This window comes from Cyanistes caeruleus, chromosome Z (assembly GCF_971803275.1).
Source record: "Cyanistes caeruleus chromosome Z, bCyaCae1.hap1.1, whole genome shotgun sequence".
NCBI classification, from domain to species: Eukaryota; Metazoa; Chordata; class Aves; order Passeriformes; family Paridae; genus Cyanistes; species Cyanistes caeruleus.
Window position 1 is genome coordinate 30,887,496 of NC_141732.1, and position 139,049 is coordinate 31,026,544.

Sequence of the window (139,049 nt, forward strand, 5' to 3'; positions counted from 1 at the left end):
CTAGTTTCAAGACCTCCCTGAGTGATGCAGGCATTTTAATCCCACTGAAGCCATAATAACTCTGTGTGAGATTTATTATTGCAGCAAGTTTTCAGTCTGTTACCAATTGTCAAATGTAAAGAAAAATTGTTTCCAGTAAAACACATGAACTAAGTGAGTAGTTTGCTGGATTGTGAATGGCTTTGGTCTATACTGGATTCAGCTCGCTCCTTTGTTACTGTTTACTTCATATTTTCATCATTGTGTGCAGAAATGCATTGCAGCCAGCAGGTTACATGTGGATTAAATAAATAAGGGAGAACACTATAGCGCTCTGAGAAGTTAACAGACCTGGACTTTAAGAAGGAGATAACATTTTTCACCTACTGTACCTAGGTGGAGGATGTTTTACTTGCACTCTCCCGCCTACTGGAGGATGCCATCATTGTTCCTATTCTGCTGACTGTGAACAACAGCAGTCCCCTGCTTCTCCAGCAGTTTCAGATAATTGTTTTGATGTATTGCTGGATGAACGAGATTTGCACTGCCCTGCAGTCCTGCTGATACAAAAATGCCTTTAAGATCCTGCCTTTCCCATCCTAATCTACAAAGGAAACAGGAAAAAGGAACTTAAACTCCCTGTACTCAGACAGCAATGAGACTGCCTGCGCCAGTGCTCTGATTTCTTGCCTGTGACTTGTAAACAGCGTACCATGCAGGACAAGAGTAACTGCTGAAGGTCTACCCCGCGGAAAGGATACTCCATGAGCGACTCTAAGAACTGGATGGATATACTTTGGGAAGCATGGACCCTCTAGCACACTTAGTTCTCTATGGATTCAGCCTGTTGATTTCAGGTAAACTTTGGCTTTAATAGCTGTAGTGGACCTGTCATTCCTTTATTTGTTTTTCACATGGTATGCACCTATGCTTTGACTATCTACCCTTCACTCCAGCGTTTACTGATTTAAGTACTCATGTTTGTTTCAGTGAGTCCACTTCTCTGTGCAGAGCTCTTACAGAGACTGAGGGCAGGGCTGGGGCCGAGCAACTGGGGGTGATTTGAATGCACGTAGGATCCACTGCTGCAGCTTTTAACTGTTGAAGTTATTTGCTGACACATGTTGCAGCAGGGGTTTTTTTTCTGTCTAATGGTACTAATTTTCACATACAGCTGATAACTTTGAAACTGTTGGTGTCTTTCCCTGAGAAATCTGTTCTAAATACAAATTAAATGTCAACTTCTTCTGTGACTGACTTTATGAACTAGCTGTGCACTTGATGTGTGAATTCCAGTATCTGATTTTAGACAAGATTCTGCAAGTGGAATTTAGATGAAAGTTAGTGAACAAAAAAAAGGGAAAAAATATAAGATCAATTAAAAACACTTCAAATACAGTTATATAGCTATCAGCAAATCTTATTAGTTCAGCAGGTCAGAAGTTATCATAAGAGATACCTGTAGAAAGGTATACAGAAATATTATACAAATTCAAATTTAGTTTATACTAATTTCAGCATTAATGTTAGAGATACATTGCTGAACCTATCACATGGAGAGCCCTGAGGAAGACTGTCCTCCTGCCATCAGATTCAAAGTTACTCCACATTTGAGTGTCACTTTTACAATCTCATTTTGATTTTCTAGTCAGTTTCTTCTGTAAAAATCTGTAAAAGAAAAATACAAGTCACATGATAACCTTAGACTCTTAACTCATCCTTGACCATTGTACTGAGATATATATATATATATATCTATATATATATATGTTCTAGTCCATCTCACAGTAGAAATGTAATTTGTGTTTTATGTCTAAAATGTGTTTTAAAACTGCAAATTGTCCTGCAAAGAAAACCAGAAAGTAGCAAGAAAAGACAGAAGTCCTCATTTCCATGCACAATTGCTTTGCACAGATCTTCTTGATTAGCAGCATGCTAACAGCTGTTAACAATAAAATTGCAATTTGAGGTGTTACTTTTGTCCTCTATAAAAGGCTAGAGATTAATGCAGACAAAGCACCAAAGTTTTAAATCTGTTGAAATCTTGTTTGGAAATATTCTTATCTAAGCAATTGCTATAATAGGCTGCATATTGTTATTACCAATTATTCTTCTGTGGCTTCAGTTTTTTTGATTGTTTAGCTACACATGGATTCAACTTATTTAGTCCTCAGATCACTTACAGCTTTACACTTTTTGAAAATACCTGGTGCTGTAAGCTTTATGAATGGAGAAGAAAAGAAAGTCCGGTTCCAACTTTTTTCCTTGTCCCTCCTGTTTCCCTGCATGGTGTGATATACTATTTGACACAGACAGCAACGACTGTTCTTGTTCATTAAATCACGAGTACTTCACGAAAAGAAACAAGTCATTTGCAGAGATTAGCTTTAAAAATGTGGAGAGTACAGACAGCCCAGCACCGATGAGCTGCCAGTCACTGCATTTTCCACACGGGGTGACCAGCGAGGTGTGTGCTACAGTCACACCCATCTCAATAGATCTGTCAGCTTTCCCGCTTTTGTTTGAGAATGATATCATATTTCCTGGGGCGAGCAGTAGAAGACAATGCGAGCCTGCTTTCCTCTAGATACTGCAGGCGGAGTTCAGGAAAGCAGGAATGACATTCTCTGAGCAGGGGAGGGTCTACACTTAGCACAGACACTGAACTGGCTTAACCTTGTCCCTGATGATTGTGGGCTTCTCTGGGTGTGTTGCTGGGTAGGCACAAAATCCACTCCACCCTTTTCCAAGGTATAAACTACTGACTTGGCTGCCATTAGGAGAAATGGCCTTCGAGTTAATGTCTTTATTTTTAATAGTAGTACTCCATTAGCAGCTAGAGCTAATAATCCAGTTCAGAAGGTGGCATTCAAATTATATCCAAATTCTCACTTTTGAACTTTCTACATTCCATAGCAAATGTTCAATTAAACTGATAAGGGGTTGAATTTAATCCTGCTGGGATTTTTCAAAGTAGACTATCACCACATGTTTTTTTGTTGTTGTTGTTGTTTATGTCCATGACATTTTGGACTAGCAAAATTATGCTGACATCTATCCTCAAGTATGGATTGTGGCTAGGTTCAGTCTTAAGTTCTGACCAAAGAAGGGCTGCAGATTTACTTATTCCTCTAAAGGCAAGGAATGAGTATCACCACTTGCATGTTGCCTCAGAAATGCCTCAGGCATCCTCAGGTATCCTCTGATGGTCTAGAAATCTGCTTGCAGTTTCTCATAGTGAGCTCTCAGAAATGTTCAAGTGTGAGTCTTATTTTAGCAAGATGATCACCATCAGTAAAGGTGAAAACTAGCAACAATTACAATTAGCTTCAAGAACATTTCTTTCACTGTTTCTATCAGGAAACAAATATATTGTCAAATGTCTCTATTCTCCAAGACAGAATTTTCTGTGCTACAGTTTTGCTCTGCCAATAATATTAGATCCAGTGTCTTTCTAAAAATACCGGATTTTTTTTTTAGCTGTTGGACCCATATATGGTAAAAGACTCAAAATATTATAATAGCCTAATTATATGCAGTGCAGCAGCATTCAATAGCTCTCTATCATCTATGGCTGCATTTTCTTTGGGATCAGGATGTGTTGGGAAAAAAATCTAAATTATCATTATTATGTGACTCATTTTCATATTTGGAAAGTTGAACAGCTTTTAACATACATTACCAGACACTCAAGCACCTTAATAATGCTGTAGGCTTTTCAAAATGAGAAGTCAATATTTTTAGTTGAATTGGAAAGTTCTAACAATTCTGTTTCAAGACTTTTATTTCTCTTTTGAAGCCTCACTTAACCAAAAGAAAACCTGTATTTACCAGTGCCTAATCCATGCCTGTGACAGTGAACAGGAATGTTGTTCTTACCATAATTAGAGGGACTAGGCCTCTGTCAGCATCTTCAAATAGACTGATGTCAGATCAAAGTGGCACCTGAGCTTCAGTGTGTCATATGCCTGAGTGCTGTAGTTTAGAACCTTCCACAAGGAAGTGGAGGAAAACCACTTCTGACCTTTTAATCTCTGGTATTTCATAACTCTAACTGTGAGGTGTTAATATTAGGTATTTGTTACATGAACAGACATTACACTTATGCACCTTTCTGATGCCTAAATCATCAAACTACTAATGTGAATTAGAGGAATTTTAATCAAATTCACTTTTTTTTCCTGAAGTGTATTTGATTTGTGAGACCCTGAAATTGCATCTGCCTGCCATACTGTGCCTGGTTCACACCTCCTGAGGTGCAGCGTAGCTCACAGGAAGTTTGTGTTCCCAAAGGTCATTTCAACAGCTGGGAATAGTCAGGAGTGAAAAGGCATTACATCAGGACCAAAGGAATCAGAGCTGAAAGGGTAAAATGAAACCACACTTTATTTGTAAATGTTAACATATGCTATTGTTTTAGATACAATTTTCATATGTAGATACATGAACACACTTGTATTATATGGTTTTCATACTTAGTCATAATTAAATGGGTAGATTACTTTTTTGCTGAATTTTCATTTAAGGGAAAACAAGCTGTAACATTTTGCACAGATTGTCTGATACCCACAAGATTTTTGGGTATCTTGGAAGGCTTTGCTGTACAAGAGACTAGAAGTCATAGATACTGAATGTCACTGAGCAGCTGTCTCTAGGGCATGGGAGATGCAGTTGGTCCTTCATGAGCTCACAATGAGAATTACCTGGGCTGGAAAGTGACTCTGTATCAGTCACAAGCATGAATATGCTTGGCCTAGACCCATCTCTTAAACAAACCAAAAAAACCAGTTCAGCTCTCTGGGAAGACAAAGAAGTCATGGTGGTATGAAGGGTGTTGGATAGGCACAGGAGCAATGAACCTAAGAAGGATGCACCTGCTACTTGTATGAAACAGATTTAATTCCCTGAGCAGTTCCCTTAGTAATGTAAGATTTGTCTAGGAGTGGAGGGATGAAGATCCTAGAGAATCTGCAGTGAAGAACTGCCCTACAAAGAAAGTCTCTATCCTGTGCTGGTAGATCATATTTAGGATGCTGTTCCACTGTGGCTTTGGTGGAGGTACAAAGCAAGTAACAACCCATGTATAAAAGAGAGAATTTCCTATAAGGATTTTAAAATGCTGCTTTTTTATATTACAGGTTTGGTAGCTGTTCTCCAACAAGGAGAACAGGGTCATATCTTAAAGAAGTAAAAAATCTATCAAAATACATTTTGTAATTCATCACTTGGAATTATTAACCCCTTTAGGGTGTAAAGATATTAGGCATTTACTAAGTTCTGACAGGATTTTTGAAAGAAACATTAACAAATGACATCTCTCTTTTCAAAAATACAAGCTTTTTACTTCAAGGCTGGTATTTTTTTTCTTGCCTCCTATTTATTTATTTACTTGCACTGTCAGCCTGACTAATGAAGTGGCTTCGTTAATTTCTCCTTTGGAGTCTAACAAGCCTTCCTTGACAATGCAGTTCCAACGGCACTTCTGATTGTGCTGATGATTTTCCCTTGTGTTATTTCCTGGTTGTTCATCACAGACACTGGTCAAGGGCCTTGGCCTCCTTAGTCACAAAGTGTGCTTAGTACCAGAAACACCTCCCAACTACTTTAGTCAGGAAAATCCGTAAGTGGCAAAATGAAGGTACCCTTCTGTACAGGCAAGAGCGTATCAGAATGTGCTCTCCCAGCAGTCAGTGCTCACAGACAGCCAACCTTATGTTTATTTTATGCACTGATAATTGTCTACTGTGTTATTTTACCTACATTGGCTTGGCACGTGCCCACATACAACAAACAGTAAACGTTTGCAGTACAAATCTGAGCTTCATAATGCAGCTGACAAGGGCCAGCCTTGTTAAGGACATATTTATTTTGATGTGCACATACACTCTTGTTGATGTGATATCCATATTTTACTGGCTGCAAATCCAACCAGATGCACCTGAACTGCAAGCCTGTCCTACTGGAGCTTTCCCACATTCTTCACCCTTTCTCAGCATTTTCAGCATTACCAGGCATACTGTGAGCTAGTTATTCAAATAGGCATTGCTGCTGATATGTTGTTTTCCTTTTTACTCAGTTGTGGTCAACCAGACCTAAGGAGAAATAATGACAAATCACACTTTGGTTTCTTGTGTTTTGGTTTCTTTCTTTTGTTCTGGTTACTCACACACACACAAAAAAAAAACCCCAAAAAGGAAAAAAGGAAAAAAAAAACCCAAAAAACTTCACATATTTAGGCACTGCTTTCCCCTGGAAATCTCAACCAAGCTGCAGCACTGCTTCTCTGGCTTTTTCATCTTAAAAGATTGTTTTGACAGGTTGTGGCATACAGAGAATACAAGAAGCCAGTGGCATTTCCTTCAGCTGCACCAGGGGTACCCAAAAGCAGATGAGCAGATACCAAGATAGGCAGCCCTCCTGGCTTTGAAAAGCTATTTTGTTTTTCACACATGTGCTCTGGTCTTACCACTACTCCTAAGTATGATTGTGATAGCTTGTCAGTAATTTTTTCATCTCTTATTAGTTTCACAATATCTTCCCCGCCACATAGAAACAGTGTCCTATTTCTAAGGGCAAGTGGTCTTGGCACTGGAATCGTGAAGCATCCCACAGCTGCACAGTAGCATCATGTAAAATACAGCAAGAAGATTCTTTACATAAACAACACAAAACATTTTATTGGGAAACCTGGTTGTTAGCTCATTTGTCAGATATTTTCCATGAACATTTCTGTCTTTTTTTCATCCCTGCTATTCCTATTGTATGGTAAATAATCTTAATATCTTTGGACAATAACAACTTCAGCCTTGTTTTCCTATGGAGGAATGAGCTATCAACAGAGAATCTGAGTCACTGGGAGAAATTACCTGAGCTGCTGCTATCTTTGCATTCCAAATAAAATTTCCAGAACACTTAAAGATCACTGAGCCCATAAAATGAATACATTTTAAGGGGTTTCAAAGCCCCTGAAATTAGTTGCTTTTTTAGAGAATGAACCAAAAATAATACAAGTGTTGAGAGCCTAGAAAAAAAACCCCATAAAAATAGCCAGATTCTGTTTAGTTGTATGTTCTATTCTCCCTATGAAAAATATGCCTAAGCAGTTCATGTTTGGGTTAGTTTCTGACTGACTTTAATATTACCTAAGGAGTGCTTAATTTGTTTCTTTTTGGAAGAAGAGACATGTGGATTTGGTCTCTATTTTATTTATTTCTTCATGTTTAATTTGCAGTATTTCCATCCTGATTATCTTCCACATTGGCTAATTAATTTTAAAAAATCATTGTTTATTCAGTACTTCCCTAAGAATTAATCAAATGCTATCCTTCTTCAGTAAAATTGCTTGTATGGTTGCCATTTGTATTCCTAAATAGATTAATTTAATTCTTTTGATCTGGTACATTGTTTCATACCAAAAAATAAAGCTGGAGAGGGAACAGCTGAATTTATAACGACAAAACAAGACACAATGAGAAATACTGAGGGTTAGGCTATTTAGCAAGCTGGGTTTGTTCTAAATCAAAACCTTACTATTTCAAGCAGAAGGAGTGCTCATTGTTATATTCTAAGAAACTTGCAGGAAGAAGGGTTGATGACTTCAAAGTTTGGGACATATGTTTTCACCAGTCTCTAAATGACTTTCAAATCCTGCAGTGAGTATCATATACAACTGACTGCCATTTTCAGCATAACACCAAAACTAGGCTCAGATTCTACTTTCCCCCTGCCACTATAGTATTTATATGATTTATATTCCTTTTCCCAGGCACTTATTAGCAGGAATGATTTGTATTATTTGTATTATTTATTGTAATAAAATTATTTATTAATTTGTCACAGCAATAACAGTAATAGAAAAGAAAGAACTACATAAGCATTACATATTACATCTATTCTCTGGTGAAAAATGGAGTGCAATTCACTGGAATTTTCCGCCCTTTCATTTTCTCTTAAATAATTAGTACTTTAATCTTTCTGCTTATCTCTTACAATAGAACTTCTCCTTCCTCTGTTACACTCCAAATGCCAGGAGGAGGACTTGCTGCTTACAGTCACTTCAAGCAATCAATAATAAAGCTCTGAAAGTGTAAGGAAATAAATACATCAGGTGTGAGATGTCTAAACAATTTCTTTTCTTCTGCTACCAATCAGTATTAACAACTAAAGCTTTTCCTCAGAACTTTGAATTCTCAAGAACCCTTGCAAATATGACCTGTGTCCATATTAGATGCATTTTGAAGGACAGTGAGGTATGGTTGTCCTGTGATGGAGCTGACAACTCTGGCTGCTTTCTCTGGAAGAGGAAGGTAAGCCATTGTGTTGAAATTTTTTTCCAATTTTTTGGCTTTGCAAAAGCCTCATACTAGGTAGAAAATGCCTAGAATTTTCCCATGTTTTCCTAGAGACAAGACAAGGGTTAACAGTGGAAATCTGGAAGTGTATGGGCAGAGATTGTCAGAAGAAAGGACAAATCAACACTTTTCTCCTAAAAGTTGCTGTATGTACTCATCTATGGCATCAAACTATCTCAGCTCAAGATGACCACATTTATACAGGAACCCTAGTGTCTAGCACCAATAATGATCTAGAGCAGTGATATTTTAATCTTTATCAGAGATTTACTTGCTCTTTGAGTAGAACTATGTGTGGGATGTGTTCCAGGGAATTTCTGAGAACTGTTTCTTTCAGCTGTTCCTAGCTGAGTTTTGCTGGTACAATGCAGCACAGAAAACATGATGACTGTGCCTGTAGGAAAGAAAGGCATTTTGGTAGGGAATAAGAACATACATGGACTACAGACACAGCATGACAAATTTGTTCTCAGTTTAGCACAATTTCCCCAGGTGAATATCATGGAATCATACAATAATTTGAGTTGGAAGGGACCTTTTTAAAGTCATCTAGTTCCAATCTCACTACTATGGACAGGGACACCTTTGTTTAGACCAGGCTGCTCCATCTAGCCTGGCTTTGACATCTCCAGGGATGAAGCATCCACAGCTTCTCTGAGTAATATATTCCAGTGGTTCTCCTACCTCACTGTAAAAAATTCCTTTCTTATATCTAATCTAAATTGACCCTCCTGTTGTTTCAGGCCTTATTCTATCACTACCTTTGACAAAAATCCATTTCCAGTTTTGTTATAGCCCCTTTAGGAACTGGAAAGTGCTATAATGTCTCCCTGGAGTCATCTCTTCTTCATGCTGAACAATCCCGACTTTCACAGGTTTTCCTCATAGGAGAGGTGCTCCAACACTCCATCATCTGCATAGCCTCTTCTGGACCCATTTCTACAGGTCCATGACCTTCCTGTGCTGGGACCCCAGAGCTGGATACAGTGTTCCAGGACAGAGCAGAGGGGCAAAATCCCTTCCCTTGCCCTGCTGGCCACACTGCTTTGGATGCAGCACAGGATACAATTAGCTCTCTGGGCTGCAGAAATCTGTACTAGAAAAGCTGTGAAAGATACAGCTGAGTATCACCCAGCAAGGGAGAGGACAGTCCTGTAATTTGGAGTGGGCCAACAGCAGCTGTAAGTGTTTCCCTCCATTCATTTTGCTGTCTGGGCTATAGTCAGTGTGCTGGTGTTTAAACTTGATAGAGGATGCCATTTTCACTGTGCTGAAAAGACTCAAAGTACAGCATCACTGTGGGCAATACGTCATAAACACTTGGCAATGGGTCTTCCTTGCATGGTATTTCCCATTTACAGCATTAGCCTTCTCGCAAGAGCTTTCTCTTCTCAAAATCTATTTGCACTCACAGCAAATTGCTTTCCTGATAAAGTCTATTCTTCAAGGACCAGGGCAGGAGTGAAAGGACTTTGTGATAGCAGCACAGAGGATTGTCCCTGCTGCCGAGATAGGCTGCTTCCTGTCTCTACTTTTTGTGCTTCTCTCAGAGCTAAATTCTGTTGTCCTTATTTGGTTCTTACATACTCAAAGCCTTCATTAACATCTAGAATATAATCTACCTAAATTTTGCCAGACTAGGTAAATTCCTTTCTAGCAAGAAGAGTTTGTTTATTTGAAATTGTGTTACCATTAAGAGATGCTGTAGGAATCCCCACCCAGTGGAGTCAAAAAAAGCATTGCTATCACCTCCAAGGCCTTAGGTTGCTAAGATGCCTTTTTTTTTTCTTTTTCTTTTTAAAATTATATCTAAAGCACAGCTTTTCTTAGTGCAAAACTTGCACTATTTTAATTTCTGCTTCCAGTATATTCCAGCTCTGAAACCTTAGCTGCAAAGTCATGCTTGACATATAATTCCATACTTACAGATATAAATTAGATATAATAGATATAATAGATATAAATTCCTTTTAGAGGCAGGAAAAAAAAAATCTATGTTTTTCTGGGAAGAAACTCCATCTCTGTTCCATCTGCCTCACTGAGGTATCTGGGCTACTCTGAAGTGTTTAATATGACAAAAAGCCACCTATCTTTAGACAATGAATCACAACGCTATCCATTCACTGGGGGCTAGTTTTTGATTCACCCAGAATATTCTCAAACTCAAATTAGCAATACATCAACATATTCTACACCTTTATTGCCTTAATTGTTTTATTGCGTAGGAGAAGCCATGCAGCAAATGCCCTGGATCTGGTAGAATGTTGCTTTGCATATGGATCAAAGGCAGTATGAAAGCTGGTCCTCAACATTCAAACTTCTCCTCCTGCTTTTTCTCAGAGTATTAGAAGGTTGAGCTACAGGGAGGAAAGAGGTGTTATTTTCATCTTTCAATCTTTGGTGGAAATCAGAGGAAGAGAGAAATGCTAGGGAAAATGGAATTGGAGCCCTGTATGAAGAGCTGTCCTCTGAAGGACACCAGCCCCTTGGGCCTACATCTTTGTATTGGAAAGGCGGTTGCAGATCTATGCCCTGTGGATTCCAGGCAGAAATATCAAAATATTTCACTTCTACTGTCTAACACTGGGCCTGACCTCAATGCAGAAAATCATGTCAAGTCACAGAATTTGAATCCAGATTTGATTCTGAGTACCACAAAAGTTTGCAGAAACCAGGATCTTGCAGTTTGTGATTTTACGAATTTCTCTACCTGTGATCCTTGCTGGTCTAAACTGAAGCTGATCTCAGTGCTGGTGACTGTTGAACTATATCTGCCTTTGGCTAATGCATCAGATCTATACTAAAAGCACAAATGTTCCTCATATAAAACTAAGAGCCTTGAGACAAATGCCCCGTAAAATGAATGTGTGAGCTGACCCCATTTCTACCACATACCTCTTTAACTTTGTTCAAATGCTGCACATTTGCATTGTGCAGCAGGATGAACTGACTTTCCTGACCTGCACGTTTATGCAATATTTGCTTTAATGTTCGTTGCAACCTTTCCAGAAGGTTTCATTTCTCCATTATGTAACTGCAAGTTATCTGAGCTGGCTCATGAAAGGGTGGTGGCTGTGGAAGACTGGTTGGGTGTGGTGAGTGTCAATGTGCTGTCAAGATACTTCAGTCCCCAGAGTGGTTGCTTGCACTAAAAGCAGAGGAGGACCTCCTCCCTTGGCCCAGACTACTGCAGAGACACACGCAAAGACTGCAGTTAGCACTAAGACCTTTTGACCTTCCTTATCTAAGACTATACCCCTTCCTTCCCATCAGAGAACATTTGGAAGCTGACTGCCACTAAATATTAGGCCTCTCTATGTAAATACAAAATATACTTGTATCCAAATCAGGAAAACAGACGTGATGAATAAAAGAAATCAAGTATTCTTCCTGTTTCAGCTGGAAAAAATGTTAGTGTTTCCCTTCTCCTTACCCTGAACTTAAAAAATAAAGGGAAACGCCTATTATTTGCCAATTGTTCATTATAGGAGAGCTGAGTTTCCCTCCAGCTATGCACATTTGAACAACTAAAATTGTGGCGCTCTGCTAGAAGATATTTTAATTAGGCTTGTGTCTCTCTTTTTCAAAGAAACTCTCCCCTCTTATGTGTTTCACTCAGTGCTATTGATCAAAAGAAGCAATTAGGAGTGATTTAAACCTTACCTCACTTAACTAGTGGTGCCAGCTTGCTCTTTGTTTTTTGCATAAGTTGCTTTGTGCCGTGGGTCTTGCTAGTGTCTGTTAAGGCTTCAAATATTTAATGTAATTGACTATGAAATCATTCCTCCAAATTCATAAAACAAATACCCCAAAAATGAAAAAAATACCCCAAGTGTTCAAAGTACTACTAGCTCCTATAAATTAAAGTCATAACTGCTATACATCAGTTCATACCTACTAAATCTGAGTAAAGGACATTGAGGAAGCACTATTAAATTGACAACCTTATCATCCACCAGTTCTGTTACCAGGAAAGCACCATACTTGAAGCATTTATGTGCATGTCTAACTATGCACAGATCTATCTGTTTTGGCAACCTAGGGTTTTCCTTGGGCTTCTACAACAGCTCTTGAAAAATATTCAACACGTTTGCAAGATTTGCTGCCTTTTCTGAGAATAGCAAATTACATCTGTTTGTGTCATAAAAAATAAATCCTCGAGTCATTGTAACAGAATACTTAAATCTGTGTTCATCCAGTTTTGCACAAAAGCTGTGCACAGCACCAGGCAGAGAAGCCCTGAGCACTGGGTGACACAGCTTACCTGGTGATTTGATTGGCCACATCAAATTCTGCATTAATTTTTCTTCATTCTACTTTTTTTTTTTTTCTTTTTTTTTTTTTTTTTTTATTAGGTAAAGTAGAAGCGGCACTAGACCTCATACTGATCAATTCCTTCCCTCTGGTGGGCAACTCTGAGACATCACTTATATGTGTCACTTCCAAATGGCGTGCCCATGAGTCTATCACAATAGGCCGGGACCAGGAGGATGTGGCAAACCAGCACCGAGAACCACTGGAGGTTAATGAAGATTCCAAGAGAGCAGCAGCCAAAACTGTGGTGTGGAAGAGGGAACAGGCCAGTGAAACTATTGGAGCATATTACTGCGAAGGGAAACTCAAGGATGAGGTGACAAGGATACACACCATGAAGATGCCACTGGGAGGTAGAGTATAGTGGTCACATCTGAATTTGCCATGGCACTGCTTGCAGACTGACCGCTATCCCTAGTTGATACAAGTGGGCACAAACATGGCCCCAGACCAGGAAAGGCAGTCCTGAGTCAATGAAACTAGTCTTGGTTCAAGGCCTTTTTTTTTTTTCAACAGTGCAGAGAAACTGGTTGGTACTAGGTGCTAGTCATTTCCTTGTGGAAGTTAGTCAGACATCTGTAAATTTTCTGTCTGCATCTGGCTACTGCCAGGAACACAGAGTTAGCTGGCAATTAAGGTGGCCTCACTGACCCCACAGAATAACATAAATGACAACTCTTGCACTGGGTTTCTCACATCCCAGACACTTGATTTCAAACAGGCTTTCATTTTAAAAGTTTGATAGGTCTGAGATGTAGACAGCTAAACATCATTATCTTATTTTTCTTAAGTAAATGGGCAATCTGAGCATAAAAAATAACTGCCTTGACTAAGGTTTAGTTAAACTACAGATCAGCAATTCTGGATCTGCATAGTATGTGTCAGTGCGGAAAAAGAAAAAAGGGGGGTGTCTCTCAGAACTGGAAAGAAAATCCAAAGGAGTTTTCCAAAATCTGAGAAAACTGTTTACAAAAATCGACTACAGGTTTCATTATTAATTTGATTTTGGTTTTAGGCTATACACAGTAGTAAAAGCAGATATGGCAGGAATATAATGGGACAAACAGGTGAGATTTCCAGGGGCCATTAAACTGCATTTCCATATGTTCAAAAATTTTCCTTGTTTCTGGTATTCATTTGATTTCTGGAACAAGTTCCAAAGCAGAAATCACCATCAGCCACGGACAGGCACAATAAATTTTGCTTAATTTTCTGCAGCAAATCACATTTTCAAAATTGAAGATGATTTGTAATATATTTTACTGTACTGTTAATATTTTGTGCCATGGTAACTGGTCTGTAAGGAGACTTGACAACTTTAATCTTTCTTAATAAGATATTAGAGGAATTTTTGTTGTTGGTATCTCCTGAAATTACATAACAAATTAATAAAAGGAGATATTTTCATTTGTAAGAACTGCAGATAGTGTCTATTATTTCTTTGAACATGCGTAGGTTGGAAGTAAGCTGAGTAGAATAAACACATTTTACTTTGGTTTATGTTTTCTGTGTCCAAACGTGGTCTTTGAAGGGTTGGATTGGTCACCAAGAAAGCTCTGCAGATGCATACTGACAACTCCATTGTTTCAAAGTAGGCTGCAGTGAGGAGGAGATAAGATAATAGTCCATGGAATGTCAATATGACCCTGCCTGTGGCAGTCTGCCAGCAAACTGAGCACTTTTCTAGCTGTTCTGTTGTAGAGCAACATCCATGGGTGGAAAAATGTCTTCTAAATCGATAGTTCTTTCCACTTGGCATCTGTGGGCCTAGGAGCAGAGAATTTTAAGTAATCAAACTTTGAAGGCTTCTTGTTGTGACAGATATTGTTCTAACAAGTAGTATTCACACCAGCAGTTGATAGGTTTCTTTGATTAATTTCTGTGTTTGAATCCCTTTCTCTGATTTTCTCTGCAAAAGTTTTCACTAACAAAATTCAAACTAGCAATTCCTCAGTGAAAGCACATTATCTAATCAGATTAAATGGTGAGAAAGAGGTGCATCAGAAATTCTCCTATTTGAGAAAGGAGAATTTCTGGGAGAAAGAGATTAAGGAAAGATTGTGAGGTTTGGCAAAGCATATGTATCTGGAAAGCAGACCTTTTTCTACTTTATGGTTGTTGTCGTCATAATTTTTAAAGTCAGAATATGTCTTGAACAGCAAAAATTGAGTTGAAATGTGCAGTGATCCATTAGGGACACCAAAGTCAAGGGAAGAAGCAGCACTTCTAGAAACCCAGCCAGTGTTTTGGATCCTCCTGGCAAGAAGCTGGTGAAACACCATCATTTTAATCATTTGGGTAGCCCCACTGACTTAGTGGGAGCTGCCATCTGCCTGATTATATTCCTATTATCAAATATGAACATACAGTGAAGAATTTTGCTGTGTAGTATGGAAAGATAACAGGTTCATTTTTCTGATATATTTTACCATCTGCTATTCTGAAAGTAACAAGCCCATTTTCCTGAATTCTTTATACTGATTTATTATAGTAACACATGTAATATTCATACATGCAGTGAGAGGGAACAGTTTATGCTTCATCTACTTATGGGGAGTGATCCTTATACCGTATAAATACACATCTCTAGAATAAAACACCACAGAGTGTTCTCCTTCTAGTCAAATACAATTAATTCACTTTCTTTACACAATAAATGTTTATTTTCATACATATGATTGAGTTTTCCCCACAGAAATGCAACCATAGAGCTGTCAAATGGACAATAATGGAAATACTAGAAGTAGAGCTTATGGCACTTGTCCTGCAGCTCAGTTCATTATGTCTCTATAAGGAATTGGCACACTCAAGATGTGAAATCATGTCATACAAGTCACAGTCTAAAAATATGTTGGAAGTGAGCCCAACAGGGAGTGTGCATTCCTTTCCATTGCAACAATACTCTGTAGAAAAATCTTGTGGTTTAGCCTAACGTGCAAAGAAAAGTAAATGGGAATACAAAAGTTTAATATCTTACTAAAACAATTAGTATTGTCTCACTAAATTTGGTCCAAAAAGCACTGCAACTAAACCCCTTAGGATCATTTGTAGCTAACCATTAATTTTTTGCAAAAGATGTTGAATGTTTTTTTTCTTAAATAGATAATGATTTTTCAGTACACATTTGTTACTAATAAATAACTTCTAACTTGGGAACTGCTTTCAGTTTTTGTTGCTTGTTTCTAATGAAATCTTATATCATTATTCTATATTAGAATTCTCCGTTTCTCTAAGATGCAAGTGTAGATACCAGTGTTTAGGTAAAATGACAATGCATGTACTTAATGTGAAGCAGGAAGACTCCTGCTGAAATCAATTGTATATAACTTACAAAGAAATGAAAACATGTGGCAGAGCCTCAGAGCGTAACCACTAGAACTGCACACGGGATGGAAATTCCATTCTGCAAAGAATTGTGAATTTTCAACAGTTATCTTGTTTCCAACCATAAATAAAACATTAAAATGCCAAAATTTTCAAGGAAAAAATATCCTAGGAGAGAAGTTGGCTTGGATTGATAAAAATATCTTCATTCTTGCTCAGATTTTCTTTCTTTAATTTTACATCATGTAATACAAACATTTTATTTTTGATTTAAATTCTATCTTGTAATGAAAATATCAAAATGTTCTTTCTTTTATTGCAAGAATATTATCCTTTTTTACTTCCTCAGATTTTGCAAAATAATGTTGTGGAGGTACTGACAGAATATCAGCCTCGTACAAAATTTGATATAACGTCTGTTTGCACATTTTTAACATTTCAGTTATATAAAAAATACGACAGAAAGTTACTTGATTTTTTTTCTCTGCTTTCTGATCCTATCTCTGTATTTCTTTCCCATTAACTTTTAGCCAGCCACAAGCTCCAAGTTTATTTTTTTCTCCAACAGTTGGTATGGACCAAAGGGTATTTTGTCTACAGTTTTGTAAAAAATGAACCAAGAAAGGAGGCATGATTCTGGATAAAAGGCAATTTTTTATGAATCACTTGTCTAACAGTTTATATTAACTTGTATATATGTTTCTTAAAAAAAATATTTGCTGTGAAATAAATGTTACTGTAATAGAAATGGAACCTCTGCAAATGCAGAGCTGTCTAGGAGCATGGATGGAATCTTCAAGTTTTCCTTTCAGCTGAAGCTCAGGTGGGTCTTGTGTCAGAAATGTCCACTTACTGGGGAGGCAGGTGGCAGCAGAGGGAAAAACAAAAATGGAGGGACTCACATGGAGGAACTTGCATAAGAGGAGCCCTTAAGGCTAAAAAACTACAAATCTAGAAAGAGCAAAGGGGTTGGTTTAAATCAATATGTTGCTCCCTTGAGTGGTCTAAAAGGGGGGAACCTACAGAGGTATCAAATTATCCTCCAGGTAAGGAGCTGAATAGTTAGGAAATCAAATTGAGCTAATTTTAGAAAAGGGTTTTTTTTTTCCCATATAACCTATAAACGACTGTATGGCATAAACCTTCTGAGCTAAAAGTGGAGAACCCGCATTTTTCCTCAAAACATTTCACACCCTTCCCTTTGAATTTACCAAGAAAATGAAATGAAGCATCCTTAACTTCTAACTTGTTTCAAAATAATGTGGTGATTAAAATTACCATTTCACTAGTTTCAGAAAGAGCTATTTCTTGGGTTTTTTTCTGTCCTTTCCCCAGTTATCTTCTTAAGATATTTTTCCATTAGTATGGATAAGGAATAAGCAGAAACGTTTCTGAAAAAATCTTTCTATCTACTCCTTTCCTAGTTGTTTAAATCAAGTTCTATGTTCAAATGTATAAAAGTACCTTTCTGTAAGCAGGAAAATGAATTTCAATTTCCCTGCTGGAAAACCACTCACACAGAATTTTTATTTTCACTAAGCCATATTTCCAGGTGAGAATATTTTGGTAAAAGTATCACAGCCTGTGAATATGATTATTGTCCTTTGGTTCTTAGTGCAGTCCAAGACTCTGTATTTCCAGAATTTGGTGAACTAACACAAGCAAAGACTTACTCCATCCTATGTCACCTTGTCCCAGCCCTGCATTGTAGAGAATATTCTAGCAGACCAAGGACACGATATTTTATTCAAGGCCTGTTTGCACAACCCAGCCCACAGCCCCAGAGGCAGTGTCCTTGAAGTCTCCTTGAATAACAAGAATGAGGGAGAACAGTGAAGTTGTAAACAAGAAAGAGGGTGATAAGCAAGATGCACTTACTGCAGAATGGGGAGTAGAGATTGACGTAGAGGCGCGTGTGGATTTGCATATAACCATTTATGTTGAAGTAGATGCCCGTGATCAAGTTAGTTTAGCAAATAGTAGTTTTGCTTAAGCTGCATGAACCCTGTAAAACCCTCTAAAAATGTACTGATTGAAGCAATAAACAGAGTTCACTCTTACCTCTATGAGGGCTCTGCGAATATTCTGAGCGGTTTTCCTTTACTGCATGATTATGATTTCCTGAACAATCCCAACAGTTCTGCATTATAAAGCTTAAGTAGAAGAGAACTGAAATCATCCTAAGTATTTGTTTGCCAGTGATGACTTGTTCCCTACAATATAATTTCCGGTATTTTTTCCAGTCTGCTTTAAAAATGTCTTAAGGGATAAAGACACTTGGGAAAGTGTTTTACAGCCATTTGAAGCTCCTGCTTAGAAACTGTTTCCAGTTACGAAGCCAGAAGCCAATTATTTTTTTCATGCCTCAGGTTCTAGTGGAAGTCTGTTGTTTCAGGGTATAGGCAAGTCCTCTGTCTTTGCCAACACCTAGGTTGAGGCTGCTGATGGTAAAGAATCACTTTATGCTCTAAAGAAATTGAGGTATCAAAATCCAAGCAACGCTCATGCTGTAAACCATTCTCAGGTACCAGGCCAGAGACCAGATAGAGGCAGTAACTGCTATTTATCACGTACTTCTGTTTTCAGCTTCGTTCCACCCAGTGGCATTAACTGTTACAGCAAATAAGGGAGAGCATGTGAACATTTCCTTCATCAGAATGGCATCAAAAGAGGAAGATGCAGTGATCTACAAGAATGGTAATGAATCTTGTCTTTTCTCCTCCTGCTATCATTGTTTCAGTAGAGAGCCAAGTAACTCTTTTACAGTTACTGCTGCTGATGCCCATGCTGTGCAGCTGTAGCAGACATCATTCATCATACACTTATGTATGTATGTATGTATGGTTCCTAAAGGGTTGAATTGCCATCTCCAATATGTTGATCTGACCTGTTTCTCTTCCACCAAAATGCACAATCCTCTGTTTATATCTTTGGTTTGTTTTTTGTTTTACTTTTTGATTTCCTTATACATATCTACATATATTTGCCTGTTGTTTTTAGGATTTTTGTTCGTCTGTTTCTTTGTTTTTCTTTCTGGGCCATGGTGAAGGACCAGTTAGTGTATCTTTCACTGCATTTCTACGGCTTTTCAAGTCATACTTTTCATTCTTCAGAAGTCTTTTTGAGGTTATTTATCTTCTATGATGCCTTTCAAGCTAAGAAATTAATCACTAGTACTCTACTATTAGAAAGAAAAAATCATTAACAAAATCTAATCCTTATTTTGCTCAACTACAAGAATTTTGTAACACCAACTGTTCTATCTAGCATGGCACCTAAATCACATGTACTCACCGTTCAGCTGTCTGCTGCTTCTGCTCAATGCTTGGAAATATGCACAGGTTGCTATCTATGTCCTGTAGAAATGAAAAGAAATAGAGGTCACTAAAGCTCACAGTGCCTTCATAACCAGAATGTTAAACCCAACAAATTATGAAGGTGGGAAGCACATGTAATGTACTCCTCCATCTTTGATAGTGTAGCTTACAGTGAGCCACCAGGAAACAGGGAGTAAATAGAGCAGGATGAGGTAAGGAAGTGTCAACACACTGCCGAAGAACTCATGTAGTGAGTCAGCCTCAACCCCAGTTACTTGGAGCACTTCAACAGGCTGGAAGAGTTACATAGATAAAAGGTGACTTTTAAAGAGACAATAGGCAAAGTAGTAGTAGTATTTCACAAATACCTGTTTCTTTGCACTTCAGAGATTCAGCTGTCAGGGCACAGCAGACAAGTTTGCTATCACTTGTCATTTCAGGGTCCCTAGGAAAATTTTGTGGTCTCCTGTCACCAGTTTCTCAGAAAAGAACCAGATGAGATGTTGGAGCAGGAGTGTTTATATCATGACAGTCCCTTAGCTGTGATTCCATGTGGATATTCAGCAAAAAATCTCTGACTCTGGAGAGCAGGTCAAGTTTTTCAGCTGAGGTTGATGTTGGAACAACACTTTTGAGAAATCCTGATACAGCAACTGGAAAACAAGAGAAAAGGCTTCTGCTACTGTATTTAGCTCTTGCAGTCTTTCACTTCAGTTCTTTCTTCCTCCTTATAGAATCTCACAATGGCTGTCTAGACTGTGAAATGGTTCTGCTAAACAGAGTTGCTTTAAGAAATTGGCATAACATCTTGGAAAACAAGCCATAAGAATTCAGCCTTTCTTAGCAGACTGTAAGCATAAGGCTTTCTTAATGCTTTGCTGTCAAGTTTGTTATGCAGCTTGTAACTCAACAAATATGTAGAAAATGCCCCACAGTTTCAAAATAAGTCCCTTTCATTATTTGTTCTTTTAATTTGACCCTCTTTTCATGGACAATGATTGTCATGTGCTGTCATGGACTAAAGTGATCCACAGTCTTTCTGCTGTTTTGGTTATGATCCTCAGCAAAATTTTACATTTCTAGACTGCCTTAAATTTGACAACACTCAAATGGATAGTATGTATGGTCACAGACAGCAGAGGTCCTGCCTGATGGCTGTTTACCTTCTAAACAATTTAAGAAAAGTGAAAAAAGGGGAAAAAAAAAATGTTGCACTTTCAGTGTGACTGTAATGGAATGTAGAAGATGAGGACAATTAGATTAATGAGAGTACAATTGGCAATGATCATTAGGCCATTCTAGCTGGCGAATCAGAGCAGGATCAGGCTGTCTGGGTTGTTAATGTGAGTAAGCTGGGATTTTGCAGCCAGGAGAAGTCCAGATGGAGACCTCTATGGCAGACCTGATGGGAGTTGAAGGAAACCTAGAGAGGGACTTTTGACAGTGACCAGTGACAAGACAATGGGGAAAGGCTTTATTCTGAAAAAGGGTAGGTTTAGATCAGGTGCAAGAAAGAAATTCTTGTATGTGAGTGTAGTAAATCACTGTAACAGGTTGCCCATATAAGTGTTGGTTACTCCATCCCTGGAAGTGTTTGAGGCCAGTTTGGATGGGGCCCTGAGCAACCTGATCCAGTGCAAGGTGTACCTGCCTGGCAGAGGGTTCGAAACTGAATGGTCATTAAGGTTCCTTCCAACCCAGGCTTTTTTTAGTGAGTCCCACAGAGACATGCAGTAGTCATAAAATCACAGTTTTGCTGTGTGAGTACATTGGTGGATGACTTTGTTTGTACAGTGTGGATGAGTATGTGCACAAATATTTTAGTGAGAGCTATCTGGACCTGTCATTAACCTACAGCAACAGCTTTGCTCTCATAGACTGGAGTGGAAAGACTCCTGGAGGTCCTGAAGCTCAATGGATGCAGCTTCTCTTTGAGAGCAACCAATGTTCAAATAATTTTACCTAGTGATCCAGAGGGATGGAAGAAGACCAAATACTACTGCTTTATTTAGCAAACATGTGTGAACAAGCACAGCAAACTCAGAATAAAACAAATAAGCTCTTTGGTGAAAAAAAACTAGAAGAGACAGAAATGTGTTAAATCTGGGAAGAAAGCTATGCTGAGTTCTTCCTGCTTTGGTCTCCTAAGTAAATCTTTGTGCTAGTCAGAATAAATTTGACCTGACTGGCATTTGCTCTTCAACTCCAGCCACCCTAGAATCCTTATAGATTATTATCCTTTATTTCAGAAAAGACCAAGGAACAAAATTAACACTTTGAATCACTAAGCTCTTGGCAAAGCTGAGTGTGAAGTTGTTTGTCCGGTTTATCTACTAAATCCCCTCAAGATGTATCTTCCTTTTTGTTTGCACCTCTCCAATTATGGAAAACAGTACAGCTACAGCTGTCAGAAAATTCATAATTAATACATTGATTCTGCTGCTTAGCTTGCCCCAACAGTCCTTCAGTAACCAGTGCAAGCTCATTTGTTTGTTTAGAGGGTGAATGACATCTGTGTGTGGTATCTGTGTACTCCTTCCTCAGGCTCCTTCATCCACTCTGTGCCCAGGCATGAAGTGCCAGGAGAACTGGAAGTCTCCTATCCTCAAGTTCAACCACAGGATGCAGGGGTTTACTCTGCCAGATATATAGGAGGAAACCTTTTTACTTCTGCTTACACGAGGCTTATTGTAAGACGTAAGTTCCACTAATGTGTGGTGATGATTAATTGTTAAAAGTCAAAATTAATCTGAAATTAAATATATTGTGCCCAAATAAGGGCCAAAATCTTTCTTGGTGTGTGCTGCCATCAGATTATGTCAGAAGGAAGTTTTACCCAAGGGTCTTTGGTACAAGCCAATATTGATGTCAACAGCTGAGAGAGAAAAAACCCAAAATCTGTCAGTTTTAAGTTCAGCATATCTGGGCATGTCTGGACCAGGACAGCTGGTTCTTTTGTCAGCATCTCAGCTTTTCAAACACCAAGAATGAATGAAAGAGATAATACTCCACTAGGTCTCACTGTTCTCCATGGTGAGTTATATCCAGACCTCCTTTATCCTAAGGTTCATCACCTTTAGTATACATTATTATAATTTCACAAACTACCTCAGCTTTAGTTAGCTCTTAAGGTTCATTTCTTATTGGATGAAAGAATGAGTTGGGATATTTTACATTAAGTATTTTACATACTTTGCTGCTCATGCTGCTGTGTCCATTAGATATAAAGAAAATTATATTCCGTCAACTTGGAGAGAAATATAAGACTGATGTGAAAAAATAGATATCTGTTGAAATATCTCACATTGTAGAGAAAATATTTATGATGTTAAGACACATTTCATTCATGAATATCCACACAATAGTTTGAGGAGTGGTGAATAAATAAATATAATGGCCCAAATTTGGATTTTGAAGCTACTGCTACGTTACTAACTACAGTGGTCCAGTTCTCTGGCATGCCAGGGTCCATATAGATTGTACTTTTATGTATTTCACTGTTTTCTCTAAAAAGAATATTACAACTTCATGGGTTACTGAATAAGAAGACAACAAATATGTCATTATATTTTTTTCATTAAAAGGATGTGAAGCTGAGAAATGGGGCCCTTCCTGTAGCTTCCACTGCCCCTCCTGCACAAACAATGGCATTTGTCATGAAGATACTGGGGAATGCATCTGTCCTCCAGGTTTTATGGGAAAAACATGTGAGAAAGGTAAGTAAATAATATTTTCAGCAATTGCTTATTAATTTGTTCTCAGTAACAGAAATCGCCATACTATTCAGGGAAGCATCATATGGAGTGCCTGATTTTGCAGCTGGTGCCTGAGACAGGACAGAGTTGTTTGACATGAACCCTGAATTCTGTTCTGGCTGTTCTTGCAGTTGGGATTTAATTTCTCTCTTTCTCTCTTTTCCTAGTAGAGATTATGTTGCTAGGGAAGAGGAATGTTTCCAACAATCCTTGATCAATATGCACTTGGACAATATGCTACCCATCTTCTAGGCTCCATCTTAAGGATACACTGGCACTACAAAATATACTAGAGATTCCCTGGCTGCTTCTGAAGGGAAGCTAATGTGCTCACAGGGTGCTTTGTCTCTGTAGGGACATCAACAGTGTATGTGTGTGCGAATCTGTGTCCGCAGCAAGTAGTTTGGAATTCTGGAAAACTTATCCAGTATCACATTGCTTTGAATTCTCCAAGCATCTTTCAGGTTGATTGCTAAATATGTATCCTTTTATCTGAGTGAATTGCAGCACTGCAAGTACTAGAGCTAAGCTGTTGGAATAGTTGACACCCGAACCACTCTAGCATAGCACTGCTCTTATAGAAGCAAAACCTTGACATCAGCAGTTTCACATGCATTCACTGCTAGGAAGAATATTTGGTTTTCACGGCGCTGCTTATTCATTTTACATTAAGAAGGCTTGTAAACAGAATTTGTTGCTTAATTGCTGTCTCCACAGATCTAAAGCAAGGGTGCTTGGCTGAAAGATCTTCACAGAGAGAAAACTGTTTCTGCTGCCTGTACTTAACTGTCAGAACAGCCATGGCTTAATTTGCTGTGGTTGTTAATTGATCTAGTATTTGAATGATCAAAGTGCTATTTTTAATATAAATTCATGTTTTCTCTTGTCTAAGGCAGGATCATCAGAAGCACTAGCTTTTTCATAGACAATACCACTGGATTATTCTTTCCCTCTCTCCTTTCAACAGCTTGTGGAGCCAACACATTTGGCAAAACATGTGAAGAGACCTGTAAAGAAAATTACGGCTGCAAAAACTATATGTTCTGTCTACCAGATCCATATGGTTGTTCTTGTGCAACAGGATGGATGGGATTGGAATGTGACAAAGGTATAGGAAAAAAAAAAAAAGAATGTGGGGGTTCTTAATGTTCTGCACGCAGGAAATACAGAAGGGAACAAACACAGGACAGTAATAGAGGATTTCTTTTTATAGTCACATAAAAAGGTTTTTTCTGTAATGAGATTGAAAAATAATGGAAGACATCTTCTAGTACCTTTTCACTAACTTCAAAATATGAACTTGCAGAGTGCAAACCTGGGTTTTATGGATCAGATTGCAAACTCAAATGCAATTGCCACAATCGAGGAACATGTGACAGATTTAAGGGCTGCATCTGCTCGTTCGGATGGCATGGTCTGCAATGTGAAAAAAAAGGTACAGTAAGGTGGTAAATGGTTGTTCCCAGTGTAACTAAAACAGATCTTAATGCTAGTACAGCATTACCAGTCCAGGTTGGTATTCTTGGTCCACTCACTACTTTCCAGGGGCGTTGAGATTTCTGTACAGCCTCATTGCAATACAGTATTTTTAAACCTCTGACCTATATGTTGCATTCATCAGGATGATATGCTAACATTTAATCTGATTTTGCTTTCATTAGAGGTAGATTTTCAAGCTTTACTCCATAGGATTTCACTGATCTTAAAATCAGTCTCTGACAGAAGCTGCACATCTAGATTTTTGTATAACCTCATGGTATTTTACCATTACCTACCTCTTATTTGGCTGCACACATTCCTATAACATGAGCTTCATGACCTGAAGACTGAGACTCTAAGACAACACCAGAGTTTAAAACTGCTGTGTCAATCTAGGAGAAAGTTAAGTTTACAAAGCTGAACATACCTTGTCTCACTGGATTCAAGCAAGGTATTCTATAAGATGCACTCAGCATTCATTATTTTACGTGGATAAATAAAATTACAAATCCACTGCTGATTTGTGAAACTTATCAAGAAAAACAGCAAATAGACAAATAGGACTGTGATCCAGCCAGCCAAATGATACTGTTGTGATACAAACACACAAACTAGAGAGCAAGTGTATACTGTAAATTCAGAACAAAATGTGTGCATGATTTTGCTGTGGCTACACTGTGCTTAAAACATCAACAAGAGAGGATAGGGATCAGAAAAATTAAGAAAACTGAACACACGGCTTGCTCCTTCTCACATTATATACAAAATGATGTAAAAATGTTGACTTTGCTAAGCATGATTCTTTCATATGCCCACATGAGGGGAGCCAGAACCAGCACCTACACTTCCTACACACCTAAACTTGTCTTTTAAAATGTCTACTGGAAGGGTGACATTGTACTATATATCTTCTGTAGGTTCAGCAGATCTTTCACCTCAGATAGTAAACTTACTAGATCCTGTGGAACTCAATTCTGGTGTCGAGTTCAAGCCATTTTGTATAGCAACTGGGATGCCACTTCCTAAATCTGAAGAATTCAAACTCTTGAAGCAAGATGGAACTGTCTTAAGGGTAGGCTCCTAATCAATTGTTTTCTGTTATTTCTAATGTTTATATTGACTTTATCTGTAGTTAATGCATACCATGGTTTTCAAGCATAAGATGAAATTTTGGTATTCTGGGATACCCCATGAACTTCTCAGCACTTATGAAAATATGGAGTTGACCATTATAGATGTTTTTTACAGATATCACTAAACTCAAAGCATCAAACCCAAAATGCCCAAATTTTTCAGGCTCTATACATCTTTTGTCATTTCAGCCTGATGAAATTTCTACAAGTAATCGTTCTGAAGCCATGTTTAGAATTAATCGAATCCTGCCCGGTGATACAGGAACTTGGGTTTGCAGTGTGCAGACAGTAGCAGGAATGGCAGAGAAACCATTTCAAGTTACAGTCAAAGGTAAAAGCATGAATTTCTTCAAGTGTCTTTGTCTCTCTAATTTTAAGCACAGCTTTATACTCCAGCATGGCTTAGCTTTCTGTTCTCTGCACTGCCAGAAAATGCCTGAATAAATATTTACAGCTGGAATATAAGCAAAAACCCCTTATAAGTAACATACTAATTATGCATATTGAAAGAATAAGTGTGATGGTAAGGTTTAGAAGAACACCCAAGGTTTTTTTTTTTTGAAATATCTTCACTGTCAGCTTTAGCATGTAAAGCCCCATCTATTTTGTGAGAGTTTTGAAGAGCATCTTCCATTTTCCTATAGATCCAGGAATAACCAGAGTCTTACTGATACAGGCAGCTATAAGAGAGTTTAATATTTGCATTCTTGTTCAGTTCCTCCTGTGCCACAGTATGCCCCAAGGCTGACAGACAGAGGACATAATTTTCTCATAATTGATATCAATGCTGAGTTGCACAATGGAGATGGACCTGTTGTGTCAACAAAACTTCTGTATAAGCCAGCAAAACGTTATCAATCCTGGATGTCTGTAGAAGGTAAGAGAACGTTCTTTAATTTCCTTAAAAACAAACCTCACTTACCAGCTGAAACATCATATGTTTCCCTTATTGATTAGCTTCAAAAGAACCTACGATGCATAGACGTTAAACCTTTTGTGACGGGATGTGTGATTGTTTATCACTACACATAATGTTCATGCGGATGTGTTACACCAACAGTTGTTGGAAGTGTGTATTCACTTCAGGAACAAAAGGTTTTCCCCTCCTACCTTAGGATTAAGTGTATTCAGCATTGGTCTCAGCTATTTTAAACTCCTGTGTAACCAGAAGATTTTCAAAAGCAGTGGGCAGTACGGAGATGCTGGGGCATCTACCACCTTGCATTGTGTTCATTGTGCCCCTAGTGAGACACGTAACTTACCAAAATATTTATCAATAATGCAATGGAATGTTAAAATAAAACCTGCTTATTAGTAGGATTACGTCCTCCAGCTATGCTTTCAAATTTTATGCATGGCCTAAAATACTACAGGAGACATTACAGGAATTTACCAACAGCTATTACTAAACCAGTATAGCCCAGGATCTGCGTACAGAAAGAACAATGACTAAGCAACCAATATTGTTTTGTCCTGAAAGAAGGGCAGATGAAGCAACCTTTGGACTAGGTTGGAGCTCAACTTAAAAATAATTATTTTATACTTCTAATTAGTTTATCCTACTGAATCAAGAACAACAACAACAAAAAAAGGTATCTGAGTATCTTACCTTGTATTTTCCAAATATTTTCTTCCATAATATGGGGCATGGCTTTACTTTCTTTTGACTTTTGTTGTCAGTAAAAGGCACAACTAAAAGACTGGACAATCTGGAACCCAAAACTGAGTATCAGTTCTGTGTTCAGCTGAGTCGTCAAGGGGAAGGTGGGGAAGGCCATCCTGGGCCACAGGCCAGCTTCACAACAGCTGCACTTGGTAAGTCACCATCATGGCTTTTCACAAATGGGTGTTTCAGCTGTTTTTCTCTGTGGTCTGTTCCCTGATCTCTGCCAGAACACTTTCACTTGAGCAAAGACTGTTGCACTTGAAAACTTTGTAGACTCTTTCAAAAGAATCTCAGGCAAAGGGATATTAAAAAAAAAACAAAGGAAGGAAAAGAAAAAACCAAATAAAAAAACAGGTGAAGAAAACCAGAAAAAGGGAGAGCTATTATTTTCCCTGATTTAGAGATGAGGGAGGATCTGGGAAAGGAAAATTTATATATTTTGGCTGGCTATGCGGCAGAGTTGGAGACAAAGATCACTTTTTTGCAGCCCTTCCTCTTAGTGTTAGATCAATTTACTTTAAAAATGAAGATGTTTTAACAAGCCAGAAAATTTTTAGTCCATTTAGGATACATCTCAAACTGAATACAAACATACAGAATAAATGAGGATTGCACCAGGACCTATCTAGCAAGACAACTGCTGGCTTCTCACATCTAAAAAGTGCATCTGCAACACCAGCTCATTGAAGATACCATTTTATTGGCACATCATCTGTTGATAAGACACTGTGGGACTATCAACACCTCTTAGATGTAACTTCTGCCCAATTATGTGGGATGGCTGAGAGAATTACCCTATGTCACCCCAAACTGGGGGAAGTGGTTGGGAATAACAGGTACTCTTATTTTAGCTTAGACACCAGACATGAAATGTTGTTCCCTGTTTCACTGTGGCTTTTCCAAGGTCTTCCTCCACCAGAAGGTATCACTCTCTTTCCAAAAAGTATGACATCACTGAATTTGTCATGGCATCCTTTAACACTGAGGACAGAGGATGATATTCGTGTCGAAGTGGAAAGGAAGAGCGTGAATGACAACGGTGACGAGAGCAGTGTTATTACTCAAGTGCCAGGAAATATGTCCACCTTGATCATTAAAGATCTTGAGCCTAGACAGCAATACATGTGCAGGGTACGGGTGAACACCAGGTCCCAAGGAGAATGGAGCAACTATCTGTATGCATGGACTTTCAGTGACAGTAAGTGCTGATTCACATCCTTCTGTTTAATTCTTCATTTTACCCCCAGTGATCAGACTGATTGTCACTTGATGACTACATTAAATGTAATCCTTTATTTTGGTAACACTTAGTTCCTGATGATCGCTTGTGGTTGTTACTGCTATTATTTGGAAAGCTCAGCGTCCAAAGGAATTCTTCTGCTGGAAATTGTCAGGAACTATTAATGTGGGGATTTTTTGAAATGGAGAAAAGCAAGCTTGAGAATCCACATCTTCATTTCAGCGCGACTCGTGCTTCTGACACAAGTAGCGTTTTTTTCCTCCTCAGAAGGATGAGCCATCAGAGTTCAGTACTCCAAGCTCTCTTGTTACTCAATTCGGCTATGACAATGCAGAAATAGTCAGCACTTAAAGAAGAGAAGATACAATGCAAGGTAAAACCCCTGTGAGCAAAGAGTAGTTAAGTGTGCTACACTGAAGACGGCCCCTGAATTCCCTAAGTGTGAGCAGTGTGCTTTCACAACGCCACAACAAATGCTCTATCTGAACGAGTACCATCCGAACAGCTGGCCATCTGAATGGCTGATGGGTGACACCGCCCTTACCACACACTGGAAAAGTGGGCTTCTTCCTCCTTACAGGTCATGTAAGGAGGCCCTCACTGAAATCCTACACGTATTAGTTGAAATATCAATGGCTGTTATAGGACTCTCCTGAGCTCTGACACCAAACTGCACTGAGAAGCTCATAAGGGTACTGTTTTCCAGGAGAAGGTACTTAACTTAGTATTCATGGCTGCATCCACAAGTATAGCACTCACATCTGCTGGTGGTTTTCTGATTTGATTTTTTGGAAATGTTAGTATCAATTTCCTTTCTTTCTAACAGCCTGACAGGTAAATGCTTTCTGAAATAGTGAAAATATGGGACATGACAATTACAAGGGAATGATAATTCAGTATATAAGGAAATTAATCCTTTTTGCATTAATCTGAAAGCAAATCTGGTGTGCTTGCATACAGCTCAGAGAATGTGTATCTTCATCCAAGACAGTATATTGAATGCCACTCCAGCCTCTGCTGGCAGCATGTTATACTGCTACAAGGATGACTACACATCAGGATCATAAAATTATTGCATTCAGTTGCCATAGTTCATAAACAAATTTGCGTTTGCACAGCAAAAGCACCGGGGAAAATGTTTTGTTCTCTGTGGAAAGGAGAAAAGGGTGGATGTACACTCCAATGCCTTGTGTGTTTGTGTTTGTTCTCAGGAATCCCTCCTGCACCAAACAACATCAGATTTTCTAACACCACAGACACATCCTCAGTCATCTCCTGGACAGCTGCTGAGGGTCACTCTATCTCCTCCATCATCATCAGCTACAAAATATATGGCAAAGCTGAGTACAACCACATTGATATTATCATAAAGAACACCAGCATTACTCAATATCACCTCAAGGGCCTTGAGCCAGACACTGTGTACCAGGTTCAGATTAATGCTCAGAACAACATTGGCTTGAGCAACCCAAACACATCGTTTGAACTGAAGACTCTCCCAGAAACTAAAGGTTAGTTAATCAACCACACTGGATTTCCACAAACCAGGACTGGTTGTGTAAACCAGTTAGCTACGACACTGTCATAATACTAATTTTTTAATCTAAATTTTCTTTTGCTCTTAATTTTGACACACAACACAGCACCACCAAAATTTAATTGTTAGTTCATTGCATGGTATTGATGAAGTGACAACATGCACCTTTTGTGTATATCCACGAAAAAAGGCCCAGTGACTCAAAACTTAAAGGAGTTGCATATAGCAAGACCATTAGATCACTGAACGTGGCCTCATCTCTGCTCTGTCTGAATTCAACAGAATATGCAGATGCTCATACATCTGAAATTCAGAGCATCCAATATTTCTGACATTTTTGGAAAACAAAGGGACGTATCCTTAGGTCTTTAAACAGTTTACAAGACAGCAGTTTTCAGTTACGCATTGTTAATGTATTGCTAAATTCAGAATAAGCTGAAAATTATGGTGAATTCTTATGTCCTTTCTCAACAGCTCCATATGAATCAAAAGGAGGCAAAATGCTGCTTATTGCTATCCTTGGCTCTGCAGGGATGACCTGTGTAACAATTCTCCTGGCCTTTCTCATCATGCTGCAGTTAAAGCGGGCCAACTTCCAGCGTCGAATGGCTCAGGCTTTCCAAAATGTGGTGGTAGGTTTCCAGTTTTCCTGTGTCAGTTTGGTTACTAACTTTAGCTCATCTTTTCCAGTTTGTTTTTTTTCGCCAAATTTCTTTTTCCTGGCATTCCCAAACACTATCTTCTCTTTATGTATGCAATTAGTACTATTGTAAAGTTTCTCTACTAGTGACCCTAAAGCTAAAGCCATCACAGATACAGGCTAGGAGGTAGAAAACTTTACTTGAAAAAAAATTTTGCAGACCATTTACTGTGCTTCCTCTTTTGCCTTGTAACACTTGTGTATGACTAGACAGAGTCAAGCCAGCCAAGCCAGACAGAATAGAGGAGCCTGTTCTTCATCTATGAAGTCATGACTGATTTTGAAAACTACCAGATATTAAATGTTGCTTTCAAGCATCAGCAGCTGCTGATACTTGCTCATCCATATTCAACCCGGGGACAGTAACCAGGGATCTATCAATGGCAACATCATAGTTTTGGCTCTGAGGAAATTGCTGAAGGTTTTAACATCACATGGAGATATCTCTCAGTACACATGTATGTATTTGTATCCTGCTGCAGTCTGGAGCTTTTCAATCACTCTGCTTTCTGGTGCTTTTCTCTGTCTTCAGAGGGGAACCTGTGGAGCAGAATAAAGCTAGCCCAAAGAGTTCCTTCCTATGTATCTAAATAGATTGTTTCATAAACAGGGGTAAGGGACTCACCCAATGATACAATCAGGCTACAGGCCACACATTATAGCTTTGTCTCCTAGTCCTAAAATTTTCCCACAGAAGTATTTCATCAGAATGTGTTCATAAAAGGAGATATCTCCTTAACTATGGAGGATGATAATTTCCTCTCTCTTTTTATTTCCTTACTTCTTCTTGCCTCACCTCTCCTACTGAGCCTGACTAACACAAGATTAAATTAAGCCTAATATGAGATAAACCTCAAACCTGAGATTTATAACTGGTTTTGAGATAAGTTCTATCACATTATTTTTTCCCACGTCCTTCATCTTCAAAATGATTATAAAGTTGTTCAAGAGGCCCAGGTCTAAAAGGTACTTACATGCAAATTAGAAGAATTTTGTGGATATGGGCAGAACTGCTTGTTGCAGTTAAAGTAGGTGCAACTGTCCAATGTACTCACTAGTTTATGTAAGAGGTGGATTGGGGGGTGTGTGTGTGTGTGTGTGTGTGTGTGTGTGTGTGTGTGTGTAGGTGAGTCAGCATAACTATTTGGGAAATGTAATTGGACCATTATTCAGTGAAGTAGAAATCACATTTAATGTCATTTGCCTAACTCTGTTGCAGAGGGAAGAGCCAGCTCTGCAGTTTAACTCAGGTACTCTCACTCTGAGCAGGAAAGCCAAAAACAGTCCAGATCCTACTATTTATCCAGTCCTTGAATGGAATGACATAAAATTTCAAGATGTGATTGGGGAAGGTAACTTCGGGCAAGTCCTGAAAGCACGCATTAAGAAAGACGGGTTACGCATGGATGCTGCAATAAAAAGGATGAAAGGTAGTAATGGCCAGGGATTCTGTGACTAAAGAATTTTCTTGATTGTGTATTCCAAATGTTTCTCTGTCATACCAAATGCTTAGTAGCCCTCTTCTAACACTAAAATAAATATTCAAAATTGCTAATTAAATTGTATCTGGTGTCACTAGGCCAAGATTTGTCAATGACTGTATTTCTGCTAGATAGAGTTGGTTTCTGTTTCTCCTCAGTGGTTGATATGATTAACTATCCTGTATTTTTCAATTCATAGACCAGTATGAGCTTCACGTGAGTTCATTTGCAATGAGAGATGCATTGGATAGATAGGAGGTAGTCTTGGGGCACAGCATTTGTCCACTTGTGTATATATATATATACCCACAACATAGGGATCATTGATTTTCTTTTTATTCATTGGGCATGACAGCTACATTCCAGAGAGACCTACAATACATACAATACTGTAAGAAAGTACATGTTTTATTGTAATTCACTAGATCATTATCTAAAAATAGAAAAACACTTTTAAGTGTAACGATTAATTTAAAAAGAGCCAAGGTCTGCATACAAGCAGAAATAATCAACAGCACACAAATGGAAGGATTTTTATGCAGCTACTTTTCATAAGATCTGCTACAACGTTTTACACTCTCAGGTAAGGAGAGTGACATAAGGAGAGTGTGTAAAGATGCTTCATTTCTTGCAGATAGCTTTTACAGACACTCATCTCTCACATTTTTTATCTCTGATTGAAAAATCCTACCTTTTCCTGTAAATACCAATGTACCTTATAGTTTTTCTCTTTCTACTAGGGTTGAAACAGTAGTGGCCCAAGCAACTCGGAGTCCTCATAATTAAAAAGAATATTGTTATAAATTCAGTTCAAAGTAAAGCAAACACATGCTTTTTTACATTTTCAGAGTATGCCTCAAAAGATGATCACAGAGATTTTGCTGGAGAACTTGAAGTTCTTTGTAAACTTGGTCATCATCCCAACATCATAAATCTTTTGGGAGCATGTGAACATAGGGGTAAGATGTTATTGAATACATGTACTTCTAAAATTAATTTTAAAAACCCCTCTCTCTATATAGCCCACCCAGTCCTGAGAAAAACTAACAGGTCTCTGTACAGCATTTGTTAAAAGGTCGGATAAACTTGTGTTTGGATCTACAAGCCCACATTAATACGCCAGAAATGATGTTCAACACTGGCTCTAAATTCTCCTCTACTCTTATAAATTACCCTGTTTGACATTTCCCTCCAGTCTTATGTTTATTTCCTATTTTCACTCAGGGTAGTGTAAATTTCCAAAGACTCCTACTGATGATCTCTTACTTTGTGATATGCTCACTATCTGATGTTTCATCAGGGTATCTTTACCTTGCTATTGAATATGCCCCCCATGGAAATTTACTGGATTTCCTTCGGAAAAGCAGAGTTCTAGAGACAGATCCGGCCTTTGCTATTGCCAACAGTACTGCATCTACACTTTCATCTCAGCAACTTCTGCATTTTGCAGCAGATGTTGCCAGAGGGATGGACTACTTGAGCCAGAAACAGGTCAGTCTTAACTCTCCACCTACTGAAAGCATGGCAAATACTTTTCCAAGGAATATCTCCTTTAATTAAATTAATTTTAAATTTTAGCTTCTATAGCACACACTGAATGAGATTACTTTTTTGTCTCCATTTAAACCCATCAAACACTATGTCATGGGGAATCATGGAAGAGACATTAAAACGTTAAACAACATGGTAGTTAACTGCTTTCATTTTCAGATAAAGTTTTAAATGTTATTGGTAGTGATATACCAAGCCAATTTCTTTATGTTCTTATTCCAGATGCTTGCAATTTTCAGTATAGCAGTAAAGTAATACATATCAAACTAATTTATACTGCTTTCTCTATTTTATTAATAATTATTATTATTAGTAGTAGTAGTACTAATACTACGACTAGTATACTACTATTAGTACTACTACTATACTAGTAGCACTACTACTAATAGTACTACTACTAATAATACTACTACTAATACTAGTACTACTACTACCTTTATTTATTTTTTTTTTAGTTTATTCATCGAGATTTGGCAGCAAGAAACATCTTGGTTGGAGAAAATTATGTGGCAAAAATAGCTGACTTTGGCTTATCAAGAGGTCAAGAAGTTTACGTTAAGAAGACCATGGTAAGGATCAAAACAAATTGATACAGTCTGTTCTGTTAATTTTGCTTTCTTATTTCTTAACCTGTGTTTTCATATGAACAACAATGCAAGTTTACTGGTAGTACAGAACTGATTATTTAAATTTTATTAATTAACATGTAAAATAAGCATGTTTATTAATACTCACATAAGTACATCTACTTGTAAATAAATCCTATACCATGTCTATTATATAAAATGTAATTTAAATTTATATGAATATGGATGACAATAAAATAGATGAGTCAAGCTGGTATAATTCTATTAAACAAGGCCAAAGTTAGCAAGAAGGTAATCAGAGTTACATCAGGATGTGTCCAGAGCTAATACTCTGAAAGATCCGAAAGAGGAAGATATGTAATATGCAGCAAGTAGCTATAGACCAGAAAGAGCACTGTGTTGTCAAGGTAACAGGATGGTCAAATGCATCATCTGAGGTATTATTTACATTTCACCATGATGCTGATTGGATAATTTTTTATTAGCTTTCACGTGAATTGTTCCTTTGGGGAGCAAATCAAATAATCATAGGATCATGGAAAGATTTGTTTGGAAAGGTACCTTGAAGACCATCTAGCTCCAACCCCACCTTTCACTATACCAGGTTACTCAGAGCCCCATTCAACTTGGCTTTGAACACTCCCACATCCACAACTTCTCTGGGCAACCTGTCCCAGTGTCTCACCACTCTCACAATAAAGAATTTCTTCTGTAAAACTGCACAAGTTTAGTAAGTTTATTTACTTGATAAAGTTTACTTGCATAAAGTCAGTTTTCAGTAAGGTAACACAGAACGATTGTTGGCATACAAATTGCAATATTGCTACACCAAGAACTGAAAAATAAACTCCCTTTAAATAATTTCTAGGGACGGCTTCCAGTCCGATGGATGGCAATTGAATCTTTGAATTACAGTGTTTACACCACAAATAGTGATGTGTAAGTATGCGTTCAAGTGGCATTTTTTAAAAAAATAAATATTTTTCCATGCCAAGGAAAGTTTGGCAGCTAGCATGAGACATCCAGTCTTAACTCAAAATAATCAGTAGTCACATCATAAGTGAACAATGGAAGCAAAAAATAAAACCCATAACAAAAAATTTACTTTTATTTCTCCATCAGGGTCTGATGAAGTTCTGTGTTCACAACCTACTTGAATGTGCCCCACTACTTTATCTGTACTTCTCTTTCAAAACTGGAGACCCGATGAATATTTGGGAAACCCAGAGGAAATTTTTATTTTATTTAGGGAACTATAAATTGTATTTAGAAAAGCAATCCTGTAATTACAGTATTTGCTGAAAGCTCAGAATCTGATAAAGATCTTTGACTGACTCAGAGTGAATTAATTTTGCTAATTTTCCTGCTTTCTGATTCTACAAGCCCCATCATTATACAAAAATTTATAAAAATACAAAAGAACATACCACACTTCTCTGTATTCCCTGAATACTAGAAGAACTACCTAGTTTTAATTTAATTTTTTAATAATTTTTAAATTTTAATAATTTTTAAATTGTATTTTAATTTTAAAGTTTTAATAATTTTAAAATATTAACTCTTGTTGCACTTCATAATATCCCTCTGTTGCAGATGGTCATATGGTGTCCTCTTATGGGAAATTGTTAGTTTAGGTAAGTATTTGAATTTTGTATTGCACAAATAAACAATCTGCACCAAGGCAGTTCTATTCACTCAGTCTTTTAAAAATATTGCTTCACAATAGATTTCAATTTTCTTTCTGATTTATTCTACTACATTTTATTTAGGTTCAGTATGCTTAGAAATGCAGTTGTCAAATTTTCAATTCAGGTACCATTTTAAATCAGAAAGAACCATAATGACCGTGTTTTCATTACACTATAAAACCCGGGCCATACTTAAATATAAACTTCAGGGTATCATATGTTCATATGTTCATAAATCTATGGACCTAGATGGGATCTATCCCAGGGTGATTCAGGAGATGGCAGATGAGTTTGCAAATTCATTCATCATTTACCAACAGCCCTGGCTCACTGGGGAGGTTCCAGATGACTGGAAGCTGGCCAATGTGATGCCTATTCACAAAAAGGGTAGGAAGGAGGATCCTGGTAATTACAGGCCAGTCAGCCTGACCTCAGTACCCAGTAAGGCAATGGAGCAGTTTATACTGAGTGCCATCACACAGCACTTACAGGATGGCCAGGGTATCAGACCCAGCCAGCATGGGTTTAGGAGGGGTAGGTCATGTGTGACCAACCTGGTCTCCTTTTTATGACCAGGTGGCCCAGCTGGTGGGTGCAGGAAAGGCTGTGGATGTGTCTATTTGAACTTCAGCAAAGCCTTTGACACTGTCTCTCACAGCACACTCCTGGCAAAGCTGGCAGCCCACAGCTTGGACAGGAGCACTCAGTGCTGGGTTAGGAACTGGGTGGGTGGTCTGGCCCAGGGAGTGGTGATGAATGTTGCTGCATCCAGCTGGGGGCTGGGCACCAGTGGTGCCCCTCAGGGGTCTGCACTGGGGCCAATTCTGTCCAATGTTTTTATTGATGACATGGATGAGAGTATTGAGTCTTTCATTAGTAAATTTGCAGATGAGACCAAGCTGGGAGCGTGTGTTGGTCTGTTGGAAGGTAGGAGGGCTCTGTGGAGAGACCTGGAACAGTTGGATAGATTGGCAGAGTCCAATAGGATGGAGTTTAGTAACTCCAAGTGCTGGGTCCTGCATTTTGGCCACAATAACCCCCTTCAATGTTGTAGGCTGGACAGTGCCCAGGCAGAAGGGGACCGGGGGGTGGCCGGTGACAGCCAGCTGAACACAAGCCAGCAGTGTGCCCTGGTGGCCAAGAAGGCCAATGGCCCCTGGCCTGTATCAAGAACAGTGTGGCCAGCAGGAGCAGGGAGGTCATTCTCCCCTTGTACTGGGCACTGGTGAGGCCACACCTGGAGAGCTGTGTCCAGTTCTGGCTCCTCAGTTCAGGAAGGACATTGAGACACTTGAGCGTGTCCAGAGGAGGCAACGAGGCTGGTGAGGGGCTTGGAACACAAGTCCTGTGAGGAACGGCTGAGGAGGCTGGGGTTGTTTAGCCTGGAGAAAAGGAGGCTCAGAGGGACCTTATCACTCTCTACAACTTCCTGAAGGGTGGTCATAGGCAGATGGGGGTTGGTCCCTTTCTCCAGGCAACAACTGACAGAATGAGGGGACACAGTCTCGAGCTGTGCCAAGGGAAATATAGGTGGGATATTAGGAAAAAGCTTTTTACAGGAAAGGTGATAAAGTATTGGAATGGTCTGCCTGGGGAGGTGATGGAGTCACCATCTCTGTATGTGTTTAGAAAAAGACTGGCTGTGGCAGTCAGTGTCGTGGTTTAGTTGAGGTATTAGGGCATGGGTTGGACTCAATGATCTTGAAGGTCTCTTCCAACCTAGTGGATCTGTGATTCTGTGATATGATATATAGCCTTAATACAACATGTTTTGAGTTTGGTGGGTGGCTTTCCTGCATTTTAAATCAAGACTCATATTTTAATGATATTGCAGAGTGGAGGCGTAATCACCTCCTACTCCACATATTCATGAAGAAAATATTTGAACATTAACCTTCAAATGAAATTTAGAGGTCATTTCTGCAGATGCCTCTACCCATAATGATTGTGATACAGCCTTTCACTACTCAAAATCCTTGTGTTACACGTCTCTTGTGATTTGCCCTGGATATGTGCTCTTGGTCTGCTGGCCAGGAGAAGCTACTGACTGTGGTGCACATTTCTGACCAGACTGACCATGAGCTCTGGATTTCTGATTTCTTCCTGGCTTTCCTTACTAAGTAGGTTTGCAGTAGATATGGATGCAGTGGAAAAATCAAGAGTCTAAGCCACCAAATACCTGCAGAAAGGGGCAAAAATAGCTGACAGTAAGAGCTCCATTGGGTCCATACCAGATATTATTAATGTGATACTAGTGAAGGAGTAACTTGCCCAGTGACATCAATGCTATTGAAAAATACTTTGAATGCAATCAGATCCTGGCTACCAGACTTGTAGAGAAAATTAGGCCAGCCCCACAGATGAGAAAATTGACACTTAGTTTTATTTTTCTCTTTCATATTGTGCATCAAGCAGTAAGGAAGCATTAACAATAAATGTAGCTGCAAAATATTCTCTAATTTTAAATTAATTTAGCTGTTACTATGTCAGTTCTATTCTACTATGAAATTAAACTTTCTTTTATTAAAACCTACTTCTATTCATGACAATGGTTAAACTTTAGGTGGAACACCATATTGTGGAATGACATGTGCAGAACTATATGAAAAACTCCCTCAAGGGTACCGACTGGAAAAGCCTCTCAACTGTGACGATGAAGTGTGAGTATTGCCTCAGAAAAAACTGAAAAAGAAACAGAATAACACAACCTCAGCTCTGGAAAATAGATAATTTCTACAAGGAACTAATAAACTTTTTTTTTTTTACTGGAAAATATAAAAAACACATTAAAAAATTAAAAAGTCACACAAAATATAAAAACTACATAAAAAAATTTAAAACTGCACAAGTCCTTTTGTGAACAGCATATACTGGTAACTTGCCATTAATACTTTCCCAGGCTCTCTGTTCCAGTGAGTTATCCTGCTCTTTACATAATATGCCAGGGTTTAGCTGAAAGAGAAATTTTTGATTATTCCAGAGTAAAAGAAAGTTCTTTTCAAACAGCAACTAACTGTGGAAAATATAACTTCAGCTATATATAAATCCATTTCCCTCTGAAAAGTGGAATGTACACAATCTTTAAATTATCAAAAATTTGTAACTTTAACCTATGTATCTAAATTATCAAATGCTGGTGCTGGATTTTTAAAGGTATGACCTAATGAGACAGTGCTGGAAAGAGAAACCATATGAAAGACCATCGTTTGCCCAGATACTGGTGGCATTGAACAGGATGTTAGAAGACAGGAAGGTAAGAATAAAACTTTATTATTTTATTTTATTTTATTTTATTTTATTTTATTTTATTTTATTTTATTTTATTTTATATAAATATAAATATAAATATAAATATAAATATAAATATAAATATAAATATAAATATAAATATAAATATAAATATAAATTATATATGTGTATATATATATACTTAAATTATAAAAATAATTAGGCTATGCATAATTTCTATATTATTTAGGGTTCTTGAGGTAATGCACCTTACATCATACCTTCTCTGTTTATTTCCTTTCCAGACCTATGTGAATACTACTCTATACGAGAAATTTACTTATGCAGGCATTGATTGCTCCGCTGAAGAAGCTGCTTAAGACAGACAAATCTTCATTCATCGATGATGTATTACAGAAAACCAAAATTTAATCTGCTCAAGCCCAAAATGTGATGTGCTGTGTAGAACTGTATATAGCTCTAACTATATATAATACAGCAATACTGTTTTACCACAGTTATGCGTGTGTATATCACACAGTAACCTCTGCCTTCACAGGCTGTAGAAGTGTATATACTGTCCAAAGCAGGTATAGATATAAGTCATGAAAGTCATCAGTTTCATATGCAGGGTGTTCTTTTTTCCTGAGTTACGTAGATATAATGTCTACATGCATATTGTAATGCATTAGGTATTGCCATCTTAGAGGGGTTTTTTTATATTTTCCAAGAGCTATAATAGCAAAGTGGTAACTTATTGCAGTATTCCATATACATTTCATTGTGTTTGAAACAAAAATGCTTGGCAGTTGCAGTGCAACAACGGAAGTTGTAATCCAGTGTGTTCAACAAGGATAATTAAGACAGACTCCTGTTTGAATGCAAAAGTCAGCTAGTAGAAATAATCTAGTCAAAAGTTCTGTTGACACTCATAAGATAAAAGGCATGCTATTGCTCTTTCATTGCCTAGTGTGACTGTCAGTTTTTGCCCATATGCAAAATAGACATATATTTTGAAGTGTTTAATGCTATCAGAGGCAGCCATACAGAAGTATTCATGAAGCGTAGTGTTGAGGAGCATACTACGTATTGTAAACAACATTTTTACAACTCACCTAGATATACATGAGACTTATTCAATTTGCATTTCATTTAATAATTTCACTGCATAATTATAAATTACTACATATTGTATACAAGCAGGGCTTACTTACTTCTGCTTATTTTACCCTCTTATTCTGTCTGTAATGTGGTATGGCCTCTCAAAAATTTCATACTCAAATGCATCAAAACAATGATATTTGACCTGCCAGAAAGGCCACTAGTCCTTAGGTAAGACAAATAGAAACAGGATTGGCTTGAACTTCTGGTGTAAAGCCAAGTATGAGGGACTTGGTGGATTTACCCTATCCAAATTTCATATATTAGCCAACTTCATATTTTGCACATATCTTCCCCTCTTGCCCCTGACTTACCAGTTCATAACTGTCCATCAGACCACAATGATTTCCCAGTTGGTTGCATCAGGTCATCCCCCAAGACTTCAAGAAAGATGCTTGAGAAAGTGCAAGGTTTCCCCTTCTGATTCTTAATTTCTGGATGGACATGTGTTTGGTTACAAGGTGGGGGTATCACAGGAGAGTACAGAGTAACATTAATGATATACACCAGACTGACTCAAATAGAAACACCAAGAGCCCATTTCAAAGGGAATAAGCCAACAAACAAGGATGCTGAGATGACTCGTGTGGCCTTGAGATAGGCAGAACTTGCACTGTAAATCAGGTGCTAGATGTAAACTAGGAGTTTATTATTGGGGATTAAAATAAGTTTACTTATAGAATATTAGAAATTATCTGTGTAGGCTTAATTGCAACTTGCTTTCAGCTTAGCAAGAGAGGGCCCTGCTCAAAACTTAGTGAACTTTAAATGAACTCTGTTATCATAATGGCTAAGCAGGGAAGTAAAGAGAGAAAGACTGGTTATCTTCAGATAAGGGCTGAGACCCTGGAGGGCCCCAAGACTGCCCCAAGCTGGAAGATAAGAGCAGCTAATGGCACATGAACATGGAGAATCCAATGAGGTGTTAGAAGACCCCAGACCATAAATCACTGTAGGACTAAGAAGCTCACGTAGGGCACTTGAGGAGTGTTTGAAGGTCGGGTGTACAGACTGTAAGGGTGGAAAGGCCCAGGGATTTCTTTGGTCGGGGTCACTCTCTGGTGGCACCCAGCTCAAAATGAAATAAACCAACTCTGCCTTAGAACCCAGGGTCCAATCTCATCTTTCACATTTACAAGAAGCACACAGATTCACTGGACCAAGGGACAGTTCAAAAAATAAGAAAAAAGATAATAAACAAATTCCAGCACACTTTTCAAGAGAGACTACTCAGTCAGTGGTTTTTGAAGCATGGGCATTGCAATTAGCATTTGAACTAGATTCTTACCAGTCAGCGAGGTGAATAAGAATGTACCTGCAAGGGTGTTTTCTAGACTGCTAGACAAGGCTAGCTAACAACATCTGCTGGAATTGCTCCATTTTCTGTACAGATTTTTTCACAGGGACAAAGAGGTTCTTGTCGCATACTCTCATATATTTCTAACAAGCAGACAAAAATGACTATTCTGCTACTTGATGGGAACCTCTCCTGTGGCAAATTTTTACCTAACTAAATATAACTAAGCATAACTAAAGCATCATAATTAAAGCATCAGAGACACATTCATCAACTCAATAGCTCCTAATACTGTCTGCATTTTAAGTGCTTAAGTCTCACAGTAAATTTACCCAAAGGACAATTAGGTCTCCTTATAAATCTTTTTATTATATTCTTATGTTCCTTTATATGTGCCACATAACAATTTTCTACATTTCTTCCCTGGTCACATCTCTGAGCTGTAGGGAACTGGTTGTAATGGATGTAAAGAAAGCAAGAAAAAACAGTTTAAACAGAATGTGTAACTTAGTAGATGGTGGTGTAAGGAAACCTTTCATTCAAAATGGACAAGCCCCACCAGATATGAAACCAGGTGATCAGGCTACATGACGGTGGGATTAGGAAAACAGAGAAACTACAACTATTCCAACATTTGGAATCATCATTAGCCACTGTCTCACTTTTTAAGAAGTCTTAGCATTCTCTGTAAAAAGACATTGCTTGAAATCAATAGTGACTTATGGCACCTGCTGCCGTGCTACAGGCCAAGTTAGCAGCATTACCTAGCATGGATATACAGAGAGAGACCTAAAGCAAATGACTTTGTGCCACTTTGTCTCAAAGGTCAATACTCTCAGCAGACACAGATGGAAGAGACTGACGTGCTCCCTGTTTGCTGTGTTGATGCACACCTGGCTGGCACAGCTTTCCCTGATGGAGAATAACAACAAGGGACAGTTCCCTCACACCCATGCAGCCCAGAGATCTGCAGGTCATCATCAGCCCCTGGCTTTGTAAGTGACCAGTTCTGCTGGGATGGAAGCCAACCACCCAATCCTGCCTGACTTCAGTGGCAGCAGCAGCAGCAGCAGCAGCAGCAGCAGCAGCAGCAGCAGCAGCAGCAGCAGCAGCAGCAGCAGCAGCAGTCCCTGCATCTGGTCCCCAGGTCTGGGGCTGGGCTGGACAGAGGATGCACACGGCACACTGTTCCTGAAGAATGTGACTTTGGAAACAAGCACCCACCACTGTCCCCTGTTGTTTGCAGTAAGGTCACACCAGCCTGAGTCACTTGGCAGCCCTCAATGCCACGTGGGACAGCAGATGACAGGCCCTGGCCTCCAGGACCAAACAGAGGGGGGAACTCGCTCTCCAGATGGAGCTTCCAGATTGAAAAAGCTGCAGTGAGCAGCCACCACTAAGGGCAGACAAATGAGGCTCTCCTGCACTTTAGCTGTGCCAGCTACAAAGCCCTGGGGAGCAGCTGCCGAGTCGTGGGACAAAAGAAAGCAGAGAAAGTGGGATAAACCCAGTCAAGCCCAGAGACTTTTCGTGATTGCTGAGCCCCAGACGCCCCAAGAGTGGCGTCAACCACCAGTCCTTCTGAGCTGACAAAGAGCAGGTCCAGTGGGTGCCTTTCTTCGTTGGCCAGGCACCTCCCAGGCTGTTTTCTCTCCACTCTCCTGTACTGCCAGCAGACGTGCCCACTTTCTTGGTTCCACTTGCAGAGCCTTATACCTCTTAGCCATGGCCACTTGGGAAGCGGGAGCAGTCCCAGAGGAGATGTGCCATCTCCACCAGGCAGGAACCACAAGCCTCTGTGTGCACAGCTGAAAGGCTGTATCCCCACAGGATGTTTTGGCTGCCCTGCTCTTCATAGCCTTTTGGCTGGAAATGCAATTGCACTTTCTTCCTCAAGCAGAAGTCCACGGCTGGGCAAAAACTTGGCCGCTGGAATGTAATCCAAAGGCAGTGGAGGCTGCACTTGCTAAAGGAAGAGCACTCCCAAATCCAAACCACACCAGAAGGTCCATAGGAAGGACATTTCATCTTTAAGAAAGAATGGACAATTCAGAAGGGGAACATACAGCGGTATTCCCTGGGAGACAAGGAAGGGAATCTTCCAACTGGCTTGAGGGTTTCTAGGATTTTATTCTGAGTCTCGCTGTGAGCTGGCATTGGAGAAGGTAATCCTGAAGCGTTCCTGGTCATCTTCTCTGCTTCCTCGATTGCTACCCTGCAAGTTTCTTTCATTTTCATTTGCAAAGCACCTGGAGTGGAGATTTATGTGGTGGGGGCCCTTGTGATCTGTAGAAGGAATAGCAGAAGTACTAACTAAAAGTCATAAAAACAGCAGCAGTAGGAAAGCAGCCACACAGCCAATCCATTTCTCTGGAGCATTTGGTCTCCAGTGACTGGTGACAAGGCAGGAGTCTAAAGGCAATCTAGGAAGCCATCTGCTCTGTTCAGTTTGGCCAGACCAGCACACACACGTTGACTGGGCCATTTGCTGGGTGGCAGCCTTCTGCTGCTCGGGAAACAATCCCTGCTTTTGCCTTTACTGCCCAGGGAAGGAAGCTCAGGCAAAGCCCTCCCACTCCCAGCTGCCCTCACAAAATGAATGTCCCAAGTGCTCCCTGGCTGCTTGCAAGCACCACTATGGCTTCTGTAGGGGGTCCAAAGTGTGTGTGTGACCCCAGAGGGAGGAGGAACATGTGGTAAAGCTCATTCTGAAGCACACACACTAGAATACCCTGCTCCATTTGACAAGGAATGCACAGGACAACCTCAGCAGCTTCAGGCACCCCCTTAGCAGCCTGCCAGCCAGCCCTCTCCCACAGCTCCAGCCTGGCTCTGCAGGTGCCTTCCTGTGAGACCTCCCTGCTTCTGAGAGACAGCTCTGGCCTTCCCATTCTGTTCAGGCCAGCAAGGCCATTCCTGCCTTCCTCAGATCTGCACTCTGGTAGCCTCTCACCTGAAAGGCCCTCTCCCTCTCAGAGCACAAAGCTCTCTCTGGCACTGTTTGCCAAGGGCCAGCTAAGAGACAAACACCCCCCCGAGACAGTCAGTGTCCAGAGAAGCTGTGCCCATTAGGAGCCCAGAGGAGTCCAAAAAAACATGCAAACTCTCTGTCCACACCCTTTGCCTCTTGATTGGCTTTGCTTCATATCTCTTCTTGGTAGCTTGAATGATGGCAACTTCCTGCTTCATCTCAAGCCGCTATTTCTCCTGCTCCCTCTGCACCTCTGCCAGGAAGTGTTCCCGTTGCTCCAGCAGCTGCGGTCCCTGCAAACGCTGTCGTTCCATCTTGTTTGCCTGCTGAAGGGAGGAAAACACTTCCAGATGAAGTCCCAGCCAAGCTCCCCTAAAACACAGTGCAAGTCGCATGCCTCACACAACCCCCCATCTGCAAAGTGCACATTAGGAATGACTTTGTGCCTTCCAGCAATGCTGTCCTAACCAGAAGTTTAAGAGGGGGATTAGCAGATGGGAAAAAAGGAGATGCCACCTTCCTCTCCTGTTCTGATGGCCGCCTGTTGTTTCCTGGCCCCTCGCTCCTCAGGGTGTCTGCCTGTTCTCAGAGGCTCTGTTCTCCAAGTGCTGAAGTGGTCCTTGCCATCTCCTCTGTTTCCTGCATTACTTTGCTGCAGGGATGGCAGCAGTCGGGCTGTCAGAAGAGGCCGAAGAGAGGCTTGGCTAATTTGAGAAAAGGATGCTGCCCAAGAAAGAAAGAGAAACAAAAGAAACCAAATTACAAGAGACAAAGGCAAAAGAAACCATTCTTTTCCAAACTGAGCTCCTAACAGGTTCAAGCTGGTTTCCTCTAGTGCTCAGAAATGCACAGACACAAGCAGCAAAGTGCAAATAGACTCAGTTCTCTTCTTGGCTTGCAAGGAGAGAAGTGTGTTCCTTAGCATGTCGTGCCCCACCTGTGCTGGCTGGCATCTTCCACCACAGCAGGGACAGCCAAGGAAGTGGCCTGGTCACCAGCTCCCTGTCTAACACAAAAGCTGGCAGCAAAGCCGCAGCACTTCTCACTGACTTGACCGGGCCAGGTAGCACATGGGGCTGGCACAAATGCTGCTCAGCTGTCCTTGTTTGCCTGGCAGCAACCTCTAAGAGTGGGGCAGGGGGGACAAGCTGGGTCCCCTCTGAGGCTCACAGTCAGCCTCCCACAGCCCCTGCCTTCCCACAGATCAACCTAGAACCGCTTGTGAGGGACTGCTTTCGTTGTGTTTTCCAAACCCCACTGTGGGCCTCTGTCCCCAGCATTGCGATACTTCAGTTCCTTCGCTAGCAGGTAAACCTGAAAACAGCACCCGAGAGCAAAAGAGGGCCTCAGAAATGACCAGAAGCTGGGAGCTCTCCTCTGAGGAACACCTGTGAGAACTGGGCTTCTTTGGCCTGGAGAAGGACAAGCCCCGAGGAGACAAGTTCAGTAATTGAAGGGGCTTTGGAGAAAGATGGGGACACATCTAATTAGCAGGGCCAATTGCAAGAGACAAGGGGGAAAAGGTTTGAAACTAAAAGAGAGTCCATTCAGATGGGCTCTAAGGAAGAAACTCTTTAGCAGGAGAGTGCTGAAACGCTGGCACAGGTTGCTCAGAGAGCTGGCAGGTGCCCCAGCCCTGGACTCATTCAAGGTCAGCTTGGCTGGGGCTCTGAGCAACCTGATCTACTTGAAGATGTCCTTGCCAGTGGCTGGCAATTTTTAGACCTTCAATGGTCTCTTCTAAGCCCAACCAGTCTTGCATCCTGCTTGGTTTTCATTTGAAAAGCAACCGGAGCGGAGATTACTATGGGGGGGACAACCCATCTGATGCCTTACAGAGTTGGGCCAAGGAGCAAACCCTGTTTGCCAGGGAACAGCTGTTTGGCCTGCAGCCGCTCTGCATTGTACCTTCAGAAGTTCCTTGGCAGAGCCTCGCCTGTCCACATCCATCTGCAGGCAGCAGCCCAGGAATTCACACAAGCCCGGGTGTAGGCTGAGCTCTTCCAGATCTGGTATTCCTTGGGTGCTGATCAGATAGTTAGCCTGAGGAAAAGGGAAACATGAGACTCTACCTAATTTTTTCCTATCCTTAAGTGCCCACCTAGTCCCCATATTTTAAGCTGCAGTCTGCAGTGGCAATTTCTTGCCCAGCAGAGGCTTTGAGATGAGCCTTGTCTCCCAAAAGAAGAAAGGGCTCCTCCAGTGCAGCCCCAGCTATTCCAACATCCAGGAGGTGTTGCCTTGAAAGTTTATGTGGGTCCCAAGGACACTTTTACTAGTGAGCCCTCTTGGAGCCCTTTGAAGCTGTGGGTATGGGATTTTGTCTAATGGGGACAGACCTGAAGGCCACTGGCTTCTGAGCATATTTGCACCTTACCTTGGAACTGATTTCCCAAATATATGGAGCCTCTCCTTTGGCCATTTCTATTCCCACGATGCCAAGGGACCAGATGTCCACTTTGGGGCCGTATGGGTCTCTCCTCACAACTTCGGGTGCCATCCAGCAAGTGGTCCCGACTACCGACCTCCGTTTACTCTGCTCAGGGGTGAGCAGAGCACAAGACCCAAAATCAGCTGAGGAGAAAAGCAAACAAACACTGCTTCAAGTAGGAAACCAAGGCAAAGGGTTCCTCACTCCAAGTCTCAGGATGCAGTGCTGTATTGAGCTGGAAAAGCAGCTGTGCTCTCTTTCCTCAGGGCTGCAGCCAAGCAAATTGGGAATTGTCCGCTTAACAAACCCACCACCATTCACACCGCGGCTTTTCCTCCTTCACCTGAAGGTTTACATTGAACCTCCCTCCCTCCCTCTGGAAAGGACACACGCTAACCAAAGTTCCTCCTGACGCCTTGCTGCTCTCTAGACCTCTCAGCACCTTGCAGCAGCGCCCCGAGCGTGCAGGAGAGCTCTGTGCACTCTCACCAGCACCACTGCTGGACACCTGGCAGCCACTCAAAAGCAGCCCCACAGCGGCTGCCCCGAGCGCTGTGCCTGACCAGGAATACCCACCCAACTTGACAGAGCCATCCAGGCCCAGAAGGATGTTTCCACTTTTGATGTCTCTGTGGATGATGTTGTTGGCATGAAGGAAAGCCAGGCCTCTCAGGCACTGGGAGAGAAAGAAGAAACAGGAGACCAAAAGTTAGCCTGATTTGACTTCATCTCATGAAGAAAAGAAAATGCTCTTTCTTCTCTGAAGCATAAGAACAATGCAGAAAGAAAGCTCTGAACGTGGATTCACTCACTCAGCAGCACTTTCATAGGTCGTGCCTGTCCAAGGCATGCCAAGCACAAGCAGAAAGATTCCTTACCTCCTGACAGACAGTTGCTATGTGTCCTACAGCCATTGTCTTCATGAGGATCACCATAGCTAAGGAGCCTCCATCCATGTACTCCAACACCAGCCACACAGCCTCATTGGCAAGGTAGCTGGAAGATGAAAACAACAGCACAGAGCTGAACGCGCACAGCTCCATTGCCTTTTGGAAGAAAAGCCTAAGGTAGAGTTTTGTTTCCAGGTCACTGCTAAATGAAGACAGAGTACAATGAAGACACACTGCACCTAGGCTATCCACCGCTGGCAGCCTGTGCCTTCCAAATGACAAAGGCACAACTGCAGCAAAGGAGATGGCTTAGGTGGCAAGCAGGGAAAAAAGGCATTTTTATGATGGCAAAGATTAATCTGGAAGTGGACACATCCCAGCAGCTACCTCTTCGTCTTCATAAACAAATTGCACCATTATCTCCAGCAAGAAGGAGACACAGTTTTCACAGCTTTTATTCAGGACAGGCAGGTTTGCAGCAATGGGGAAACCCTTTGGAAAAATGTGCATAAAGGACAGTCACCACGGGCAAAAGCAATTTCAAACCTGGAAAGTTATGTATCTCCCAGCCTACTCTTTTGGCCTGCAAGGCAGTGGATAATAGTGGGAACAGCGCAAGGGAAATAATTTCTGTGATGCTTTCTCAGCACTTCTCCTCCAAGCCTTGGAAAAATCCAGCCCCAAACCAGCAAAAGAACATGCAGCGAGTGAACACACAGGCTGCTGGCACAGTAAGAGAGCCAGGTTTCTGGGGACAATCTTCAAGCTCTTTATGCCAGGAACCATTCATGGGGACAAAATGCAATCTCCTGCCATGCCTTGCCCAGGAGTGGATGAATGTTAATGAAAAGATCCATTTTCTGCCAGTGAGTAAAGAGCTTTTAAACCTTTGCCTTGCAAGCATGGAAACCAACATTCCTAGAAAAATACCAGGACTGCTTACCTTTCGAGGTAGGTGACAATATTGGGGTTCTTCATTTCCCTCATGACCAGGATTTCTTTCACCATTTCCTCGCAGCCCTGTTGCTGGAGATCAAGTTTCTTTATGGCCACCTACAATGCCGTTGAAAGCCATTAGGAACAGACATTACAAGAGCTTCTTTGTCTGCATGCTCACAGGCCAGGATGCCTTGCCACCTCGGTAAAAAAGGAATCTCTAAACTATCAACCACAAAGCGCTAACAACCCTCTCTGCACCTGCAGACTGCACTAATGGACTTCGTTGATCACCACTGCTATTATCATTTACACAGGTTTTGCAAGCCAGAAGCAACTTTGTTCCTGTGCAAATAAATTGAAACCACTGGAAATACATTAGCATTTCTAGGGGCTTTGACCAGCTTTTCAGAGACTGCTGCCATTCGTGATTGTGCCCCAAAGTAAATACATACCTCGATTACAGAGAAAATGCTGCCCAGAAAAGATCTCCATGATGACTCAAAGTAAAGTTACAATCCTAGCACATGCTAACAGCTTCAGGTTGGAGTTTGCATCTCTGAAGAACATTCTTGAACATGGCTTAGATTGTCATTATTTTGTGGGTTTTAAAACAAATAATCCTTTCTGTGGTAGTCTGTGGATACAGCCCAGGTTATAAGTGGGGTTTAGGGCTTTTGGATGCCTTGTAGACCTCCCTCCAAGTGTGGTTCCTGAGCACGGCAGGTGGATAAGGAGGCACCAGGAAGATGGAATTGTATTTGCTGAGAGCCAGAAATGAGAATCCAGGACTTTCAGCCCCAAAGAGCAGTGGGACTCTCCAAGACTCCACCATGTCTGTTCACTAGAAACAGCATCACTATAAAGGAATGTCACCGACACAGGACCAGCACAAGGTTGTATTATGTAAGGTTCTTCATCAACGCCTTCTCATTGATGTGCATGTGTGTGTGTGTGTGTGTGTGTGTGTGTGTGTGTGTGAACCAGGTGTCCCAGGAGTGCAACACAGTCAGCTGTGCTCCAGACAAGATCTCTCCTTCCTTCGGTCTTGCATTATATTTTCAGACCAAACCACACGATGGAATACTGTGGGAAATCCTATCTATGTCTGAATGCAGGCTTGAGAGGAATCGGGCCAGAATGACAGCTGTTGCCATCAGCTAATCTAGGCATATTTATCCAGTAAGTCCAAGCTAGTGTGTCCTTCTCTGAAGGACAACACTGCTATCATTGCATTAATTCAGGATGCAAGGCCAAGTCTCAGCAATGTGAAATTTTTAGCCTGCCTCTAGGCTCTAAGCAGGCTACTTGTGTGGGACAGCCTTTGCAGCAAAGACAGGCAGCCCAAAGCTCTGCCATCAGATCACATTGCAAGGAAAAGCACTCCAGAGCAGCAAAATCTGCGAGGGCTCTTGGCACTTACCGCTTGTCCTGTGGCAGCGTCAAAGGCCTTATAAACGGTTCCAAAACCCCTAGAAACAGAAGAGTGGCAAGAACAGAGAAGCCGTTCAGTGCTGAGAAGTGAAAGGCAGCCCAGGCAGGAGCTCTCTGCTGCCCGGAGTGTCTCTAAAACACGGGGCTTTGTCTCCTCTTCAGCCAATAGCACAGCAGCCCAGCAGTCCTCTGCCATGCAGCGTGTCCTAGAGAAAAGCTCAGTCCAACAGGAAGAAAAAAGGGCTACTGCCAATCCCAAATGTACACACTAGGTCATGGATGCAGGGGTTTTCTTGGCCTTTTCCTTCTTGGGTCTGTGCGTGTGGCGTTCCTTTCCAGGCAATGAAACACAAAGTCCTGTTGGGCCTCCTTCTCCCCGCTCTCTTTTGATTCCATCTGCCAAACTCGGGCAACACTACACAGCCTTTCTTATTGTCCTGAGCACGGAATATTGCTTTCAGCAAAAGATTGGATGGAAATGCTACTGAGAGCAGTGACCTGACAGCAGCTTCAGGTGGGAAGCTGCTCTCTCAGGTTCTTCTTCCTTCATCAGTGTGGCCGTATGACTTGGAATCATACAAAACCATGTCTCCTAGGAAAAGAAGCTAACTGGTGCCACACGCTTGAGGGACAGGAGGGCTTCCAGGCCCTGCTTCTTACAGCAGGCAAGACATTGTCAGCATGCAGTTACCTTTGATGATGCCCTGTGATCAGTACTGAGACTGGGACAATCTAAAGCCCAGGTGTGAAGAAGCTTGCAGCTTGCCTGACTTCCCACTTGATATTGCACCAGCAAAAGAGCTGGCCCATGCTTCTGCAGAAGTAAGATTGGCTGCACTCACCCACTGCCAATAAATTTCCATCCAGTGTATTTCTGTTTTGGATCTGCCATGCTCACAACACTCCCTGAAAGAAACAAAATGCAAGAAGCAAACTTCAAAACAGAGATAACGACTTCCGGCACATCTGAAACTCTGCTCCACTCTCTGGTGCTCGGGGCAATTGATGGTTGCTTGGCTAACCATAATATCAACAAGAACAACAACAACAGCAGCACTGTAGCAAGACAGGCAGCTCTGCAGCACACATGGCCTGCACAGGGTCTGATTCTCCATGCTCCTTTGAAGGGTTACCTTGAAAGGAAACTAAGGCCACGGAGAAACCCTCAGAGCAGACAGAGATCAGAAAAGAACAGACACCAAGGCAAGTGGTTGTCATTTACAAAGGGGAAGGTGACGTGGAAAACCATGAGCCTTCATGTCCTTGGGAATACAGACTCTCTTGTGAGATTCAACAAAAGCTTTTCGACTTGGGAGATTAAATGCAGCCTGGGATCTGGGAGGAATTTTTATCCGCAGCTGCTTTTTGCAGAGCAGAAGGAATATTGCAAAGTGAATTCCAGCAGAGGAGGGGACTTCCTCTACCTCTCAGCAGTTTGCCTAAAGAATGCCTTGCCACTTGTAGAGAACAGCAGCTGATGTTCTCTACAACCAAGAGCAATTGCTGTTAGAATTAGGGCCCTCTTCATGGATGAGCAGGCTAAGATCTGAAGACAATTTTTCCCATTCTCCATTTACTGAGGAATTACAACTGCTCGTCTTCAGCCTGGGGAGCAGCAGTTGCTTGCACTGGACTCGACCTCTTGAAGACCGCCCACGTGTCCCATCTTCCCAAATGGGCACAGCCAAGACGGGTAACAAGGACAGCGCTGCTCCTCGGGCGCTGCCGTGGCACAGACAGCTGCCCAAGTGAGATGCCGATCCTTTCATGAGTCCAGGCAAAGCTGCAGCAATGGGAAGGCAGCTGAAGTCTCACAGCTCAGGAAGGCTCCAGCCTCTGCAGTCACACCAGCCGTCAGTGGCAGGGCAGACATGACATAAAGCTTGGCAGAGCCAACAAGTGGCCACTGACAACCATTGAGAAGAGGCCAGAGCCAGACCGAGCCCTGTTACAAGCTGTTGACCCCACTCAAGACACACCATGAGTGTCATTGAGTTCAGACCCACGGAGGAGTAGATCAATGCCCCTTTTGTCCCAGCAGTTGATGGCAGACACTGAGGAAACTGGGCTCTGTTCTGTAGCCGACCAGTTATTCTCTGACAGCCCTGCCCTGGCAGCTATAACGTGCAAGAAGCAACTTGGTTGTACTGCAGACTCACCAAGGCCTTGCTGTGTTTTCCTAGAGTATGATCTGTGCAGGGATGAAGGTCAGGCCTTGGCTTTCCAAGAGTATTTACCAGCTGGGCATTAGCTGTGACAAAGTGGCACCGTGGTACCAGAGGAACATGCAGCAGAGGGGCTGCAGGCTTCCTCCTGAGAACTGCCTGCAGGGCAGTTTTATCTCACTGCGCCACATAGATGTGTCTCTCTAATGCATTGTCCCAAGCAAACAGCTAAAATATCAAAGAGGGATTGTAAAAAAAGTATCCTGTTTTTCTTCTTTTGCTGCACTTTGGAAACAGCACTTTCTTTTGGATTCCTAGGGATTTATCTAAGAACAGAATATTTTAACTTTTGAGGTCTACTTTAGACCTCTTCCACTCTTACTGGTGCTGTCACCTGATGTTCTTTCCAAGGAGGCTGGGCCAAGCAGAATGTAGAATTCTTATCCAAACAAACTGAAGAAGGAATGGTAGAAGTACTAATAGTCATAAAAACAGCAGCAGTAGGAAAGCAGCCACACAGCCAATCCATTTCTCTGGAGTATTTGGTCTCCAGTGACTGGTGACAAGGCAGGAGCCTAAAGGCAATCTAGGAAGCCATCTGCTCTGATCAGCTTGGCCAGACCAGAACATACACCTTGACTGGGCCATTTGCTGGGTGGCAGCCTTCTGCTGCTCGGGAAACAATCCCTGCTTTAGCCTTTACTGCCCAGGGAAGGAAGCTCAGGCAAAGCCCTCCCACTCCCAGCTGCCCTGAAAAGCAAAAGCAGTGCCCCAAAGTTCTCCCTGCCTGCTTCCAAGCACCACTATGGCTTCTGTAGGGGGTCCAAAATGTCTGTCTGACACCCGAGGGAGGAGGAACACGCTGAGGCACACACTCATCAATACACTGCTCATTCGGACAAAGAATGCACAGGACGTACTCAGCTGCTCCAAGCCCTGGTTCTCTCCGTCCTGGCACAGCTGCTCTGGCTCCTGGCCTGAACAGGGCAGACTGCTCACTCTCGGCTCTTCAGGCTGTGGAGAGGAGGCTTCTTCAGAGGATGCTGCTGCAGATGCATCTTCAATGGCAGAGCCCACGTCCATCTGGGACAAGAAATGTCTTGGTGTCAGAAAGGTGAGTGGCAGAGATGCCCCAGACAGCACACTTTAAAGGCGAGCCCTTAGGAACAACACTTGGGTTAGGTTGCAAGCTGAGCTGTCAATTCTTCCAGCCCAAGTCAAACCCCTGTAAGCAGCCAGAGACGACAACCTGTCACAGCCAGCCCTAGTAGAGACAGTGAAAGGGAAAGAACAGCTTTCCATTTCAGCCTGTCCTGTGGACTGCATTCACCATGGACAGGGACAAGCTGTTCAGAATCTGTGTGGGTCACCATGTTGAAACCTCTCACAAAACCAAGCGAGCACTTGGGGGCCAGCAGCAATACATTCAGAGGATTGCTGAGGGCCAAAGCACTAGCCCTGCTGCCCAGGCATTCAGTGGCCCAGGAAGTGTCCTTCTGAGCAGCTGCCATGGAGACCAGAGAGCACGGCAGCCAGAGGCATGGCCCCCATCCCGCCATGCTGCTCCGCAGGGGCGAGGTGACAAGAGGAGAGACCTCTTGTTGCATGACTGCAGTGCTGCCTACTGCTCTTTCACTCACCGGCTTTTGTTCTGCCAGCCTGTACTGCAGCATCTTCTGCATCCTTTCCATTTCTTCTTTGTGCCTCTCTTCCACTGCCTTCATCTTCCTCTGAGCTTCCCGCAGCTCTGCCTGCAGCTTGTTCTTGATATGTTGTCAAGAAAATTCTTACTAGCACTTGCCATCTCGCTCACCTTTCTCATTTCCCAGTCTCAAAAGCTCTTCACTTCAGCCACTTTTTTCTGCTGCTCTACCCAGCTCTAAGCCTTCCGTCCTAATTCTTCTTCCTGGTGCTCAGCCCTGGAGCCTGCCAGGTTCCCTGCTTGCACTAGTCCTTGCCTCCCCTTTCCTGATATCTACCGTTCATGCCCCTGCTACTGCCCTTCCCTCTGCTACCTGGCTCGTCAGGCTCACCTGCCCATTCTCTCGCTCCTCCTTCAGCTCCTGCCTCAGCTGCTCTACCTGCCGCTGCCTTTGGTTTAGCTCTCGCTGCAGGCGGCACACCTTGTCTAAATGAGCAGCCTTCTGGCGCTGGAGCTGCACAGAAACAAAGAGAAGACGCCTTTAAACTTCCCACCCACCACCTGTGTGGCAACCAAGACTCATGTGCTCACCCTTTCCAAAAGCAATTTGCTCTCCTTCTCCTGTTTACCAAGGGCCAGCTAAGACACAATCCCACCCACACACACAGTGTCTGGAGAAGCAGTGCCCATAAGGAGCCCCAGAAGCGTCCAAACACCCTCGGCATTCTCTTTGCATCTTGACCGGCCCTGGTTCCCATCTTTTCTTCTTCAGGTTGCATTACGGCAATCTCCTGCTTCATCTCAAGCACCCTTTTCTCCTGCTCCCTCTGTACCTCTGCCAGGAAGTGTTCCCGCTGCTCCAGCACCTTCAAACGCTGTTGTTTCAGCCGTCTTTCCTGATGAGAGGAATAGACACTTCCAGATGAAGTCCCAGCCATGCTCCCCAAAGAAAACAATGGAAGCTTCATCCCTCCCACAGCCCCCTGCTGCTGAGTGCACAGTAGTGGCTCTGTGCCCTCCAGCACTTCTGTCCTGACAAGAAACTTTGGAGGAGTGTCAGCAGCTGGAAGGAAAGGGGCTGCCACCTTCCTTCCCCGCTCTGATGGCTGCCTGTTTCCTCAGGCCCCTCTCTCCTCAGGATTTCTGCCTGTTCTCAGAGGCTCTCTTCTCAAAGTCCTCTACCCTTTGATAAAGGAAAAGCTGCAGGTGGACTGCAGGATGAGGAGGAGGCCAGCACCCCAAAGCCAGAGTCACAAGACAGGCCACCAGCTGAAATACCAGCAACAGGGGGCCTGTTGCGTATGCTTCAAGCCCAAAGGGAAGAGCTCTGTCCACCGTGCAAGGACAGACAGCAAGGAAGGCAGTTGCTGCGACTGCAGGTGGCAGCAAGGTCAGCAGACTGCTACACAGTACCAGGGTGTCAGCAAGGTCCTGCCCCTTCGCTGCCGTGCTTTGTGTGCGACCACCCAGCCTCCAGGGGAGCGTGGCTCATGGCCTCCCTGAAACCGTGGCTGCGTTCAGTGCCCCAGCACCCTCCTCTGGGCATTCACAGCCCTTCAAGTCTGAGCCCTTGAAGCCCTCTGCTGCCTGGCCCAGCAACGTCAGGCCTGCAGCAGAGGCTTGCGGCCATGTCCCATTCTCAGGCTGCTATTCTGCTAAGCCAGCCCACCAAGCTTGCCTGAAAAGTTCAGGTGTGTATTGCTTCCTACCTGTTCTTGCAGGAGCTTCCTTTTCTCCTCCTCCTGAGCAGATTGCCAGAGTCTCAGAGCCTTGCTGAACTGCTCTTCTGCCAAGCGGAGCTGTTGGGCCATTTCTTCACATTGCTGCTTGCTGAAAGATCTTACAGCTTGCAGCTCACAACGAAGGCCCCTGACATCCTCTGCAAACGCGACAAACAACAACAGTCAAAGACTCTGCTGAACATCACCCCTTTCAGATTCAGGCAAGGAGGGACCTGCCCCCAGCCCCTTCACTCCTCGGAAGCCCTGCTGACAGAGCTGCCTTGGGAGCAACTGCACTAGGCAGGGCCATCACCAGAAACAAAGCGCACGAGGCTCTCACCAAGTATCAGCTCCTTGGCCTGCATGGCTGTGCCTACTTGGCCTTCCAGACGGCTCCTGGTGATCTCCAGCTCCGACACCTGCTGCAGAGCCTCCAACAGGCTGCATTGCAAGCTCTCCTTCTCTGTCCTACAAGTTGTGAAGATGAGGACAAATTGTTCGTGGCACACACGGGCAGTTTTTCCAGTAAGTGCCTTAAGATCCCTGCACCTGAGTATGGAAAACAGCTGGCATGGAAATGCAGATAGAGCAAGACTATTTCTACCACTTCAAATAGCAAAGCAGACCCTTCCAGGAGATTGGCCAGCCTTTCCCCATGACCTAGTCCAGCACAGAAAGCCCAGCTGAGCTTGATCTCAGCAGCCAAAGCTCAAATTGCTCTTCCCTCACATATCCCACACGGGTGGCTGTGCCCACAAAATCTCTAGCAGCAAGCAAAAGGCCAGCCTCTGCTCACAGCCCTGAGCTCATCTGCAATTCCAAGTCACTCTGCAGGGGGACAGAGCACTGTGCTCTCCTGGCTGTTTCATCCATGCTTTATGCCATTCACGGTGTACGTAAGAGATACTTCATTTTCCACACCCTCTCTAAGTTCAAGGCACTAAAGGAATGCACCGAACCATACATGAGAGCTGCAGCTTCTAGCAGCACCAAGAGCAGAGAGAAACCAGAACTAGGCTTTCATCTGAAAATGAACTCTCTGGCAGGAGGGGCATGTATCCTGCCATTTAAATTACTGGAATATCATGAATAACAACAACTGCTACCTTTAGTTTTGACTAAAAAAGTCTGCACTGCCCAAAATGTTTTGGCACTCTTTGAAAAGAAGAGAGACCAGCCAGAGTAACCTTGACAGGTTCCAGAGCTGAATGGACAAGTGAGCAAGAATCAGTGCTCAGCAAGAATCCTCAGGGACTGTCAAGAACGCACACAAGAAGACCTTTCTTTCCCTGCTGCTGCTGCTTCTGCTGCTGCTGCTGCTGCTGCTGCTTGCAAGCAACTCTAGGTCCTGCACCATACCTCCTCACAAGAGTTAGCTCAGAAGGGCCTCAAGATTTTCAGCATGAATGTCCAGCATCACCCCAAGTGCCGCATCCCTACTCACAACATTCACACGTAGGAGCCTTGAATTCTGAAAATGTCATGTCAAACTGCTGGGCAAGGAAATAGTGATGTTCAGATGCACCGACGGAGAAACCAAAAGCAGAGGGAAACGTCCGGTTCCAGCAGACATCTGCACTGTTTCCCTGGTACTAAATGCAGTACCATGTTGGCTTGCTTTGCACTTGTCACAGGAATGTGCAAAGGGTCCCAAGCGGGTGTTCAAAAAGAGCTGTGAGAGCTTGAGCTGGCAGAGAAAGAACATTCAGGCCACAGTATGCTTTTCTTTTTTCTCATGTCTCTTTGCTTCTCTGTCCGAGAACCATCTGGAGAGCACGCAGGAGCCAATAAATCCTAACATAACGCTCAGCACCTTGGTCACTCCAGACCTTCAACAATGGCTCACCCCGGGTCTCATCCCTGCCTTTACCTGGCCTCTGCCAGCTGCTCCAAAAGGCCTCGTAGGTCCCGCTCTGTGGCTGCCAGTCGGGCTTGCAGGGCAGCGTTCTCTTCCGCCAGCACTGCCTTCTCTTTGCACACCTGGGACAGCGTGTGCCCTTGGCGAGAGAACTCCTGGAGCAGCTTCTCCAGAGTCCTGTGTGCTGGCCGCTGCGAGCGGCAAACCTGGAAGCAGAGGGGCACCATTTTTCAGGAAGAACAACAACACAGTCTCAGTCTTAGCTTGCTGCCAGAAGCAACATTCGGGGAAGACTTGCTAAGGGCAGCTCCCTCTCCCACAGGTGCTGCCTAGCAACAAGGTGAGTGCTACCTTTGTCACTGCCAGAGGAACTTCCTCCTTCAGCAGAGATCTCTGAGGCTGTGATTCCTCTGCTGTCTCAGGTGCCGCTTCAAACGCCCTGTCTGGTGAGGAGTGGTGCTTTCCCTCAAATGCAGCCAACTCCTTCCATCTATGACAGGGGGACAGACCAAGAAGCCTTTAATAGCAACAGTCTCCTTGCAAAACCACAAATCCACACCATGTCCCAAGGAAGGCAGTCTCAGGGACTTCCTACAGCCCTCTAGGTCCACCTCTGTACAATGCTGGAATGACCCCACTAGACCAAGCATCACTCTTTGTCATTCCTGCCGGTGAAAGAGTCACCAGTGAGGAAGTAAAGAAGCTTCCAGAAACTACAAAACATTTCCAGAAAGCTCCACTTCAATCAGCTTCACAGCTTCCTGCCCGCTAGGTCTTACGCTCCTCTCTATCTGGTCCACTGGATGCCAGACTTGCAAAAGTTCTTCTTTGCCTAAGACAGGCTTGGGAAATGCAGATGAGTACTGCCACAATTACTCTTGCTTTCACTAGTGCAAGAAGGAAAGAGCCTGCAAGCTATAGCTTGGGGAGGAGATGGGTATGAAGTTCCAAGCCAAGAACCAAAGGATCCCGGGATGCTTACAGCTTGCAGGGACTCCAGGAAGCTTGCAGCCCAGTCTGCAGGTCCAAGCACCTGGGGTCAGCTATGGCATGTGGACAGGCTGCTCAAGGCTCTATCCAGCAGCTGGGCTTCCAAATTTCCAGAGGTGGAATGTGCACCCTCAGCTCTCTGAGGTGCTTCTTCTGCTACATGATAGGCTTTATGGTTCAATGCTTGTCCCTAGGCCCAGCCTGAAGCTCCCTTGCTTCTGCTCTGGTCCAGTTTGGAATGCTTTTTGTCAAGGTAGGAGGAGGGAGTCCCAGGAGGCAGCTATGCTGTAGGTCGGTCGGCAGCCAGACCTGCCCACGGGCTGCCTTTCCCTGACTATGCTGGGCAAGTTCAACAGCGAGAAAGCCAAATTCATTCTTTGACCCTGGGCTTCCTAAAGGCCAGCAAGGCCCAGCCCTGCTCGGAGAAAGCAAGAAAGCTTAGCACACACCTGAACTCCAGGGCTCTTGGTGCTCTATCCATCCTCTGCTGCCGCTCTGCCTTTCCTGCCCGGCCCAAAGAGTCCTGACTGGCAGGAAGCTCTGGTCTTGGGGCCTGCAAGGGATGGGCAGGGAAAAAGCACAAACAAGAAAGCAATAAGGAGCAGGCAAGTTGTCTCCTGAGAGCTGGGAGAAGCAGCAAGCGCAGATGCAGCTCACCTGAAGGCAAAAGCTGTTGTGTGGGGCTGTTGATGGGAGTAAGTACATAACCCTTGAGTTGCTATGGAAGTGTCTGAATAGGTGCAAGGAACAGTTCCCTGCTCCGTTCTGATCAACTGGCTTCCCCTCAGGATCTCAAGCATTAGGGAGCAGCCAACAGGAACTGTGTTGCAGCCTTTCAGAGACGGGGCTTGTCTCTGCCATGCAGAGCTGCTCAGGATTCTTCTCAGCAAACTTGGGTCATGTCAAAGTACAGGGTGCAGTCAAAGCGGTGACTGTAGCTACTTCGACTGTGCGTGCAGAGGGGCAGGTCCCTGCAGGACACAGTAGGTCCTGTGTACCCCACAAGGCTGTGAGCTGTGCCTTGGGACCGCGCTCTCTGCTGACAGCAGGGAGCCTGCACACACACTGGGCACAAAGGGGCTCACTTTGCCACCAGCAGCACTCAAGGACAGCATGCTACCGCTCATCTGACACCAAGGGAAGTTCACAGTCAGAACGATGTCGGCATGTGAAAGTTCAGACGCCAATTCCCAGGTGTCAGTGGCTGGGCTGAAGAGCCAGGTCGTGGCAGGACTCCAGGCCTCAGCATCTTTAGCCACAAAGGGCCAGCGCTGCCTGATCAGGAACTTGCAGCCCTGCACTGCACCAAAGCTTTGCACTGGAGCAACCAAAGCTAGCACTTACTGGTTCAGGATGCTCAGGCCCTGGACTGACAACACAGGCGGGATTGTTGTCCTTTTCCTCCCCATCAGCCTCTGGAGGCACAGGGCGAGCCACAGGAGGTTCTGCTGCTGGTGTGCTGCTCTGCAGACAGACAGGGGTGTGAGGGACAGGCAGTGAGCTGTCATTGAGAGCCTTGTTTCTCCTGAGCTCCATCCCCAGCTGTCCTAGGGAGATGTCATGAATTTGGATAGAAGTGGAATCCTCAGCCACTAGAACTCATTTCAAGTGGGCTGATGAGACTAATGTTTGGCCAGGACTGCATATGCTTCTGATATAAGGGAGATATTTTAGCCTGGCTACAATTGGTGTGCAGCCTCCTGTCTGAAAAGTTGACTTTCATGAGTAAAAACTTCTTCAATGGAAAAGGAGGAAACTGATGGAATCCTCTTGGTAGTGCTCATTCAAACGCTGATGTGGACTTTCTTTTGGCCTGCCAGGCTGGCACTCGAGTGCACCAGGCCAAGCCCACAGCTTGCTCCACAATTCTTGGAAACCAGGAATGTCAAGGGTGTCCTTCTCACTCACCAAACCACGGACTTGATTCCTTCCACGTTTGAGACAACCTGCCGGAGACAAGGGAAAATGAACCAGGTGCTGGTGGAAAACTGTCTGTGCTGGGCTACCCCACAGAAAAAGGTCCCCCAAGCAGAAAGCATTTTCCTTTCACAACCTCCCTCCCTAAAGCAGCCCTTCTTTAGCTCAGCAAGCAAGGCTACAGGGCACTACCCTAGGCTGTGCCTACCTGAGTTGGCTTTGCCACTAAGGAACTAGAAACTTGGCTGCAAAATGCAAATGGTTCCTTAGCAGTCCGTGTCTACATTGTAGCCCGCTGTTCACCCTACAGCTAAAGCAGCCTTTTCCTCCTCTCCTCCCTGGACTTTTATTTTTTAAACTTTGTGCAGTACTTCCCATGCAATTGCTGTAAACCATTGCCCAGAAAACTTCCCCCAAAGCCCTCTTAGAGCTTGCAGTTCCCTTCGGATAGAGTACAGGCCCAGCTCTGGGCTTCAGGAGCACACACAGACTGCTCGGCACTTTCCCCTTCAGCGCAAAGCCAATCGCTACTGTAGCACACAGAGAGGCTCAAGTTAGACAAGCACATTCTTTAAGGACAGAAGGCAGAGAAAAGCTGCTTTCCCTCAGCTCTGGAGAGAACCACACAGTTTTTAGAATCATGCCTACAAAGCTCTCCCAGTCTGCGTTTTGGAAGTTGTCCACACCCTTCTGGCCAAGAGACATCCCCTTTCTAGCTGAAGCTGTTGGCAAGAGCTTTACCAAACTTACGGCATTTTTACGGCACTTTTGTTCCAATGTGCTGCCCCAAGGAAAAAGCCTCTACTTACGTCTCAGGCCTTTGAACATTTTGCAGGATGACACTGACGCAAAAGCCCTGCTGACAGCACTGCGGAATTGCTCCATTGTTTCAGCAGGGCTGCTCGAGTCCGCAGGCCGGAAAACAGAAATGAAAAAAATCCCACTTGCACAGATTGTGCAAGGAAAAGAGAAAAAAAAAGGCACGCGCAGCAATCCGCTGACTGTACAAGAAGAAAAGAAAACCCAAAAGACACCTGCACAAGTCTGCAGTTCGTAGAACGAAAAAAGAAAAAGCAAAGACACCTGTACGTGTCTGCAAACCCTACAACCGTAGGGGAAAACAAAAGGATGCCTACACGAGTCCACAGACTCGTACAACGGCAGGCAAAAGAAAAAGATTCCCTTTCCAGGGCACAGAGTGTTGCCTGAGAACTCCTCAACACAGGGTCCTCCTGCAACGAGCACGCCAAGAGCCGCTCTGGACGCTGACGCTGTGCGTGCACCAGGGCAACCTCCCCCTGACCACGCTGTGACGTGGCAGCCCTCCGCTGACATCACAATAGCAGCCGCTCTAGGTGGGTCTGTGAATTTATGCATAGTAACAGAACCTTCTCTGCAGCTAATGCAAAAGAAAGCCCAGAAAGTTCTCGTCTGTCCCAAAGCAGCACAAACCCTCCTTGCAGTCCAGAACCCATAGCTCAAAGGATCCAAGAGTAACACTAAACAGGCCCCAAGCACATGCACCCTCTCCTTTGGCCACCAGTGCTTCTGACTAAAACAAGTAACACTTGCTTCATTTCTATGGGTGCAATCACGCTTTGGTAATATCCCGGAGAGTCCCCTTAATTGAAATGCTTGTCATGCCTGCCCATTTACTGCATGGCTAACATCGACCAGCACACTGTAGGCTCGCTGAAGGAACAAGGATACCATAGTGGGGAAACAGTGCCAAGTAACAAACTAGCCAGAGGTGTTTGCATGACACTGGAGCAGCATTTGTGTTGTCAGTATGGCAGGGACAGTATGGCAGTGCCCATGTCCTGTGCATGGCAGGGGATGCCCTTGGAGCAGCCCTCACAGTGTGGGTGCAGCCACGGGTGCATTTCCACTCCCACCGGCTCCCAGGTCAGCCCTTCACTTGACAAAGAGCTCTGTCCAGCACGGAGCTTTGCAAAAAGCCACTGCCTTTGGCTTGAGGGAAACCTGCGAGGTCAGATTCCTCCATGGATGTGGCTTGGAAATCTCTCTCCTGCCTGTTATAAATCACGCAATTCTCTGGTTGGTTAAGAAAGTAAAAGTTCTAATGATGTTTGCTTGTTGTGTGTGATTGTACGGCTGTACAGAAACATGTGCTGGCCGCTTTAGAACGCTGGAGTGGGCGATGAGGGTAATGAAGGCAGAACAGAATGGAACATTCTAGATCCTCATTGGCGGAAGGAACGGACCAATGGAGTGTCGAGTTTCAAAAATGATTGGTGGAGGTTGCACGATCTTAACAACCAATCAACGGACCATATTTAGACCAATCACACTGCGGATTGAAAAACGCACCAATCCCACACTGTGAGAGACTTTCAAACCCCCGGGGTGCCCAGCACACGGGTCTTCCGAGGGAACTCGAGTCCTGAGGAGCACACAGCCGCGGTGGTATGCAGGCTGTACCAGGTTGCTTGTTAGCCAGTTTGGTGGTGCAGGCTGCTAGGCTTATCCCAGGGCCTCGCCTTCGGCCGTTCTTGGGGTTTTTTAAATAAACGAGTTTACTTTTGAAAGGACAAGTGATCGACCTTGTTTACAACGCTGCCCATGGTGGATATGTGCTGCATAGTATACTGCATTTTTCAGTCATTTGCTTCACTCCAATTTCTGGTCTGCAGAAGCTGCATAGATTGATCCTGGCTTTCCTGAGCTGACTTGGCCTTTTCTTTGCTGGACCGCATAGCTCACAGAACTGCAGACTCCATGTCTGCTGGGGACAGCTGCAAGCACCAAGCAGGGAAACAATACAAAGTGCATGTTCTGTGGAATTCTCCGCCATTTCATTCTGGACCTCCTTGTAACGTGCCACACGAAGGAGCAAAGGGGTGCCAGTGCCACGGGTAACAGGAGAAGGCTTGCAGGTCAAGAGCAGGAGTTCAGCCCATGGCTTCTGGAAGCAGAGGAATTTGCAAAGCAGCTGAGTGCTTGAGATGCTGGAGGCCTGCCAAGCTGCCCGCTCTTGTCCTGGTGCTGAAACGCTGAACTTCAGTGCTCTGGAGAGCACCGCTTCCACCTAAATCCCACTGGAATCAGCATTTCTTAGCAGGACTGGCATTTGCTGAGGAACAGCTTCCACTGCTCATCATTTGGAAAATTGACCCGGGCCATGTTTTGGAAAGGAGGTAGCCAAGTGAGTCTTTGGAGATTGCTGCAAGGAAGAAACCCTGTGACAGCAAGCAGCATTCCCAGGCTGCTCTCGGGGGGAAAATCCCAACAAGCTGAAGACTGTGGATGTAAAGAGGTAAATATGCTTGTGAGCTACCTTGGCCTGCAATGGCAAGGTGCTGGCCACAAAGGTAATGGGCACCTAGTGGCCTGATGTCCCGTTTCTGCATCTTTCTGGGAAGCAGAGGAATCCTGCCTCCGCCTGTGAGGAGCTCAGCCTGGGAAGCAGCAATGCTTCCCTTCTGATTTGGGTCTTGTCTTTTTTCAGTTTGGACAGCAGCTGTCCAGCCTGGCTGATTGGACCCTGTCAGCGAAGGCATTGCAGGGAGCCTGCAGAGGAGCCTGCAGTGGTGCTGGAGGAGGCTTTGTGCCGAGCCGGCTCAGGCCGTGCCGGCTCAGCGCAGGCCTGGCAATCAGGCGCCCTGCAGCCTGCCCTCCACGGGAAGATTCCCTTGCTCGTCAGGCTGCGCTGAAGCTGGGCGCTGCCCTGGCGCTGTGCGTAGCTCTGCCGCTGTTGCGGGCGGGCGGACGGCCGGACAGACGGACGGCCGGGCCCGTCTGTGGCTTGGCGCTGCTCCGCAGCTGCCCGAGGCTCTCCCCCCTCACAGAGGGGCCCCGCCCCGCCCCGGGCGCCCCCTGGCGGCTGCTCCGCCCCTCCCCGCAGGCACCGAGCGGCATCGGGCCCTGCTGCTCGTGCTGTCACTTGCGTCCCTTCTCTGCCCAGAGCCAGCAAGGCTTGAAAGGAAGCCTTCTTCAACCGTTTCCCTCTGCTTTGCTTTGGGGGGGCCCAGGCTCTGCCCTGAAGGTGGCCCTAGCGCGTCCATGAGAGGCAGAAAAGGCCCCTTTGTTCTCCCACCGGTTGTGGTTACTGGCTCAAAAGCACTGCCCAGCTCTGCTAGGAGAAACAGCCCTGCCAACAGCTTTGGTTGCTCCAGTGCAAAACTGTGGTGCAGTGCAGATTTCTGATCAGGCAACACTTGCACTTTGTGGCTGAAGATGCTGAGGCCTGGAGTCCTGCCATGACCTGGCTCCTCAGCCCAGCCACTGACACCTGGGAATTGCGATCTGAACTTTCACATGCAGAGAGTGATCAGGCACCTCACTCCTCTTTCACCCAGATTGTCATGTCACTGCAGAAGACGAGGCTATGTTATGTTACAGAAGCTCAGGGTTCTCACATCTTGGTGAACCTGTGATGCAAAGGAACTTGTTCAGAAGGTTAAAATCATTGGGAATGTATTAGAAAGTCTTAGAAAAGTTACCCTTCGGTTGGGGGTTGGGTGACCTTCCTTTTTTTCCTTCTCACCTATGGAATATTTTGCCCATTAGCTGTGGGGAAAACCTGATGGCTCCTAGTTTTTGGGTGCCTGAGAAACACAAAGAGTTTGGCTGGGTCCAGGGGGGAAGGGGGCAAGAAAAAAAGAGGCTGGGGACAGCTGGGGGCTGGCTGGCTTCTTGGGCTGGAGAGCAGGACACTCTCTCTCTCTCGGAGATGTTGCGGTTTAGAGAAGGGAATTTGCCATCACCCAGACAGAGCTGCTGCTGCTTCTTCCCTCTCCGTTCGTGGCCTCGCACCCCTGTCCTGCCGGGACGTGTGGCAGTGCCAGCCACCGCTGCAGAGCTGCTGATAGCCCTCAGCCACCGGCCCGGGATCTCCGCTCATCCCGGCCGTTCCAGCTGAGTGTTGCTCAGAGCCCTGCAGGAGCACCGGCACTGCCCGCCCGAGGGGGTTTGTGAAGCAAAGCCTCTCCTCCATCCCTTCCCGTCTCAGCCAAGAAAGCTGTCACGGGGCCCCTGGTTCTGATTTGTTGTTAACGCCGTAGTTATTGTTTGTTTGTTTGCCTTGTTCTACGTACTAGTAAAGAACTGTTACTCCTATCGCCAGACCTCTGCCTGAGAGCGCCTGGATTCCAAAAGTATAGAAATTTGGAGGGAGGGTGTCTACATTTCTGAGAGGAATGCTGGGTTTGTCTTTCCAAACCAGCTGTGGGTATGCTGATAGATGAAACTAGCACTGAGAGATAAAAGAAGCAATGGGATGGAGTCCACTGGTTGATGAATGGAAAAAGATATTTGCCTTTACAAACAAACTGTAGGTTTGTTGGTAAATGAAACTGGATATTGAAAGATGAAAGAGACAGTGGGGGAACACTATAAATTCCATGAGAATTAAAAGTTAAGAGGAAGGGTTGTACATTACAGGGGAATCTTAGGCATTCCGGACAGTCTGTAGCACTCAAGTAGGTCAGCCAGTGGGGAAAGAGAGAGGGACATGTGGCTGTGAATTTAGGATAAAAAGGAGGCTGCATCCTCCAAGAATTGGATGGAGAGACCCCAGGGCAATGCCTTGTGGCCTCTCCCTTTATTCAAATAAAGTAAGAGGACTCCTCTGTCTCCCTTTTGGACATAGGCCTCTGGTGTTTTCATTCAAACCTCTGACCTTTTCATTCCAAGGCAGGCTCCTGCCCTCCCTAGTAGAAGCCTGTCTTCTAAACTGAGACCACTTCTTCCAGACCAAGATAACCAAGTCATTCCCTGCATTGCTCCTCTTTAAATTCTTTCAGTTGTCTACTCTGTTAGGTCATGTTTCTTCTGGTGCTTCAAATGAACTGATTGTACTTGATCTGCACCAAAGCACAAAATCATCTAGAATCATCTAAACGCAACACAGAAACAAACTACCTCTGTCAGACCATCTTTACCTTCTAGATCACTTTCAAGATGTACATTGAGGTGTTGGAATGATTATTGCCCAAGATTCCCTTTGTGGCTGCAGGCTCTGGAGCTCCTATCTCTGAGTTCACCCAGGGCTGTGTTCCCTAACAATTCCTGGTGCTATCTCCATTTTCCTTTGGGCACAATAGTCTAAATGAAAACCTAGCCTGAAATCTGAAATGAAAACAAGGGCACAGCTCTCTAGGCTACAAGGAAAAGAAAGGACAAGTTTGTAAAATTCTCAAACCATTTCTCCTGGACTGCTGCATTGTGTGTTCTTGCTGCACACACAGTGTTGAAAGCCAAGAGAAGCTGCAATTGGCAGCACATTTTGGGACAGAAGCTCAACCTAGCTGTCCAGTAAAGAAAAGAGCTTGAGAAGAGCAAGCCTGACTGTGGAAAAGATTCTTGGAAAATGGAACGCTTTCCCACAGTGCTATGAAAAGGGAAAGAAACAATCCAAGACATTCACATGTATGTGATCCCCTTTTCTGTGTTGCACAAGTTCTACATCACATTAATTCCAAATTCATCTTACTTCTAAGACCTATGACTTCCCAAGATTTAGACACTCCATCATTAGCTACACACAGCTGGCCTTCCCTTGTTTTTCTTTGAAAGCAATACTGGAAAGACAAGAAATCTGCAAATGTAAGACCTTAGAGTACAGTGCTGTGCTCGAGTGTGAGTTCTAGAGGCAGGGAATAGGCTCTGATTGTATTTTACCCTCAGCAGTGACCATACACAGCAGCAACCATGGTGATTTGTGTGACACTGTGCAGAGGTCAAGACTTGTTGTCTTGGATTAATATGGCAAAGTTAGCATGTTTAAAGAGACTCGGGATCCAGCCTCTTTTGGTTTTCTTCCTGTGTCAATAAACAGCGGGAGAAATGAACCAGCCAGCAGTTTCTTTGCAGAGAGGCCCTTTGCTCCAGTGTGAAAGTGCTGGACTGGCAAAGGAGGAGGGACGTGGGAGAGAGCTGAGCTGCTGTGTTGGATTTGTGTCCAAACTGCAGCAAGAGTAGCAGTTGAATTCTTTTCTTTTAATCCTATCTGCAGCCTGCGGTTTTCACCTGGAGCCGGACAAGAACACCAACAGGCCTGGTGCCAAGAGCACAGCCTGGGGAGCCACCGCACCTTCCCACCCCGAGCGGTCGGGAGAGCAGCGCTGTCCCACAGAGGCTGCATTTCTCCCTCCTCATGCACGGCTTTGCCTTCCCACACGTGTGGGCTGGCTCTGCCTGACGCTGGCAGGCTCCTCATTCAACACTTCCTAATGCTTCCGGGGAAAGTCCGGATAACGCTTTGCTTGTGTGTGAGGAAGAGATGGCATGCGGGGCGAGTGGGAGGGATGAGGCCCGGGGGAGGTGAGCAGCAGGGGAAAGTTGCAGGTTACCAGAGATAAAAGTTATACTGTAGTGAAGCAGAAGCTAAACGAGACAGTGGTTTTGGCATCGGCACAGGAGGAAGAAAGAGCTGCTCCGTGACTGTGGCCAAGCCCGGTTTGGCCTGGGAGTGAAGTGGCCAGTGCTGGCTCGGGGCGCACGGGGCTCGGCCGTGGGGCAAGCGGAGCCGAACGGAGATCGGACAAAGGGAGAAACGACAAATGGACGTGCGGACAAACGGTCCCGGCGCTTCAGCGGCAGCAGCGGCAGCAGTGACTGCGGACTCTCTGCGTCTCTTGTTCTAGTTCCTTCTCTCCCTCTCTCACCGTCTTGCACCTTCTCCCAGTCTCCCTTTCCTCTGCCCACCTTTCCCAGTCTCTCGGCCCACCTTCCAGGCCAGGCCACGCCTCTGGCCCGCCCTGACCCTGGGCAAGGCTGTGCCCCTCACCAGCCATGGGGTCCCACTGCGATGTTTTCTTCACCCGGCCCTTGCCATACTGCCTGTGGCACTGCTGGCCGGGCATCAGTAGCTGGGTGTTGGGAAGCATCGTCATCCCTTGGGCTGCCTGGCTGTCACGACTCTGGCCCCGGCTCTAGCCTCACCCCTGGCCCCGGTTTAGGCTCTTCTTCCTTTTCCTCCACTGCGGGTTCCCCGGCCCAAGCACTGCCACTCGGCAGCATGGCTGCCGGACCCGAGCCGCCGGTGCCCCTTTCAGACGGGCATGCCCGGCCTGGGCTGATTTGGGGGGCCGTAGGGGGGCTGGGTGGGCACCGCTCCTGGACACAGCTCGAACGCTGACAGCCGCGTTTGGCCGGCAGGGCAGGAGCGGGAGGTCCTGCAGGAGCGACACCGGCTGGGTACACTGCTGGAGCACGGCGGCTTTGGCAGCGTCTGCTCGGGGACGTGCCCGGCGGATGGAGCCCCGGTGAGTGGGGAGGCTGGCGGGGGGCGGAGGAGCAGGAGAGCAGAGGAGGAGGAGGAGGGCGGAGGAGGAGGAGGAGGGCAGAGGAGGATGGGGCTAGGCAGAGCGGGCGGCAAGCTCAGCCCACTGGTCTCCTTGGCTAGCAGGTGGCCATCGAATGTGTGTCGCAGATAGCATCAGTTATTAGGGTGAGCTAGTGAGGAAGCGGGGCCAGCGGCAGAAACCAGGGCGTGATGGGCGGGGTAAAGCGAGGCCCGGGATGGTGGAAGCCACCAGGACACCTCGAGGGAGAGCAGGGTGGGGTCAGTGGAGGGCACAGAGCATCCCAGGATGGGTGAGGGGTTCCAGACCCATGACACGTCATCAGCCCCACTGAGGGCATCGTGGTCTTACTGAAGCCCTATGGCACCCACGCACCCCTGAAGACGGAGCTGCTGGACAAGGCATGCCCTGGGTTCCATGGTGGTGTTTAGCTCCTGGATTGGTTTGAGCTCCACAACAACTTCTTGTTGGTGATGAAGAACCCGAGCAGCCCCAGGACCTCTTTGATTTCATTGTGGTGTGTGGTTCCTGTCAGAAGAGGTGGTGCAGGGGCTGCTCCACCAGGTGCTGCAGGCCGTGTGGCACTGCAGCAGCTGTGAGGTGCTGCACAGGGACATCAAGCCTGACAACATCCTCCTCCACCTGGCCACCAGACAGGCCAAACTGATTGACTTGGGCTGTGGCACCTACCTGCAAGTCCAGGCACAGTTTGCAGGTGAGCCTACGCAGGGCTATGCACCCGGTCCCGGCAGCTCATGGCCCAACCTCTCATGGCCCAGCCTGGGTGTGGCACTGGAGATTCCCCCTGTTGCTGGCAGTCATGGGTACACCTATGAGCCACAGAGATCTGCTGGTAATTGACAGCAGGAAAGAAGGAAACTTGAGGAGCATCATTCCCTGTTTTCTCACTGCTGAACAAGTTTTCCTCTCCCTCATAAAGTCAAAATGCAGTTTTTCTGTGCATTAATAGCAGCTTATCGCACCTGCTGAGCTGAGAGGCTTTTTGCCCTGCTGCTGTGCTATGGGCCAAGATAGTGGCATTACCTAGCATGGATATACAGAGAGGGACCTAAAGCAAATGACTTTGTGCCACTTTGTCTCAAAGGTCAAAACTCTCAGCAGACACAGATGGAAGAGACTGACGTGCTCCCTGTTTGCTGTGTTGATGCACACCTGACTGGCACAGCTTTCCCTGATGGAGAATAACAACAAGGGACAGTTCCCTCACACCTATGCAGCCCAGAGATCTGCAGGTCATCATCAGCCCCTGGCTTTGTAAGTGACCAGTTCTGCTGGGATGGAAGCCAACCACCAAATCCTGCCTGACTTCAGTGGCGGCAGCAGCAGCAGCAGCAGCAGCAGCAGTCCCTGCATCTGGTCCCCAGGTCTGGGGCTGGGCTGGACAGAGGATGCACACGGCACACTGTTCCTGAAGAATGTGACTTTGGAAACAAGCACCCACCACTGTCCCCTGTTGTTTGCAGTAAGGTCACACCAGCCTGAGTCACTTGGCAGCCCTCAATGCCACGTGGGACAGCAGATGACAGGCTCTGGCCTCCAGGACCAAACAGAGGGGGGAACTCGCTCTCCAGATGGAGCTTCCAGATTGAAAAGGCTGCAGTGAGCAGCCACCACTAAGGGCAGACAAATGAGGCTCTCCTGCACTTTAGCTGTGCCAGCTACAAAGCCCTGGGGAGCAGCTGCCGAGTCGTGGGACAAAAGCAAGCAGAGAAAGTGGGATAAACCCAGTCAAGCCCAGAGACTTTTCGTGATTGCTGAGCCCCAGATGGATCCCAAGAGTGGTGTCAACCACCAGTCCTTCTGAGCTGACAAAGAGCAGGTCCAGTGGGTGCCTTCCTTCGTTGGCCAGGCACCTCCCAGGCTGTTTTCTCTCCACTCTCCTGTACTGCCAGCAGACGTGCCCACTTTCTTGGTTCCACTTGCAGAGCCTCATACCTCTTAGCCATGGCCACCTGGGAAGCGGGAGCAGTCCCAGAGGAGATGTGCCATCTCCACCAGGCAGGAACCACAAGCCTCTGTGTGCACAGCTGAAAGGCTGTATCCCCACAGGATGTTTTGGCTGCCCTGCTCTTCATAGCCTTTTGGCTGGAAATGCAATTGCACTTTCTTCCTCAAGCAGAAGTCCATGGCTGGGCAAAAACTTGGCCGCTGGAATGTAATCCAAAGGCAGTGGAGGCTGCACTTGCTAAAGGAAGAGCACTCACAAATCCAAACCACACCAGAAGGTCCATAGGAAGGACATTTCATCTTTAAGAAAGAATGGACAATTCAGAAGGGGAACATACAGCAGTATTCCCTGGGAGACAAGGAAGGGAATCTTGCAACTGGCTTGAGGGTTTCTAGGATTTTATTCTGAGTCTGGCTGTGAGCTGGCATTGGAGAAAGTTATCCTGAATTGCACCTGGACATCTTCTCTGCTTCATCAATTGCTTCCCTGCAAATTTCCTTCATTTTCATTTGAAAAGCACCTGGAGTGGAGATTTATGTGGTGGGGCCCTTGTGATCTGTAGAAGGAATAGCAGAAGTACTAACAGTCATAAAAACAGCAGCAGTAGGAAAGCAGCCACACAGCCAATCCATTTCTCTGGAGCATTTGGTCTCCAGTGACTGGTGACAAGGCAGGAGTCTAAAGGCAATCTAGGAAGCCATCTGCTCTGTTCAGTTTGGCCAGACCAGCACACACACGTTGACTGGGCCATTTGCTGGGTGGCAAATGCTGCTCGGGAAACAATCCCTGCTTTTGCCTTTACTGCACAGGGAAGGAAGCTCAGGCAAAGCCCTCCCACTCCCAGCTGCCCTCACAAAATGAATGTCCCAAGTGCTCCCTGGCTGCTTGCAAGCTCAACAATGGCTTCTGTAGGGAGTCCAAAGTGTGTGTGTGACCCCAGAGGGAGGAGGAACATGTGGTACAGCTCATTTGGAGGCACGCACACTAGAATACCCTGCTCCATCTGACAAGGAGTGCACAGGACATCCTCAGCAGCTTCCAGCACCCCCTTAGCAGCCTGCCAGCCAGCCCTCTCCCACAGCTCCAGCCTGGCTCTGCAGGTGCCTTCCTGTGAGACCTCCCTGCTTCTGAGAGACAGCTCTGGCCTTCTGTCCTGGTTTACGACTAAATGGGGAGAAAACCTCCAATGCCCACACCCCCCGGGATGCAAACCCATGTGGCCCTGTTCTCCCACCCCCAGCCAGTTTGGGAAGAGATTTCTCTGAGAGAGTTGGAAAAAACCTCTTTATTTAACAGGCAAAGCACTACCCAGCCCAAGATTGAGCCCAATACCAAATGATAAAACCTCTCACCGCTCTGAAGAGATGACAAAATTCAGAGGGTCTCTTTCCTGTGGATGTTTGCTCTGTTATCAATCCCTCTGGTGCTGCAAAATGCCGCTGCCCAGACTGGGCTCCCGGTAGTCCACGGGTGCAAGCTCCCGGTGCTCCCCTGAGTCCCCAGCCCAGAGCAGGTTCAATCCGTTTCAAAGAAAAGGGAAAGAAAACAGTCCAGGAAGATCTCTCTGTTTTGGCTAGCTGGAAAAGCCAAGGCGACCTGTGCCTTGTTGTCTGTCTGTGCTGTAGTCAAAACCCCATCCCTGGATGTGGGGGGAGCAAGTACAGTCTCTGATAACAGACTTGACGCTTCTTCTCCACTCACTTTTCCTCTTAGATGAAGTTTTAAGGCTACAAAACCTATTTCTGGGCTAGGTGGACAAAAGGGGATACAATTTAACATCACAATCACCGCAGGACTCTTTATTGTTCCACTTCATCCAAATGATACCCCAAAGTTTACCTTCACAGTGTGTTCCATTAATAATGCTGCAGCAGTGGAGCATCATCAAAGGGAAATTCTTCCTCAAGGTACAAAAACCAGCCCTACAATTTGCCAATGGTATGTTGTTCAGACAATTAGCATCAGGAAGGGAACAGTTCCCAGGGACATAGAATCCATCATTATATGGATGATATTTTAATAGCCACTCTAACTCAAAAAGATTTTTCACTAATTCAGCCAAGCCTTTAATGCTAATGTGCAATCCTTAAAAACATTTGGGCTGCAAGTGGCCCCAGGAGAGGTACAGCAGCAACCACCTTGGAAGTACCTTGTGCTCAGAGTTATGGATCAGAATACACAGGCTCAAGTAATTCAATTGTCGACCAAAATGAAGAATTTGAATGAAGCCCAAAAACTTCTGGGTCCCATCAACAGGTTCAGAACCTATCTAGGGTTGACTGCTCCACAATTTGCAGTTAATATTTTGCCTCCTAAAGGATGATCCGACTTCCCGCAGGAAATTAACCCCGGAAGCAACAGCCACTCTGAAATAGTAGAGCAGACCCTCACAAAGAGACAGGTGCACCAGCTTTGCCCAGAAGTGGGTGTCACTGTGTTCATATTCACAGTTGAATTCCATCCTCCTGCAGTTATTGGACAGTGGGGTACTCAGTGGTCTGACCCTTTACATGCTTTAGAATGGATGATCTTAGCCCAGCAGCCTAAAAAGGCAGCCCCTACCATCTTGGAATGAATTGCCCAGCGAATCATGGAATGTCAAAAAAGGTGCTTACAATTGACTGCAAAAGATCCTTCAAAAATCGTGATAGCTGTCAGGCAAGAAGAATTTGCATGGTGTTCTGCCAAGAGCACAGCTTTGCAAAGTGCCTCACAAAATTTCTCAGGGCAAATCAGTGACCGTCTACCGAGTCATACGTTGCTGCAAATGAGTAGGACCACTGCAATATCCCTGAAAGTGCTGAATGCTAGAACAACCCTTTAAAGGTACTACTGTGTTCAGTGATGGCTGGGATTTACATTCATATTTATCATGAGAGGACTTGAGTATTTTGTCTCTCGGAGTCAAAAGGCACAATTAGACAAGTTCTTTTCCCCATTCTTTAGGTTTCCCACGCTTCCAAGGTTAAACCAGCCTTAGAGTGAAGTGGCAAAGTTGTAATGTTAAGTTCCTAAACCACCTGCAAGCCACTTGGAGACTTTGTATCGCTGGCAATCCCACTTGACAGCTCCAGGGTGCCACTGTTGCATTGCCAATGATACAATGGGATAGGTCAGTGGCTGAAAGCAGCTAGGCCTGTGGAATTAGCTGGAAGGTCAAAGGGCCGGGTTTGTCACCCTTGTCTCCAAGGGCCCTGGAGACAGGATGACAGATGCTGCTTTTAGATTCAGCAACAAAAAGAGGGGACGTTGGGGATGTTTTGGCTGCCCTGCTCTTCCTTGCCTTCGTCTGGAAATGCAATTGCACTTTCTTCTTCATGCAGAAGTTCCACGGCTGGGCAAAAAGTGGCCAACGGGCCATATTCCAAAGGCAGCGTAGACTGGAGTTGCTAAAGAAAGGAGTCTGTTCCTAGTTGCAAAGCGCACCAGAATAGCCACAGGAGGGACATTTCAGAAAGAATGGGCAATTCCAAAGTAAATGTGGAGCCATATTCCCAGGGAGACAAGGAAAGGAATCTTCCAACTGGCTTGAGGGTTTTAAAGATGTTTTTATTCTGGCTGTGAGCTGGCATTGGAGAAAGTAATCCTGAAGTGCACCTGGTCATCTTCTCTGCTTCCTTGATTACTTCCCTGCAAGTTTCCTTCATTTTCATTTGAAAAGCACCTGGAGTGGAGATTTATGTGGCGGGGGCCCTTGTGATCTGTAGAAGGAATAGCAGAAGTACTAACTAAAAGTCATAAAAACAGCAGCAGTAGGAAAGCAGCCACACAGCCAATCCATTTCTCTGGAGCATTTGGTCTCCAGTGACTGGTGACAAGGCAGGAGTCTAAAGGCAATCTAGGAAGCCATCTGCTCTGTTCAGCTTGGCCAGACCAGCACACACACGTTGACTGGGCCATTTGCTGGGTCACAAGGGCCAGCTAAGAGACAAACCCCTCCGAGACAGTCAGTGTCCAGAGAAGGTGTGCCCATTAGGAGCCCAGAGGAGTCCAAAACAACACGCAAACTCTCTGTCCACACCCTTTGCCTCTTGATTGGCTCTGCTTCATACCTCTTCTTGGTAGCTTGAATGATGGCAACTTCCTGCTTCATCTCAAGCCGCTATTTCTCCTGCTCCCTCTGCACCTCTGCCGGGAAGTGTTCCCGTTGCTCCAGCAGCTGCTGTGCCTGCAAACGCTGTTGTTCCATCTTGTTTGCCTGCTGAGGGGAGGAAAACACTTCCAGATGAAGTCCCAGCCAAGCTCCCCTAAAAAACAGTGCACGCCGCATGCCTCACACAACCCCCCATCTGCAAAGTGCACATTAGGAATGACTTTGTGCCTTCCAGCAATGCTGTCCTAACCAGAAGTTTAGGAGGGGGATTAGCAGATGGGAAAAAAGGAGATGCCACCTTCCCCTCCTGTTCTGATGGCCGCCTGTTGTTTCCTGGCCCCTCGCTCCTCAGGGTGTCTGCCTGTTCTCAGAGGCTCTGTTCTCCAAGTGCTGAAGTGGTCCTTGCCATCTCCTCTGTTTCCTGCATTACTTTGCTGCAGGGATGGCAGCAATCGGGCTGTCAGAAGAGGCCGAAGAGAGGCTTGGCTAATTTGAGAAATGGATGCTGCCCAAGAAAGAAAGAGAAACAAAAGAAACCAAATTACAAGAGACAAAGGCAAAAGAAACCATTCTTTTCCAAACTGAGCTCCTAACAGGCTCAAGCTGGTTTCCTCTAGTGCCCAGAAATGCACAGACACAAGCAGCAAAGTGCAAATAGACTCAGTTCTCTTCTTGGCTTGCAAGGAGAGAAGTGTGTTCCTTAGCATGCCCTGCCCCTCCTGTGCTGGCTGGCATCTTCCACCACAGCAGGGACAGCCGAGGAAGTGGCCTGGTCACCAGCTCCCTGTCTAACACAAAAGCTGGCAGCAAAGCCGCAGCGCTTCTCACTGACTTGACCGGGCCAGGTAGCACATGGGGCTGGCACAAATGCTGCTCAGCTGTCCTTGTTTGGCTGGCAGCAACTTCTAAGAGTGGGGCAGGAGGGACAAGCTGGGTCCCCTCTGAGGCTCACAGTCAGCCTCCCACAGCCCCTGCCTTCCCACAGATCAACCTAGAACCGCTTGTCAGGGACTGCTTTCGTTGTGTTTTCCAAACCCCACTGTGGGCCTCTGTCCCCAGCATTGCAATACTTCAGTTCCTTCGCTAGCAGGTAAACCTGAAAACAGCACCCGAGAGCAAAAGAGGGCCTCAGAAATGACCAGAAGCTGGGAGCTCTCCTCTGAGGAACACCTGTGAGAACTGGGCTTCTTTGGCCTGGAGAAGGACAAGCCCCAAGGAGACAAGTTCAATAATTGAAGGGGCTTTGGAGAAAGATGGGGACACATCTAATTAGCAGGGCAAATTGCAAGAGACAAGGGAGAAAAGGTTTGAAACTAAAAGAGAGTCCATTCAGATTGGCTCTAAGGAAGAAACTCTTTAGCAGGAGAGTGCTGAAACGCTGGCACAGGTTGCCCAGAGAGCTGGCAGGTGCCCCAGCCCTGGACTCATTCAAGGTCAGCTTGGCTGGGGCTCTGAGCAACCTGATCTACTTGAAGATGTCCTTGCCAGTAGCAGGGGGTTTGGACTAGATTAACTTCAGTGGTCCCTTCCAAGCTCAACCAGTCTTGCATCCTGCTTGGTTTTCATTTGAAAAGCAACCGGAGCGGAGATTACTATGGGGGGGACAACCCATCTGATACCTTACAGAGTTGGGCCAAGGAGCAAACCCTGTTTGGCAGGGAACAGCTGTTTGGCCTGCAGCCGCTCTGCATTGTACCTTCAGAAGTTCCTTGGCAGAGCCTCGCCTGTCCACATCCATCTGCAGGCAGCAGCCCAGGAATTCACACAAGCCCGGGTGTAGGCTGAGCTCTTCCAGATGTGGTATTCCTTGGGTGCTGATCAGATAGGTAGCCTGAAGAAAAAGGAAACATGGGACTCGATATGTTTTATCCATTGCCTCAATTGCTCACCTAGTCCCCATATTTTAAGCTGCAGTCTGCAGTGGCAATTTCTTGTCCAGCAGAGGCTTTGAGATGAGCCTTGTCTCCCAAAAGAAGAAAGGGCTCCTCCAGTGCAGCCCCAGCTATTCCAACATCCAACAGGTGTCACCTTGTGTCATGGGGTAGCTTTACCTTTAAGACAGCTTGGAGGGAGAGGAAGTTGAAGCTGCTGGTGGCTGATGGGAGTTTTTCCCTCCTGACCAATTATCGGTCATTTTCAAGAATTGACAGCAGATCTGACCATTAAAAAGTGAATTCAACTTGTAAACACCCCCCTAAGAAGTACAGACAGAATTCTCTTGTTCTCTTTGGTTTCCGGCTTCGGACAAGGTAGCAGGCTCTGTCTCGGCCTCCTCCCCCCCTCTCCAGGCCTACAAGGCCGCGGGGTGGAGGGGGGGGGAGGGAGAAGAGAAGCAGCGCTGGCCAGCCGAGCTTGGTTTTCAGTTTTTGCTGCTAGACTGAAACTTAACACCATGAACTCTTGCAGTTTTCTTAAAGCTTTTAATTCTTTTACTACCTGGATAAACATACAGATTACTCCTTTTCTCAGAAAGACAGAGAGAGAGACAATCAACATAGAGGAGACATCATAGAACTACCAAAAACAGTGAAGAAAAGAGTTAAGTTTAAATAAGAAAGAGAGAATAAGGAGATGCTTTACAGCTGAAATATCTTTCAGTTAAAGCTATGGAGATGGACAATAATAGTATAAAAAGACTCCTTTAATTCATGATAAGAGTATTAGGAGGAATGAGATATTCAAAGTGTAACTTTTGAGCAGAAGAGAGAGAGAGTACTTGTGATACTGTGAGTTGCTGGAATTGAGTTGAGTGAAGATTTTGAAGCTTTGGGGGCAAAGAGAAAACTGTTTTCCAGGAAGGCTCACAGAGACAAATGAAGAAGACTTCTGCCTTTGAATAACTTATCCTTAAAAATAAGATTCCTAAACTCTGTGACCCATACACACCTTGGAGATGTGAAATGGGAGGAGAAGATCTAATGACAGATTTCCGGGCAGCTGGCATTAGAGAAATAGAAAACTATGATGAAAAAATAGTTTTCTCGTGAGAAACTCCGTAAGCTAACAGAAAGAGACTTCTGTTTCTCTGCAAAGACTGATGAAAGACTGTAGCAAGAACTAAGACTGTTTTTAACCACCAGAATCCTAAAGTTATTTGTCTCTATGTTGTCATGTGTATAGAGAAATGGTTAAGATGTGAAAGATAAAGGGGTTTTCTGAAAGTTTATTCTGATATTCTTATTCTTGTAGTTTGTTAATAAACTGTCTTTATTCCTTTTAAGTCTTAAGCCTGTTTTGCTCTTGTTCTAATCCATATCTCACAACAAGAAATAAGTAGGTTTTTTTAGTTACTGGTTTAAAACCACGACACCTTGAAAGTTTGAACCCCTTGAAGTTGTGGGAAAGGGATTTTATGGAGACAGACCAGGAGGCATTGGGATCTGGGCATATTTGCACCTTACCCTGGCACGGTTCTCCCGAATATACGGAGCCTCTCCTTTGGCCATTTCTATTCCTACGATGCCAAGGGACCAGATGTCCACTTTGGGGCCGTATGGCACTCCCCTCACAACTTCGGGTGCCATCCAGAAAGCGGTCCCGACCCTCGCCTTTGGTTTTCTTTTCTCAGGGATGAACTGAACACAAAGGCCAAAATCAGCTGAGGAGAAAAACAAACAAACATGGATTGAAGTAAGAAACCAAGGCAAAGGGTTCCTCACTCCAAGTCTCAGGATGCAGTGCTGTATTGAGCTGGAAAAGCAGCTGTGCTCTCTTTCCTCAGGGCTGCAGCCAAGCAAATTGGGCATTGTCCGCTTAACAAACCCACCACCATTCACACCGCGGCTTTTCCTCCTTCATCTGAAGGTTTACATTGAACCTCCCTCCCTCCCTCTGGAAAGGACACGAGCTAACCAAAGTTCCTCCTGATGCCTTGTTGCTCTCTAGACCTCTCAGCACCTTGCAGCAGCGCCCCGAGCGTGCAGGAGAGCTCTGTGCACTCTCACCAGCACCACTGCTGGACACCTGGCAGCCACTCAAAAGCAGCCCCACAGCGGCTGCCCCGAGCGCTGTGCATGACCAGGAATACCCACCCAACTTGACAGAGCCATCCAGGCCCAGAAGGATGTTTCCACTTTTGATGTCTCTGTGGATGATGTTGTTGGCATGAAGGAAAGCCAGGCCTCTCAGGCACTGGGAGAGAAAGAAGAAACAGGAGACCAAAAGTTAGCCTGATTTGACTTCATCACACGCAAAAGGAAAATGCTCCTGAGGATTCACAGATCTCAAAGGAACACTGAGTACTGGCAGGAGCAAGAGCTCACTGCTGCAGCCCTAGGAGAGCAGGGTCTTTTTAAGGGGAGGCATATTAGTTGCTGAGGGGGAAACATCAGTCCTTGCTCAAGACTGTACCCTGCAAAGCCAGTGGGAATGAGCGTTGCTGCAGTGCATGTGCTCTTGCCATCCGGAGGACAAACAAGGGCTTGCCAAAAGAGAAAAACTCCCTGCCTTGGGTACCAAGGGATCCCTGTCAGGTGGGAGACTGGAGGACAAGGGTTATACGGCTGCCTGGACAGCAGACTCGGAAGTAGCTCACTCGTCAGCTTTCAGCGGCAAGCACCATGGTGGGGGCTATGCCATCCTTTGAAGCTGAGACCTGTGAGAGGAGGGTCTCTCTTTGGCTCTGCCGTAGGTTCAAAACTCAGACAGCAGCACCTTTGCACTTACAGAAGTACAAAGAAGGCAATGCAGGATGGTTCTGAGCAAAGGCTTGGAGAGGCAAAGTGCAGAAAAGAAAAGGGCAAAAGAGGTGAAGAGTTCAACAATGGTAGATAAGAGTAAAGAAGAAACTATAGTAAGGGCAGGGACACCAGCAGGCACTTCAGTCCAGATGCCCTTTCTTCTCTGAAGCATAAGAACACCGCAGAAAGAAAGCTCTGAACGTGGACCCACTCACTCAGCAGCACTTTCAAATGTCGAGCCTCTCCAAGGCATGCCAAGCACAAGCAGAAAGATTCCTTACCTCCTGACAGACAGTTGCTATGTGTCCTACAGCCATTGCTTTCATCTGGAGCACACCAGCTAAAGAGCCTCCATCCATGTACTCCAACACCAGCCACACAGCCTCATTGGCAAGGTAGCTGGAAGATGAAAACAACAGCACAGAGCTGAACGCGCACAGCTCCATTGCCTTTTGGAAGAAAAGCCTAAGGTAGAGTTTTGTTTCCAGGTCACTGCTAAATGAAGACAGAATACAATGAAGACACACTGCACCTAGGCTATCCACTGCTGGCAGCCTGTGCCTTCCAAATGACAAAGGCACAACTGCAGCAAAGGAGATGGCTTAGGTGGCAAGCAGGGAAAAAAGGCATTTTTATGATGGCAAAGATTAATCTGGAAGTGGACACATCCCAGCAGCTACCTCTTCGTCTTCATAAACAAATTGCACCATTATCTCCAGCAAGAAGGAGACACAGTTTTCACAGCTTTTATTCGGGACAGGCAGGTTTGCAGCAATGGGGAAACCCTTTGGAAAAATGTGCATAAAGGACAGTCACCACGGGCAAAAGTAATTTCAAACCTGGAAAGTTATGTATCTCCCAGCCTACTCTTTTGGCCTGCAAGGCAGTGGATAATAGTGCGAACAGCGCAAGGGAAATAATTTCTGTGATGCTTTCTCAGCACTTCTCCTCCAAGCCTTGGGAAAAATCCAGCCCCAAACCAGCAAAAGAACATGCAGCGAGTGAACACACAGGCTGCTGGCACAGTAAGAGAGCCAGGTTTCTGGGGACAATCTTCAAGCTCTTTATGCCAGGAACCATTCATGGGGACAAAATGCAATCTCCTGCCATGCCTTGCCCAGGAGTGGATGGATGTTAATGGAAAGATCCATTTTCTGCCAGTGAGTAAAGAGCTTTTAAACCTTTGCCTTGCAAGCATGGAAAACAACATTCCTAGAAAAATACCAGGACTGCTTACCTTTCGAGGTAGGTGACAATATTGGGGTTCTTCATTTCCTTCATGACCAGGATTTCTTTCTTGACTTGCTTGCAGCCCTGGTGCCGGAGATCGAATTTCTTTATGGCCACCTACAATGCCGTTGAAAGCCATCAGGAACAGACATTACAAGAACCTCTTTGTCTGCATGCTCGCAGGCCAGGATGCCTTGCCACCTCGGTAAAAAAGGAATCTCTAAACTATCAACCACAAAGTGCTAACAACCCTCTCTGCACCTGCAGACTTCACTAATGGACTTCGTTGATCACCACTGCTATTATCATTTACACATGTTTTGCAAGCCAAATGAAATTTTGCTCCCATGCAAATAAATTGAAACCACTGGAAATACATTAGCATTTCTAGGGGCTTTGACCAGCTTTTCAGAGACTGCTGCCATTCGTGATTGTGCCCCAAAGTAAATACATACCTCGATTACAGAGAAAATGCTGCCCAGAAAAGATCTCCATGATGACTCAAAGTAAAGTTACAATCCTAGCACATGCTAACAGCTTCAGTTTGGAGTTTGCATCTCTGAAGAACATTCTTGAACATGGCTTAGATTGTCATTATTTTGTGGGTTTTAAAACAAATAATCCTTTCTGTGGTAGTCTGTGGATACAGCCCAGGTTATAAGCGGGGTTTAGGGCTTTTGGATGCCTTGTAGACCTCCCTCCAAGTGTGGTTCCTGAGCACGGCAGGTGGATAAGGAGGCACCAGGAAGATGGAATTGTATTTGCTGAGAGCCAGAAATGAGAATTCAGGACTTTCAGCCCCAAAGAGCAGTGGGACTCTCCAAGGCACCACCATGTCTGTTCACTACAAACAGCATCACTATAAAGGAATGTCACCGACACAGGACCAGCACAAGGTTGTATTATGTAAGGTTCTTCATCAACTCCTTCTCATTGATGTGCATGTGTGTGTGTGTTTGTGTGTGTGTGTGTGTGTGAACCAGGTGTCCCAGGAGTGCAACACAGTCAGCTGTGCTCCAGACAAGATCTCTCCTTCCTTCGGTCTTGCATTATATTTTCAGACCAAACCACAGGATGGAATACAGTGGGAAATCCTATCTATGTCTGAATGCAGGCTTGAGAGGAATTGGGCCAGAATGACAGCTGTTGCCATCAGCTAATCTAGGCATATTTATCCAGTAAGTCCAAGCTAGTGTGTCCTTCTCTGAAGGACAACACTGCTATCCTTGCATTAATTCAGGATGCAAGGCCAAGTCTCAGCAACGTGAAATTTTTAGCCTGCCTCTAGGCTCTAAGCAGGCTACTTGTGTGGGACAGCCTTTGCAGCAAAGACAGGCAGCCCAAAGCTCTGCCATCAGATCACATTGCAAGGAAAAGCACTCCAGAGCAGCAAAATCTGCGAGGGCTCTTGGCACTTACCGCTTGTCCTGTGGCAGCGTCAAAGGCCTTATAAACAGTTCCAAAACCCCTAGAAACAGAAGAGAGCCAAGAACAGAGAAGCCGTTCAGTGCTGAGAAGTGAAAGGCAGCCCAGGCAGGAGCTCTCTGCTGCCCGGAGTGTCTCTAAAACACGGGGCTTTGTCTCCTCTTCAGCCAATAGCACAGCAGCCCAGCAATCCTCTGCCATGCAGCGTGTCCTAGAGGAAAGCTCAGTCCAACAGGAAGAAAAAAGGGCTACTGCCAATCCCAAATGTACACACTAGGTCATGGATGCAGGGGTTTTCTTGGCCTTTTCCTTCTTGGGTCTGTGCGTGTGGCGTTCCTTTCCAGGAAATGAAACACAAAGTCCTGTTGGGCCTCCTTCTCCCCGCTCTCTTTTGATTCCATCTGCCAAACTCGGGCAACACCACACAGCCTTTCTTATTGTCCTGAGCACGGAATATTGCTTTCAGCAAAAGATTGGAAGGAAATGCTACTGAGAGCAGTGACCTGACAGCAGCTTCAGGTGGGAAGCTGCTCTCTCAGGTTCTTCTTCCTTCATCAGTGTGGCCGTATGACTTGGAATCATACAAAACCATGTCTCCTAGGAAAAGAAGCAAACTGGTGCCACACGCTTGAGGGACAGGAGGGTTTCCAGGCCCTGCTTTGTTACTATCCAACTCCCTGCTGGGACCCCTCTGTCCCACCCCCTGTGGAGCCTGCTGGTCTCTGGGCACAGGCGGCAGAGGGGGTCCTGGAGTGGATACAACACGGACTCAAAGTATCTAGACACAGGAGGCTCAAACTTGCTGGAATAATCCCGGGTTTATTGTCTGTTGTCCATCCGGGGCAAGAGAGAGCACGAAATGCTCTGGATCTTATCTCTTATACCATTGGGCAGAGGTGATTAGGGGATGCAGGGAAGGTCACAGCCAATGGGAAGGGGGGGGAGGGAAAGAAGGTTTTCAGGTAGGAACTAACATTCCACAAACCAGAGGTGAGTTTTACCCTTGGGAGGTACCAAGATTTCTAGATGCACTACAACACTGCTTCTTGCGGCAGGCAAGACATTGTCAGCATGCAGTTACCTTTGATGATGCCCTGTGATCAGGACTGAGACAGGGACAATCTAAAGCCGGGGTGTGAAGAAGCTTGCAGCTTGCCTGACTTCCCACTTGATATTGCACCAGCAAAAGAGCTGGCCCATGCTTCTGCAGAAGTAAGATTGGCTGCACTCACCCACTGCCAATAAATTTCCATCCAGTGTATTTCTGTTTTGGATCTGCCACACTCACAACACTCCCTGAAAGAAACAAAATGCAAGAAGCAAACTTCAAAACAGAGATACCGACTTCCTGCACATCTGAAACTCAGCTCCATTCTCTGGGGCTCAGGGCAATTGATGGTTGCTTGGCTAACCATAACATCAACAAGAACAACAACAACAGCAGCTCCGTAGCAAGACAGGCAGCTCTGCAGCACACATGGCCTGCACAGGGTCTGATTCTCCACGCTCCTTTGAAGGGTTACCTTGAAAGGAAACTAAGGCCATGGAGAAACCCTCAGAGCAGACAGAGATCAGAAAAGAACAGACACCAAGGCAAGTGATTTTCAAAAGCTTTCCGACTTGAGAGATTAAATGCAGCCTGGGATCTGGGAGGAATTTTTATCCGCAGCTGCTTTTTGCAGAGCGGAAGGAATATTGCAAAGTGAATTCCAGCAGAAGAGGGGACTTCCTCTACCTCTCAGCAGTTTGCCTAAAGCGTGCTTTGCTGATTGTTCTCTACAACCAAGAAAAATTGCTGTTAGAATTAGGGCCCTCTTCATGGATGAGCAGGCTAAGTTCTGAAGACAATTTTGCCTATTCCCCATTTTCTGAAGAATTACAACTGCTTGTCTTCAGCCTGGGGAGCAGCAGTCGCTTGCACTGGACTCGACCTCTTGAAGACCGCCCACGTGTCCCATCTTCCCAAATGGGCACAGCCGAGACGGGTAACAAGGACAGCGCCGCTCCTCGGGCACTGCCGTGGCACAGACAGCTGCCCAAGTGAGATGCTGATCCTTTCATGAGTCCAGGCAAAGCTGCAGCAATGGGGAGGCAGCTGAAGTCTCACAGCTCAGGAAGGCTCCAGCCTCTGCAGTCACACCAGCCATCAGTGGCAGGGCAGACATGACAAAAAGCTTGGCAGAGCCAACAAGTGGCCACTGACAACCATTGAGAAGAGGCCAGAGCCAGACCGAGCCCCGTTACAAGCTGTTGACCCCACTCAAGACACACCATGAGTGTCATTGAGTTCAGATCCATGGGGGAGTAGATCAATGCCCCTTTTGTCCCAGCAGCTGATGGCAGACACTGAGGAAACTGGGCTCTGTTCTGTAGCCGACCAGTTATTCTCTGACAGCCCTGCCCTGGCAGCTATAACGTGCAAGAAGCAACTAGGTTGTACTGCAGACTCACCAAGGCCTTGCTGTGCTTTCCTAGAGTATGATCTGTGCAGGGATGAGGGCCAGGTCTTGGCTTTCCAAGAGTATTTACCAGCTGGGCATTAGCTGTGACAAAGTGGCACCGCGGTACCAGAGGAACATGCAGCAGAGGGGCTGCAGGCTTCCTTCTGAGAACTGCCTGCAGGGCAGTTTTATCTCAGTGCGCCACATAGATGTGTCTCTCTAATGCATTGTCCCAAGCAAACAGCTAAAATATCAAAGAGGGATTGTAAAAAAAGTATCCTGTTTCTCTTCTTTTGCTGCACTTTGGAAACAGCACTTTCTCTCTGATTCCTAGGGATTTATCTAAGAACAGAATATTTTAACTTTTGAGGCCTACTATTAGACCTCTTCCACTCTTATTGGTGCTGTCACCTGATGTTCTTTCCAAGGATGCTGAGCCAAGCAGAATGTAGAATTCTTATCCAAACAAACTGAAGAAGGAATAGCAGAAGTACTAACAGTCATAAAAACAGCAGTAATGGGGAACCAGCCACACAGCCAATCCATTTCTCTGGAGTATTTGGTCTCCAGTGACTGGTGACAAGGCAGGAGCCTAAAGGCAATCTAGGAAGCCATCTGCTCTGATCAGCTTGGCCAGAGCAGCACACACACGTTGACTGGGCCATTTGCTGGGTGGCAGCCTTCTGCTGCTTGGGAAACAATCCCTGCTTTTGCCTTTACTGCACAGGGCAGGAAGCTCAGGCAAAGCCCTCCCACTCCCAGCTGCCCTGAAAAGCAAAAGCAGTGCCCCAAAGTTCTCCCTGGCTGCTTCCAAGCACCACTATGGCTTCTGTAGGGGGTCCAAAATGTCTGTCTGACACCCAAGGGAGGAGGAACATGCTGAGGCACACACACATCAATACACTGCTCATTTGGACAAAGAATGCACAGGACTTACTCAATTGCTCCAAGCCCTGGTTCTCTCCGTCCTGGCACAGCTGCTCTGGCTCCTGGCCTGAACAGGGCAGACTGCTCACTCTCGGCTCTTCAGGCTGTGGAGAGGAGGCTTCTTCGGAGGATGCTGCTGCAGATGCATCTCCAATGGCAGAGCCCACGTCCATCTGGGACAAGAAATGTCTTGGTGTCAGAAAGGTGAGTGGCAGAGATGCCCCCGACAGCACACTTTAAAGGCCAGCCCTTAGGAACAACACTTGGGTTAGGCTGCAAGCTGAGCTGTCAATTCTTCCAGCCCAAGTCAAACCCCCGTAAGCAGCCAGAGACGACAGCTTGTCACAGCCAGCCCTAGTAGAGACAGTGAAAGGGAAAGAACAGCTTTCCATTTCAGCCTGTCCTGTGGACTGCATTCACCATGGACAGGGACAAGCTGTTCAGAATCTGAATTCTTACTAGCACTTGCCATCTCGCTCACGTTTCTCATTTCCCAGTCTCAAAAGCTCTTCACTTCATCCACTTTTTTCTGCTGCTCTACCCAGCTCTAAGCCTTCCATCCTAATTCTTCTTCCTGGTGCTCAGCCCTGGAGCCTGCCAGGCTCCCTGCTTGCACTAGTCCTTGCCTCCCCTTTCCTGATATCTACCGTTCATGCCCCTGCTACTGCCCTTCCCTCTGCTACCTGGCTTGTCAGGCTCACCTGCACATTCTCTCGCTCCTCCTTCAGCTCCTGCCTCAGCTGCTCTACCTGCCGCTGCCTTTGGTTTAGCTCTCGCTGCAGGCGGCACACCTTGTCTAAATGAGCAGCCTTCTGGCGCTGGAGCTGCACAGAAACAAAGAGAAGACGCCTTCAAACTTCCCACCCACCAGCTGTGTGGCAACCAAGACTCATGTGCTCACGCTTTCCAAAAGCAATTTGCTCTCCTTCTCCTGTTTACCAAGGGCCAGCTAAGACACAATCCCACCCACACACACAGTGTCTGGAGAAGCAGTGCCCATAAGGAGCCCCAGAAGCGTCCAAACACCCTCGGCATTCTCTTTGCATCTTGACCAGCCCTGGTTCCCATCTTTTCTTCTTCAGGTTGCATTACGGCAATCTCCTGCTTCATCTCAAGCACCCTTTTCTCCTGCTCCCTCTGTACCTCTGCCAGGAAGTGTTCCCGCTGCTCCAGCACCTTCAAACGCTGTTGTTTCAGCCGTCTTTCCTGATGAGAGGAATAGACACTTCCAGATGAAGTCCCAGCCATGCTCCCCAAAGAAAACAATGGAAGCTTCATCCCTCCCACAGCCCCCTGCTGCTGAGTGCACAGTAGTGGCTCTGTGCCCTCCAGCACTTCTGTCCTGACAAGAAACTTTGGAGGAGTGTCAGCAGCTGGAAGGAAAGGGGATGCCACCTTCCTTCCCCGCTCTGAAAGAAGGGGGAAGACTTCTTTTCAAAGTCCCCTACCCTTTGATCAAGGAAAAGCTGCAGGTGGACTGCAGGATGAGGAGGAGGCCAGCACCCCAAAGCCGGAGTCACAAGACAGGCCACCAGCTGAAATACCAGCAACAGGGGGCCTGTTGCGTATGCTTCAAGCCCAAAGGGAAGAGCTCTGTCCACCGTGCAAGGACAGAAAGCAAGGAAGGCAGTTGCTGGGACTGCAGGTGGCAGCAAGGTCAGCAGACTGCTACACGGTACCAGGGTGTCAGCAAGGTCCTGCCCCTTCACTGCCGTGCTTTGTGTGCGACCACCCAGCCTCCAGGGGAGCGTGGCTCATGGCCTCCCTGAAACCGTGGCTGTGTTCAGTGCCCCAGCACCCTCCTCTGGGCATTCACAGCCCTTCAAGTCTGAGCCCTTGAAGCCCTCTGCTGCCTGGCCCAGCAACGTCAGGCCTGCAGCAGAGGCTTGCGGCCATGTCCCATTCTCAGGCTGCTATTCTGCTAAGCCAGCCCACCAAGCTTGCCTGAAAAGTTCAGGTGTGTATTGCTTCCTACCTGTTCTTGCAGGAGCTTCCTTTTCTCCTCCTCCTGAGCAGATTGCCAGAGTCTCAGAGCCTTGCTGAACTGCTCTTCTGCCAAGCGGAGCTGTTGGGCCATTTCTTCACATTGCTGCTTGCTGAAAGATCTTACAGCTTGCAGCTCACAACGAAGGCCCCTGACATCCTCTGCAAACGCGACAAACAACAACAGTCAAAGACTCTGCTGAACATCACCCCTTTCAGATTCAGGCAAGGAGGGACCTGCCCCCAGCCCCTTCACTCCTCGGAAGCCCTGCTGACAGAGCTGCCTTGGGAGCAACTGCACTAGGCAGGGCCATCACCAGAAACAAAGCGCACGAGGCTCTCACCAAGTATCAGCTCCTTGGCCTGCATGGCTGTGCCTACTTGGCCTTCCAGACGGCTCCTGGTGATCTCCAGCTCCGACACCTGCTGCAGAGCCTCCAACAGGCTGCATTGCAAGCTCTCCTTCTCTGTCCTACAAGTTGTGAAGATGAGGACAAATTGTTCGTGGCACACACGGGCAGTTTTTCCAGTAAGTGCCTTAAGATCCCTGCACCTGAGTATGGAAAACAGCTGGCATGGAAATGCAGATAGAGCAAGACTATTTCTACCACTTCAAATAGCAAAGCCGACCCTTCCAGGAGATTGGCCAGCCTTTCCCCACGACCTAGCCCAGCACAGAAAGCCCAGCTGAGCTTGATCTCAGCAGCCAAAGCTCAAATTGCTCTTCCCTCACATATCCCACACGGGTGGCTGTGCCCACAAAATCTCTAGCAGCAAGCAAAAGCCCTGAGCTCATCTGCAATTCCAAGTCACTCTGCAGGGGGACAGAGCACCGTGCTCTCCTGGCTGTTTCATCCATGCTTTATGCCATTCACGGTGTACGTAAGAGATACTTTATTTTCCACACCCTCTCTAAGTTCAAGGCACTGAAGGAATGCACCGAACCATACATGAGAGCTGCAGCTTCTAGCAGCACCAAGAGCAGAGAGAAACCAGAACTAGGCTTTCATCTGAAAATGAACTCTCTGGCAGGAGGGGCATGTATCCTGCCATTTAAATTACTGGAATATCATGAATAACAATAACTGCCACCTTTAGTTTTGGCTAAATAAGTCTGCACTGCCCAAAATGTTTTGGCACTCTTTGAAAAGAAGAGAGACCAGCCACAGAAACCTTGACAGGTTCCAGAGCTGAATGGACAAGTGAGCAAGAATCAGTGCTCAGCAAGAATCCTCAGGGACTGTCAAGAAGGCACACAAGACCTTTCTTTCCCTGCTGCTGCTGCTGCTGCTGCTGCTGCTGCTTGCAAGCAACTCTAGGTCCTGCACCATACCTCCTCACAAAAGTTATCTCAGAAGGACCTCAAGATTTTCAGCATGAATGTCCAGCATCACCCCAAGTGCCGCATCCCTACTCACAACATTCACACGTAGGAGCCTTGAATTCTGAAAATGTCATGTCAAACTCCTGGGCAAGGAAATAGTGATGTTCAGATGCACTGACGGAGAAACCAAAAGCAGAGGGAAACGTCCGGTTCCAGCAGACATCTGCACTGTTTCCCTGGTACTAAATGCAGTACCATGTTGGCTTGCTTTGCACTTGTCACACGAAGGTGCAAAGGATCCCAAGCGGGTGTTCAAAAAGAGCTGTGAGAGCTTGAGCTGGCAGAGAAAGAACACTCAGGCCACAGTATGCTTTTCTTTTTTCTCATGTCTCTTTGCTTCTCTGTCCGAGAACCATCTGGAGAGCACGCAGGAGCCAATAAATCCTAACATAACGCTCAGCACCTTGGTCACTCCAGACCTTCAACAATGGCCCACGCTGGGTCTCATCCCTGCCTTTACCTGGCCTCTGCCAGCTGCTCCAAAAGGCCTCGTAGGTCCCGCTCTGTGGCTGCCAGTCGGGCTTGCAGGGCAGCGTTCTCTTCCGCCAGCACTGCCTTCTCTTTGCACACCTGGGACAGCGTGTGCCCTTGGCGAGAGAACTCCTGGAGTAGCTTCTCCAGAGTCCTGTGTGCTGGCCGCTGCGAGCGGCAAACCTGGAAGCAGAGGGGCACCATTTTCCAGGAAGAACAACAACACAGTCTCAGTCGTAGCTTGCTGCCAGAAGCAGCATTCGGGGAAGACTTGCTAAGGGCAGCTCCCTCTCCCACAGGTGCTGCCTAGCAACAAGGTGAGTGCTACCTTTGTCACTGCCAGAGGAACTTCCTCCTTCAGCAGAGATCTCTGAAGCTGTGATTCCTCTGCTGTCTCAGGTGCCGCTTCAAACGCCCTGTCTGGTGAGGAGTGGCGCTTTCCCTCAAATGCAGCCAACTCCTTCCATCTATGACAGGGGGACAGACCAACAAGCCTTTAATAGCAACAGTCTCCTTGCAAAACCACAAATCCACACCATGTCCCAAGGAAGGCAGTCTCAGGGACTTCCTACAGCCCTCTAGGTCCACCTCTGTACAATGCTGGAATGACCCCACTAGACCAAGCATCACTCTTTGTCATTCCTGCCGGTGAAAGAGTCACCAGTGAGGAAGCAAAGAAGCTTCCAGAAACTACAAAACATTTCCAGAAAGCTCCGCTTCCATCAGCTTCACAGCTTCCTGCCCGCTAGGTCTTACGCTCCTCTCTATCTGGTCCACTGGATGCCAGACTTGCAAAAGTTCTTCTTTGCCTAAGACAGGCTTGGGAAATGCAGATGAGTACTGCCACAATTACTCTTGCTTTCACTAGTGCAAGAAGGAAAGAGCCTGCAAGCTATAGCTTGGGGAGGAGATGGGTATGAAGTTCCAAGCCAAGAACCAAAGGATCCCGAGATGCTTACGGCTTGCAGGGACTCCAGGAAGCTTGCAGCCCAGTCTGCAGCTCCAAGCACCTGGGGTCAGCTATGGCATGTGGACAGGCTGCCCAAGGCTCTATCCAGCAGCTGGGCTTCCAAATTTCCAGAGGTGGAATGTGCACAAGCTCTCTGAGGCGCTTCTTCTGCTGCATGATAGGCTTTACGGTCACTGCTTGTCCCTAGGCCCAGCCTGAAGCTCCCTTGCTTCTGCTCTGGTCCAGTTTGGAATGCTTTTTGTCAAGGTAGGAGGAGGGAGTCCCAGGAGGTATCTATGCTGTAGGTCGGTCGGCAGCCAGACCTGCCCACGGGCTGCCTTTCCCTGACTATGCTGGGCAAGTTCAACAGCGAGAAAGCCAAATTCATTCTTTGACCCTGGGCTTCCTAAAGGCCAGCAAGGCCCAGCCCTGCTCGGAGAAAGCAAGAAAGCTTAGCACACACCTGAACTCCAGGGCTCTTGGCGCTCTATCCATCCTCTGCTGCCGCTCTGCCTTTCCTGCCCGGCCCAAGGAGTCCTGACTGGCAGGAAGCTCTGGTCTTGGGGCCTGCAAGGGATGGGCAGGGAAAAAGCACAAACAAGAAAGCAATAAGGAGCAGGCAGGTTGTCTCCTGAGAGCTGGGAGAAGCAGCAAGCGCAGATGCAGCTCACCTGAAGGCAAAACCTGTTGTGTGGGGCTGTTGATGGGAGTAAGTACATAACCCTTGAGTTGCTATGGAAGTGTCTGAATAGGTGCAAGGAACAGTTCCCTGCTCCATTCTGATCAACTGGCTTCCCCTCAGGATCTCAAGCATTAGGGAGCAGCCAACAGGAACTGTGTTGCAGCCTTTCAGAGACGGGGCTTGTCTCTGCCATGCAGAGCTGCTCAGGATTCTTCTCAGCAAACTTGGGTCATGTCAAAGTACAGGGTGCAGTCAAAGCGGTGACTGTAGCTACTTCGACAGTGCATGCAGAGGGGCAGGTCCCTGCAGGACACAGTAGGTCCTGCGTACCCCACAAGGCTGTGAGCTGTGCCTTGGGACCGCTCTCTCTGCTGACAGCAGGGAGCCTGCACACACACTGGGCACAAAGGGGCTCACTTTGCCACCAGTAGCACTCAAGGACAGCATGCTACCGCTCATCTGACACCAAGGGAAGTTCACAGTCAGAACGATGTCGGCATGTGAAAGTTCAGATGCCAATTCCCAGGTGTCAGTGGCTGGGCATAAGAGCCAGGTCATGGCAGGACTCCAGGCCTCAGCATCTTCAGCCACAAATGGCCAGCGCTGCCTGATCAGGAACTTGCAGCCCTGCACTGCACCAAAGCTTTGCACTGGAGCAACCAAAGCTAGCACTTACTGGTTCAGGATGCTCAGGCCCTGGACTGACAACACGGGCGGGATTGTTATCCTTTGCCTCCCCTTCAGCCTCTGGAGGCACAGGGCGAGCCACAGGAGGTTCTGCTGCTGGTGTGCTGCTCTGCAGACAGACAGGGGTGTGAGGGACAGGCAGTGAGCTGTCATTGAGAGCCTTGTTTCTCCTGAGCTCCATCCCCAGCTGTCCTAGGGAGATGTCATGAATTTGGATAGAAGTGGAATCCTCAGCCACTTGAACAAGTGGGCTGATGAGACTAATGTTTGGCCAGGACTGCATATGCTTCTGATATAAGGGAGATATTTTAGCCTGGCTACAATTGGCGGGCAGCCTCCTGTCAGAAAAGTTGACTTTCATGAGTAAAAACTTCTTCAATGGAAAAGGAGGAAACTGATGGAATCCTCTTGGTAGTGCTCATTCAAACGCTGATGTGGACTTTCTTTTGGCCTGCCAGGCTGGCACTCGAGTGCACCAGGCCAAGCCCACAGCTTGCTCCACAATTCTTGGAAACCAGGAATGTCAAGGGTGTCCTTCTCACTCACCAAACCATGGACTTGATTCCTTCCACGTTTGAGACAACCTGCCGGAGACAAGGGAAAATGAACCAGGTGCTGGTGGAAAACTGTCTGTGCTGGGCTACCCCACAGAAAAAGGTCCCCCAAGCAGAAAGCATTTTCCTTTCACAACCTCCCTCCCTAAAGCAGCCCTTCTTTAGCTCAGCAAGCAAGGCTACAGGGCACTACCCTAGGCTGTGCCTACCTGAGTTGGCTTTGCCACTAAGGAACTAGAAACTTGGCTGCAAAATGCAAATGGTTCCTTAGCAGTCCGTGTCTACATTGTAGCCCGCTGTTCACCCTACAGCTAAAGCAGCCTTTTCCTCCTCTCCTCCCTGGACTTTTATTTTTTTAAACTTTGTGCAGTACTTCCCATGCAATTGTTGTAAACCATTGCCCAGAAAACTTCCCCCAAAGCCCTCTTAGAGCTTGCAGTTCCATTTGGATAGAGTACAGGCCCAGCTCTGGGCTTCAGGAGCACACACAGACTGCTCAGCACTTTCCCCTTCAGCGCAAAGCCAATCGCTACTGTAGCACACAGAGAGGCTCAAGTTAGACAAGCACATTCTTTAAGGACAGAAGGCAGAGAAAAGCTGCTTTCCCTCAGCTCTGGAGAGAACCACACAGTTTTTAGAATCATGCCTACAAAGCTCTCCCAGTCTGTGTTTTGGAAGTTGTCCACACCCTTCTGGCCAAGAGACATCCCCTTTCTAGCTGAAGCTGTTGGCAAGAGCTTTACCAAACTTACGGCATCTTTATGGCACTTTTGTTCCAATGTGCTGCCCCAAGGAAAAAGCCTCTACTTACGTCTCAGGCCTTTGAACATTTTGCAGGATGACACTGACGCAAAAGCCCTGCCGACAGCACTGCGGAATTGCTCCATTGTTTCAGCAGGGCTGCTCGAGTCCGCAGGCCGGAAAACAGAAATGACAAAAAATCCCACTTGCACAGATTGTGCAAGGAAATGAGAAAAAAAAAGGCACGCGCAGCAATCCGCTGACTGTACAAGAAGAAAAGAAAACCCAAAAGACACCTGCAAAATCTGCAGTTCGTAGAACGAAAAAGGAAAAAGCAAAGACACCTGTACGTGTCTGCAGACCCTACAACCGTAGGGGAAAACAAAAGGATGCCTACACGAGTCCACAGACTCGTACAACGGCAGGCAAAAGAAAAAGATTCCCTTTCCAGGGCACAGAGTGTTGCCTGAGAACACCTCAACACAGGGTCCTCCTGCAACGAGCACGCCAAGAGCCGCTCTGGACGCTGACGCTGTGCGTGCACCAGGGCAACCTCCCCCTGACCACGCTGTGACGTGGCAGCCCTCCGCTGACATCACAATAGCAGCCGCTCTAGGTGGGTCTGTGAATTTATGCATAGTAACAGAACCTTCTCTGCAGCTAATGCAAAAGAAAGCCCAGAAAGTTCTCGTCTGTCCCAAAGCAGCACAAACCCTCCTTGCAGTCCAGAACCCATAGCTCAAAGGATCCAAGAGTAACACTAAACAGGCCCCAAGCACATGCACCCTCTCCTTTGGCCACCAGTGCTTCTGACTAAAACAAGTAACACTTGCTTCATTTCTATGGGTGCAATCATGCTTTGGTAATATCCCGGAGAGTCCCCTTAATTGAAATGCTTGTCATGCCTGCCCATTTACTGCATGGCTAACATCGACCAGCACACTGTAGGCTCGCTGAAGGAACAAGGATACCATAGGGGGGAAAAAGTGCCAAGTAACAAACTAGCCAGAGGTGTTTGCATGACACTGGAGCAGCATTTGTGTTGTCAGTATGGCAGGGACAGTATGGCAGTGCCCATGTCCTGTGCGTGGCAGGGAATGCCCTTGGAGAGGTGTTGTAGTGCATCTACAAGTCTTGGTTCCTCCCAAGGGTAAAACTCACCTCTGGTTTGTGGAATGTTAGTTCCTACGTGAAAACCTTCTTTTCCTTCCCCCTTCCCATTGGCTGTGGCCTCCCTGCATCCCCTAATCACCTCTGCCCCCTGGTATAAGAGATAAGACCCAGAGCAATTTGGTCTCTCACTTGCCCCAGATGGACAACAGACAATAAACCCGGGATTATTCCAGCAAGTTTGAGCCTTCTGTGTCTGGATACTTTGAGTGCGTGTTGTATCCACTCCAGGACTCCCTCCGCTGCCTGTGCCCTGAGATGAGCAAGCTCTCACCACTGGGGTGGGACAGAGGGGTCCCATCGGGGAGAAGGATTGCAAAGAGTGGCGCCCGACCGTAGGGGCTGAACAAGCCCACCAAGGCTTATCAGAGCCAGGGTGAACCGTTCTTTAGAGACTTTGGATGCTGTTTAAAAATACAAAAGAAAAATTTTTTTAAAAGCAGTCAAAAAACCTCCGGCACCGGGGGACCAACTCCAGGGCAACGGGTATCTTTCCATTGCCAGAAAACAACAGAAAAAGGTAAGGTTGAACTCCGACACCGGGCTGGGAGGGGTGGAGAGTGAAGCAGACCCCGGGGGACTGTGTTCCGTGTAACTCCTTCCCAGCTGCAGCAGCCCCAAGCGTGTGGGGTTCCCCCAGCCGTGGGCAGAGACAGAGTGTGGGGGAGAGGGAATTCTCCCTGCTGCCTGTACAGTGTGAGTTTAATTGTAATCCTTATGGTGCAATTTCGTTTTCTGTGCTAGGGAAAATAGACAGATTGTGTGTAGAGCTGCTGTGACCTCCAAAATGGGATCCCGGCTCTGCACACAAGAAAGGAGTCATACACAAAAAATACAGAATTTTTTAAAAACCACAAATGTAAAAATTTCAAAACATAAGATAAAAGAGTTTGTATCATATTTGACTCAGCAAAGTGAACAGATTGAATTGTTGAAATTAGATTCAGTAGATGCCTGGGATAAAATTGGAAGTTTATTAACCTTAAAAATAGAAGGAGGAGACAAATCGGCCTTGAAATTCCTCCCGGTTTTTCTTTTAATTCAAAAAGAATTAGTTAACAGAGAAATAAAAACGGAAGACAAACAAACACCGCAGTATCCATCTAACTTCCCTAACTTTTCCCCTAAAACCTTTGTTCCCCCACTAGAAAAGATACCCGAGACAAACAATACAAGTTCTAGTCCAGTGTGTCTCTCTCAGTCACCCAGTCCTGCCTCACAAGCCATCAAGGCTCCCTCCCTATACCCTGTCAGTGTTACAGAAAATGTATCTTCCTATCCCCACATGGCTGAGAGCCAAAATGGCACTGGCCACATGTTACCTGGCCACATGGTGAATCCCGCTGTGTATCCCCTTTCTCCTAACCATGATCCCTCCCATCCACCGGTTTCCACCCATAACTCTTATCACAACCCCTTTGTTCCCCCTGATGTTCCACCCTGCTCCACCCCCCAGCCCTGCCTGGCCCCACCCTATGACCCTGTCCCCTGAGGCTGTAACCCTATCCCCTATCCCTCTGCCCCCTGTCCCGCGGGGAGGAGGGGCGGGGAGGGAGAGAGTTACACCCTTTGCTCCTGCAGGGGTGGGGCTGGGTCTCTCCACAGGTGTGGGGAAGGAACAGGCACCCTGGACCCGGCGTGGGCGGGGGCGAGCAAAGAAGGCCAGGGAATGCCAGCCCTGGAGAAGATGAAGTTATGCTAACAGCAGCTCCTGTAGTATACAGTAACAGCAGAGGAGCAATGCGATTACAACATCAGCCTTTCAGTTACCAAGTAATCAAAGATATTTGTAAAATTGAAAATGATTTTGGTTGTGATAGTGAAGTCTTAAGGGGAATAATAAGAACTACATTGAAATGACAGGATTTAATTCCTGCAGATATTAAAGATTTATTTTGGTGTTTGCTAACTCCCTCTGAATATGATCTTTGGGAAAGCTTATGGAAAAGATCGTTAACAAAACTCCTAGCTGAACTCAAACAAAGTAATCAAAATGCACATGATACAGAGAACAATGAAATCACTTTAGAACATTTATGTGGGGAGGGAAATTGGATTAATCCTGCTGATCAAGTGAAAATATTAACAAAGTTTGTTGCTGATAAAGTTTGTGATGTGGCTGAAAACATTTTTTACCAATTACCAACAGCTGATATTCAAGTCAGTTATGTTAATATTAACCAGTTTCCATGTGAGAGTTTCTTACAGTTTGTAGATCGTCTGAGACTACAGATACAGAGACAAGTCAAAGAACCAGCGGCCCAGATGGAACTGCTTAAAGAAATGGCCCAAAGAAATGCCAACGAGGCTTGTCGTAGAGTAATTCTGAGTCTTCCTATCAATCCTCCACCCACCATAGCAGATAAGATTGAAGCGTGTGCCCAGAAAGCAGACTTGTACAGTGTACATGACAAGAAACCAGGCAACCCAAGGACAGTAGCAGCAGTGACACCAGGAATGAACAAGCCACAGATATCACCAGAACAGCTGCAGCACATCGTCTGTTTCCAGTGCAAGAGGCCAGGACATTTTGCAAGGAACTGTCCTCAAACCCAGCAACAAGGGAAACAGCAGAAAGAAGCTCTAGAAAAGCAACCAAAAAACTAAAGCTTCAGTGCTTTTCTGTCAAGCGCAGAGACATAAAAATGACAGACCCGAAGCAGAAAAAAGACTCTATTTTAATGGGAAAAGGGGAGGAAAGGGAGCGGGGTGGGAGACTGCAGAAATATAATTGTGAGGAACGTTTGCCTAATAAGGTCTGGCAACCGCAAAAAAGATTCAGACTTGTAACTTCTAAAGCTTTTTGTTTCAGATCTGATCGATGGACTGTTGTTGCATTAGATTTGCAGGATAATTCACAAGACCTGGCTGGACTGGATAGTAGGTATTTTGTTATTGGAGACACAGCACACACACACCAATAGAGATTGAGGCGGCTCCCATGACAATTAAGGGAGACCTAACACACCTCATTCTCTTAGCTAGGTGCCCCCAACCACCTTACTACATAGACAAAGGGCAGGTAATAGCCCAGGTAATCCCTGTTCCAACAGAAGTCCCAGTAGATGACAAAGCACCAGGAGTCTACTGGGCAGAAGGAGTGGGTGAAGACAAGCCCATTATGGGATGTAATTTAACACATAAATCAGAACATCTCCATGTAGAAGGGTTAACTGATACTGGGGCAGATGTGACCATCATACCGGAGAAGGTGTGGCCCTCACACTGGGAACTACAACCAGTAGCAGGACAAATACAGGGTGTTGGAGGGATGGGCTAAAATGCTAAAGACACCATCCAGATCGAAGGTCCGCGCGGTAGGATAGCTAGTGTCCGACCTTTTGTTATTGACTACAAGTGCCCCCTGTGGGGGAGAGACACCATGTCCCAGTGGGGGGTGAAATTAACAATTCCTGAGACACCTCAAGATTTTTTGATAGAGGCCACTGTAGAGTGTCCGGTCCAAAAGCTATCTTGGGTAGATAATAATCCAATTTGGGTGAACCAGTGGGCTCTCAGCAAACAAAAACTCGGAGTGCTAGAAAAATTGGTGGAAGAAGAATTGGCCAAAGGACACATAGTGGAAACAACAAGCCCTTGGAATTCCCCGGTGTTTGTAATAAAAAAGCCAGGGAAAGATAAATGGCGTCTCCTTCAAGATTTAAGAGAAATTAACAAAAAAATACAGGATATGGGATCTCTCCAACCAGGAATGCCATCTCCCACTACGTTACCACAAGATTGGCTACTAGCAGCACTGGATATTAAAGATTGCTTTTTTCAAATTCCCCTGCACCCAGAGGAAGCACCAAGGTTTGCCTTTTCCATTCCTACAATTAACCGGGAAGCTCCAATGAAACGGTACCGCTGGACAGTATTACCTCAGGGGATGAAAGCCAGCCCTTTCATCTGCCAGAGGTATGTGGGGTCATTGCTGTCCTCAGTGCATGCTGAAAAGAGAGAGGCTATCATTTTGCATTATATGGACGATATTTTAATATGCTGTCCCAATAACAACATACTGAAAGATACCCTTGACCTAGTGGTTAAAGTTTTAACCTCTGCTGGATTCCAATTGCAGGAAGACAAAGTTCAAAGGATGCCACCTTGGAAATATCTGGGCCCGCAAATTACAGCACGGACTGTTGTTCCACAAAAATTGGAAATTATTGGTAATCCTAAAACTCTAGCAGATCTTCATTCTCTATGCGGGTCACTAAACTGGGTCAGACCCTGGCTAGGTCTCACAAATGAAGACCTGGGCCCCCTACTCAATTTATTAAAAGGGGAGAGAGAATTACTGTCTCCCAGAGTGCTAACTCCAGAAGCAAAAACTGTAATTGAAAAGGCACAAAAAGCCTTGACAGAAAGACAGGCACACCGCTTCAAACCTGAGCTGCCTTTCAAATTTATTGTCCTGGGGAAATTGCCACACCTACATGGGTTAATATTCCAATGGGCTGAAGGGCAGAGAGACCCACTCTTAATAATAGAATGGGTCTTCCTCTCCCATCAAAGACCCAAAACTCTCACCAAGCCACAAGAGCTGATGGCTCAGCTGATTCAAAAGGCCAGGGTAAGGCTGCGGGAACTGGCAGGTTGTGACTTTATGTGTATTCACCTCCCAGTCAGGCTCTCTGGAGAAGGGAAAAACTCCCCTGAGAGACTGACCAAAGAGATGTTTGAGCATCTGCTGCAGAGCAATGCTAACCTCCAGTTAGCTCTGGACAGCTATAGTGGGCAAATTTCAGTTTGTGCACCATCACACAAATTGTTTCATGAGGAATTCCATCTCATTCCTCATGAGAAAAGGAGCCAGAGGCCACTCAAAGCTCTCACAGTGTTCACTGATGCATCTGGGACATCCAACAAGTCGATGATGACTTGGAGAAATCCACAGACTCAGCTTTGGGAAGCTGATGTTGAGTTTGTAGAGGGGTCACCCCAGATAGCTGAACTAGCAGCGGTCGTGAGAGCCTTTGAAAAATTTTCAGAACCGATTAATTTGGTTACTGACTCAGCCTACGTAGCAGGAGTGGTGTCCAGAGCGGAACAGGCAGTTCTCAAGGGCATTGAGAACGAGCATCTCTTTAGATTGCTTTCAAAACTGATTTACTTGGTCTCGAATAGAGAACAACCTTTCTATGTGAAGCATATAAGATCGCACACCCCATTGCCAGGTGAAATCGCTGAGGGGAACCGGAAGGCTGATTCCCTTGCTGCCCCAGCCGAAAAGGTATGTCTCCCTGATGTGTTTCAGCAGGCAAAAATAAGTCACCAGCAATATCATCAAAATGTGCCAGGACTGATTCGTCAGTTCCAGCTGACACGGAATCAGGCCAAAGCCATCGTGGCTACCTGTCCCAATTGTCAGCTCCAGGCAGTGCCATCATTAGGCATCGGGGTTAATCCCAGAGGCCTTAAGAGCTGTGAGGTGTGGCAAACAGATATCACATTCCCAGTTTTGGTCGCCTTAAGTATGTACATGTGAGTATTGATACATACTCAGGAGCGGTGTATGCCTCTGCTCATGCAGGAGAAAAGTCTGTACATGCTAAACAACACTTAGTACAGGCCTTTTCCGTATTGGGAATCCTTAAAGAAATTAAAACAGATAATGGCCCAGCGTATAAATCCAAGGAGTTCCTGGAATTTGTCCAGCAGTGGGGAGTGGAACATAAAACTGGCATCCCCCACTCTCCCACAGGTCAGGCTGTAATCGAGCGTACACACCAGACGCTGAAACAAGTCCTAGCCAGGCAAGGTAGCGAAGCAGTGTGGATGTCTCCACAACAGAAACTCTGTAAAGCTCTGTTTACCATTAGCTTCCTAAACTGCTCATTTGAAAACATGAATCCTCCTGTAACTCGGCATTTTAACAGTGGTGATCAGTTTAAATTGTCACAGCATCCACTGGTGTTAATCAGGGACCCTGAAACTTGGCAAACCAAGGGTCCCTATGAACTTGTCACCTGGGGGCGAGGTTACGCGTGTGTATCCACCCCTTCAGGCCCCCGATGGATTCCTCAGAAATGGGTAAAACCTTTAGTTCCAAAGAATCCAGCACCAGCAAGAAGAGAAGAGAAGAGAAGCAAGTGGCTGTTGCTTCCAAGAGAAGACGCTGCTGGAGAAAGCAAGAAGAAGCCTTTCTAGCCTCTGACCTGCATGCTTTGGCTGTGAATATGTTTTAAAAATATTCTGTTTCCTTTTTTCAGAAATAACCTACCTCTTATTCAAATCCATGTTTCTCATTTTTGTATAACAGAAAAGGGTGAGGTGTTGTAGTGCATCTACAAATCTTGGTTCCTCCCAAGGGTAAAACTCACCTCTGGTTTGTGTAATGTTAGTTCCTACCTGAAAACCTTCTTTTCCTTCCCCCTTCCCATTGGCTGTGGCCTCCCTGCATCCCCTAATCACCCCTGCCCGCTGGTATAAGAGATAAGACCCAGAGCAATTCGGTCTCTCACTTGCCCCGGATGGACAAGAGATAATAAACCTGGGATTATTCCAGCAAGTTTGAGCCTCCTGTGTCTGGATATTTTGAGTCCGTGTTGTATCCACTCCAGGACCCCCTCCACCGCCCGTGCCCCAAGAAGAGCAGGGCTCTCACCACGGGGGGTGGGACAGAGGGGTCCCATCGAGGAGAAGAATTGCAACAGAGCGGCCCTCACAGTGTGGGTGCAGCCACGGGCGCATTTGCCCGATCTCTCCACTCCCACCGGCTCCCAGGTCAGCCCTTCACTTGACAAAGAGCTCTGTCCAGCACGGAGCTTTGCAAAAAGCCACTGCCTTTGGCTTGTGGGAAACCTGCGAGGTCAGATTCCTCCATGGATGTGGCTTGGAAATCTCTCTCCTGCCTGTTATAAATCACACAATTCTCTGGTTGGTTAAGAAAGTAAAAGTTCTAATGATGTTTGCTTGTTGTGTGTGATTGTACGGCTGTACAGAAACATGTGCTGGCCGCTTTTGAACGCTGGAGTGGGCGATGAGGGTAATGAAGGCAGAACAGAATGGAACATTCTAGATCCTCATTGGTGGAAGGAACGGACCAATGGAGTGTCGAGTTTCAAAAATGATTGGTGGAGGTTGCACGATCTTAACGACCAATCAACGGACCATATTTAGACCAATCACAGTGCGGATTGAAAAACGCACCAATCCCACACTGTGAGAGACTTTCAAACCCCCGGGGTGCCCAGCACACGGGTCTTCCGAGGGAACTCGAGTCCTGAGGAGCACACAGCCGCGGTGGTATGCAGGCTGTACCAGGTTGCTTGTTAGCCAGTTTGGTGGTGCAGGCTGCTGGGCTTATCCCAGGGCCTCGCCTTCGGCCGTTCTTGGGGTTTTTTAAATAAACGAGTTTATATTTGAAAGGGCAAGTGATCGACCTTGTTTACAACGCTGCCCATGGTGGATATGTGCTGCATAGTATACTGCATTTTTCAGTCATTTGCTTCACTCCAATTTCTGGTCTGCAGAAGCTGCATAGATTGATCCTGGCTTTCCTGAGCTGACTTGGTCTTTTCTTTGCTGGACCGCATAGCTCACAGAACTGCAGACTCCATGTCTGCTGGGGACAGCTGCAAGCACCAAGCAGGGAAACAATACAAAGTGCATGTTCTGTGGAATTCTCCGCCATTTCATTCTGGACCTCCTTGTAACGTGCCACACGAAGGAGCAAAGAGGCGCCAGTGCCACGGGTAACAGGAGAAGGCTTGCAGGTCAAGAGCAGGAGTTCAGCCCATGGCTTCTGGAAGCAGAGGAATTTGCAAAGCAGCTGAGTGTTTGAGATGCTGGAGGCCTGCCAAGCTGCCCGCTCTTGTCCTGGTGCTGAAACGCTGAACTTCAGTGCTCTGGAGAACACCGCTTCCTCCTAAATCCCACTGGAATCAGGGTTTCTTAGCAGGACTGGCATTTGCTGAGGAACAGCTTCCACTGCTCATCATTTGGGAAATTGACCCGGGCCATGTTTTGGAAAGGAGGTAGCCAAGTGAGTCTTTGGAGTTTGCTGCAAGGAAGAAGCCCTGTGACAGCAAGCAGCATTCCCAGGCTGCTCTCGGGGGGAAAATCCCAACAAGCTGAAGACTGTGGATGTAAAGAGGTAAATATGCTTGTGAGCTACCTTGGCCTGCAATGGCAAGGTGCTGGCCACAAAGGTAAGGGGCACCTAGTGGCCTGATGTCCCGTTACTGCATCTTTCTGGGAAGCAGAGGAATCCTTCCTCCGCCTGTGAGGAGCTCAGCCTGGGAAGCAGCAATGCTTCCCTTCTGGTTTGGGTCTTGTCTTTTTTCAGTTTGGACAGCAGCTGTCCAGCCTGGCTGATTGGACCCTGTCAGCGAAGGCATTGCAGGGAGCCTGCAGAGGAGCCTGCAGTGGTGCTGGAGGAGGCTTTGTGCCGAGCCGGCTCAGGCCGTGCCGGCTCAGCGCAGGCCTGGCAATCAGGCGCCCTGCAGCCTGCCCTCCACGGGAAGATTCCCTTGCTCGTCAGGCTGCGCTGAAGCTGGGCGCTGCCCTGGCGCTGTGCGTAGCTCTGCCGCTGTTGCGGGCGGGCGGACGGCCGGACAGACGGACGGCCGGGCCCGTCTGTGGCTTGGCGCTGCTCCGCAGCTGCCCGAGGCTCTCCCCCCTCACAGAGGGGCCCCGCCCCGCCCCGGGCGCCCCCTGGCGGCTGCTCCGCCCCTCCCCGCAGGCACCGAGCGGCATCGGGCCCTGCTGCTCGTGCTGTCACTTGCGTCCCTTCTCTGCCCAGAGCCAGCAAGGCTTGAAAGGAAGCCTTCTTCAACCGTTTCCCTCTGCTTTGCTTTGGGGGGGCCCAGGCTCTGCCCTGAAGGTGGCCCTAGCGCGTCCATGAGAGGCAGAAAAGGCCCCTTTGTTCTCCCACCGGTTGTGGTTACTGGCTCAAAAGGACTGCCCAGCTCTGCTAGGAGAAACAGCCCTGCCAACAGCTTTGGTTGCTCCAGTGCAAAACTGTGGTGCAGTGCAGATTTCTGATCAGGCAGCACTTGCCCTTTGTGGCTGAAGATGCTGAGGTCTGGAGTCCTGCCATGACCTGGCTCCTCAGCCCAGCCACTGACACCTGGGAATTGCGATCTGAACTTTCACATGCAGAGAGTGATCAGGCACCTCACTCCTCTTTCACCCAGATTGTCATGTCACTGCAGAAGACGGGGCTATGTTATGTTACAGAAGCTCAGGGTTCTCACATCTTGGTGAACCTGTGATGCAAAGGAACTTGTTCAGAAGGTTAAAATCATTGGGAATGTATTAGAAAGTCTTAGAAAAGTTACCCTTTGTTTGGGGGTTGGGTGTCCTTCCTTTTTTTCCTTCTCACCTATGGAATATTTTGCCCATTAGCTGTGGGGAAAACCTGATGGCTCCTAGTTGTTGGGTGCCTGAGAAACACAAAGAGTTTGGCTGTGTCCAGGGGGGAAGGGGGCAAGAAAAAAAGAGGCTGGGGACAGCTGGGGGCTGGCTGGCTTCTTGGGCTGGAGAGCAGGACACTCTCTCTCTCTCGGAGATGTTGCGGTTTAGAGAAGGGAATTTGCCATCACCCAGACAGAGCTGCTGCTGCTTCTTCCCTCTTCGTTGGTGGCCTCGCACCCCTGTCCTGCCGGGACGTGTGGCAGTGCCAGCCACCGCTGCATCCCCTCCATCCCTTCCCGTCTCAGCCGAGAAAGCTGTCACGGGGCCCCTGGTTCTGATTTCTTGTTAACGCCGTAGTTATTGTTTGTTTGTTTGCCTTGTTCTATGTACTAGTAAAGAACTGTTACACCTATCGCCAGACCTCTGCCTGAGAGCGCCTGGATTCCAAAAGTATAGAAATTTGGAGGGAGGGTGTCTACATTTCTGAGAGGAATGCTGGGTTTGTCTTTCCAAACCAGCTGTGGGTGTGCTGATACATGAAACTAGCACTGAGAGATAAAAGAAGCAATGGGATGGAGTCCACTGGTTGATGAATGGAAAAAGATATTTGCCTTTACAAACAAACTGTAGGTTTGTTGGTAAATGAAACTGGATATTGAAAGATGAAAGAGACAGTGGGGGAACACTATAAATTCCATGAGAATTAAAAGTTAAGAGGAAGGGTTGTACATTACAGGGGAATCTTAGGCATTCCGGGAAGTCTGTAGCACTCAAGTAGGTCAGCCAGTGGGGAAAGAGAGAGGGACATGTGGCTGTGAATTTAGGATAAAAAGGAGGCTGCATCCTCCAAGAACTGGATGGAGAGACCCCAGGGTAATGCCCCGTGGCCTCTCCCTTTATTCAAATAAAGTAAGAGGACTCCTCTGTCTCCCTTTTGGACATAGGCCTCTGGTGTTTTCATTCAAACCTCTGACCTTTTCATTCCAAGGCAGGCTCCTGCCCTCCCTAGTAGAAGCCTGTCTTCTAAACTGACACCCCTTCTTCCAGACCAAGATAACCAAGTCATTCCCTGCATTGCTCCTCTTTAAATTCTTTCAGTTGTCTACTCTGTTAGGTCATGTTTCTTCTGGTGCTTCAAATGAACTGATTGTACTTGATCTGCACCAAAGCACAAAATCATCTAGAATCATCTAAACGCAACACAGAAACAAACTACCTCTGTCAGACCATCTTTACCTTCTAGATCACTTTCAAGTTGTACATTGAGGTGTTGGAATGATTATTGCCCAAGATTCCCTTTGTGGCTGCAGGCTCTGGAGCTCCTATCTCTGAGTTCACCCAGGGCTGTGTTCCCTAACAATTCCTGGTGCTATCTCCATTTTCCTTTGGGCACAATAGTCTAAATGAAAACCTAGCCTGAAATCTGAAATGAAAACAAGGGCACAGCTCTCTAGGCTACAAGGAAAATAAAGGACAAGTTTGTAAAATTCTCAAACCATTTCTCCTGGACTGCTGCATTGTGTGTTCTTGCTGCACACACTGTGTTGAAAGCCAAGAGAAGCTGCAATTGGCAGCACATTTTGGGACAGAAGCTCAACCTAGCTGTCCAGTAAAGAAAAGAGCTTGAGAAGAGCAAGCCTGACTGTGGAAAAGATTCTTGGAAAACGGAACGCTTTCCCACAGTGCTATGAAAAGGGAAAGAAACAATCCAAGACATTCACATGTATGTGATCCCCTTTTCTGTGTTGCACAAGTTCTACATCACATTAATTCCAAATTCATCTTACTTCTAAGACCTATGACTTCCCAAGATTTAGACACTCCATCATTAGCTACACACGGCTGGCCTTCCCTTGTTTTTCTTTGAAAGCAATACTGGAAAGACAAGAAATCTGCAAATGTAAGACCTTAGAGTACAGTGCTGTGCTCGAGTGTGAGTTCTAGAGGCAGGGAATAGGCTCTGATTGTATTTTACCCTCAGCAGTGACCATACACAGCAGCAACCATGGTGATTTGTGTGATACTGTGCAGAGGTCAAGACTTGTTGTCTTGGATTAATATGGCAAAGTTAGCATGTTTAAAGAGACTCGGGATCCAGCCTCTTTTGGTTTTCTTCCTGTGTCAATAAACAGCGGGAGAAATGAACCAGCCAGCAGTTTCTTTGCAGAGAGGCCCTTTGCTCCAGTGTGAAAGTGCTGGACTGGCAAAGGAGGAGGGACGTGGGAGAGAGCTGAGCTGCTGTGTTGGATTTGTGTCCAAACTGCAGCAAGAGTAGCAGTTGAATTCTTTTCTTTTAATCCTATCTGCAGCCTGCGGTTTTCACCTGGAGCCGGACAAGAACACCAACAGGCCTGGTGCCAAGAGCACAGCCTGGGGAGCCACCGCACCTTCCCACCCCGAGCGGTCGGGAGAGCAGCGCTGTCCCGCAGAGGCTGCATTTCTCCCTCCTCATGCACGGCTTTGCCTTCCCACACGTGTGGGCTGGCTCTGCCTGACGCTGGCAGGCTCCTCATTCAACACTTCCTAATGCTTCCGGGGAAAGTCTGGATAACGCTTTGCTTCTGTGTGAGGAAGAGATGGCATGCGGGGCGAGTGGGAGGGATGAGGCCCGGGGGAGGTGAGCAGCAGGGGAAAGTTGCAGGTTGCCAGAGATAAAAGTTATACTGTAGTGAAGCAGAAGCTAAACGAGACAGTGGTTTTGGCATCGGCACAGGAGGAAGAAAGAGCTGCTCCGTGACTGTGGCCGAGCCCGGTTTGGCCTGGGAGTGAAGTGGCCAGTGCTGGCTCGGGGCGCACGGGGCTCGGCCGTGGGGCAAGCGGAGCCGAACGGAGATCGGACAAAGGGAGAAACGACAAATGGACGTGCGGACAAACGGTCCCGGCACTTCAGCGGCAGCAGCGGCAGCAGTGACTGCGGACTCTCTGCGTCTCTTGTTCTAGTTCCTTCTCTCCCTCTCTCACCGTCTTGCACCTTCTCCCAGTCTCCCTTTCCTCTGCCCACCTTTCCCAGTCTCTCGGCCCACCTTCCAGGCCAGGCCACGCCTCTGGCCCACCCTGGCCCTGGGCAAGGCTGTGCCCCTCACCAGCCATGGGGTCCCACTGCGATGTTTTCTTCACCCGGCCCTTGCCGTACTGCCTGTGGCACTGCTGGCCGGGCATCAGTAGCTGGGTGTTGGGAAGCATCGTCATCCCTTGGGCTGGCTGGCTGTCACGACTCTGGCCCCAGCTCCAGCCTCATCCCTGTCCCCGGTTTTGGCTCTTCTTCCTTTTCCTCCACTGCGGGTTCCCCGGCCCAAGCACTGCCACTTGGCAGCATGGCTGCTGGCCCCGAGCCGCCGGTGCCCCTTTCAGATGGGCATGCCCGGCCTGGGCTGATTTGGGGGGCCGTAGGGGGGCTGGGTGGGCACCGCTCCTGGACACAGCTCGAACGCTGACAGCCGCGTTTGGCCGGCAGGCCAGGAGCGGGAGGTCCTGCAGGAGCGACACCGGCTGGGTACACTGCTGGAGCACGGCGGCTTTGGCAGCGTCTGCTCGGGGACGTGCCCGGCGGATGGAGCCCCGGTGAGTGGGGAGGCTGGCGGGGGGCGGAGGAGCAGGAGAGCAGAGGAGGAGGAGGAAGGCAGAGGAGGAGGAGGAGGGCGGAGGAGGATGGGACTAGGCAGAGCGGGCGGCAAGCTCAGCCCACTGGTCTCCTTGGCTAGCAGGTGGCCATCGAATGTGTGTCGCAGATAGCATCAGTTATTAGGGTGAGCTAGTGAGGAAGCGGGGCCAGCGGCAGAAACCAGGGCGTGATGGGCGGGGTAAAGCGAGGCCCGGGATGGTGGAAGCCACCAGGACACCTCGAGGGAGAGCAGGGTGGGGTCAGCGGAGGGCACAGAGCATCCCAGGATGGGTGAGGGGTTCCAGACCCATGACACGTCATCAGCCCCACTGAGGGCATCGTGGTCTTACTGAAGCCCTATGGCACCCACGCACCCCTGAAGACGGAGCTGCTGGACAAGGCATGCCCTGGGTTCCATGGTGGTGTTTAGCTCCTGGATTGGTTTGAGCTCCACAACAACTTCTTGTTGGTGATGAAGAACCCGAGCAGCCCCAGGACCTCTTTGATTTCATTGTGGTGTGTGGTTCCTGTCAGAAGAGGTGGTGCAGGGGCTGCTTCACCAGGTGCTGCAGGCCGTGTGGCACTGCAGCAGCTGTGAGGTGCTGCACAGGGACATCAAGCCTGACAACATCCTCCTCCACCTGGCCACCAGACAGGCCAAACTGATTGACTTGGGCTGTGGCACCTAACTGCAAGTCCAGGCACAGTTTGCAGGTGAGCCTATGCAGGGCTATGCACCCGGTCCCGGCAGCTCATGGCCCAACCTCTCATGGCCCAGCCTGGGTGTGGCACTGGAGATTCCCCCTGTTGCTGGCAGTCATGGGTGCACCTATGAGCCACAGAGATCTGCTGGTAATTGACAGCAGGAAAGAAGGAAACTTGAGGAGCATCATTCCCTGTTTTCTCACTGCTGAACAAGTTTTCCTCTCCCTCATAAAGTCAAAATGCAGTTTTTCTGTGCATTAATAGCAGCTTATCGCACCTGCTGAGCTGAGAGGCTTTTTGCCCTGCTGCTGTGCTATGGGCCAAGATAGTGGCATTACCTAGCATGGATATACAGAGAGGGACCTAAAGCAAATGACTTTGTGCCACTTTGTCTCAAAGGTCAAAACTCTCAGCAGACACAGATGGAAGAGACTGACGTGCTCCCTGTTTGCTGTGTTGATGCACACCTGACTGGCACAGCTTTCCCTGATGGAGAATAACAACAAGGGACAGTTCCCTCACACCCATGCAGCCCAGAGATCTGCAGATCATCATCAGCCCCTGGCTTTGTAAGTGACCAGTTCTGCTGGGATGGAAGCCAACCACCAAATCCTGCATGACTTCAGTGGCGGCAGCAGCAGCAGCAGCAGCAGCAGCAGCAGCAGCAGCAGTCCCTGCATCTGGTCCCCAGGTCTGGGGCTGGGCTGGACAGAGGATGCACATGGCACACTGTTCCTGAAGAATGTGACTTTGGAAACAAGCACCCACCACTGTCCCCTGTTGTTTGCAGTAAGGTCACACCAGCCTGAGTCACTTGGCAGCCCTCAATGCCACGTGGGACAGCAGATGACAGGCTCTGGCCTCCAGGACCAAACAGAGGGGGGAACTCGCTCTCCAGATGGAGCTTCCAGATTGAAAAAGCTGCAGTGAGCAGCCACCACTAAGGGCAGACAAATGAGGCTCTCCTGCACTTTAGCTGTGCCAGCTACAAAGCCCTGGGGAGTAGCTGCCGAGTCGTGGGACAAAAGAAAGCAGAGAAAGTGGGATAAACCCAGTCAAGCCCAGAGACTTTTCATGATTGCTGAGCCCCAGATGGCTCCCAAGAGTGGCGTCAACCACCAGTCCTTCTGAGCTGACAAAGAGCAGGTCCAGTGGGTGCCTTCCTTCGTTGGCCAGGCACCTCCCAGGCTGTTTTCTCTCCACTCTCCTGTACTGCCAGCAGACGTGCCCACTTTCTTGGTTCCACTTGCAGAGCCTCATACCTCTTAGCCATGGCCACCTGGGAAGCGGGAGCAGTCCCAGAGGAGATGTGCCATCTCCACCAGGCAGGAACCACAAGCCTCTGTGTGCACAGCTGAAAGGCTGTATCCCCACAGGATGTTTTGGCTGCCCTGCTCTTCATAGCCTTTTGGCTGGAAATGCAATTGCACTTTCTTCCTCAAGCAGAAGTCCACGGCTGTGCAAAAACTTGGCCGCTGGAATGTAATCCAAAGGCAGTGGAGGTTGCACTTGCTAAAGGAAGAGCACTCCCAAATCCAAACCACACCAGAAGGTCCATAGGAAGGACATTTCATCTTTAAGAAAGAATGGACAATTCAGAAGGGGAACATACAGCAGTATTCCCTGGGAGACAAGGAAGGGAATCTTGCAACTGGCTTGAGGGTTTCTAGGATTTTATTCTGAGTCTGGCTGTGAGCTGGCATTGGAGAAAGTTATCCTGAATTGCACCTGGACATCTTCTCTGCTTCTTCAATTGCTTCCCTGCAAATTTCCTTCATTTTCATTTGCAAAGCACCTGGAGTGGAGATTTATGTGGTGGGGCCCTTGTGATCTGTAGAAGGAATAGCAGAAGTACTAACTAAAAGTCATAAAAACAGCAGCAGTAGGAAAGCAGCCACACAGCCAATCCATTTCTCTGGAGCATTTGGTCTCCAGTGACTGGTGACAAGGCAGGAGTCTAAAGGCAATCTAGGAAGCCATCTGCTCTGTTCAGTTTGGCCAGACCAGCACACACACATTGACTGGGCCATTTGCTGGGTGGCAAATGCTGCTCGGGAAACAATCCCTGCTTTTGCCTTTACTGCCCAGGGAAGGAAGCTCAGGCAAAGCCCTCCCACTCCCAGCTGCCCTCACAAAATGAATGTCCCAAGTGCTCCCTGGCTGCTTGCAAGCTCAACAATGGCTTCTGTAGGGGGTCCAAAATGTGTGTGTGACACCAGAGGGAGGAGGAACATGTGGTACAGCTCATTTGGAGGCACGCACACTAGAATACCCTGCTCCATCTGACAAGGAGTGCACAGGACATCCTCAGCAGCTTCCAGCACCCCCTTAGCAGCCTGCCAGCCAGCCCTCTCCCACAGCTCCAGCCTGGCTCTGCAGGTGCCTTCCTGTGAGACCTCCCTGCTTCTGAGAGACAGCTCTGGCCTTCTGTCCTGGTTTACGACTAAATGGGGAGAAAACCTCCAATGCCCACACCCCCCGGGATGCAAACCCATGTGGCCCTGTTCTCCCACCCCCAGCCAGTTTGGGAAGAGATTTCTCTGAGAGAGTTGGAAAAAACCTCTTTATTTAACAGGCAAAGCACTACCCAGCCCAAGATTGAGCCCAATATCAAATGACAAAACCTCTCACCGCTCTGAAGAGATGACAAAATTCAGAGGGTCTCTTTCCTGTGGATGTTTGCTCTGTTATCAATCCCTCTGGTGCTGCAAAATGCCGCTGCCCAGACTGGGCTCCCAGTAGTCCACGGGTGCAAGCTCCCGGTGCTCCCCTGAGTCCCCAGCCCAGAGCAGGTTCAATCCGTTTCAAAGAAAAGGGAAAGAAAACAGTCCAGGAAGATCTCTCTGTTTTGGCTAGCTGGAAAAGCCAAGGCGACCTGTGCCTTGTTGTCTGTCTGTGCTGTAGTCAAAACCCCATCCCGGGATGTGGGGGGGAGCAAGTACAGTCTCTGATAACAGACTTGACGCTTCTTCTCCACTCACTTTTCCTCTTAGATGAAGTTTTAAGGCTACAAAACCTATTTCTGGGCTAGGTGGACAAAAGGGGACACAATTTAACATCACAATCACCGCAGGACTCTTTACTGTTCCACTTCATCCAAATGATACCCCAAAGTTTACCTTCACAGTGTGTTCCATTAATAATGCTGCAGCAGTGGAGCATCATCAAAGGGAAGTTCTTCCTCAAGGTACGAAAACCAGCCCTACAATTTGCCAATGGTATGTTGTTCAGACAATTAGCATCAGGAAGGGAACAGTTCCCAGGGACATAGAATCCATCATTATATGGACGATATTTTAATAGCCACTCTAACTCAAAAAGATTTTTCACTAATTCAGCCAAGCCTTTAATGATAATGTGCAATCCTTAAAAACATTTGGGCTGCAAGTGGCCCCAGGAGAGGTACAGCAGCAACCACCTTGGAAGTACCTTGTGCTCCAAGTTATGGATCAGAATACACAGGCTCAAGTAATTCAATTGTCGACCAAAATGAAGAATTTGAATGAAGCCCAAAAACTTCTGGGTCCCATCAACAGGTTCAGAACCTATCTAGGGTTGACTGCTCCACAATTTGCAGTTAGTATTTTGCCTCCTAAAGGATGATCCGACTTCCCGCAGGAAATTAACCCCGGAAGCAACAGCCACTCTGAAATAGTAGAGCAGACCCTCACAAAGAGACAGGTGCACCAGCTTTGCCCAGAAGTGGGTGTCACTGTGTTCATATTCACAGTTGAATTCCATCCTCCTGCAGTTATTGGACAGTGGGGTACTCAGTGGTCTGACCCTTTACATGCTTTAGAATGGATGATCTTAGCCCAGCAGCCTAAAAAGGCAGCCCCTACCATCTTGGAATGAATTGCCCAGCGAATCATGGAATGTCAAAAAAGGTGCTTACAATTGACTGCAAAAGATCCTTCAAAAATCGTGATAGCTGTCAGGCAAGAAGAATTTGCATGGTGTTCTGCCAAGAGCACAGCTTTGCAAAGTGCCTCACAAAATTTCTCAGGGCAAATCAGTGACTGTCTACCGAGTCATACGTTGCTGCAAATGAGTAGGACCACTGCAATATCCCTGAAAGTGCTGAATGCTAGAACAACCCTTTAAAGGTACTACTGTGTTCAGTGATGGCTGGGATTTACATTCATATTTATCATGAGAGGACTTGAGTATTTTGTCTCTCGGAGTCAAAAGGCACAATTAGACAAGTTCTTTTCCCCATTCTTTAGGTTTCCCACGCTTCCAAGGTTAAACCAGCCTTAGAGTGAAGTGGCAAAGTTGTAATGTTAAGTTCCTAAACCACCTGCAAGCCACTTGGAGACTTTGTATCGCTGGCAATCCCACTTGACAGCTCCGGGATGCCACTGTTGCATTGCCAATGATACAATGGGATAGGTCAGTGGCTGAAAGCAGCTAGGCCTGTGGAATCAGCTGGAAGGTCAAAGGGACGGGTTTGTCACCCTTGTCTCCAAGGGCCCTGGAGACAGGATGACTGATGCTACTTATGGATTCAGCAACAAAAAGGGGGGACGTTGGGGATGTTTTGGCTGCCCTGCTCTTCCTTGCCTTTGTCTGGAAATGCAATTGCACTTTCTTCTTCATGCAGAAGTTCCACGGCTGGGCAAAAAGTGGCCAACGGGCCATATTCCAAAGGCAGCGTAGACTGGAGTTGCTAAAGAAAGGAGTCTGTTCCTAGTTGCAAAGCGCACCAGAATAGCCACAGGAGGGACATTTCAGAAAGAATGGGCAATTCCAAAGTAAATGTGGAGCCATATTCCCAGGGAGACAAGGAAAGGAATCTTCCAACTGGCTTGAGGGTTTTAAAGATGTTTTTATTCTGGCTGTGAGCTGGCATTGGAGAAAGTAATCCTGAAGTGCACCTGGTCATCTTCTCTGCTTCCTCGATTGCTTCCCTGCAAGTTTCCTTCATTTTCATTTGCAAAGCACCTGGAGTGGAGATTTATGTGGCGGGGGCCCTTGTGATCTGTAGAAGGAATAGCAGAAGTACTAACTAAAAGTCATAAAAACAGCAGCAGTAGGAAAGCAGCCACACAGCCAATCCATTTCTCTGGAGCATTTGGTCTCCAGGGACTGGTGACAAGGCAGGAGTCTAAAGGCAATCTAGGAAGCCATCTGCTCTGATCAGCTTGGCCAGACCAGCACACACACGTTGACTGGGCCATTTGCTGGGTCACAAGGGCCAGCCAAGAGACAAACCCCTCCCAGACAGTCAGTGTCCAGAGAAGCTGTGCCCATTAGGAGCCCAGAGGAGTCCAAAACAACATGCAAACTCTCTGCCCACACCCTTTGCCTCTTGATTGGCTCTGCTTCATACCTCTTCTTGGTAGCTTGAATGATGGCAACTTCCTGCTTCATCTCAAGCCGCTTTTTCTCCTGCTCCCTCTGCACCTCTGCCAGGAAGTGTTCCCGTTGCTCCAGCAGCTGCTGTGCCTGCAAACGCTGTCGTTTCATCTTGTTTGCCTGCTGAAGGGAGGAAAACACTTCCAGATGAAGTCCCAGCCAAGCTCCCCTAAAAAACAGTGCAAGCCGCATGCCTCACACAACCCCCCATCTGCAAAGTGCACATTAGGAATGACTTTGTGCCTTCCAGCAATGCTGTCCTAACCAGAAGTTTAGGAGGGGGATTAGCAGATGGGAAAAAAGGAGATGCCACCTTCCTCTCCTGTTCTGATGGCCGCCTGTTGTTTCCTGGCCCCTCGCTCCTCAGGGTGTCTGCCTGTTCTCAGAGGCTCTGTTCTCCAAGTGCTGAAGTGGTCCTTGCCATCTCCTCTGTTTCCTGCATTACTTTGCTGCAGGGATGGCAGCAATCGGGCTGTCAGAAGAGGCTGAAGAGAGGCTTGGCTAATTTGAGGAATGGATGCTGCCCAAGAAAGAAAGAGAAACAAAAGAAACCAAATTACAAGAGACAAAGGCAAAAGAAACCATTCTTTTCCAAACTGAGCTCCTAACAGGCTCAAGCTGGTTTCCTCTAGTGCCCAGAAATGCACAGACACAAGCAGCAAAGTGCAAATAGACTCAGTTCTCTTCTTGGCTTGCAAGGAGAGAAGTGTGTTCCTTAGCATGCCCTGCCCCTCCTGTGCTGGCTGGCATCTTCCACCACAGCAGGGACAGCCAAGGAAGTGGCCTGGTCACCAGCTCCCTGTCTAACACAAAAGCTGGCAGCAAAGCCGCAGCGCTTCTCACTGACTTGACCGAGCCAGGTAGCACATGGGGCTGGCACAAATGCTGCTCAGCTGTCCTTGTTTGCCTGGCAGCAACCTCTAAGAGTGGGGCAGGAGGGACAAGCTGGGTCCCCTCTGAGGCTCACAGTCAGCCTCCCACAGCCCCTGCCTTCCCAAAGATCAACCTAGAACCGCTTGGCAGGGACTGCTTTCGTTGTGTTTTCCAAACCCCACTGTGGGCCTCTATCCCCAGCATTGCGATACTTCAGTTCCTTCGCTAGCAGGTAAACCTGAAAACAGCACCCGAGAGCAAAAGAGGGCCTCAGAAATGACCAGAAGCTGGGAGCTCTCCTCTGAGGAACACCTGTGAGAACTGGGCTTCTTTGGCCTGAAGAAGGACAAGCCCCGAGGAGACAAGTTCAGTAATTGAAAGGGCTTTGGAGAAAGATGGGGACACATCTAATTAGTAGGGCCAATTGCAAGAGACAAGGGAGAAAAGGTTTGAAACTAAAAGAGAGTCCATTCAGATTGGCTCTAAGGAAGAAACTCTTTAGCAGGAGAGTGCTGAAACGCTGGCACAGGTTGCCCAGAGAGCTGGCAGGTGCCCCAGCCCTGGACTCATTCAAGGTCAGCTTGGCTGGGGCTCTGAGCAACCTGATCTACTTGAAGATGTCCTTGCCAGTAGCAGGGGGTTTGGACTAGATTAACTTCAGTGGTTCCTTCCAAGCTCAACCAGTCTTGCATCCTGCTTGGTTTTCATTTGAAAAGCAACCGGAGCGGAGATTACTATGGGGGGGACAACCCATCTGATGCCTTACAGAGTTGGGCCAAGGAGCAAACCCTGTTTGCCAGGGAACAGCTGTTTGGCCTGCAGCTGCTCTGCATTGTACCTTCAGAAGTTCCTTGGCAGAGCCTCGCCTGTCCACATCCATCTGCAGGCAGCAGCCCAGGAATTCACACAAGCCCGGGTGTAGGCTGAGCTCTTTCAGATCTGGTATACCTTGGGTGCTGATCAGATAGTTAGCCTGAGGAAAAGGGAAACATGAGACTCTACCTAATTTTTTCCTATCCTTAAGTGCCCGCCTAGTCCCCATATTTTAAGCTGCAGTCTGCAGTGGCAATTTCTTGCCCAGCAGAGGCTTTGAGATGAGCCTTGTCTCCCAAAAGAAGAAAGGGCTCCTCCAGTGCAGCCCCAGCTATTCCAATATCCAGGAGGTGGCACCTTGAAAGTTTATGTGGGTCCCAAGGACACTTTTACAAGTGAGCCCTCTTGGAGCCCTTTGAAGCTGTGGGTATGGGATTTTGTCTAATGGAGACAGACCTGAAGGCCACTGGCTTCTGAGCGTATTTGCAGCTTACCTTGGAACTGATTTCCCAAATATACGGAGCCTCTCCTTTGGCCATTTCTATTCCCACAATGCCAAGGGACCAGATGTCCACTTTGGGGCCGTATGGGTCTCTCCTCACAACTTCGGGTGCCATCCAGCAAGTGGTCCCGACCATCGACCTCCGTTTACTCTGCTCAGGGGTGAGCAGAGCACAAGACCCAAAATCAGCTGAGGAGAAAAGCAAACAAACACTGTTTCAAGTAAGAAACCAAGGCAAAGGGTTCCTCACTCCAAGTCTCAGGATGCAGTGCTGTATTGAGCTGGAAAATCAGCTGTGCTCTCTTTCCTCAGGGCTGCAGCCAAGCAAATTGGGAATTCTCCGCTTAACAAACCCACCACCATTCACACCGCGGCTTTTCCTCCTTCACCTGAAGGTTTACGTTGAACCTCCCTCCCTCCCTCTGGAAAGGACACACGCTAACCAAAGTTCCTCCTGACGCCTTGCTGCTCTCTAGACCTCTCAGCACCTTGCAGCAGCGCCCCGAGCGTGCAGGAGAGCTCTGTGCACTCTCACCAGCACCACTGCTGGGCACCTGGCAGCCACTCAAAAGCAGCCCCACAGCGGCTGCCCCGAGCGCTGTGCCTGACCAGGAATACCCACCCAACTTGACAGAGCCATCCAGGCCCAGAAGGATGTTTCCACTTTTGATGTCTCTGTGGATGATGTTTTTGGCATGAAGGAAAGCCAGGCCTCTCAGGCACTGGGAGAGAAAGAAGAAACAGGAGACCAAAAGTTAGCCTGATTTGACTTCATCACATGCAAAAAGAAAATGCTCTTTCTTCTCTGAAGCATAAGAACAACGCAGAAAGAAAGCTCTGAACGTGGACCCACTCACTCAGCAGCACTTTCATAGGTCGAGCCTGTCCAAGGCATGCCAAGCACAAGCAGAAGGATTCCTTACCTCCTGACAGACAGTTGCTATGTGTCCTACAGCCATTGTCTTCATGAGGATCACCATAGCTAAGGAGCCTCCATCCATGTACTCCAACACCAGCCACACAGCCTCATTGGCAAGGTAGCTGGAAGATGAAAACAACAGCACAGAGCTGAACGCGCACAGCTCCATTGCCTTTTGGAAGAAAAGCCTAAGGTAGAGTTTTGTTTCCAGGTCACTGCTAAATGAAGACAGAATACAATGAAGACACACTGCACCTAGGCTATCCACTGCTGGCAGCCTGTGCCTTCCAAATGACAAAGGCACAACTGCAGCAAAGGAGATGGCTTAGGTGGCAAGCAGGGAAAAAAGGCATTTTTATGATGGCAAAGATTAATCTGGAAGTGGACACATCCCAGCAGCTACCTCTTCATCTCCATCCACAAATTGCACCATTATCTCCAGCAAGAAGGAGACACAGTTTTCACAGCTTTTATTCAGGACAGGCAGGTTTGCAGCAATGGGGAAACCCTTTGGAAAAATGTGCATAAAGGACAGTCACCACGGGCAAAAGTAATTTCAAACCTGGAAAGTTATGTATCTCCCAGCCTACTCTTTTGGCCTGCAAGGCAGTGGATAATAGTGGGAACAGCGCAAGGGAAATAATTTCTGTGATGCTTTCTCAGTACTTCTCCTCCAAGCCTTGGGAAAAATCCAGCCCCAAACCAGCAAAAGAACATGCAGCGAGTGAACACACAGGCTGCTGGCACAGTAAGAGAGCCAGGTTTCTGGGGACAATCTTCAAGCTCTTTATGCCAGGAACCATTCATGGGGACAAAATGCAATCTCCTGCCATGCCTTGCCCAGGAGTGGATGGATGTTAATGGAAAGATCCATTTTCTGCCAGTGAGTAAAGAGCTTTTAAACCTTTGCCTTGCAAGCATGGAAAACAACATTCCTAGAAAAATACCAGGACTGCTTACCTTTCGAGGTAGGTGACAATATTGGGGTTCTTCATTTCCCTCATGACCAGGATTTCTTTCACCATTTCCTCGCAGCCCTGTTGCTGGAGATCAAGTTTCTTTATGGCCACCTACAATGCCGTTGAAAGCCATTAGGAACAGACATTACAAGAGCTTCTTTGTCTGCATGCTCACAGGCCAGGATGCCTTGCCACCTCGGTAAAAAAGGAATCTCTAAACTATCAACCACAAAGTGCTAACAACCCTCTCTGCACCTGCAGACTTCACTAATGGACTTTGTTGATCACCACTGCTATTATCATTTACACATGTTTCGCAAGCCAAAAGCAACTTTGTTCCTGTGCAAATAAATTGAAACCACTGGAAATACATTAGCATTTCTAGGGGCTTTGACCAGCTTTTCAGAGACTGCTGCCATTCGTGATTGTGACCCAAAGTAAATACATACCTCGATTACAGAGAAAATGCTGCCCAGAAAAGATCTCCATGATGACTCAAAGTCAAGTTACAATCCTAGCACATGCTAACAGCTTCAGTTTGGAGTTTGCATCTCTGGAGAACATTCTTGAACATGGCTTAGATTGTCATTATTTTGTGGGTTTTAAAACAAATAATCCTTTCTGTGGTAGTCTGTGGACACAGCCCAGGTTATAAGCGGGGTTTAGGGCTTTTGGATGCCTTGTAGACCTCCCTCCAAGTGTGGTTCCTGAGCACGGCAGGTGGATAAGGAGGCACCAGGAAGATGGAATTGTATTTGCTGAGAGCCAGAAATGAGAATTCAGGACTTTCAGCCCCAAAGAGCAGTGGGACTCTCCAAGGCACCACCATGTCTGTTCACTACAAACAGCATCACTATAAAGGAATGTCACCGACACAGGACCAGCACAAGGTTGTATTATGTAAGGTTCTTCATCAACTCCTTCTCATTGACGTGCATGTGTGTGTGTGGGTTTGTGTGTGTGTGTGTGTGAACCAGGTGTCCCAGGAGTGCAACACAGTCAGCTGTGCTTTAGACAAGGTCTCTCCTTCCTTAGGTACTACATTATATTTTCAGACCAAACCACATGATGGAATACAGTGGGAAATCCTATCTATGTCTGAATGCAGGCTTGAGAGGAATTGGGCCAGAATGACAGCTGTTGCCATCAGCTAATCTAGGCATATTTATCCAGTAAGTCCAAGCTAGTGTGTCCTTCTCTGAAAGACAACACTGCTATCCTTGCATTAATTCAGGATGCGAGGCCAAGTCTCAGCAACGTGAAATTTTTAGCCTGCCTCTAGGCTCTAAGCAAGCTACTTGTGTGGGACAGCCTTTGCAGCAAAGACAGGCAGCCCAAAGCTCTGCCATCAGATCACATTGCAAGGAAAAGCACTCCAGAGCAGCAAAATCTGCGAGGGCTCTTGGCACTTACCGCTTGTCCTGTGGCAGCGTCAAAGGCCTTATAAACGGTTCCAAAACCCCTAGAAACAGAAGAGAGCCAAGAACAGAGAAGCCGTTCAGTGCTGAGAAGTGAAAGGCAGCCCAGGCAGGAGCTCTCTGCTGCCGGGAGTGTCTCTAAAACACGGGGCTTTGTCTCCTCTTCAGCCAATAGCACAGCAGCCCAGCAGTCCTCTGCCATGCAGCGTGTCCTAGAGAAAAGCTCAGTCCAACAGGAAGAAAAAAGGGCTACTGCCAATCCCAAATGTACACACTAGGTCATGGATGCAGGGGTTTTCTTGGCCTTTTCCTTCTTGGGTCTGTGTGTGTGGCGTTCCTTTCCAGGCAATGAAACACAAAGTCCTGTTGGGCCTCCTTCTCCCCGCTCTCTTTTGATTACATCTGCCAAACTCGGGCAACACCACACAGCCTTTCTTATTGTCCTGAGCATGGAATATTGCTTTCAGCAAAAGATTGGAAGAAAATGCTACTGAGAGCAGTGACCTGACAGCAGCTTCAGGTGGGAAGCTGCTCTCTCAGGTTCTTCTTCCTTCATCAGTGTGGCCGTATGACTTGGAATCATACAAAACCATGTCTCCTAGGAAAAGAAGCAAACTGGTGCCACACGCTTGAGGGACAGGAGGGCTTCCAGGCCCTGCTTCTTGCGGCAGGCAAGACATTGTCAGCATGCAGTTACCTTTGATGATGCCCTGTGATCAGTACTGAGACCGGGACAATCTAAAGCCGGGGTGTGAAGAAGCTTGCAGCTTGCCTGACTTCCCACTTGATATTGCACCAGCAAAAGAGCTGGCCCATGCTTCTGCAGAAGTATGATTGGCTGCACTCACCCACTGCCAATAAATTTCCATCCAGTGTATTTCTGTTTTGGATCTGCCACACTCACAACACTCCCTGAAAGAAACAAAATGCAAGAAGCAAACTTCAAAACAGAGATACCGACTTCCGGCACATCTGAAGCTCAGCTCCATTCTCTGGGGCTCAGGGCAATTGATAGATGCTTGGCTAACCATGACATCAATAAGAACAACAACAACAGCAGCTCCGTATCAAGACAAGCAGCTCTGCAGCACACATGGCCTGCACAGGGTCTGATTCTCCACGCTCCTTTGAAGGGTTACCTTGAAAGGAAACTAAGGCCATGGAGAAACCCTCAGAGCAGACAGAGATCAGAAAAGAACAGACACCAAGGCAAGTGGTTGTCATTTACAAAGGGGAAGGTGACGTGAAAAACCACGAGCCTTCATTTCCTTGGGAATACAGACTCTCTTGTGAGATTCAACAAAAGCTTTCCGACCTGAGAGATTAAACGCAGCCTGGGATCTGGGAGGAATTTTTATCCGCAGCTGCTTTTTGCAGAGCAGAAGGAATATTGCAAAGTGAATTCCAGCAGAGGAGGGGACTTTCTCTACCTCTCAGTAGTTTGCCTAAAGAATGCCTTGCCACATGTAGAGAACAGCAGCTGATGTTCTCTACAACCAAGAACAATTGCTGTTAGAATTAGGGTCCTTTTCATGGATGAGCAGGCTAAGTTCTGAAGACAATTTTTCCCATTCTCCATTTACTGAAGAATTACAACTGCTTCTCTTCAGCCTGGGGAGCAGCAGTCGCTTGCACTGGACTCGACCTCTTGAAGACCGCCCACGTGTCCCATCTTCCCAAATGGGCACAGCCGAGACGGGTAACAAGGACAGCGCTGCTCCTCGGGCGCTGCCGTGGCACAGACAGCTGCCCAAGTGAGATGCCGATCCTTTCATGAGTCCAGGCAAAGCTGCAGCAATGGGGAGGCAGCTGAAGTCTCACAGCTCAGGAAGGCTCCAGCCTCTGCAGTCACACCAGCCGTCAGTGGCAGGGCAGACATGACATAAAGCTTGGCAGAGCCAACAAGTGGCCACTGACAACCATTGAGAAGAGGCCAGAGCCAGAACGAGCCCCGTTACAAGCTGTTGACCCCACTCAAGACACACCATGAGTGTCATTGAGTTCAGACCCACGGGGGAGTAGATCAATGCCCCTTTTGTCCCAGCAGTTGATGGCAGACACTGAGGAAACTGGGCTCTGTTCTGTAGCCAACCAGTTATTCTCTGACAGCCCTGCCCTGGCAGCTATAACGTGCAAGAAGCAACTAGGTTGTACTGCAGACTCACCAAGGCCTTGCTGTGCTTTCCTAGAGTATGATCTGTGCACGGATGAAGGTCAGGCCTTGGCTTTCCAAGAGTATTTACCAGCTGGGCATTAGCTGTGACAAAGTGGCACCACGGTACCAGAGGAACATGCAGCAGAGGGGCTGCAGGCTTCCTCCTGAGAACTGCCTGCAGGGCAGTTTTATCTCACTGCGCCACATAGATGTGTCTCTCTAATACATCGTCCCAAGCAAACAGCTAAAATATCAAAGAGGGATTGTAAAAAAAAATCCTGTTTTTCTTCTTTTGCTGCACTTTGGAAACAGCACTTTCTTTTTGATTCCTAGGGATTTATCTAAGAACAGAATATTTTAACTTTTGAGGCCTACTAAAAGACCTCTTCCACTCTTATTGGTGCTGTCACCTGATGTTCTTTCCAAGGAGGCTGGGCCAAGCAGAATGTAGAATTCTTACCCAAACAAACTGAAGATGGAATGGTAGAAGTACTAATAGTCATAAAAACAGCAGCAGTAGGAAAGCAGCCACACAGCCAATCCATTTCTCTGGAGTATTTGGTCTCCAGAGACTGGTGACAAGGCAGGAGTCTAAAGGCAATCTAGGAAGCCATCTGCTCTGATCAGCTTGGCCAGACCAGCACACACACCTTGACTGGGCCATTTGCTGGGTGGCAGCCTTCTGCTGCTCAGGAAACAATCCCTGCTTTAGCCTTTACTGCCCAGGGAAGGAAGCTCAGGCAAAGCCCTCCCACTCCCAGCTGCCCTGAAAAGCAAAAGCAGTGCCCCAAAGTTCTCCCTGGCTGCTTCCAAGCACCACTATGGCTTTTGCAGGGGGTCCAAAATGTCTGTCTGACACCCGAGGGAGGAGGAACATGCTGAGGCACACACTCATCAATACACTGCTCATTTGGACAAAGAATGCAAAGGACGTACTCAGCTGCTCCAAGCCCTGGTTCTCTCCGTCCTGGCACAGCTGATCTGGCTCCTGGCCTGAACAGGGCAGACTGCTCACTCTCGGCTCTTCAGGCTGTGGAGAGGAGGCTTCTTCGGAGGATGCTGCTGCAGATGCATCTCCAATGGCAGAGCCCACGTCCATCTGGGACAAGAAATGTCTTGGTGTCAGAAAGGTGAGTGGCAGAGATGCCCCCGACAGCACACTTTAAAGGCGAGCCCTTAGGAACAACACTTGGGTTAGGCTGCAAGCTGAGCTGTCAATTCTTCCAGCCCAAGTCAAACCCCCGTAAGCAGCCAGAGACGACAGCCTGTCACAGCCAGCCCTAGTAGAGACAGTGAAAGGGAAAGAACAGCTTTCCATTTCAGCCTGTCCTGTGGACTGCATTCACCATGGACAGGGACAAGCTGTTCAGAATCTGTGTGGGTCACCATGTTGAAACCTCTCACAAAACCAAGCGAGCACTAGGGGGCCAGCAGCAATACATTCAGAGGATTGCTGAGGGCCAAAGCACTAGCCCTGCTGCCCAGGCATTCAGTGGCCCAGGAAGTGTCCTTCTGAGCAGCTGCCATGGAGACCAGAGAGCACGGCAGCCAGAGGCATGGCCCCCATCCCGCCATGCTGCTCCGCAGGGGCGAGGTGACAAGAGGAGAGACCTCTTGTTGCATGACTGCAGTGCTGCCTACTGCTCTTTCACTCACCGGCTTTTGTTCTGCCAGCCTGTACTGCAGCATCTTCTGCATCCTTTCCATTTCTTCTTTGTGCCTCTCTTCCACTGCCTTCATCTTCCTCTGAGCTTCCCGCAGCTCTGCCTGCAGCTTGTTCTTGATATGTTGTCAAGAAAATTCTTACTAGCACTTGCCATCTCGCTCACCTTTCTCATTTCCCAGTCTCAAAAGCTCTTCGTTTCAGCCACTTTTTTCTGCTGCTCTACCCAGCTCTAAGCCTGGTGCTCAGCCCTGGAGCCTGCCAGGCTCCCTGCTTGCACTAGTCCTTGCCTCCCCTTTCCTGATATCTACCGTTCATGCCCCTGCTACTGCCCTTCCCTCTGCTACCTGGCTTGTCAGGCTCACCTGCCCATTCTCTCGCTCCTCCTTCAGCTCCTGCCTCAGCTGCTCTACCTGCCGCTGCCTTTGGTTTAGCTCTCGCTGCAGGCGGCACACCTTGTCTAAATGAGCAGCCTTCCGGCGCTGGAGCTGCACAGAAACAAAGAGAAGACGCCTTTAAACTTCCCACCCACCACCTGTGTGGCAACCAAGACTCATGTGCTCACACTTTCCAAAAGCAATTTGCTCTCCTTCTCCTGTTTACCAAGGGCCAGCTAAGACACAATCCCACCCACACACACAGTGTCTGGAGAAGCAGTGCCCATAAGGAGCCCCAGAAGCGTCCAAACTCTCTTGGCACTCTCTTTGCATCTTGACCAGCCCTGGTTCCCATCTTTTCTTCTTCAGGTTGCATTACAGCAATCTCCTGCTTCATCTCAAGCACCCTTTTCTCCTGCTCCCTCTGTACCTCTGCCAGGAAGTGTTCCCGCTGCTCCAGCACCTTCAAACGCTGTTGTTTCAGCCGTCTTTCCTGATGAGAGGAATAGACACTTCCAGATGAAGTCCCAGCCATGCTCCCCAAAGAAAACAATGGAAGCTTCATCCCTCCCACAGCCCCCTGCTGCTGAGTGCACAGTAGTGGCTCTGTGCCCTCCAGCACTTCTGTCCTGACAAGAAACTTTGGAGGAGTGTCAGCAGCTGGAAGGAAAGGGGCTGCCACCTTCCTTCCCCGCTCTGATGGCTGCCTGTTTCCTCAGGCCCCTCTCTCCTCAGGATTTCTGCCTGTTCTCAGAGGCTCTCTTCTCAAAGTCCTCTACCCTTTGATAAAGGAAAAGCTGCAGGTGGACTGCAGGATGAGGAGGAGGCCAGCACCCCAAAGCCAGAGTCACAAGACAGGCCACCAGCTGAAATACCAGCAACAGGGGGCCTGTTGCGTATGCTTCAAGCCCAAAGGGAAGAGCTCTGTCCACCGTGCAAGGACAGACAGCAAGGAAGGCAGTTGCTGCGACTGCAGGTGGCAGCAAGGTCAGCAGACTGCTACACAGTACCAGGGTGTCAGCAAGGTCCTGCCCCTTCGCTGCCGTGCTTTGTGTGCGACCACCCAGCCTCCAGGGGAGCGTGGCTCATGGCCTCCCTGAAACCGTGGCTGCGTTCAGTGCCCCAGCACCCTCCTCTGGGCATTCACAGCCCTTCAAGTCTGAGCCCTTGAAGCCCTCTGCTGCCTGGCCCAGCAATGTCAGGCCTGCAGCAGAGGCTTGCGGCCATGTCCCATTCTCAGGCTGCTATTCTGCTAAGCCAGCCCACCAAGCTTGCCTGAAAAGTTCAGGTGTGTATTGCTTCCTACCTGTTTTTGCAGGAGCTTCCTTTTCTCCTCCTCCTGAGCAGATTGCCAGAGTCTCAGAGCCTTGCTGAACTGCTCTTCTGCCAAGCGGAGCTGTTGGGCCATTTCTTCACATTGCTGCTTGCTGAAAGATCTTACAGCTTGCAGCTCACAACGAAGGCCCCTGACATCCTCTGCAAACACGACAAACAACAACAGTCAAAGACTCTGCTGAACTTCACCCCTTTCAGATTCAGGCAAGGAGGGACCTGCCCCCAGCCCCTTCACTCCTCGGAAGCCCTGCTGACAGAGCTGCCTTGGGAGCAACTGCACTAGGCAGGGCCATCACCAGAAACAAAGCGCACGAGGCTCTCACCAAGTATCAGCTCCTTGGCCTGCATGGCTGTGCCTACTTGGCCTTCCAGACGGCTCCTGGTGATCTCCAGCTCCGACACCTGCTGCAGAGCCTCCAACTGGCTGCATTGCAAGCTCTCCTTCTCTGTCCTACAAGTTGTGAAGATGAGGACAAATTGTTCGTGGCACACACGGGCAGTTTTTCCAGTAAGTGCCTTAAGATCCCTGCACCTGAGTATGGAAAACAGCTGGCATGGAAATGCAGATAGAGCAAGACTATTTCTACCACTTCAAATAGCAAAGCAGACCCTTCCAGGAGATTGGCCAGCCTTTCCCCACGACCTAGCCCAGCACAGAAAGCCCAGCTGAGCTTGATCTCAGCAGCCAAAGCTCAAATTGCTCTTCCCTCACATATCCCACACGCGTGGCTGTGCCCACAAAATCTCTAGCAGCAAGCAAAAGGCCAGCCTCTGCTCACAGCCCTGAGCTCATCTGCAATTCCAAGTCACTCTGCAGGGGGACAGAGCACTGTGCTCTCCTGGCTGTTTCATCCATGCTTTATGCCATTCACGGTGTACGTAAGAGATACTTAATTTTCCACACCCTCTCTAAGTTCAAGGCACTAAAGGAATGCACCGAACCATACATGAGAGCTGCAGCTTCTAGCAGCACCAAGAGCAGAGAGAAACCAGAACTAGGCTTTCATCTGAAAATGAACTCTCTGGCAGGAGGGGCATGTATCCTGCCATTTAAATTACTGGAATATCATGAATAACAACAACTGCCACCTTTAGTTTTGGCTAAAAAAGTCTGCACTGCCCAAAATGTTTTGGCACTCTTTAAAAAGAAGAGAGACCAGCCAGAGTAACCTTGACAGGTTCCAGAGCTGAATGGACAAGTGAGCAAGAATCAGTGCTCAGCAAGAATCCTCAGGGACTGTCAAGAAGGCACATAAAGACCTTTCTTTCCCTTCTGCTGCTGCTGCTGCTGCTGCTGCTGCTGCTTGTAAGCAACTCTAGGTCCTGCACCATACCTCCTCACAAGAGTTATCTCAGAAGGACCTCAAGATTTTCAGCATGAATGTCCAGCATCACCCCAAGTGCCGCATCCCTACTCACAACATTCACACGTAGGAGCCTTGAATTCTGAAAATGTCATGTCAAACTGCTGGGCAAGGAAATAGTGATGTTCAGATGCACTGACGGAGAAACCAAAAGCAGAGGGAAACGTCCGGTTCCAGCAGACATCTGCACTGTTTCCCTGGTACTAAATGCAGTACCAAGTTGGCTTGCTTTGCACTTGTCACAGGAATGTGCAAAGGGTCCCAAGCGGGTGTTCAAAAAGAGCTGTGAGAGCTTGAGCTGGCAGAGAAAGAACATTCAGGCCACAGTATGCTTTTCTTTTTTCTCATGTCTCTTTGCTTCTCTGTCCGAGAACCATCTGGAGAGCACGCAGGAGCCAATAAATCCTAACATAACGCTCAGCACCTTGGGCATTCCAGACCTTCAACAATGGCCCACGCTGGGTCTCATCCCTGCCTTTACCTGGCCTCTGCCAGCTGCTCCAAAAGGCCTCGTAGGTCCCGCTCTGTGGCTGCCAGTCGGGCTTGCAGGGCAGCATTCTCTTCCGCCAGCACTGCCTTCTCTTTGCACACCTGGGACAGCGTGTGCCCTTGGCGAGAGAACTCCTGGAGCAGCTTCTCCAGAGTCCTGTGTGCTGGCCGCTGCGAGCGGCAAACCTGGAAGCAGAGGGGCACCATTTTTCAGGACGAACAACAACACAGTCTCAGTCTTAGCTTGCTGCCAGAAGCAGCATTCGGGGAAGACTTGCTAAGGGCAGCTCCCTCTCCCACAGGTGCTGCCTAGCAACAAGGTGAGTGCTACCTTTGTCACTGCCAGAGGAACTTCCTCCTTCAGCAGAGATCTCTGAGGCTGTGATTCCTCTGCTGTCTCAGGTGCCGCTTCAAACGCCCTGTCTGGTGAGGAGTGGCGCTTTCCCTCAAATGCAGCCAACTCCTTCCATCTATGACAGGGGGACAGACCAACAAGCCTTTAATAGCAACAGTCTCCTTGCAAAACCACAAATCCACACCATGTCCCAAGGAAGGCAGTCTCAGGGACTTCCTACAGCCCTCTAGGTCCACCTCTGGACAATGCTGGAATGACCCCACTAGACCAAGCATCACTCTTTGTCATTCCTGCCGGTGAAAGAGTCACCAGTGAGGAAGCAAAGAAGCTTCCAGAAACTACAAAACATTTCCAGAAAGCTCCGCTTCCATCAGCTTCACAGCTTCCTGCCCGCTAGGTCTTACGCTCCTCTCTATCTGGTCCAGTGGATGCCAGACTTGCAAAAGTTCTTCTTTGCCTAAGACAGGCTTGGGAAATGCAGATGAGTACTGCCACAATTACTCTTGCTTTCACTAGTGCAAGAAGGAAAGAGCCTGCAAGCTATAGCCTGGGGAGGAGTTGGGTATGAAGTTCCAAGCCAAGAACCAAAGGATCCCGAGATGCTTACGGCTTGCAGGGACTCCAGGAAGCTTGCAGCCCAGTCTGCAGCTCCAAGCACCTGGGGTCAGCTATGGCATGTGGACAGGCTGCTCAAGGCTCTATCCAGCAGCTGGGCTTCCAAATTTCCAGAGGTGGAATGTGCACAAGCTCTCTGAGGCGCTTCTTCTGCTACATGATAGGCTTTACGGTTCAATGCTTGTCCCTAGGCCCAGCCTGAGGCTCCCTTGCTTCTGCTCTGGTCCAGTTTGGAATGCTTTTTGTCAAGGTAGGAGGAGGGAGTGCCAGGAGGCAGCTATGCTGTAGGTCGGTCGGCAGCCAGACCTGCCCACGGGCTGCCTTTCCCTGACTATGCTGGGCAAGTTCAACAGCGAGAAAGCCAAATTCATTCTTTGACCCTGGGCTTCCTAAAGGCCAGCAAGGCCCAGCCCTGCTCGGAGAAAGCAAGAAAGCTTAGCACACACCTGAACTCCAGGGCTCTTGGCGCTCTATCCATCCTCTGCTGCCGCTCTGCCTTTCCTGCCCGGCCCAAGGAGTCCTGACTGGCAGGAAGCTCTGGTCTTGGGGCCTGCAAGGGATGGGCAGGGCAAAAGCACAAACAAGAAAGCAATAAGGAGCAGGCAAGTTGTCTCCTGAGAGCTGGGAGAAGCAGCAAGCGCAGATGCAGCTCACCTGAAGGCAAAAGCTGTTGTGTGGGGCTGTTGATGGGAGTAAGTACATAACCCTTGAGTTGCTATGGAAGTGTCTGAATAGGTGCAAGGAACAGTTCCCTGCTCCGTTCTGATCAACTGGCTTCCCCTCAGGATCTCAAGCATTAGGGAGCAGCCAACAGGAACTGTGTTGCAGCCTTTCAGAGACGGGGCTTGTCTCTGCCATGCAGAGCTGCTCAGGATTCTTCTCAGCAAACTTGGGTCATGTCAAAGTACAGGGTGTAGTCAAAGCGGTGACTGTAGCTACTTCGACAGTGCGTGCAGAGGGGCAGGTCCCTGCAGGACACAGTAGGTCCTGTGTACCCCACAAGGCTGTGAGCTGTGCCTTGGGACCGCGCTCTCTGCTGACAGCAGGGAGCCTGCACACACACTGGGCACAAAGGGGCTCACTTTGCCACCAGTAGCACTCAAGGACAGCATGCTACCGCTCATCTGACACCAAGGGAAGTTCACAGTCAGAACGATGTCGGCATGTGAAAGTTCAGATGCCAATTCCCAGGTGTCAGTGGCTGGGCTGAAGAGCCAGGTCGTGGCAGGACTCCAGGCCTCAGCATCTTCAGCCACAAAGGGCCAGCGCTGCCTGATCAGGAACTTGCAGCCCTGCACTGCACCAAAGCTTTGCACTGGAGCAACCAAAGCTAGCACTTACTGGTTCAGGATGCTCAGGCCCTGGACTGACAACACGGGCGGGATTGTTATCCTTTGCCTCCCCTTCAGCCTCTGGAGGCACAGGGCGAGCCACAGGAGGTTCTGCTGCTGGTGTGCTGCTCTGCAGACAGACAGGGGTGTGAGGGACAGGCAGTGAGCTGTCATTGAGAGCCTTGTTTCTCCTGAGCTCCATCCCCAGCTGTCCTAGGGAGATGTCATGAATTTGGATAGAAGTGGCATCCTCAGCCACTAGAACTCATTTCAAGTGGGCTGATGAGACTAATGTTTGGCCAGGACTGCATATGCTTCTGATATAAGGGAGATATTTTAGCCTGGCTACAATTGGCGTGCAGCCTCCTGTCTGAAAAGCTGACTTTCATGAATAAAAACTCCTTCAATGGAAAAGGAGGAAACTGATGGAATCCTCTTGGTAGTGCTCATTCAAACGCTGATGTGGACTTTCTTTTGGCCTGCCAGGCTGGCACTCGAGTGCACCAGGCCAAGCCCACAGCTTGCTCCACAATTCTTGGAAACCAGGAATGTCAAGGGTGTCCTTCTCACTCACCAAACCACGGACTTGATTCCTTCCACGTTTGAGACAACCTGCCGGAGACAAGGGAAAATGAACCAGGTGCTGGTGGAAAACTGTCTGTGCTGGGCTACCCCACAGGGAAAGGTCCCCCAAGCAGAAAGCATTTTCTTTTCACAACCTCCCTCCCTAAAGCAGCCCTTCTTTAGCACAGCAAGCAAGGCTACAGGGCACTACCCTAGGCTGTGCCTACCTGAGTTGGCTTTGCCACTAAGGAACTAGAAACTTGGCTGCAAAATGCAAATGGTTCCTTAGCAGTCCGTGTCTACATTGTAGCCCGCTGTTCACCCTACAGCTAAAGCAGCCTTTTCCTCCTGTCCTCCCTGGACTTTTATTTTTTTAAACTTTGTGCAGTTGCATGCAATTGCTGTAAACCATTGCCCAGAAAACTTCCCTAAAGCCCTCTTAGAGCTTTCCATTTGGAAAGAGTACAGGCCCAGCTCTGGGCTTCAGGAGCACACACAAACTGCTCGGCACTTTCCCCTTCAGCGCAAAGCCAATCGCTACTGTAGCACACAGAGAGGCTCAAGTTAGACAGGCACATTCTTTAAGGACAGAAGGCAGAGAAAAGCTGCTTTCCCTCAGCTCTGGAGAGAACCGCACAGTTTTTAGAATCATGCCTACAAAGCTCTCCCAGTCTGCGTTTTGGAAGTTGTCCACACCCTTCTGGCCAAGAGACATCCCCTTTCTAGCTGAAGCTGTTGGCAAGAGCTTTACCAAACTTACGGCATCTTTACGGCACTTTTGTTCCAATGTGCTGCCCCAAGGAAAAAGCCTCTACTTACGTCTCAGGCCTTTGAACATTTTGCAGGATGACACTGACGCAAAAGCCCTGCTGACAGCACTGCGGAATTGTTCCATTGTTTCAGCAGGGCTGCTCGAGTCCGCAGGCCGGAAAACAGAAATGAAAAAAATCCCACTTGCACAGATTGTGCAAGGAAATGAGAAAAAAAAAGGCACACGCAGCAATCCTCTGACTGTATAAGAAAAGAAAAACCAAAAGACACCTGCACAAGCTGCAGTTCGTAGAACGAAAAAAGAAAAAGCAAAGACACCTGTACGTGTCTGCAAACCCTACAACCGTAGGGGAAAACAAAAGGATGCCTACACGAGTCCACAGACTCGTACAACGGCAGGCAAAAGAAAAAGATTCCCTTTCCAGGGCACCGAGTGTTGCCTGAGAACTCCTCAACACAGGGTCCTCCTGCAACGAGCACGCCAAGAGCCGCTCTGGACGCTGATGCTGTGCGTGCACCAGGGCAACCTCCCCCTGACCACGCTGTGACGTGGCAGCCCTCCGCTGACATCACAATAGCAGCCGCTCTAGGTGGGTCTGTGAATTTATGCATAGTAACAGAACCTTCTCTGCAGCTAATGCAAAAGAAAGCCCAGAAAGTTCTCATCTGTCCCAAAGCAGCACAAACCCTCCTTGCAGTCCAGAACCCATAGCTCAAAGGATCCAAGAGTAACACTAAACAGGCCCCAAGCACATGCACCCTCTCCTTTGGCCACCAGTGCTTCTGACTAAAACAAGTAACACTTGCTTCATTTCTATGGGTGCAATCACGCTTTGGTAATATCCCGGAGAGTCCCCTTAATTGAAATGCTTGTCATGCCTGCCCATTTACTGCATGGCTAACATCGACCAGCACACTGTAGGCTCGCTGAAGGAACAAGGATACCATAGTGGGGAAACAGTGCCAAGTAACAAACTAGCCAGAGGTGTTTGCATGACACTGGAGCAGCATTTGTGTTGTCAGTATGGCAGGGACAGTATGGCAGTGCCCATGTCCTGTGCGTGGCAGGGGATGCCCTTGGAGCAGCCCTCACAGTGTGGGTGCACCCACGGGTGCATTTCCACTCCCACCGGCTCCCAGGTCAGCCCTTCACTTGACAAAGAGCTCTGTCCAGCACGGAGCTTTGCAAAAAGCCACTGCCTTTGGCTTGTGGGAAACCTGCGAGGTCAGATTCCTCCATGGATGTGGCTTGGAAATCTCTCTCCTGCCTGTTATAAATCACGCAATTCTCTGGTTGGTTAAGAAAGTAAAAGTTCTAATGATGTTTGCTTGTTGTGTGTGATTGTACGGCTGTACAGAAACATGTGCTGGCCGCTTTTGAACGCTGGAGTGGGCGATGAGGGTAATGAAGGCAGAACAGAATGGAACATTCTAGATCCTCATTGGCGGAAGGAACGGACCAATGGAGTGTCGAGTTTCAAAAATGATTGGTGGAGGTTGCACGATCTTAACAACCAATCAACGGACCATATTTAGACCAATCACAGTGCGGATTGAAAAACGCACCAATCCCACACTGTGAGAGACTTTCAAACCCCCGGGGTGCCCAGCACCAGGGTCTTCCGAGGGAACTCGAGTCCTGAGGAGCACACAGCCGCGGTGGTATGCAGGCTGTACCAGGTTGCTTGTTAGCCAGTTTGGTGGTGCAGGCTGCTGGGCTTATCCCAGGGCCTCGCCTTCGGCCGTTCTTGGGGTTTTTTAAATAAACGAGTTTACTTTTGAAAGGACAAGTGATCGACCTTGTTTACAACGCTGCCCATGGTGGATATGTGCTGCATAGTATACTGCATTTTTCGGTCATTTGCTGCACTCCAATTTCTGGTCTGCAGAAGCTGCATAGATTGATCCTGGCTTTCCTGAGCTGACTTGGTCTTTTCTTCGCTGGACCGCATAGCTCACAGAACTGCAGACTCCATGTCTGCTGGGGACAGCTGCAAGCACCAAGCAGGGAAACAATACAAAGTGCATGTTCTGTGGAATTCTCCGCCATTTCATTCTGGACCTCCTTGTAACGTGCCACACGAAGGAGCAAAGAGGCGCCAGTGCCACGGGTAACAGGGGAAGGCTTGCAGGTCAAGAGCAGGAGTTCAGCCCATGGCTTCTGGAAGCAGAGGAATTTGCAAAGCAGCTGAGTGCTTGAGATGCTGGAGGCCTGCCAAGCTGCCCGCTCTTGTCCTGGTGCTGAAACACTGAACTTCAGTGCTCTGGAGAACACCGCTTCCTCCTAAATCCCACTGGAATCAGCGTTTCTTAGCTGGACTGGCATTTGCTGAGGAACAGCTTCCACTGCTCATCATTTGGACAATTGACCCGGGCCATGATTTGGAAAGGAGGTAGCCAAGTGAGTCTTTGGAGTTTGCTGCAAGGAAGAAGCCCTGTGACAGCAAGCAGCATTCCCAGGCTGCTCTCGGGGGGAAAATCCCAACAAGCTGAAGACTGTGGATGTAAAGAAGTAAATATGCTTGTGAGCTACCTTGGCCTGCAATGGCAAGGTGCTGGCCACAAAGTAAGGGGCACCTAGTGGCCTGATGTCCCGTTTCTGCATCTTTCTGGGAAGCAGAGGAATCCTTCCTCCGCCTGTGAGGAGCTCAGCCTGGGAAGCAGCAATACTTCCCTTCTGGTTTGGGTCTTGTCTTTTTTCAGTTTGGACAGCAGCTGTCCAGCCTGGCTGATTGGACCCTGTCAGCGAAGGCATTGCAGGGAGCCTGCAGAGGAGCCTGCAGTGGTGCTGGAGGAGGCTTTGTGCCGAGCCGGCTCAGGCCGTGCCGGCTCAGCGCAGGCCTGGCAATCAGGCGCCCTGCAGCCTGCCCTCCACGGGAAGATTCCCTTGCTCGTCAGGCTGCGCTGAAGCTGGGCGTTGCCCTGGCGCTGTGCGTAGCTCTGCCGCTGTTGCGGGCGGGCGGACGGCCGGACAGACGGACGGCCGGGCCCGTCTGTGGCTTGGCGCTGCTCCGCAGCTGCCCGAGGCTCTCCCCCCTCACAGAGGGGCCCCGCCCCGCCCCGGGCGCCCCCTGGCGGCTGCTCCGCCCCTCCCCGCAGGCACCGAGCGGCATCGGGCCCTGCTGCTCGTGCTGTCACTTGCGTCCCTTCTCTGCCCAGAGCCAGCAAGGCTTGAAAGGAAGCCTTCTTCAACCGTTTCCCTCTGCTTTGCTTTGGGGGGGCCCAGGCTCTGCCCTGAAGGTGGCCCTAGCGCGTCCATGAGAGGCAGAAAAGGCCCCTTTGTTCTCCCACCGGTTGTGGTTACTGGCTCAAAAGCACTGCCCAGCTCTGCTAGGAGAAACAGCCCTGCCAACAGCTTTGGTTGCTCCAGTGCAAAACTGTGGTGCAGTGCAGATTTCTGATCAGGCAACACTTGCACTTTGTGGCTGAAGATGCTGAGGCCTGGAGTCCTGCCATGACCTGGCTCCTCAGCCCAGCCACTGACACCTGGGAATTGCGATCTGAACTTTCACATGCAGAGAGTGATCAGGCACCTCACTCCTCTTTCACCCAGATTGTCATGTCACTGCAGAAGACGAGGCTATGTTATGTTACAGAAGCTCAGGGATCTCACTTCTTGGTGAACCTGTGATGCAAAGGAACTTGTTCAGAAGGTTAAAATCATTGGGAATGTATTAGAAAGTCTTAGAAAAGTTACCCTTTGCTTGGGGGTTGGGTGTCCTTCCTTTTTTTCCTTCTCACCTATGGAATATTTTGCTCATTAGCTGTGGGGAAAACCTGATGGCTCCTAGTTGTTGGGTGCCTGAGAAACACAAAGAGTTTGGCTGTGTCCAGGGGGGAAGGGGGCAAGAAAAAAAGAGGCTGGGGACAGCTGGGGGCTGGCTGGCTTCCTGGGCTGGAGAGCAGGACACTCTCTCTCTCTCGGAGATGTTGCGGTTTAGAGAAGGGAATTTGCCATCACCCAGACAGAGCTGCTGCTGCTTCTTCCCTCTTCGTTGGTGGCCTCGCACCCCTGTCCTGCCGGGACGTGTGGCAGTGCCAGCCACCGCTGCAGAGCTGCTGATAGCCCTCAGCCACCGGCCCGGGATCTCCGCTCATCCCGGCCGTTCCAGCTGAGTGTTGCTCAGAGCCCTGCAGGAGCACCGGCACTGCCCGCCCGAGGGGGTTTGTGAAGCAAAGCCTCTCCTCCATCCCTTCCCGTCTCAGCCGAGAAAGCTGTCACGGGGTCCCTGGTTCTGATTTGTTGTTAATGCCGTAGTTATTGTTTGTTTGTTTGCCTTGTTCTATGTACTAGTAAAGAACTGTTACACCTATCGCCAGACCTCTGCCTGAGAGCGCTTGGATTCCAAAAGTATAGAAATTTGGAGGGAGGGTGTCTACATTTCTGAGAGGAATGCTGGGTTTGTCTTTCCAAACCAGCTGTGGGTGTGCTGATAGATGAAACTAGCACTGAGAGATAAAAGAAGCAATGGGATGGAGTCCACTGGTTGATGAATGGAAAAAGATATTTGCCTTTACAAACAAACTGTAGGTTTGTTGGTAAATGAAACTGGATATTGAAAGATGAAAGAGACAGTGGGGGAACACTATAAATTCCATGAGAATTAAAAGTTAAGAGGAAGGGTTGTACATTACAGGGGAATCTTAGGCATTCCGGGAAGTCTGTAGCACTCAAGTAGCTCAGCCAGTGGGGAAAGAGAGAGGGACATGTGGCTGTGAATTTAGGATAAAAAGGAGGCTGCATCCTCCAAGAATTGGATGGAGAGACCCCAGGGCAATGCCTTGTGGCCTCTCCCTTTATTCAAATAAAGTAAAAGGACTCCTCTGTCTCCCTTTTGGACATAGGCCTCTGGTGTTTTCATTCAAACCTCTGACCTTTTCATTCCAAGGCAGGCTCCTGCCCTCCCTAGTAGAAGCCTGTCTTCTAAACTGACACCCCTTCTTCCAGACCAAGATAACCAAGTCATTCCCTGCATTGCTCCTCTTTAAATTCTTTCAGTTGTCTACTCTGTTAAGTCATGTTTCTTCTGGTGCTTCAAATGAACTGATTGTACTTGATCTGCACCAAAGCACAAAATCATCTAGAATCATCTAAACGCAACACAGAAACAAACTACCTCTGTCAGACCATCTTTACCTTCTAGATCACTTTCAAGATGTACATTGAGGTGTTGGAATGATTATTGCCCAAGATTCCCTTTGTGGCTGCAGGCTCTGGAGCTCCTATCTCTGAGTTCACCCAGGGCTGCGTTCCCTAACAATTCCTGGTGCTATCTCCATTTTCCTTTGGGCACAATAGTCTAAATGAAAACCTAGCCTGAAATCTGAAATGAAAACAAGGGCACAACTCTCTAGGCTACAAGGAAAATAAAGGACAAGTTTGTAAAATTCTCAAACCATTTCTCCTGGACTGCTGCATTGTATGTTCTTGCTGCACACACTGTGTTGAAAGCCAAGAGAAGCTGCAATTGGCAGCACATTTTGGGACAGAAGCTCAACCTAGCTGTCCAGTAAAGAAAAGAGCTTGAGAAGAGCAAGCCTGACTGTGGAAAAGATTCTTGGAAAACAGAACGATTTATCGCAGTGCTATGAAAAGGGAAAGAAACAATCCAAGACATTCACATGTATGTGATCCCCTTTTCTGTGTTGCACAAGTTCTACATCACATTAATTCCAAATTCATCTTACTTCTAAGACCTATGACTTCCCAAGATTTAGACACTCCATCATTAGCTACACACAGCTGGCCTTCCCTTGTTTTTCTTTGAAAGCAATACTGGAAAGACAAGAAATCTGCAAATGTAAGACCTTAGAGTACAGAGCTGTGCTCGAGTGTGAGTTCTAGAGGCAGGGAATAGGCTCTGATTGTATTTTACCCTCAGCAGTGACCATACACAGCAGCAACCATGGTGATTTGTGTGACACTGTGCAGAGGTCAAAACTTGTTGTCTTGGATTAATATGGCAAAGTTAGCATGTTTAAAGAGACTCGGGATCCAGCCTCTTTTGGTTTTCTTCCTGTGTCAATAAACAGCGGGAGAAATGAACCAGCCAGAAGTTTCTTTGCAGAGAGGCCCTTTGCTCCAGTGTGAAAGTGCTGGACTGGCAAAGGAGGAGGGACGTGGGAGAGAGCTGAGCTGCTGTGTTGGATTTGTGTCCAAACTGCAGCAAGAGTAGCAGTTGAATTCTTTTCTTTTAATCCTATCTGCAGCCTGCGGTTTTCACCTGGAGCCGGACAAGAACACCAACAGGCCTGGTGCCAAGAGCACAGCCTGGGGAGCCACCGCACCTTCCCACCCCGAGCGGTCGGGAGAGCAGCGCTGTCCCGCAGAGGCTGCATTTCTCCCTCCTCATGCACGGCTTTGCCTTCCCACACGTGTGGGCTGGCTCTGCCTGACGCTGGCAGGCTCCTCATTCAACACTTCCTAATGCTTCCGGGGAAAGTCTGGATAACGCTTTGCTTGTGTGTGAGGAAGAGATGGCATGCGGGGCGAGTGGGAGGGATGAGGCCCGGGGGAGGTGAGCAGCAGGGGAAAGTTGCAGGTTGCCAGAGATAAAAGTTATACTGTAGTGAAGCAGAAGCTAAACGAGACAGTGGTTTTGGCATCGGCACAGGAGGAAGAAAGAGCTGCTCTGTGACTGTGGCCGAGCCCGGTTTGGCCTGGGAGTGAAGTGGCCAGTGCTGGCTCGGGGCGCACGGGGCTCGGCCGTGGGGCAAGCGGAGTCGAACGGAGATCGGACAAAGGGAGAAACGACAAATGGACGTGCGGACAGACGGTCCCGGCGCTTCAGCGGCAGCAGCGGCAGCAGTGACTGCGGACTCTCTGCGTCTCTTGTTCTAGTTCCTTCTCTCCCTCTCTCACTGTCTTGCACCTTCTCCCAGTCTCCCTTTCCTCTGCCCACCTTTCCCAGTCTCTCTGCCCACCTTCCAGGCCAGGCCACGCCTCTGGCCCGCCCTGGCCCTGGGCAAGGCTGTGCCCCTCACCAGCCATGGGGTCCCACTGCGATGTTTTCTTCACCCGGCCCTTGCCGTACTGCCTGTGGCACTGCTGGCCGGGCATCAGTAGCTGGGTGTTGGGAAGCGTCGTCATCCCTTGGGCTGCCTGGCTGTCACGACTCTTGCCCCGGCTCCAGCCTCATCCCTGGCCCCGGTTTTGGCTCTTCTTCCTTTTCCTCCGCTGCGGGTTCCCCGGCCCAAGCACTGCCACTCGGCAGCATGGCTGCCGGCCCCGAGCCGCCCCTTTCAGATGGGCATGCCCGACCTGGGCTGATTTGGGGGGCCGTAGGGGGGCTGGGTGGGCACCGCTCCTGGACACAGCTCGAACGCTGACAGCCGCGTTTGGCCGGCAGGCCAGGAGCGGGAGGTCCTGCAGGAGCGACACCGGCTGGGTACACTGCTGGAGCACGGCGGCTTCGGCAGCGTCTGCTCGGGGACGTGCCCGGCGGATGGAGCCCCGGTGAGTGGGGAGGCTGGCGGGGGGCGGAGGAGCAGGAGAGCAGAGGAGGAGGAGGAGGGTGGAGGAGGATGGGGCTAGGCAGAGCGGGCGGCAAGCTCAGCCCACTGGTCTCCTTGGCTAGCAGGTGGCCATCGAATGTGTGTCGCGGGATAGCATCAGTTATTAGGGTGAGCTAGTGAGGAAGCGGGGCCAGCGGCAGAAACCAGGGCGTGATGGGCGGGGTAAAGCGAGGCCCGGGATGGTGGAAGCCACCAGGACACCTCGAGGGAGAGCAGGGTGGGGTCAGCAGAGGGCACAGAGCATCCCAGGATGGGTGAGGGGTTCCAGACCCATGACACGTCATCAGCCCCACTGAGGGCATCGTGGTCTTACTGAAGCCCTGTGGCACCCACGCACCCCTGAAGACGGAGCTGCTGGACAAGGCATGCCCTGGGTTCCATGGTGGTCTTTAGCTCCTGGATTGGTTTGAGCTCCACAACAACTTCTTGTTGGTGATGAAGAACCCGAGCAGCCCCAGGACCTCTTTGATTTCATTGTGGTGTGTGGTTTCTGTCAGAAGAGGTGGTGCAGGGGCTGCTCCACCAGGTGCTGCAGGCCGTGTGGCACTGCAGCAGCTGTGAGGTGCTGCACAGGGACATCAAGCCTGACAACATCCTCCTCCACCCGGCCACCAGACAGGCTGAACTGATTGACTTGGGCTGTGGCACCTACCTGCAAGTCCAGGCACAGTTTGCAGGTGAGCCTACGCAGGGCTATGCACCCGGTCCCGGCAGCTCATGGCCCAACCTCTCATGGCCCAGCCTGGGTGTGGCACTGGAGATTCCCCCTGTTGCTGGCAGTCATGGGTACACCTATGAGCCACAGAGATCTGCTGGTAATTGACAGCAGGAAAGAAGGAAACTTGAGGAGCATCATTCCCTGTTTTCTCACTGCTGAACAAGTTTTCCTCTCCCTCATAAAGTCAAAATGCAGTTTTTCTGTGCATTAATAGCAGCTTATCGCACCTGCTGAGCTGAGAGGCTTTTTGCCCTGCTGCTGTGCTATGGGCCAAGATAGTGGCATTACCTAGCATGGATATACAGAGAGGGACCTAAAGCAAATGACTTTGTGCCACTTTGTCTCAAAGGTCAAAACTCTCAGCAGACACAGATGGAAGAGACTGACGTGCTCCCTGTTTGCTGTGTTGATGCACACCTGACTGGCACAGCTTTCCCTGATGGAGAATAACAACAAGGGACAGTTCCCTCACACCTATGCAGCCCAGAGATCTGCAGGTCATCATCAGCCCCTGGCTTTGTAAGTGACCAGTTCTGCTGGGATGGAAGCCAACCACCCAATCCTGCATGACTTCAGTGGCGGCAGCAGCAGCAGCAGCAGCAGCAGCAGCAGCAGTCCCTGCATCTGGTCCCCAGGTCTGGGGCTGGGCTGGACAGAGGATGCACATGGCACACTGTTCCTGAAGAATGTGACTTTGGAAACAAGCACCCACCACTGTCCCCTGTTGTTTGCAGTAAGGTCACACCAGCCTGAGTCACTTGGCAGCCCTCAATGCCACGTGGGACAGCAGATGACAGGCTCTGGCCTCCAGGACCAAACAGAGGGGGGAACTCGCTCTCCAGATGGAGCTTCCAGATTGAAAAAGCTGCAGTGAGCAGCCACCACTAAGGG

At 47.2% G+C, this 139,049-nt stretch overlaps 5 protein-coding genes across 21 annotated transcripts; 2 read left to right on the plus strand and 3 right to left on the minus strand.

The window, feature by feature from the left end:
• The first annotated feature begins 246 nt into the window (after positions 1–246).
• On the plus strand, positions 247–41,596 carry TEK (TEK receptor tyrosine kinase). Of its 3 annotated transcripts, XM_023944457.2 has the most exons (23): positions 247–836; positions 12,686–12,997; positions 18,555–18,665; positions 21,830–21,982; positions 22,870–23,001; positions 24,008–24,148; positions 24,347–24,475; positions 25,437–25,591; positions 25,842–25,983; positions 26,368–26,529; positions 27,333–27,467; positions 28,223–28,516; positions 29,770–30,069; positions 30,570–30,727; positions 32,015–32,225; positions 33,125–33,235; positions 33,577–33,767; positions 34,283–34,396; positions 35,283–35,353; positions 36,008–36,048; positions 38,666–38,762; positions 39,256–39,355; positions 39,636–41,596. In XM_023944457.2, exons 1-23 carry the CDS (start codon positions 785–787, stop codon positions 39,708–39,710), a joined length of 3,387 nt encoding a protein of 1,128 aa, XP_023800225.1. In that variant the 5' UTR covers positions 247–784; the 3' UTR covers positions 39,711–41,596. The 3 variants fall into 3 exon arrangements, with proteins under 3 accessions (XP_023800225.1, XP_023800226.1, XP_023800227.1); XM_023944458.2 differs by lacking the exon at positions 28,223–28,516 and having other exon boundaries at positions 427–836; XM_023944459.2 differs by lacking the exons at positions 28,223–28,516; positions 29,770–30,069 and having other exon boundaries at positions 454–836.
• Positions 41,597–43,898: 2,302 nt separating this feature from the next.
• On the minus strand, positions 43,899–62,208 carry LOC147648299 (uncharacterized). 12 transcript variants are annotated; one of them, XM_086867335.1, is made up of 22 exons: positions 61,553–62,208; positions 60,735–60,772; positions 60,171–60,290; positions 59,276–59,379; positions 58,188–58,326; positions 57,849–58,042; positions 56,319–56,446; positions 55,967–56,136; positions 55,091–55,153; positions 54,649–54,771; positions 54,256–54,378; positions 53,536–53,698; positions 51,293–51,356; positions 50,440–50,488; positions 49,024–49,133; positions 48,069–48,186; positions 47,767–47,866; positions 47,137–47,333; positions 46,668–46,802; positions 45,301–45,482; positions 44,906–45,085; positions 43,899–44,074 (listed from the first exon to the last, which is right to left on the minus strand). In XM_086867335.1, exons 1-20 carry the CDS (start codon positions 62,118–62,120, stop codon positions 45,438–45,440), a joined length of 2,751 nt encoding a protein of 916 aa, XP_086723461.1. In that variant the 5' UTR covers positions 62,121–62,208; the 3' UTR covers positions 43,899–44,074; positions 44,906–45,085; positions 45,301–45,437. The 12 variants fall into 12 exon arrangements, with proteins under 12 accessions (XP_086723461.1, XP_086723463.1, XP_086723459.1 ...); XM_086867337.1 differs by having other exon boundaries at positions 44,742–45,085; XM_086867333.1 differs by having other exon boundaries at positions 44,906–45,082; positions 45,276–45,482.
• Positions 62,209–71,356: 9,148 nt separating this feature from the next.
• LOC111944359 (uncharacterized) lies at positions 71,357–93,951 on the minus strand. 3 transcript variants are annotated; one of them, XM_086867341.1, is made up of 21 exons: positions 93,296–93,951; positions 92,477–92,514; positions 91,920–92,039; positions 91,025–91,128; positions 89,941–90,079; positions 89,602–89,795; positions 88,102–88,229; positions 87,750–87,919; positions 86,918–86,980; positions 86,476–86,598; positions 85,785–85,947; positions 83,639–83,702; positions 82,401–82,449; positions 80,989–81,098; positions 80,033–80,150; positions 79,104–79,203; positions 78,474–78,670; positions 76,769–76,903; positions 75,371–75,577; positions 75,032–75,180; positions 71,357–71,535 (listed from the first exon to the last, which is right to left on the minus strand). In XM_086867341.1, the coding sequence occupies exons 1-19, from the start codon at positions 93,861–93,863 to the stop codon at positions 75,533–75,535; spliced, it is 2,628 nt and encodes an 875-aa protein (XP_086723467.1). In that variant the 5' UTR covers positions 93,864–93,951; the 3' UTR covers positions 71,357–71,535; positions 75,032–75,180; positions 75,371–75,532. The 3 variants fall into 3 exon arrangements, with proteins under 3 accessions (XP_086723467.1, XP_086723466.1, XP_086723465.1); XM_086867340.1 differs by lacking the exon at positions 71,357–71,535 and adding an exon at positions 74,508–74,680 and having other exon boundaries at positions 75,032–75,177; XM_086867339.1 differs by lacking the exon at positions 71,357–71,535 and adding an exon at positions 74,508–74,680.
• A 12,408-nt stretch (positions 93,952–106,359) lies between these two features.
• On the plus strand, positions 106,360–108,048 carry LOC147648300 (serine/threonine-protein kinase pim-1-like). The gene is made up of 4 exons (XM_086869794.1): positions 106,360–106,375; positions 107,213–107,319; positions 107,715–107,778; positions 107,894–108,048. The coding sequence occupies exons 1-4, from the start codon at positions 106,360–106,362 to the stop codon at positions 108,046–108,048; spliced, it is 342 nt and encodes a 113-aa protein (XP_086725920.1).
• A 4,824-nt stretch (positions 108,049–112,872) lies between these two features.
• Positions 112,873–131,332, minus strand: LOC111945985 (uncharacterized). Of its 2 annotated transcripts, none has more exons than XM_086867346.1 (22): positions 129,974–131,332; positions 129,165–129,202; positions 128,601–128,720; positions 127,706–127,809; positions 126,621–126,759; positions 126,282–126,475; positions 124,760–124,887; positions 124,408–124,577; positions 123,532–123,594; positions 123,090–123,212; positions 122,718–122,840; positions 121,998–122,160; positions 119,755–119,818; positions 118,902–118,950; positions 117,490–117,599; positions 116,534–116,651; positions 116,233–116,332; positions 115,603–115,799; positions 115,134–115,268; positions 113,736–113,942; positions 113,397–113,542; positions 112,873–113,045 (listed from the first exon to the last, which is right to left on the minus strand). In XM_086867346.1, exons 1-20 carry the CDS (start codon positions 130,047–130,049, stop codon positions 113,898–113,900), a joined length of 2,259 nt encoding a protein of 752 aa, XP_086723472.1. In that variant the 5' UTR covers positions 130,050–131,332; the 3' UTR covers positions 112,873–113,045; positions 113,397–113,542; positions 113,736–113,897. The 2 variants fall into 2 exon arrangements, with proteins under 2 accessions (XP_086723472.1, XP_086723471.1); XM_086867345.1 differs by having other exon boundaries at positions 113,397–113,545.
• Between the last annotated feature and the right edge of the window lie 7,717 nt (positions 131,333–139,049).

Coding starts and splice junctions, on each gene's coding strand:
- TEK (XM_023944457.2), top strand. CDS start 785: ATGGACCCTCTAGCACACTTAGTTCTCTATGGATTCAGCCTGTTGATT. Junction 837..12,685: donor ATTCAGCCTGTTGATTTCAG/GTAAACTTTGGC, acceptor TTTTTTTATTAG/GTAAAGTAGAAGCGGCACTA. Junction 35,354..36,007: donor TACACCACAAATAGTGATGT/GTAAGTATGCGT, acceptor CCTCTGTTGCAG/ATGGTCATATGGTGTCCTCT.
- LOC147648299 (XM_086867330.1), bottom strand. CDS start 62,120: ATGCATAAATTCACAGACCCACCTAGAGCGGCTGCTATTGTGATGTCA. Junction 56,447..57,848: donor GAGCAGCTGGCAGAGGCCAG/GTAAAGGCAGGG, acceptor CACAACTTGTAG/GACAGAGAAGGAGAGCTTGC. Junction 54,379..54,648: donor AGGAGCGAGAGAATGGGCAG/GTGAGCCTGACG, acceptor CAACATATCAAG/AACAAGCTGCAGGCAGAGCT.
- LOC111944359 (XM_086867341.1), bottom strand. CDS start 93,863: ATGCATAAATTCACAGACCCACCTAGAGCGGCTGCTATTGTGATGTCA. Junction 92,515..93,295: donor AATGTTCAAAGGCCTGAGAC/GTAAGTAGAGGC, acceptor TGTCTCCGGCAG/GTTGTCTCAAACGTGGAAGG. Junction 83,703..85,784: donor CCAGGGCTTGGAGCAATTGA/GTAAGTCCTGTG, acceptor TGTTTCTTTCAG/GGAGTGTTGTGAGTGTGGCA.
- LOC147648300 (XM_086869794.1), top strand. Junction 107,320..107,714: donor GCCCGGCGGATGGAGCCCCG/GTGAGTGGGGAG, acceptor GTCTTACTGAAG/CCCTATGGCACCCACGCACC. Junction 107,779..107,893: donor GGCATGCCCTGGGTTCCATG/GTGGTGTTTAGC, acceptor GGTTCCTGTCAG/AAGAGGTGGTGCAGGGGCTG.
- LOC111945985 (XM_086867346.1), bottom strand. CDS start 130,049: ATGGAACAATTCCGCAGTGCTGTCAGCAGGGCTTTTGCGTCAGTGTCA. Junction 122,161..122,717: donor GGCTGGCAGAACAAAAGCCG/GTGAGTGAAAGA, acceptor TTCTTGTCCCAG/ATGGACGTGGGCTCTGCCAT. Junction 115,269..115,602: donor TTTGGGAAATCAGTTCCAAG/GTAAGCTGCAAA, acceptor CCTTTTCCTCAG/GCTAACTATCTGATCAGCAC.